Source organism: Marmota monax, unplaced genomic scaffold (assembly GCF_021218885.2).
Source record: "Marmota monax isolate L192 unplaced genomic scaffold, Marmota_monax_Labrador192_F-V1.1 WCK01_AAM20220418_F8-fsc00052, whole genome shotgun sequence".
Classification (NCBI taxonomy): Eukaryota; Metazoa; Chordata; class Mammalia; order Rodentia; family Sciuridae; genus Marmota; species Marmota monax.
The window spans coordinates 6057311-6175628 of NW_026693473.1; the positions used below are offsets into that span (position 1 = coordinate 6057311).

The following is a 118318-nucleotide window of genomic DNA, read 5'->3' on the forward strand; positions in this document are numbered from 1 at the left end:
AATACCAAGGAATGATATAGCTGGGTAATATGGTTGGTCCATTCCTAATCTTTTGAGAAACCTCCATAATGAATGTCAGTGTTTTCCAAAATGTGGTCCAAAGACTGCCCACACTGAATCACCTGTAGCACTTTGTTAAAGATGTAAAGCCCATGAAACCACCCCAAATGATAAAAGGCCTAAGGTGAGGTACAGGCATCTGTTGCCTGAACAAGCAAACCAGGTAATGCTTAGCACACCAATTTTTGAGAAGCTCCAATATCAAAGAACCAGAAGTGAGCCAACAGTTCTTCCCTCCGTGGCTCAGTGTTGAAACCACTGATCCTGGGCCAGGTCCGAACTTATCAGGGGAAGCCACTGCTGGGCTCCCAGAGCTAGATGCTTGTGATGAATGCCAGGCTGAGCTTTTAAAGCATCCATGAGTCCTGTCCCCTCTGCCATTCATTCCACAAAGACAATTGCATAGGCGCTCAGGGAGTCAGGGACTATAAATATTTTTGACGACATGAGTTGACATTAGGCAACTCATAGAAATTTAATTTTTAACTAAAAAGACCTTCATCAAACAATAATAGCTTATAAATACTCTGTGATTCTACTTTTGGGAACGTATCCTACAAATTGCTTTATGATGGTATATATGTAGAGGATTATTCACTGCAGAACTCACTGTAACAGCAAAAGATCAGGCAGAGTGAAAATGCCCATCACTGTGGAGTTGGTGAAATAAATTATGGAAAATCCACACAATGAAAAATAATGAGGAAACTGTAAGTATTGATATGGAAATGTCTCCGAGTTAGATTGTTAAGGGGAAAAAAAAGCAAGGTGCAGAACATGTGTATAATAAGATACCTTGTGTACAGAAAGGGAATGATAAAAATCTACATTCCTATTTGCTTGAATATTTATAAAGAATTGCTGGAAATGTGTATGAGAACTGCAGTTACCTCAGTGCCAGGGGATGGGAACCGAGCAGACAGGAAACAATGATGGGAGGAGACCTTTCGCTCTCTATATGATTATACTTTGGGATTCAGAACCATGTGAGTGCATTAAGTATTCAAAAAATTAATACAATAAATTTAAAATATGCATTTATTGTGGCCCTGGGAACAAGCAATCTCATTTTGCTCTCCACACTTGCTCATCTTGCTATCACCTGAAAGTCCTGGTGTCCCAGTAGAGCTCCCCAGGTTGGGTGCCACACAGTGGAGGGCACTGCCATTCCTACTGTTCCTGTGGGTTAGGCTGGTACTCCAGACCAGAAAGCAATCCAAAGTAGCAGCGGGAGGTCAGGCAGGCCTTGGGTCTCCTATCAGGAAGAAGCAGCTCCATGAGTTTCTCTTTGGGTCCACTGAGCCCAGCGAAGCTCTAGGAGAGGAAGGGTCCCAGCGCGGCTCCTAGTACAGAGGCATCAGCTGTTCCTGACTCATGAGGGAGGAGTGGTGGTAGCGATCTCGAGTGGCAAAGTCTGTGTTCTCCTGGGTGAGCTGAGTCATCTCCATGTCAACCCTAGCCAGGGACGGTGCCAAAATGATCTGCTCCTGGGACCGCAAGCTCCTTCAGTGAGAGACACAGAGGACAGTAAGGAGGATGGAGAAGCAGAGAGGGAATAGCAGAGACAACTCTACTCTGGACAGATGTATTTGTAAACTGAAGCAGGAGGATTGCAAGTTCAAAACCAGCCTCCAGCTGGGCACAGTGGCACAAGCCTGTAATCCCAGCAGCTTGGGAGGCTGAGACAGGAGAATCACGAGTTCACAGCCAGCCTCAGCAATGGCAAGGCACTAAGCAACTCAGTGAGACCCCGTCTCTAAATAAAAACACACACAAACACTTACACACACACACACAAAATAGGGCTGATGATGTAGCTCAGTGGCCAAGTGCCTTTGAGTTCAGTCCCCAGTATATCCGCCCCGCAAAAAGATATATATATATATATTAAACAGTCTCAGCAACTTAGAGAGGTTCTGAGCAACTCAGAAATACCCTGTCTCTAAATAAAATATAAAAAAGGGCTGGCTCACAATAGGCACTGGGGGAGGTAGCAGGGGAAGTTCACTGATTGGACCAGAGAGAGAAGTGGGAAAGGAGGGAGGATGGGAACAGGAAAGACAGTAGAATAAATCAGATATAACTTTCCCATGTTCGTATATGAATTCACAACCAGTGTAACTCCACATGGCATACAACCACAAAAATGGGAAGTTATACTCCCTGTATGTATGTTATGTCAAAATACATTCTACTGTCACACATAACTAAGAAGAACAAACATAAAATTAAAAAAGGTCAACTCAAAGTGGATCAAAGACTTAGAAATTAAACCAGAGACCCTGCATCTAATAGAAGAAAAAGCAGGCACTAATCTTCATCATGTCATCATGTCGAATTAGGCCCCACTTCCTTAATAAGACTCCTGTAGTGCAAGAATTAAAATCAAGAATCAATAAATGGGATGAACTCAAACTAAAAAGTTTCTTCTCAGCAAAAGAAACCATCTGGGAGGTGAATAGAGAGCCTACATCTTGGGAGCAAATTTTTATCCCTCACACATCAGATAGAGCACTAATCTCTAGGGTATATAAAGAACTCAAAAAGCTAAACACCAAAAAAAAACAAACAAACAAACAAAAAAAAACAAATAACCCAATCAATAAATGAGCCAAGGACCTGAACAGACACTTCTCAGAAGAGGATATACAATCAATCAACAAATATATGAAAAAATGTTCATCATCACTAGCAATTAGAGAAATGCAAATCAAAACTAAGATATCATCTCACTCCAGTCAGAATGCAGCTATTATACATACAAACAACAATAAGTGTTGGCGAGGATATGTGGAAAAAGGTATACTCATACACTGCTGGTGGGACTGCAAATTGGTGCAGCAGCCAATATGGAAAGCAGTATGGAGATTCCTTGGAAAACCTAAAATGGAACCACCATTTGACCCAGTTATCCCTCTCCTCGGTCTACACCCAAAGGACTTAAAAACAGCATAGTACAGGGACACAGCCACAATTCACAATAGCTAAACTGTGCAACCAACCTAGATGCCCTTCAGTAGATGAATGGATTAAAAAATGTGGCATATATACACAATGGAATATGACTCAGCAATAGAAGAGAATAAAATCATGGCATTTGCAGGTAAATGGATGGAGTTAGAGAAGATAATGCTAAGTGAAGTTAGCCAATCCCCCCCAAAAAATGCCGAATGTTTTCTCTGATATAAGGAGGCTGATTCATAGTGGGGTAGAGAGGGGGAGCATGGGAGGAATAGATGAACTCTAGATAGGGCAGAGGGGTGGGAGGAGAAGGGAGGGGGCAAGGGATTAGAAATGATGGTGGAATGTGATGGACATCATTATCAAAAGTACATGCATGAAGACACGAATTGATGTGAATATTCTTTGTATACAACCAAAAAAAAAAAAATAAGTGGATGATGAGTTGGAGCCCAGAAAGGTCATGTGTAAGACAGTGGCTAATACAAAGAGACTTCCTGGTACTTAAATAGAACCGGGAGTTGGGGGCAGACTGTATGCTTGCATTTCTCTCACTAGTTATCTTTGTGTACAGTGGGTTAGATTCAGCAAAATAATTCAAGCTGTTATGTTAAAATCATCATGTAATTTGGATTTTGTTCATATTGAAGTTTTGTCCATATTTAATTTTTATAAGCTTGGTTTTTCTACCTAACTATAATCTGCACATATTAAATAAATTGAGTCAGTAATGGGAAAAAAAGTAAAATAAAATTTGAAAAGTGGGGGACTGGGGATGTAACTTAATGGTGAAGTACCTCCTGGGTTCAATCCTTGGTACAATAGATAGATAGATAGATAGATAGATAGATAGATAGATAAAATCGGTTGTGCTAATGTTTAGCATGTATTTAAATGTTTAAAACACAATTGTGCTCTTTTTGTTTGTTATTGTAGTGCTGGGGATTAAACCCAGGGCCTTGTGCAGGCTAGCCAAGTGCTCCCTCTGAGCTACACCCCAGCCCAAAGTATTGACAGCTATATGTACAACAGTTTGTGAACTCAAAGTATGAGAAATAGTCTACCCAAGGAGAGAGAGAGGAAGATTGATTTACCCTTCTTAAGTAGAAAAGCATAAAACCTGAAGGGAGACAACCCATAAAGAGAGTTTTCCCCTTACAAACTGTGTTGTGTTGGGCCTCTATAGCTTTTCTTTGCTCTTTTTTTTTTTTAATCAAATGAAATAATGGAATGGAGAATTGAGAAGAGTGTGAAGAAATACCTTCTCTCTGATTTACTGGATGGAAAGTTGAATGAGGAATGATTTCCAGAGAGCTAAGGTTTATATAGCTAACAGCTAAGAGGTAAACTGCAGAAGCTTTTGACACCAAGTGCCCTCCAAACAAAGACAAGTCCAATATAGATTCCATTGTCACTACAGTCTCTGCATACCATTACAGTTGGAATAAACCCGTAAAGAAAAAGTTAGAGATACCCAAGGAAAGTGCGAATCAGAAGGAAATTAAGGAAAGCCCAGACTGGCAGCCAGCACAGCTGCAGAAGGCAGATCTGGTCTCAATTCCCTCCCTAATCAGCTCAGTGGTCACAGGAAGCCTCTTTATGTCCACATACCTCCATTTTCTTACCTTTCCAGAAAGGTTGATATTGAAGTTTTGTCCATATTTAATTTTTATAAGCTTGGTTTTTCTACCTAAAATCTGCAGTTCCTACAGATCTTAAGTCTTCACTGAGAGCCAGCTACTTTACTATTAGTAAGGTTCAATTGTTTAAATCAGGAATATATTTGAAAGTTGTAAAAAGATAGAAATCTAGTGTCATCAATCTATGGAACTTAAGCAATAACTTCTACTGACTCTGTAAAATGCCCAATTATAAGAAGATCAGATCACATGACTACGGCAATATTTGTAGAGAACATATTTGAATAACATAGATTGAGAGCTCCTGAAAGCTGGATTAACATCTACAAAGGTTGAATCTTCAAAAAGTAAGATCAGTGGGTCTGGGGTTGTGGCTCAGAGGTAGAGCGCTCACCCAGCTCATGCGAAGTATGAGCACCACATAAAAATAAATAAAATAAAAGGTGCTTTGTCTACCTGCAATTTAAAAATATTTTTTTAAAAAGTAAGATTAAGAAGTGACAAAATGCCACACCAGTCATTCATCACAAGGGGTTTTGCTGATGCACTTTTTTTTTTTTTTTTGGCTAACATTCTTTTAATCTTTTCTTTCTTTTACTTTTTTTAATAGATGAAGCCATTGTACTCTTTTGAGTCCATGGAAATAATATACAATACTTTGCTCTTTAGAATGGCTTAAGTATCCCCATCTGGACAGCTGCTAAGGCTTCAGGAAAGAAAGTTTTCTGGAGGCCAGGCTAACTTCACCTAGTAATGGGAGCTCTAGGTGTAACAGAGACATTACACTCAAATCCTTCTACTCGAACACTTGACTACATTATTTTTCTTCTTCTTTGACCTTGAAGGACATTTGGGGATATAGTGGGGAGGCCTCAAAACCACAAAACAGAAAACTCAGCTACCAATTTCTATTTTAAATGAGTCACCATTTCTTGGTCCTTTCCCCTCCTGAATAACCACAATATATGGCCCAGCATCTTCCATGAGCCCAGCAGCTCTGACGCTGACTTAGCTGAGGCTCACTGCCCACTTCACTAGCCCTGGCACCAAGACGGCTATGAATCCTGAGAACTGTCCTTTTCTAGATCAATCTCTTTCTAATACATCATTCTTCCTACACAGGACTACAGTGACCTTCAAGGTAAAATTCCAAGAATTTGGGGTACCACCAACCAGTGGTGACCTCCCATGGCCATCCTTAGGCTTTAAAACTGGAAATGACCTAAAATATTCTTGTAAATCAGACCACATCAAAATGTCATCACCCACACACCAACCACAGCTCAAGAACGTGTAGGCCACTTCCACACAGAATCCATTTCCACTTCTACTCTACTTGTCCTCAGGACCAGGTTGCAGAGATCAGTATGGGTATGCATGAGCTGAGTCACCCAGCCTTGTGCCTCAGACTGGATGAGAGGAAGACAGGCCGCCCACCCTTCCTGGAGCCCCACACAGGACATAGACACCCATGCAGATGACGGCGTCTCCTCAACACACTCCACCCTTTGTTCCTCCCTCAGTGTGTGACTCCCTCCCTGTTGGTTTCTAAAGTGCTGCTCCTTTTTCTTTATCCAAGCTCCAGCATCAAGGTTTCATTTCCTCTGCCAACGTGAACAGATCGGTAGTGTTGGCCAAGAGCTGTCCTTGGAGGGATTCTGGGAAATGAGGAGTGATGGTATAATGGGTATGTGTGTCAGTTTATGAAGATTAAAAAATTCTGGAGTTGTGTTGTGATGGTGGTTACATGACAACGTGAGTGAACTTAACACCACTGAATGGTACATTTAAAAATGGTTAAGAAGGTAAAGTCTTTCTTATGTGTATTTTACCACAATAAAAACAGGAAGTTGGGAAATTCTAAAGTTACACATCATTGGGCATGGAAGGTGGGAATCCTGGCAAATGCAAACCATATATCAAGAGCTTTCAAAAATAAACAAACTAACCCACGCCAGGTGTGGTGGCACAAACCTGTAATCCCAGAAGCTTAGGAGACTGAGGCTGGAAGATTGTGAGTTCAAAGCCAGCCTCAGTAATTTAGCAAGACCTTAAGTAACTTAGTAAGACTCTGACTCAAAATAAAACATAAAAAGGGCTGTGGATGTGGCTCAGTGGTTAAGCACTCTAGCTCAATCCCTGGTACCCAAAACCAAACCAAACCAAACCAAAAAACCACAAAATGAAACCTAGTAAACACTTGGTTGGATGGGTTCTGCCTAGATTTTCCCAGTCTGCAGCTTTGGCCCCTCACTGATATTGAAAGAGGATGGAACAGTGGGATGATTCCCCAGAATCCTGAGGTTTTAAAAGGTGAGGAAGTGTCAGCACTACAGAGTGGAGGGGAAGGAGAAAGATTAGGGCCAAGGGACAGTGCACTCTCAACCTTGTGCATGTTAGACAGCACTCTGACACTGATCTACACTGATCAGGGCCATGTGGAACCTTACCTTCTCTCTGAAGCCTTCTCATGTGTCTCAGGAAAGTTGATTCCCTTCCCTGGGTATCTCTATCTGAATGTGGAGCAATTCTCCAGGATCCCTACTTTATTTCTGAGGTTGTTTTCTGCACTGTCACCAACACAGTGACATGAGCTATCTCTGCCTGGAGAGAGAGGAATAGGAGTTCTACTTTCACATTTCCTTTGGCTTTAATCTTCTATATGCTTAGGTGCTGATGCTAATGTCCTAGACCATGAACTCACTGCGAGTAGCTCTCCTGAGTTGCCATCCCAGCAATCAGAATCTAGACAACCCTCCTGTGCATAATGACTGAGGATAAGAAGGGAAGCGGACATGAACTGGGGAAAGCTTCTGATGAGCTGAAGCTGGGGACTGGTGTGGTGCAGGGCAGTGAGGAGAAAGGTGAGCCTCCTGGAGGCTCTCAGGGATCAGGTTTCCACATTGCAGTTCAGTCCAGCCAGGAATGGGATCACTTAGCACTTCCCAGGACCCAGGGACACTCATCCATCCTGGTACCAGTCCCAAAATTGGCACAGACCTGTAGGAGGGCATCAGAAGAGATCGTATCCATCGGAAAAAACTGAAGTTGGAGGCTAATCCTGCAGGGAAGACAGACATATAAATATTTATGAAGCTTCTACATAGGCATCTAGAGTCGCATTTTAATCAGGTGAATGTGCACCTCAACACGCACGCACACACACACACACACACACACACCATAAGCACAGTTTTCCCCTCTTTGTTGTAATACTGCCTGAGGCAGCCTATTAAGGACTTTGTACCGATATGCAGCTTCCAAAATTTTTTTTCTAAATTATACTTCTGTCTTAGGAGTTCAACATTTTGTATGATGCTTTTAATATTATCCATATTATTAATTTTTAATAATATTTTTAGATTCACACCAACATGTGTTGAATGCATGCTATGAAATCTCCCCACTAGACCACACACTCTTTGAGAGTAGGGAACATGTTTCTTTCATCCTTGCAACACTCAGAGGATCTGGCCCTTGGGAAGTTTTCAGCAGGCATTAAGTTAATCACACAGCTCAACATGTAAAAATGTTAGAACTACGGCAGGAAGTGAGACTGCTATTGATACTGGCCAAATAATTCTGATATTAAATACACTGATTTGAATAGGAGTTCTTGATTCATTTTTTTACTACTAGAACTTTATACCTCTATACTTGTACATTGTAGTTGAGTTCATCCCCAAAAAACTCATACATACATGGAAATCAATTTCAGTTCATCATCCCTCCTTTTTCCTTCCCATTCACCCCATCCCCCATTCTCCTTCCTCTATTAGACTTCCTTTTGCTTGTCTATTTATTTCTATATGGTTATCAATCTTTTTTAAAAACCCATCCTTTCTTTGGTGTAGGTTTACAAAAAATATCTCATATAATAACTTTAAATAACTTTGGAAAAACAAATAAACCATAATTTTAGAAAATGTTTTTTAAATTATATATAGATACATAGTGGGAAATTGATTAATTAGATCATGTGCATTATAGGATCAGGAAGTTAGCATTATTTTAAGAGGCTTACATTAGAATCTTGGTTAATGTCAACAGTATGCAGTTGATAATATGTTTACTCTGTATCATTTAGTGTTCTTAAGATTAAAGGAAGCATAAATTTTATATTTATGCTAAAATCAGAAATAGCAAAGAGAAGATTCCTAATATACTTAGCAAGTCAGTACATATTGTCAGAAGTCAGAAAGTAAAAATTACCAAGGTGAAGCCCTGGACTGGCGTGGCCGATGTAGAGGTACACGATGGCAGCCACACCAACGTTAGCCAGGGTATAGACCCACTGGATCACAAACACGATGAGAAGGGACCCAATTGCCTACAGGAACAGTTGGAAGACAAGTTACCTAACAGTTTTCCATATGGTAAGCAAGTCAAGGGCTTGAGAAACATTAGTCTCTCTCATCAACTGATCACTGCCAAAGTCTGAACAACTGAAGTTCACTCATAATTCAAGAAACCTCACTTAAGTACATATTTGGGATAACAAATACCTCTGAAATTATTTAATCAAAATTATTCACAAACAGGTATCCTATCCTAGTTCCTTGTCCCATTCCTCCTCACAAGCAACATGTTTGTATGAACCCAATGTAACCCAGAGGTTATCAGGTATAATTATTTAGTAAGTAAATAATTGATTAAATAAGTGATCCATTAAATGTAAATCTTGCCAAATGTAGTCTCATCTAAATTTCAATACAGAAAGCAATTAAATCACTTTGCTCCTAATTAGCCCTTTTCCTCCTCAAATCACACATCCTCCTCCTGAATTATTTTTCAAGATAATTGAGATCAAGATGAAGTTACTCACCCCTAGCAGGGAGACCCAGGGGTTGCACATGCGGGTGTAGAAAGTAGTTGGTCTCCTCTGGATTTCTTGTTCCTGAAGTCTGGGCTTCAGGGAGAAGTCTAATAAATAAATTAGCCAAATCCTTGATTACAAATTTGCTACCCAACATTTTTATACTCTGCTGTATTTATATATAAGCAAATATGCCTAAGTTCCTCTACCCCAATGTTATAACTCAGCCTGAAGACAACTCCTATCACTTGCTCTTGGAAAAGAGAATAAGGAAGGGTTAGTGGCCTCCTATCCACCAAGGATCTGATAGGAAAGGGAAGGGAGGGGCGGAGTAGAAATGGAAGCTTCCCTGAAACCCACTGCACATCCATTTAGATTTGCCATCTGGGGAAATGGAAGTTCAGATCTCCCCTGGTATTCTTAGCCCTTAGATGTGACCACCTGCACAGATGGGTTGGGTTGGCTTTTGTCTACTGCAAGAGTGTTTTTGCTATCTGCTGACTCTGAAGGTAAGCTCAGGTCAGCCTCATCTCAGGTTTAGACTAGAAGATGAAGAAGGAGAAAGAGGAAGGGAGAATGGTTCCTTTGATTCCCTCTTCTGGTGGTTGAGGGGACTGAGTGGGAAAAGGGTCTGGTCATAAATGCATGTATGGTCCCACTTCATCCTCCAAGGAGTTCAGGCACATTGGGGTTTCTCAAAAACATGCCATGTATTATGTGGTTCTGTCTTCCTCATATACCTGGTTCCAGAAATGACCAATTTAATCATGAAAATGCATATAGATTGTTTAGCAAGATGGTCTAACTACCATGAATGCTGCAATGGTTATTTCAAACAAATGGTATGTTGGATTAACTTTGCTGTATATTTATACTGTGAGAAATAGAAAGTCCAGTGGTCCATTTTCAGAATATAGTCTTCAGTCTTAATTGGGATAGAAGAGTCGATTGTAGCCATTTTAACTACAGCCCTTCCCTGTGCCCACCCCAATTTTCAAATTAGCCAATTGCATAGATTGTAGCCCTGAGCTCCTCCTATTAGAGCAAGGAGAAGTGCTGTGTTAGGGATAAAAACAAGCAGACTTCCTGCCCAAGTGTGTTTGTTTGCCAGACTTGTTTTGTAGCACACCCTCCTGCAGAAGTAAAGTTGGCCTTGCTGAGCTACTTCTGAGTATGTGTTTGATTCCTTGTGGCTCCCGGGTATTTCTAACAATACTCATTTCAACACTAAACCTTCATAGTTTGTTGCTCAGGAAATATGGTTGTCAGCTCCCTAACTCTCCATTCTCCAGTCCCAATTCCTGATGCAGCAAAAATGCTTTGAGTATGCTATCTCTTCTGCCCAGCCCCTCCCCGCTGTGTATCCTGACCCTGTCTCAAGCAGCAGTCTTCTTCTGCATCTCAGCTGCTTCTGAGGGGTTGGCCCTAGGAATCCAGCTGCGACCCATTTTGCCATGGATCCCCTAACTCCCAACTTGTCTAACTCCTATTCATCCCTCAGATCTCAGCTCAATATCACTTCCTCCCAGAAATTGGTCCCCAACACAGAAATCAAAATTTGTTCCTTCATACCATTAATATTTCCTTATGATCCATTTTCTTTCCTTCATAGAACACACCATTATTTGTAGTTGTATGGTTATTTATATACTTCTAGGTCCATTGGATTACAGCGTCCATGTCTGTCTTAAGTGCAGGCCTTGGCACGTAGCTGGCATTCATTAAGTATTCCTATTACAAATCTTCCTTCCTCTCTAGTTACTGCGACTTTCTGACCTAGCCCCCTGAAGCACATTCCTTCAGATTATTTCACTCCCTGCCCTTTATCTTTGCTGATCTTTCCCAACTTCCTGGTTACTCCCCCTTCTCTTGGTCCAGGTTTCAGCCCCTGACTCAGCATCTTTCTGTCTCTACTGTGATGGATGACAAACCAGCCCTGGATGGAAGGAACACTGCCAAGAAAACTAGTGCCTGGGAAAGGGAGAGTTCCCCTGGCCTTTAGTCAGGCCTTCTTCAGGAAACCTAATCAACCCCATAGACCACTACCTTTTGGATTATAAGTCTCTACATCTAGGAATCTACTCCTCTTCAAAGTGTAAATGCTCCTGTTGAGGCTTTGTGAGAGGAGCCAGTTTCCCCTTATTGCACTGTAGCCGTGGTTCCTGCTAGAACCCCATGCGCACAGCCTTCTATGGTGTACACTAGAAATGTTCTGGCACCAGATGACCTATAAATGCTGTGAGAAACTGGAGATGGGGGCTCAGAATTTGGTGTCTGGTCTCCCCTGGGCCCACCACTGTAAAATAAAGTTTGAGTTCTCCCACATTCTGAGTGCCGTTTGCCATTTCTTGACTGGTCTGATTCCCGCAATGCTACTACATAATCATTCTGGGTGACTTCATGGTGCTCTCTACATAAACAACTTACTTAATGCCCTGTTTTCTGAGTTCCTTCAAGTCCTCCTCTAACAATCTTTTTAAAGTTTTTATCTTGGCAGGGATCAAATCCTCATACCCACTAGGAATCTCACACCACATCCACAATCCCCCAATCCTTCACTTGTCTCAACTATCAACTCCCCTTAGTCACACTTGAGGCTCATCATCACCAGTAACTTTAGACTTCTTATACGCAGTTTTTGGTTTGTTGTACAGTTTTCCTTGAAACACAATTCTTCTGAACAGATTTACTATATCAGGGCAATTATACAATTTTATATTTCTTGTTTATTCTTGAAATATCACTCTTCAGAAAGAATATACCGAAGGACTTCCAGTTATGGTAGTGTGAAGAGGCCAGTAAATTTTCTTCCCCCCAAATAAGTACAAAATGAAACAAAGTAGTCAAACACAACCACTTCAGGGCTCTAGAAACTTACCAAATGAAGACATCAAACTGAAAAGCATTTATTTGTCAAAAATTGCTGAAACTAAGGGTAAGAACAGTGAGAGTCTCTGACCTTCCTGCCCAAGCGGCTCCCTTTCCTGTCCCAGTTCTTTCCAGTATGGAGCTGGTCAGACACCAGCAGTTTTGCTGCCAAAGGGAATAAATAACTTGGATCAGGGGTGGGGGAAAGCTACCCTTGTAAGTTGAATAGTATAAGTACAGTAGAAAAATGGACAGGGAAAGTCCTTAGATTTGCAAGAATGAGGGTACAGACCCAGCTAGGATGATCAATAGACCAGCCAGAAATGTAATGGAGAGAGCCTGGAGGTGAAAAAGCCATGAAGGGACCAAATAACTTCCCATATTTTCCTGAATGTCAGGAAAACAATGTCCATGACTGGGAAGACCTGAGAGAGCCTGGCAAAAAGTAAAAGCCAGGGGAGACAAGAACTGGCTGAAACTTCGTGCTTCCCAGCCCACACACAGATGGACTAGTAGAGAGTGGAAGCTTTATGAATTATACAGACACAGGGGCAACCTCCTAGGAAGCTCATTAAAATGAGAATAAAAAACTGACTAAAGACATCAGCAGCCACATACCACAGGGAGATGGATTCCACAGTTCAAATCCAGGCAATTTACAAAAACACACAAATGAAACCGATATATAAAAACTCAGAAATAAACATCAGAATCAAGAACTGCTGCAATTTACCCACACTGTCCAGTTTTCAACCAAAGATTTTATAAGACACGCGATGAAACAGGAAACTGTGACCCATTCTCAAGACCAAAAATAAAAATTAAAAATTAAAAAAAAGAAAAACATGAGATGCTGACTGTGCATTAGGCCTACATGTTAGATTTGGCACACAAAGACCTCAAAGCAGTCATTTTTAAATATGTTCAAAGAATTAAAGAAAAATACAATGTCAATGATCCAAAGCAGATATGATGACAATGACTTTAAAAATAGGGAATATCAATACACAAATGTAAACTACTAAAAAGAACCAGAGGAAAAGTAAAGAGTTAAAAACCACAATATCAGAGATGAAAAATTTACTAAATGGGCTCCTCAGCTGATTTGAGAAGGAGAAAGGATCAGCAAACTTGAAAATAGAGCAATAGGAATGATCCAAAGTGAAGAACAGAGGGGAAAGTAGGAAGGAAAAGGAACAGAGCCTCAGAGACCTACAGGACAATGTGTACTAACAAATGTACAATGGGCCCCATGGGGCAGCAGAGAAAGGGCAGGAAAAAAATATTTGAAGAAACAAATTGGCCAAAATTTCCCAAATTGAAGAGAAACTTTAATCAATAGTTCTAGGAAGAGCATATCAGTTTTTTCCAGCAAAGTGTACATATACCTGATTTCCACAGACCTACCATTTTTAATCTAAATTTTGGTAACTTAACATATATGCAATGATATCATAAAAGTGATTTGTGTTCATTTCATCAATGAACACATGGCCTAATTCATAAGAAACACAGCAAGTGTTATAAACTTTGTACAGAAGTTAAGAGAACAGGTTTAAAGCCAGATAAATCTGGGTTCGTATTCTGTCTTGAACAAGTGCCCAACTTCTCAAAGTGTTTTATTAAAAAATAATAATAATAATAATGCCCAACTCTGAGCTTAGGAATGAAATAATCCTTATCAAGCGCTTACTTGGTAGTAAGTCAGATAGGACATACTCGGTAAATGATGGGTATTTCTAGTTCCTAACAATATTTAGTTTGTTGAATGAACATGAATGAATCTGGGGACTGATTTTTTTTTCAAATGTAAACGTGTATTCATCTCTCCTGACCCCTTTTTAGAATCTGGATTTTGACTTTCCTATGCTTTTTAAAGAATATGCTTTGGAAGTTGTGCTTTTATCAGTTGTGATTGTCAGAATAATCATTTCCTTCTGTGACACTGTGTTATTCAAATGTTTTTTATTTCTATTTAATCAGATCCATTTTGTTTTTGATGATGTCCACAATAGTCAGAAATATCTCTCTTGCGCAGCTGTTATAAATAAGGAATCCATGCATATATAAGGTATAGTCCCAAGCTATTTTTTAATCCATTTACTCTCAAGAATGATTTATTCAACTGTGATTTGATGACATCTGGGTTGTCAAAGATTAGGTTCTTATAACAGTTTAACTCTTTTTTAAAAATATATTTTTTAAGTTATAGCTGGACACAATACCTTTATTTTATTTTTTTTTATGTGGTGCTAAGGATCAAACCCAGTGCCTCATACATGCTAGACGAGTGCTCTACCACTGAGCCACAACCCCAGCCCCAGTTTAACTCTTCCTAGTCTATTTTACTGATTGACAATTCGATTTTTTAGCTGTATCTGTTTAGTTGCCCATCATTTACCAAGTATGTCCTGACTTACTACCAAGTAAGCCCTTGATAAGGATTATTTCATTCCTAAGTTCAGAGTTGGGCATTATTATTATTATTATTATTTTTTTTTTAATAAAACACTTTGAGAAGTTGGGTACTTGTTCAAGACAGAATACAAACCCAGATTTATCTGGCTTTAAACCTGTTCTCTTAACTTCTATACAAAGTTTATGACACTTGCTGTGTTTCTTATGAATTAGGCCATGTGTTCATTGATGAAATGAATACTGGGATGAAGGCAGATGTGCAAAGACATGGTTTGTGACCAAGGGAAGCTCAAGTCTAGTGGCAAAGACATTCAATAAAACTAATATTTATTGTCCTTAAGATACACAGATAATAGGCTTGCAGACAAATGTGATGTAAATGTAATGTAAAAATAGTTGATACTACTAGCAGGAATCAAATGTTACACAGTGGAGGAAATCAGAGAACATTTCTCAGAAGAGGTGAAAGTCTTAAAAAAGTTTAAAGTCAGACTTTTCCAAATGGAGAAAGAAAGAAGAGCTAAAGCAATTTGAACAGGATACGCAAAAGCAGGAAGCACAGAATGTGATGTGTTTAGGGCACTAGTTTGGGTGCAGCTGAAACTTACAGTGCATGGGTTGTCATGATAAAAGCAGCCAGGAAGTTAGGGCAGGGCAGGATGTGAGAAATCATGCAAATCACAAAGGATCTAGGATTTTAGTGTAGATATTAGATTCCAGCAAAGGTTTTTTTTGTTTTGTTTTGTTTTGTACCAGGGATTGAATCCAGGGGTGCTTTACCACTGGGCTATACTGCCTGCCCTTTTTTAATTTTTAATTTTTAGACAGGGTCTCGCTGAGTTGCTTAGGGGCTTGCTAAGTTGCTGAGGCTGGCTTTGAATCTGAGATCCTCCTGCCTCAGCCTCCCAAGCCACTGGGATTACAGGCATGCACCACTATGCCCAGCAAAAGATTTTAGGAAAGAGCAAAAGATCACTTAGTGGGCAGAGTAGAAGAGGAATGGGATGTGGGGGAAGAGCCCAGAGGCAGGAGACAAATTTTGAGACTTAGCAAAAGACCAGGTGCAAGATGATGAGGGAAAAGGCAGCAAAGAGAGAGGCAGAGAGAATGGTCAGGAAGAGCGCAAATACCAAAACCTGGGCAGCTGGGTAGTGACCATTTCATTCATTAAGTGTTGTAAACTGACAACATGTCTCTCCTAAAAAGCCACTGAGGAGACAGAAAAGGCATAAAATAGGCATAAACTTACATACAAAGGGAAAGAGAGAGGAAAGAGAAACAAGGCTTGGAAGATGGAAAGGTGACAGTGGTGACAGTCTGAGCAGAGCAGAGGAGCACCAGCCCCAGGCCCTATGGAGGGTGCTTACAGGGAGCCTCCCACTCCCTGTAAGCACCCAGCAAAGTTCAGGACCAGGAAGCACCATGTCCCTTAAGCGGCCAGGTGCAGAGAGCCAGTGGCCAGTCTCCATCTGTTGTACTCTAAGATCCTCCCCTCTGCCCATATAACCAAGCAACAATCCCTTCTCCTGCCCAACACCTGCCCCAGGGGGCTTTCCTCTGAAGAAACCCAGCCAGAGTGCCAGGCTTGGTGCAGCAGGCATAGCAAAGAGTGGGGAATGAATGTCCATCTCCTAAACAACAGAATCCCCCTCTCCATTATCTCACCCTGCCCCCAGAATGTAAGCAGCCATTGGCGTGTCCCCCAGGAAAGAGATGAAAGGACTCTGGAGAAATAAAAGAGCCCCAGAGAAAAACCTCTAGATATTCACATCTGGGTTCATACAATGAAGAGGTCAGGGACTCCTATTATTCTACAGTGAGGTGCTCCAACCAACAAACCCTGCCATGAAGAGAGCTTTTGAGCACGCTCATCCATCCCTTAGTGACCATGGGGACATGGGTTTCAGGATCCCCACAGATACTGAAATCTACAGATGTTCAAGTGCCATATATAAATGGTAGAGTATTTGCAAATAACCTATATACATCCTCCCATATATTAAATCCTATCTAGATTACTTATAGTACCTAATACAATGTAAATGCTATGTAAATTCTTGTTAAGCTACATTGCTAAAGGAATAATAAGAAAAAAAAAAAAGAATTTGTATGTTCTTCACAGACACGACCACCACAGGCCTAACTATATAGTACATGGAAGCAACTATGAGAACTTTTTTTGTCAACTATTTTCCATCCACAGTTGATTGAACTGGGCAGATGTGGATCCCATAGTACATACGGCTACTTGCACTCTACCTGTAAGTCTAAAAAGAAATCAAAAGATCAACAGATATTTTAATAAAGCTCCAAAACAATAGAGAGCAAGAAGAAAACCAAAGAGAAAAGAGGAACAATGATAGGAACAGAAAGAGACTTTAAAAGTGGGGAGCTAAGCAATAACATCAGAGATAAGAGAAGTCCTTGCACTCTTAAAACAAGAATGGGTGATGTTCAAATTAGGAGGAAAAGATTTAGACAATAAAACAAATAAAAACAAGATAAATGTGGCATAGACTATGTGTTGCTACCCTGTTTCCCCTTCTTTCTTAAGGAAAAACAAAAAACCAAAAATATACAATTTTATATGAAGTAGCAGGATGACCAGGTAAAAAGACACTCCCCAGCCTCCCTTGAGCTCGTTACCATCATTTGACTCAATGCCAACCACTAAATCCCAGGAGCCTGGAACAGGACTACTAAGAAAGGCTTCCCCAGATGCCTCTGCTTGCAGGTTTGCTCCTTTGTGCATCTTCCCTTCCTTTTAACTATTGCTTGGAATATGAAGGTGATGCCAAGCCTCCAACAGCTACATTGTGGATCATGGAATAATGTGCTAAGAATGGTAAAGAAAAAAGACAGAAGGAGCTCGAGTCACTTAGGACCATGAAGTGGCCACGGCAGCCCTGAACTGCCCACCTCTGGCTCCTTTTGTATGAGTTAGATGAAGCCACTATTATTTTGAGATTTTTTTATTTGTGATCAAACGTAATTGTGACAGATACAACCACCAACATTAATCATTGGAAGAGTTGGGAGATAAATTCAGGGACTATTCCAGGAAGAACAAAATGACCGATAAATGAACAAGGGGAGAGAGCAAAGGGAAGAAAATTAGAGAATCACTTCAGATAATTCAAAATAGGGATAATAGAGTGGGGGCAGCAGAGAATCATCAAGGGAGAACCATACAAAAGCCCAAATTTGGTGAATAAGCAGGAACAATAACAGAACAACAACAACAACAACAACAAAATCATGAGAAGCGCCAGATGCTGCTGAGACTGACCCAGCCAGGCCAGGCTGTGCCGTGGTACCCTGTGATGGGGTAACAATAAGGCAACTGATGCACATATGACCTATATAACCCTCACACTGTGGAGGGGAAAAAAAGTACAGGTGACTAAATACAAAAGAAAGCTGGACAATGTAGTGCCTAAAAAACAAGCTAGCAAAAAAGAAAAAAATATAAATAGCATCAACGTGATGGATGATGAGAGGAGAGAAGCCCCCAAAGATATAAAGGTCTTGTTCTTAGGGAACCAGAGGTATTAAGAAATCAAAGAAGTGCCTTTTGAACAAATGATGATGACGTGCCGTGAACTGAGTTGTGTGGTCTTGTCAACCTTCTACACCTGAGGTCAACACCAAACCCCAGGACTGAAGGACACGAGGAGCTCTAGAATGGAAGGACTTACTAAGTGGCCAGTACAATGGTTGTGAAATGAAAAGATCCTAAAAACTTGCCGAGAGGGAAAAGCAGGGTCAGGCATCATGCAAAGGCTCTAAGGTTACGAGATCAGTGTGGCAAATTTCTCAACAGTGAAAAGAAAGTTCACTGAAAGTGGACAGACGATAAAAACAGGCCCTCCACAACGCGTGGGGGAAATTGCTTTCAATTTCAGAGTTTTATGCTCATCCAAACTGTACATCAAGTATGAAGCCAGAAAATTTTAGATCTATAAGGACTCAAAAGAATGTATTTTTCATTCATCCTTTCTTAAGAAGATACTGGAGTATGTATCTCAGCAGCCAGATACCATGGCCATACCTATGGCTAAGGCAGGAAGATTGCAAGTTCAATGCCAGCCTAGGCCACTTAGCAAAGACCTGCCTCAAAAAGAAGGTGAAGGAGGAGGAGGAGGAGGAGGAGGAGGAGGAGGAGATCTCAGCCGGAACTACCCCTTTGGCTAAATTAATCACTATGGGATTTAACAAGTAAATATTGGGCCCTGTTGGGAGAAACGTAAAATGGTTCAGCCACTGTGGAAAACAATGTAGCAGTTCAAAAAAAAAAAGTTAGAAAGTAGTATTATATTGTGATTCAGCAATTGCACTTCTGGTTATACACTGAAAAGTATTGACAGCAGGGTGTCAGAGAGATATTTATACACCGATGTTCATAGCACCATTATTCATAAGAGCCAAAGAGTAGAAGCAACCATCTGATGAATAGAGAAGCAGGATGTGGTATATTCATACAATGGGATATTTTTGAGCCTTAAAAAAGAAAGTGATTCTAACACATGCTACAACAGGGGTGAACCTTAGGGACATTATACTAGATGAAACAGACCAGTACAAAGACACATGCTGTATGATTCTACTTATATGCGAATAGAATGGTCAAAAGCATAGAGACAGTAGGATGGTGGAGGCCAAGGGCTGGAGGGTGGGAGAAGGGGAATTATTGTTTAATGGATCCAGGAGTTTCAGTTATACAAGAGTTACCAGATAGATATGGTGATGATTGTACAACATCATAAATATATTTAATAACGCTAAATTGTACTCTAAATTGGTAAATTATACATTGAGTATATTTTACTACAATTTTAAAAAAGGATATTGATCCTCAGACAATAGCTGCGCCAGGTGCAATGGAACATGCCTCTGCTGCCAGCAACCCAGGAGCCTGAGGCAGAAGGACTGCAATTTGAGACCTACCTTGAAACTTAGCAAGACCCTTAGCAATTTAACAAGGCCCTGTCTCAAAATAAAAAAATAAAAAGGGCTGGGGATGTAGCTCAGTGGTAAAGTGGCCCTGGGTTCAATCCCCAGTACCAAAAACTTAAAAAGAGAATAGTTGGAAAGACCAGGGAGTCAGGTCAGGGCTATGTAACCAAGGAAACTCAAAATCATATGTTACAGCCTACCGGGGGCACCACTGCTGCAAGCACCACTGACCTGGAAGTCCTGGACACTGGAGCCAGTAATGTACTTGTCCTGCAGCTACCCTCATGTTTCTAGAAAGTTCCTTAGAGTTCTCCATTTCTTCAAGTTTCTAGTTCCCAATTCTAAGTCTAGGAAGGACTCATCTGATTAGCAGAGCCTTGGTTTTGTGCCTAAACTCTGGCTGCAGGAGAAACCAGAGAACTGAGTATCTGATATTTTCAGTTTTGAATGTGAAAGGCTTGCTTTGCTTTCCACCAAGGTTCATAACACTGGAAATTCCTCCAACACAGGTCCAATGCTGGGCAGAACAACAACAAAAGACACAAGTCCACCACAATATTGGACCCAAGAAATTTCTTGTTCCCTGGATCTGATACAGAGGAGTGGTAAAGAGACGACTTCTAGGACAACAGTTTGGTAGCAGGCCTTAAGAACAGACTAGAGTGCGCCAGGAAAGTGGGAGCCACAGAACAGAGGGGAACAAAAGAAATGGACATGGTAGACTTCTGAAGAATGGGAGCATTGAGAGGCACTTGAAGGGATAGAAGGAACCTATCTCAACATCATAAAGGCTGTATATGAAAAACCCAAAGCCAACCTCATAGTAAATGGGGGAAAAACTGAAAACATTTCCTTTAAAATCTGGAACAAGACAAGGATGTCCACTTTCACCATTCCTATTCCTATAGTGCTTGAAATTCTAGCCAGAGCAATTAGGCAAGAGAAGGAAATAAAAGAGATAACAATAAGAAAGGAAGAAGTCAAATTATCACTGTTTGCAGATGATATGATATCATACCTAGAAGATTCAAAAAACTTCACCAAAAGATTAAAGAGCTGATAAATTTGGCAATAGCAGTTTACAAAATCAACAGAAAAATTTAATAGCTTTCGTATATGTCAACAATTAATCTGCTGAGAAAGAAATCAGAAAAACAGTTTCATTCACAATAGACTAAAAACAAACAGAACAAACAAACAAACAAACAAACCTAGGAATAAGTCTAACTAAGGAGGTGAAAGACTCTACAATGAAAACTATAGAACACAGAAGGAAAAATTTGAAGAAGACCTCAGAAGATGAAAAAAGACCTCCTGTGTTTATGGATACACAGAATTAATATTGTTAAAATGGCCCTAATACCAAAGCAATATACACATTCAATGCAATCCTCATTAAAATATCAATGACATTCTTCAAAGAACTAGCAAAAATAGCCCTAAGATTCATTTAGAAGAATAAAATATCCAGAATAACCAAAGCAATTCTAAGCCAAAAAAGAAATGCTGGAGGCATTATAATACCTCACTTGAAATTACACTATAGAGCTATAGTAACAAAAACTGGATAGTATTGACATAAAAACAGACACACAGATCAATTTTATACAAAATAGAAGACACAGAGACAAACCCACACAGATACAGTCATCTGATCCTTGACAAAAGTGCCAAAAACATAATTAGAGAAAAGATAAGACTTTTTAAGCAAATGGTACTGGGAAAACTGGCTCTCCATACATAGAAGAATGAGACTAGACCCTTATCTCTCACCCTGCACAAAAATCAACTCAAAATGGACCAAAGACCTAGGAATCAGATGAGAAACTATGCAACTCCTAGAAGAAAACATGGGGTCAAACACTCCAGCCTACAGGCACAGGCAACAACTTTCTCAATAGGACCCTTAAAGCTTAGGAAGTCATGCCAAGAGTTCATAAATGGGATGGAGTCAAATTTAAAAACTTTTTCACAGCAGTGGAAACAAAGAGAGAGCCTACAGAATGGGAGAAAATCTTTGCTAGCTACTCATCTCACAGAGGATTGACTAGAATACATAAAGAACTCAAAAAGCTAAACACCAAAAAATCAAATGACTCAATTATTAAATGGGAAAATGAATTAAATAGACAGTTCTCAAAAGAAGAAATACAAATACATGAAAAAGTGTTAAATATCATTAGCAATTAGGGAAATCAAATCAAAACTACTCTGAAATTTCATCTCACACATGTCAGGATAGCAGTCATCAAGAATACAATTAATGCAGCAGGGGTTGTAGCTCAATGGTAGAACATGCGCCTAGCATATACAAGGCCCTGGATTCAATCCTCAGCACCACATAAAAATAAATAACTAAAAAAATAAAAAAATAAAAAAAAAATAAATAAATAACTAAAATAAAGGCATTATGTCCAACTACACCTAAAAGATAAATGTTGTTTTTTTTTTTTTTTAAGAGAGAGTGAGAGAGAGGTAGAGAGAGAGAGAATTTCAACATTTATTTTTTAGTATTTGGCGGACACAACATCTTTGTTTGTATGTGGTGCTGAGAATCGAACCCGGGCCGCACGCATGCCAGGCGAGTGCGCTACCGCTTGAGCCACATCCCCAGCCCATAAATGTTTTTTTGTTGTTGTTGTTGTTTTTTAAAGAATACAATTAATAGGGGTTGGGGCTGTGGCTCAGTGGTACAGCGCTTGCGCTGCACAGGTGAAGCATTTAAAAAATCTACAAGAGCATTTAGAGAACAATGATGACAGAAAACCAAAATTTAAAAAGACAGATAATTATAAACCCCAGGAAACAGAAAGAGTCACATAAAAAAGGAAACGTGATCACAATACAATATATGGCTCAGAATTAAACAATATTTATTTAGTCATGATAATGTGAATGCTAGCACTTAATTTAAGATACAACTATGGTACAGCTAAATTGCAGGCATTAGATGAGAAGTCAAAGTGGCATGAAAAAGACCTTGGTTACATCACAGGAAGTCAGTCCAAAGATGATGTCTGACATTGTCACAGGTTAAAGTAGCAATATAAATATATTATTTAGTAATAGGAAAGTTAACAGAGGAGGCCACTTTTTGGTTGAGTCCCAAGTTTTTTGGTCTGGGAGTGGGGTTTTACCCTAGTGAAGGGTAAAAGGGATGGTATGCAAGAGTGGGAACTACTATTTCTCATTACATCAATTTGTTAGTTTGTTTATTTTTGGTACTAGGGATTGAACCCAGGGACATTTATTAAATGGGAAAAAGAATTAAATAGACACTTCTCAAAAGAAGAAATACAAATACATGAAAAAGTGTTCAATATCATTAGCAATTAGGGAAATGCAAATCAAAACTACTCTGAGATTTCATCTCACACATGTCAGGATAGCATGTTTATTACTCAGTTTATTACTCAGTTATATCACCATCCTTTTTATTTTTTTAAATTTTGGGACAGGATCTCACTAAGTTGTTGAGGCTGGCTCCAAATTTGCAATCCTCCTGCCTCAACCCCCTGCCCTAATAGCTAGAATTATGGGCATGCATCACCATACCTGGATGATTATATTAATTTTAATATGATTTACTTATTAATCTATATACTTATTAATTTGATAAAAGTAAAATAACTTAAAAATTTTTAATAATATTCCTACCATGAAAACCTTCTCATCAATTTAGAGGTAAAGAAAGGAAATCAGGTTTATGGAAGAAGACAATGTGTTTTTAGACATATTCTTCTGTCTTTTGCCTCCTCCTCCTTGCTCACACTTGTCTAAACAGATCTCAAGAGATGGTGTACTACAGAAGGAAGAACATAAGCTTCGAACACTGGGAGTGACATTCAGTGTACGAAGAATCAGCTCTGAGACTTTTCTGTGTGAACTCACTAGGACTTACGATCTTCATTTGTAAAACAGAAAATGCTGATATCTATAATATTACATGAAACGATAGGAGTGTGTTCCTCAGTTTTCTATCACTGTAACAAATACTTGAGAAAATTCACTTATAAAGAGAAAATGTTTATTCAGCTCACAGTTTTGGAGGTTCCAATCCATGATTCGTTGGCCCAGTTGCTTTGGGCCTGTGGAGGGTAGCACATTATGGCAGGAGCACATGGTACAGTGAAACGCATGTATACTAGCCAGGGAGCAAAAGAGAACAAAGAGAGGGGACGGGTCCTACAATCACCTTCAAGAGCAAGCCTCCAGTAACCTAAAGACCTCCCATTAGCCCATCCCACTTAAAGGTTCCAACAATGCCTTGCTGGGGATCAAGCCTTTAGCACATGGACCTTTAGAGGATATTCCAGCTCCAAACCATTGCAAGACGTAAAGCACCTAGATTATGGAGGTTCTCCAACATTATGAGTTCTCTCTTACCCATGTCCTCTAAGCTTCTTGAGAATCTCTCTTGGTGTCTCAGTGCTTATAGGTCTGAGACAGCAAAGAAAAACTGTGTTCCTTTATCTGCCTTCTCCCCATCCTGTCATATCTGGTTTGAAAGATTCATCTTCCAAAGACTCACACTGGGTCCTCGCCAGGGTATTGACTCCAACACATTTCCACTTCTCTTGAAAGGAGAAATTGGTTTCATTCACATTGGCATTATATCTCAGCTGATTTTTGAGTGAAAAGAAATTGCAATTCAATTACTAGCCCTGGCTTCCAGCTCTTTACAAACAGGAGTAGATATAAATTTTTGTTTGAAACTAACTACACTATCTGAATTATAGGTAATTCAGCTGGTACCTGAATATAACATTCTAAAGTAAATATCAAACAAATCCACCAAGAGTTATAAAAACTGTGAAAGCTGGGTAGCAAGGCAATCAGTGGTCACTCTCAAATAGGAGGAGGTCCCAGTGTGATTCCAAAGCACTCACCTTCTCCACTCACCCTAGGCTGGTTGCTTGGCTCAGGGACAAATTGTTGCCCATGTGTTTCCCCAGGCAGAATCCCTTCACTCCTGGAAGTCAGCTTGTTCTGGTAGAACTCTTGGTACTCCCCAGACACAGCAGGCAACCCATCAGAGCCCTCAGTAGGGAAGGAAGTAGGGGACTTGAGGTTCAGGAGGAAGCTATCTTGTAGGTTCTTCTTGATGACCTTCTTGCATTTCCTCTTCTGACTCTCTGGGATCCTGTCACTGTCTCCGGGCCTGGGATGGCTACTCTCCTGCCTCCTGGTTAGCTGGAGGAGCTGATCCATGTCCTTGGTGAATTGTAGTAGAGTGCCCTCAAAGAGGCTTTGGGCAGAGCCCTCAGAGCCATAGCTGGGAGCCTTCTCTAAGAGCAGGTGCTCAGAACAGGGGAGAGCTTCTGAGGTCTCCCTAAGCACAGGCTCAGGCACCTGAGGAAGGCTGCAGAGACCCATAGACAGGGAGAAGTAAGAGTAGTCCACTGCAATGTACGTCAGCATGAAGTTGATGGTGACGATGGGTGCCAGAACATTTACCTGACCCACAAGGACAAAAGCCATGGTCACCAAGCTGGTCAGGCAGATGGCTGCTATAGGTGTCCTATTTGGCCCTTTCTGCAGAAACAAAAATAACATTCAGGACTATGAAATTTCAGATAGAAAGTTTCAAACACTTCAGAATTTATGATAGAAACCAAAATCATAATGGCTCAGTTACTTCTCTCCATGTGACTGTTCATCTCCCACACTCATGGTGTGTTTCAGTCAGCTTTCATGTTGCTGTGACCAAAATACCTGACAGTAACAACTCAGAGGAAAAGTTTATTTTGGCTCACAGTAACAGAGGTCTCAGTCCACGCACAGTTGACTCCATTGCTCTCAGCCCAAGGTGAAGCAGGACATCGTGGGAGAAGGGTGTGGCAGGGGGAAGCTGTACAACTCATGGTGGCAAGGAAGCAGAGAGAGTGGGAGAGGGGGACAGGCCCCCTGCACTGCTAGCAGTCTGGAAGGTGGGGGCAGCCCTGTAAGCCATCTCCAGATCTGGCTTATGAGTCTCCCTCACATGTTCCTCCAGCCCAGAGGCTACGGTTGAGGATGGCAGGTTACCATCTGCCAGTGTCTGAGGATCAGAGCCCCTGCTGACCTAAACTCCTTGCCCAGACCTTTAGAGTACAATTCTAAATTAATTAATTAAAAAAGTAATAAAGATATACTTTTCCTGTGTTTGAGAATTAAACTTTGGGGTATATTTGTTATAGCTGTTTAGCAGGCTCTACTAGTAAACCTACCAAAAATAAAGTAAATTCTCAGGAACTTAAAGAACTTTAAAAGGAGGGTCTTGGGTAAGCTGAAGAAAATGCTAGTGTTCCAGGCCAGGACCTTGATAAGAGTGGATTCTGAATTGATTAAATAGGCCAACATGAACTTCTCTTCACCAAAAAATATTTAAAAAAGAAAAAAAAAAGAAAGAAAAAAGAAAAGAAAAGCCACAGAATGGAAAATATATGTGTAATGCATATAACTGACAAAAGGTATCTAGAACATAGAAAGATAGATGGAAAAACACAGCCCAGTAAACAAAGAAACAAGTAAAAGACTTGAACAAGTACCTTACAAAAAAATGCTCGTTAAACATAGGAAACACCGCTGGGCAAGGTGGTGTACACCCACAGTCCTCTCGCTACTGCGGGGAGAGGGCTGAGGCAGGAGGACTACAAATTGGAAGCCAACCTAGGCAATGTAGTGGGACTGTCTCAAAAAAGAAAAATAATGAAAGGGCTGGGGATGTAGTTCAGTGGCAGAGCACTCCTGGATTTAATCCCCAGTGCTATAAAGAGAGAGGGAGAGAGAAATCAAGCCCCACCTCACTAGTAATTAGAGAAATATAAATTAAAACCACAGTGAGATATCATCTAGATACCACCAGATTGGTAAAAATGTAAAAGTTTCATGATATCAAGTTCTGGCAAAACTACAGAAGAATGGGAACTCTTATCTACTGCTGATAAGGGTGTAAACTACTTCAAAAAAAAAAAGAGAGAGAGAGAGAGGTGGTATCTAATAAGTAAATATATGCACACCTTGCAATTCCACTAATGGAATACAATTTGGAGGAAGTCTACATTTACAGCTAGTACAAGAGTCTTCATGGCACTGTCCATAATACCCCCAAGTAACAACTAAGCTGCTGCTACAAGCAAACTGAGGATGACTCTCATGATCATAACAGTGAGTGAGGAAACAGCATGCCACAAAACAATACACACACATTCTCTCTCTCTCTCTCTCTCTCTCTCTCTCTCTCTCTCTCTCCATTTACAGACTGATCATCCCAAATGCAAAAATTCTACGTCTCTGAAATTTTTTGAGTGCTGTTATGATACTACAAGTGCAAAATTCCATACCATGAAATTTCATCTTGTGCATAAAATTATAACTGCCTCCAGACTATGTGCACAGATATATATGAAACATAAATGAATTTTGTGTCTACAGGCCCACCCCAAAGCTATCTCATTACATATATGCAAATATTCCAAAGTCCAGAAAAAAAAAATCTGAAACACTTCTGGACCAAAGCATTTAAGATAAGGGACGCTCAACCTGTATTTAAAGTTCAAAAACAGGCAAATTTGTGTTTAGAGATGCATACACAGGAAACAAGACAGGGGTTGCAAACTATGACCCCGAGGCCAAATTTAGCCCTGCCTGTTGATGTATGCTATGAGCTAAGAATGGTTTTACAGTTTTAAACAGTTGGGGGGGTGGAAAAAGTCAAAAGAAGAATAACATTGTGTGATATGTGAGAATTACATGAAATTCAAATTTAGGTCCATAAATAAAGTATTAGGTATTATCTGTGGCTACTTTTGAGCTACAACAGCACCGCTGATTAGTGGTGACTATGACCACATGTCCTGCAGCACCTCAAGTGCTGCAGAAAAAGTTTGCTGATCCCCAAGAAAAACCCTAAAGGAAGCAAGGAAATTATTATCAACATTGGCCATAGCAGTGAGAGGGAAGGGCTGTGACGAGGGAGGGAGGAACAATGCTGGCAGGGTTCCTGGGTGGAGGCTACAGGGTGTTCACTTCATAGTTGTTCTAGAAACAGTTTATACTGGGTTTATGCTTTTTTTTTTTTTTGTATGTTGAATATAGCTCCAAAAATGTAAATTGCTACTCTTCCTCCATTAAAAAAGAAAATAAGCTAATATGATTTAATCCTATATAAAAAAAGCTTTTGCAAGGGGCTGGAGGTGTGGCTTGGTGGTACAGCTCTTGCTTAGCATGCACAAGGGCCCAAGTTTGAACCTCAGCTTTGCCAAAAATTAAAAAAATATATATTAAAAGAAGGAGAACTAGGAGAAACATTTGTAATACATAGCACAGTTAATCTTCCTAACAAGGAAAGACCCCTTAACATTTAAGAAGAAAATGACCAATGAAACACAGAAAAAAAATACAAATAGCTTTTAAACAGAGGAAAGGATATTCAACCTCGCTCAGATTAAAGGAATGCAAACATCAGTCTCCTAACATACCATTTCTCACTATAAGATTGGCAAAAATGCACATTTGGCAATGAGCTATGGGAAGAATCCTTGTTAAACTGTGTTTTTTGCCCAAGGCAAGAGCGCAAATGGGGTTCTATACACCCAACATCTAAATATTTACAACTCTGAGCCTCACTAACAACCTGTTAAACTAAATATGTTCTAATGTCCCTCCTAAGCAAACATGAGAAGAAAGGTCAGGTTCAAGTTCAGAATTTTTGCATTACTCAGACTTCCTCACTGAAAGATGGCCATGTGTGAACACCAGCTCAGAGCCCACCAGCTTCTCTTCTCAGACCATACCAGGGGAGCCTCACATGTATATGTGGACCCTCTGCCCACACCTTGGGCCCTAGAAAAGAAGAGGCCCTTGCGGATCCTAGAAATTGGCAGGGGGCCATCTGGGCAAGGAATTCTAGGGACACCACACCTGGACATGGTCTAGAACAGGGACATGGGATCCAGGTGGGCAGGTCCCTTTGGCCTTACAAAGAAGCAGAGACTTATAAAAGTCTTATAAAGTAGGATATTTTGGCTTGAGTCTAAGAGCGGTACTGGCTCTCACCCACTGCTGGTGGAAGTACAAAATGAGCTGGTGACACATAGCTGTGATCCCAGTGACTTGGGAGGCTGAGGCAGGAGAATCACAAGTTTGAGGCCAAACTCAGCAACTTAGAGAGACCCTGTCTTAATTTTTTTAAATTAATTAATTAAAAAGGCTAAAGATGCATCTTAGTGATAGAGCATCCCTGGGTTCAATCTCCAGAACTGAAACAAACAAATAAACAAAAAATGCAAAATGATAAACATCCCATGGTAGGTATGTTGGCAAGATCTATTAAAATTAAAAAATGCATTTACCCTTTGACCCAGCAATTCTACTTATGAAAATTTAACCACATATGCAAAACCACACACACACACACACACAGAGGCAAGAATTATTCATTGCAACACTGTTTACTAGAAGCCACTCAAGTATCAGTCTATAGAGAACTGATTAAACTATGGCATACCCTCATGATGGAAAAAGAAAAAAAAGTTCTCTCTGTGTCTGTATTTTTTTAAAAAAGATTCCTAGGTACATAAAGTGAAAAAAAAAATAAGCAAGGTACAGAACAATGTGCAAGGTACAGAACAATGTACAGAGAACACTATCTTTTGGAAAAGAAAAAAAATCATTAAAAAAACTGAGAGGGCTGGGGATGTGGCTCAAGCAGTAGCGTGCTCGCCTTGCATGCGTGCGGCCTGGGTTCGATCCTCAGCACCACATACAAACAAAGATGTTGTGTCCGCCAAAAACTAAAAAATAAATATTAAAAAAAAATTCTCTCTCTCTCTCTCTCTCTCTCTCTCTCTCTCTCTCTCTCTCTCTTTAAAAAAAAAAACTGAGAAAAGAAGTTGGGCATGGTGGTGCAGGCCTGTAATACCAGCAACTTGGGAGGTTGAGGCAGAGGGTCACAAGTTCATAAACCAGTCTCAACAACTTAGTGAGGCTCTATGCAACTTAAGGAGACCCTGTCTCAAAATATAAAAGGGCTGGGGATGTGGCTCAGTGGTTAGGCACTCCTGAGTTGGATCCCTGCTGCCTCTCCTCCCCCCAAAAATACAAACAATAATAAATGCTGAAGAGGATGTGGAGAAAAAAGAACACTGTTGGTGAGATTGTAAATTAGTACAATCTCTATGGAAATCAGTATGAAATTTCCTCAAAAAACTAGGCATGGAACTACCATATAACCCAGCTATACCACTCCTTGATATTGATCTTAAAGAATTAAAATCATCATACTATAGTGATACATGTATACCCACGTTTATAGTAGACAATTCACAATAGCCAAATTATGGAACCATCCTGGGTATCCATCAATGGATGATGAATGGATAAGGAAAATGTAGTATACACACACAGTAGTTTTATTCAGCCATAAAGAAAATGAAATTGTGCATTTGCAGGAAGATGGATAGAACTAGAGATCAGTATGTTAAGTGAAATAAGCCAAACTCAGAAGGTCAAGGGTCATATACTTTCTTATGTGGAAGCTAGAAAGGAAAAAGGAAATGAAAGGGGTGGGGGGAATCTCATGAAAATCAAAAGGAGATCATTAGAATAGAGGAAAGGAACCAAGGGGTGTGAGGCAGGAAAGGAAGGGGGAAGTACTGGGGAGTCAAATTAGATTGTTACTTTGCATGCATGTATGATTGTGTAACACCAAATCCCATCATTAGGTGCAACAGCTATGGAAAGCAGTATGGAGATATCTCAGAAGATGTGGAATGGATCCACCACTGACCCAGCTATCCCACTCCTCGGTTTATATCCAAAGGACTTAAAATCAGCATACTAAGGTGACACAGCCACATCAATGTTTATAGCAGCTCAAAGCACAACAGCTAAACTATGGATGCCCTTCAACAGATGAATGGATAAAGAAAATGTGGTACATACACACAATGAATATCACTCAGCCTTAAAGAAAAATGAAATCATAGCATTTGCAGGTAAATGGATGGAATTAGAGAATATCATGCTAAGTAAAATAAGCCAATCCCAAAAAACCAAAAGTCAAATTTTTCTCTGATAAGAGGATGCTGATCCATAGTGGGGCCCCAGGGGGATAGGGAAGACTGAAGGAACTTTGGTTTGTATAGAGGGGAGTGGGGGAGGGGTGGGGCTGTGGGGATGGGAAGGACTGTAGAATGAGCAGACATTATCGCCCTATATACATGTATGCTTATACTACTGGAGTGCCAGCGCACCATGTACAGCCAGAGGAATGACAAATGGGCTCCATTTGTATATAATATGTAAAAAAGCAGCCTACTTGAAAATAAATAAAAATAAATAAATAGAACAAATCCCATCATTATGTACAACTACAATATACCAATAAAAAGTGTGGAAAGAGAAAATTAAAAAAAAAAACTAAGAAAAGCAGTGACTATAGGATGCGGCTATGGGAAAGAGAAAAACTCAACATAGGAGCAAAAATTCTTAATGTATACTTTCGACTTTTAGTTTTAAACCCTGTGTTCATTTCACCTCATAAAAAGTAAATGAAGTGGAAGAAAAATAAAATAAAAGTCATATCACTATCACACATGGAATGTAGTGGAGACGACAGTTACCTGTCCTCCCGGCCATGCTGACAAGAAGCAGATGAAGGTCAAGGAGGAAATTACAGCTGATTTTCATGTGCCCTCCCAACACAGAGGCTGGGATATCCCCCCAAGACAAAAACAAGCTAAAACTTGCAGATCATGGGGATTCTCCATGTCTATTTTTCTTTTGTCATTCCCCTAGGTTTTAGGAACATTTCTTTTGATCATCCTAACTATGACTCAACCAAACTACTCTGTGTCAGTCAAGGTTTGGGTCATGATACTAAAGACAGCCCAGAATCCAGAGGTGTGAGAAATTCTCTTCCCTGCTGCTAGGGCCCAAGCTACTATGACTAGTTAGTTAGCTATGTTGGAGTTAAGGAGCCATGTGGCGGTGACATTTAAGATGTTCATCTAATTGGTTCCAGCCGAAGCCAGCCAGAGGACAGAGCTGAGAGAAATGACCTCTGCACTCTCATTTGTCGTACCCTAGAGAACTTGACCAGAGGCTGTAATCAGAAAAACTTAAGCAATTTATGAGTCAACATTGGGTTAACAGAAAAATCTGTTTCTCAATAAAAAGGATCACTCACCCCTTGTCCCAGACAGGCGAGTGCAGGAATCACTTTCTCCTGGGCAATGCACTGCAGGATCCGGGGAGCTCCATAGAGTCCTCCCATACAGGAGGCCAGGGACGAGATGTATAAGCCCAGAAGGAATAGGAAGCCCACTAGGGACACCTGTGTGTGAAAGCAGTTTTGTCATTGCTATAGATATAGAAATTTTGGATACTGAAATTTCTCAAAGGTCCATGTGTTGAAGGTGCAGGACACCAGGGTGGCCCTTTGGGAAGGTAGTGGGACCTTTAAGAGTGGGACCTAGTGGAAAGTCCTTTGGTCATGGGGGCTTACCCTCAAAGGGGATTGTGAAACCCCAGTCCCCTCTTCTCTCTTTTGCTTTTTTAGCTGCAAGCAGTTTTGTTCCACCACATACTCCCTGTCCTCACCATCTGGCATCCCTACCAGAGGCCCAAAGCAATGGATGGATCCACCAGATGGTGGACTAGAACCTCTAAAACCATATGCCAAAATAAACCTTTTCTCTTCAAAGAATTGTCTCAGATATTTTGTTACAGTAAATGAAAGCTGACTCATATAATCATTCACTGCCAGACCCTGTTTCCCCTGGCACTCGCCCACCCACACTCACCTAATTATACACTATAGATTCAGCCTTTGAGTTAAAATTCCCTTTCCTAGCCCCACTCCACCTCATTCCACTATCTCAAGTGAGTCTACCGTCACATCTTATAGGGATGACACAGTGGCTCTCAAATTGAACAGGAGTCACACTTATCCACAGGGCTCATCAAAACACAGATTTCTGTCCTCACCCTTAGAGTTTTTCAATAGGTGTGAAGTGAGCTTGAGAATATGAATTTCCAGCAGGTTCCTAGGTGATACTGATGTTGGTGGACTGGGAATCACATTTTGGAGAAGTACTAGCCACTACAATGCCAGGTGGCCTCCTGCCTCTAAAGATTTTCTTTCTAAATCATCCCCTAGGCCTCCACCTAGGGTTAGAGGTTAGAGTTACCTCTCTAACCTCAAATCTGATCCTAATGACCCTGCTGTAAACATATCAATGGCTTGATACACAGGCCCTGCACTGTCTGTGCCCTCTTCCTCCCTACCCTGCACATAAAATCATTGGTCAGCATGATTTCTCTGCCTGCTGGAACCCTCTGTCCGCATCCCTTAATCTATCCAGTCTGTCTATTGAACTCCTAATTGAGCATCAAAACTCAGAACAACCTCCCCGCTTCAAGAGGCCATCCTCAAATCCCCTCACAACAGTGGTTGTTCCTCAGTGCCCCATGGCACCTCAACATAATGATAGAATAGTGTCCATCATTGTCTTCACCAACCTGCAGGCTTCCTTTAGGTAGGGCTTCTGTCTTGTTCACCCTTGTGTTCATGGTGCCCAACACAGATATACAGATAAATGATGAATGAATGATACCCATGACCAATATGGCCCAAAGGCACCAACAGATAGAACAGGAGACAGCAGAGCTGTTCTCCTTGGCGTCAACTTGCAAAAGATCAGTGCTGCCTGCCCTGCAGCTGTGTCCCACACTATCCTGAACCTCTAACCCTCCTGAGCTGGATTCCTTCATGCCTACAGGGAGCCTCTCAGTTTTCTTAATTATTTGTGATACCCTCTCCATCCTACCTCACTGTAGGCACAGTGGTCGGAACTGTGTATTCAAGTGCCTCTTTGTCAACTGTTACGGATGGGTTAGAGACAATTTTCAGCTTTGTCACTTAGACCCCTCTTGATGAAGGATCTCCATGCCCTACTTTTTTACTTCCTTGCTTCTGCAGTGCACCAGATCTGTGTTGTCAAATTACATTGCACATAAGCCCTTGGCTAGACTTATTTCCTGGCTCATAAATGATCACTAGAGTAATCTGACTGATGAATTCATCAGTCAGGATTTTTGATTGGAAAAAAGAACTGTAAAAAAAATGAATATATTTGTAGGGCACTGGAGGTTCATAGAATCATCAGGAGGCCAAAAGATCAACCTTGGAGAAAGGCAGGACCCAAGCTTGAAGGCACTCCAGTTCCTCCAACTCCTCACCAGGAAGAGTTTGGCCAGCATGCTACCCGCACCCCTGCCATCCTGCAGATGACCTCTCACCAAGTCTTTATCTTTCTCTCATTGGTACACTTGGAGCATCCAATGCCCAGCCTTGGTCATTTGCCCTACCAGGACTGTCAAGGGACAGGCAAGAGAAAGTCTTGTTCTTTGGGCTTTTGAATGGGGTCTCACACCCTTCAAGACCATGCATAGGTAGAATAACTCCCAAATGGTCATGGAAGTCAGAGGCTTGCCAGACACAACTAAAGTCCACTACAGAGCAACATCCTGTCTTTAATTCAGTTGGATTGCCCTTCCCTAAATGTATTATGCCATTCTTATCCCCAGTAAATCTCACCTCTCTTCTTCAATGTCATGGGTTTCTTGGGTTTTTCTCCCTCTCGTTCATTTACCATTTTATTATTACATGAAATTGATGTCATCTGATGTTTCCCATCACTTTGTGTGCTCTGATGGCATTTTGTTATTTTTTCCCCCTGCAGGATAGGTAATGAGGCTCACGGTTTGCCTTGCCAGTGCACCAGGAGCTCCTTAAGGGTAGAAATGAATCATGTATCTTTTCCCCCTCTGCTCAGCACCTATCACAGAGTCTGGCAAACAGGGCTCAGCAGCTGAATTAATGAGGCACATGACTTATGTGATCTGTGCCCTTGATACCTTACAAAACTGTTAGATAAACTGGTCCTGTGATTAATCCTCCATCCCCTCTGAGATGTGATCATTCATCTGTGACCTTTGTTTCTGTCTTCTCTACCAAATGCATCCTGTGTTGACTGGTTAAAAAAAAAAAAAAGACTCTATGATGAAATTCTATCAAAAGCATTTTGAAAATTTAACTCAGTATTTCTCCACTCTGGCTTTACATAAGAATCACCCCAGAGGTTCTGATTTAATTAGTATTGAATGGGACATAGTTTGTTGATTTTTAAAAAGCCTTTGAGGTGATTCTGATGTGCAGCCAGTGTGAAGGACCTCTGGGCACAGTACATCATATCTATTGCTTTTGCCTTTATAGACTTTTTCCAGAGAGGCAGGCAGGGTATCTCCTTGAATAAATTTGACTGTTTCTTACCTGAAAGGCTATACAGTTCTCCCTGGTATCCATGGGGATTAGTTACACAACACCTAGGATACTAAAACTTTATGGATGGGCTGGGGTTGTAGCTCAGTGGTAGAGCACTTGCCTAGCACATGTGAGGCACTGGGTTCAATCCTCAGCCCCACATAAAAAATAAATAAATAAAATAAAGGTCTTTTGTCTATCTACAACTTTAAAAATATCCATGGATTCTCCAGTGTCTTATATAAAATGGCAGGGTATTTACATAAACCTACACACATTCTCCCACCTACTTTAATAAAATGTGAAAGATTCATATGATCCAATACACTGCCTAAATGCAGTGTAAGTGCTAGGTAAATAGACGTTATCCTATATTGTTTAGAGAAATATCTGTCCATCTTCAGGACAGATGCAATGCTTTTTCTGAATGTTTTTTGATCCAGGCTAGTTAATACATGGGCGTGGGACCTGGGAACATAGAGGGCTGAATACATATTTATGTTATGTTATGTTATTTATTTATTTTCATTTAAAGCCTGTATATATACAGGGGATATAGCTCAGTTGGTATAGTGTTTGCCACACGCACAAAGCCCTAGGTTCCGTCCCCAGCACCACCAAAAAAAGAAAAAAAAAAAGCCTGTCCTCTTACTTCAAATGGGAATGAGACTCCCCAGTCGGCATCCTTCTATGTTGGGTTGACCTCAGAAACTCTCTGAGTCTCCAACTCTGCGAGTGTGTGATACTGGTGACTTCATCTTTGGCTAGTCATCCAGAGACACACCCTGGGATTCCTCCAGAACCCTTGGGGCTGGGGACAGATGGGGGAGTGTCCAAATACATTGCATTTTTTATGTTCAGTTTGTCAGTTGTGTTTAGAATGGCCTGTTCACTGACCACTTTTAGATATAAAACTATTATTCAGTCTCTTTCCTGAAAAATACGTGAAATATTAGTCCACACACACATAGAGAAATTATTTTTTAAAAATCCATTCTATCTCTCTCCCACCAGAATCCAATTCTGCTATTCTGTCATCCATCCATTTAGGAAGAATTTTATGAGGATGGTTATATTTCTGGCATGGTGTTAGGCACAGGACCAGGCATTAGAGCTACAGTAGTAAGTCATGCGGCTTTGTTCTCAGCCCTTGCTGAACTCAATCATTTTCTCTTCATATTGTATTGAAAGTTTGGTAAAAACGCTAGTAGAGGTGGAAGTGAAAATTTATTTGAGTAGATGTGTGTCAATAGTTTTTTTTAATGATGTTCCTGTGTCATATGCCTGTTTGCATTGTCAGAAAAAGCTATCTTTTCAAAATAGTACACAGGTGTGAACTACCCTAAATTCTTTGTTCAGTTAACTACTCATGAAAATAAATAATTATATCTTTCTGCTGTAGTTTTTTTATTTCAGGTCCCATTCTAAGTTTCAGCCACTGAGGGATTCTACCAATTCACTGCTGCTCTCTTCTCTTGGTTTAAAGTCATTTGCAAGGGACTTGTTCTGCTTCATCTTGTCCCTGGGCCCCTTGATGTTGCTGAGGGTGAGTGACATCCTGAAACCCTTACAAGCCCAAATGCATTAATAAGGCAATGTCTTAATAGCCCCTGGGTTTTCTCCCATATCATGTTCCCACAGAGTCATGAGTTTTCTAATTCTCTCCTTACTCCACAGATTAACCCAATGCTGCAACTTTCAGTCCAGTTTTATCTCTCACTTGAGAGCCATTTTTCCATTAAGAGGCAAAGTCTGCTTCACTTCCTGAGAGGCAGCACTGTGTCCATGATGAGAACAGAGGACAGTCAGGCTGGGCTGGTGGCAGATACTGAGCAGAGGACTCGGACCACTCACCATCCACCAGCTCTGTCCCAGCCCTACCTTCCCATGGGCTTTCAAGGTCCCTCTTGAGCCTGTGAAGCCATGACTGCCAAATCCAGAACGGTTAGAGTTCACTGGGGGATTCCAATTTTTACAAAGATACTTTGGGGGTATTATTCCTACTTAATTTGCTCTTATTATGCTAGTTAGCATGTCCAAGGGTTCCTAAGATACTTAGGCTTTTTAATTTGTAATAAACATCCATTTCCTGGACTATATTTAGGTTTATTTGGAAACATTGATTATTTAATTCTAAAACTGTTCTTTATAAAATTTCTTTCTCTATCACTGAATAATATTGGTATTGACTATTTTAGCTTTTTCTATTCAATTAAACATGGTGAATTTATTGAGGAGAGAGAGGAAGTCTCCCTAAAACAAATATCTCTATCTGTAAAGATATCCCCAAAAGGAGTGTGGAGAGGAGTTAAAGTTCATAAGAAAGCATGACGTTACTGAGACTTGACACCCAGGAGAAGGGAAGAGTTCCTCTGGGGTGGGGATAAAGAGTAAAAAGACTTGGAGAAATTGGGTTTCTTTTGGGTGGGAAGCCAAATAATTAGAAATAGATCCCAGCTGGGCGTGGTGGTGCATGCCTGTAATCCCAGCGGCTCTGGAGGCTGAGGCAGGAGAATCACGAGTTCAGAGCCAGCCTCAACAATTTAGTGAGGTCTGAGAAACTCAGTGAGACACTGTCTCTAAATAAAACATGAAAAGGGCTTGGTGGTTAAGTGCCCCTGGGTTCAATCGCTGGTATTAAAAAAAAAAAAAAAAAAAAAAGGAAGGAAGGGGTTGGAGGAGAGATCTGAAAAGTTTTAAGAAACCCAGGAAGGATCAGATTATCTGATCAGCTGCAGATCAGTGGAAAGGAATCCAGGCAGCCTGCAGCCATTGAATAGAGGTGTTCTGGCAAAAAACACCCAAGAGAAAGAGACAGACATGCATGGAGGAGATTCATGTGAACCAGCACCAGGGGCAGTGTGTTGAGGCTGGCAGGTGTCCATGACTGAAGGTGATACGGCACCAGACAGATGCAGTCTTCCTTCTTCAGGGCTCAGGAAAACTCAGGGATGCTGGCTCAGAACCTAGGCCATAGCTAAATGTGAACCTGAGCCGAGCAGTTATTAAAACTGCATCAGGGCACTGGGTTGTGTCTAGTAAAGCAACTACCCCTGCACCTCCCCACCTCTGCAGGTTTCACACTCTCATCTACAGGCTCTGCCCTCCAGGGACTGTTAGTAAAGTCATCTGTGGCCCAGCTTCCTGTCGGAGTGTAGGACCTGCCACTGCAGAGCCAACGAGGGACACTGGAGAGCAGGAAAGGAGAAATGTAATCCTCATGTGGAGTGGCTGGCGGAGCAGCAGAGCACCCGTGTGTGGTTGTTTGGAGTTGTCCTGATTGTTCTATTACTGTTCACTTTCTTGCTGCATCAATCCCTGTTCATGACTGAGAAGCAAGAATAGTCACTTTTTTTCATCACAGTTTTTACAGTCACCTATTCCAGGAAATGGTCTTTCTTCCTCTCCAGGACTTAAATCTCCACTGTCCACCTCAGCTTATGCTTAATAGATACAGTCCCATGGATTATGGCATGGCCCGGTGTAGCAGGTACTGCCAACCAGCTAAGGGGTGCCCACCTGTCTCACCCATTGGGACAGTTGACATTCCAAAGAAAGTTCCCTCACTTCAAGTGTCTATTATAGGGTGTGGGTTTCTGCCCACAAAGGCTCTAACATGCTCTCTTTGGAGATGCTTTTGTTCTATTCCTCTCATGGCCTTCCTTGGATAGGAAGCTGCCCACCCTCACACATACATTCTGAGCTTTCCCTGCAAAGATGGGGAAGGAATGTCAAACCAGATGAAAATTCATCTCTTTCTATCCAGATCCGAGTCACTAATAGTTGAAAGGAGCTCTGGGAAGGAATCCACTAGAAAGGAACAAGCTTTAGAAGCCAGCAGGGCTAGCCAGCCACTGTCAAGTTGCAGATGAACAGCAAGCAGTTCTCCCTGGTCAAACAATCCCTCCCCTTCAGCTGTTCCCTTCAATTCCTTAATGCAGGCCATGCTTTTCATTTTACCACTGGAGAAAAGGCCTTTGGAGGTGAAACTCCAGATGGAAGGTGCGTCAGATAAACATAATTGACACAGATTCTTTCCCTCAGAGCAAATCTTGTATGCAGGGGGCCCGAGGCCTTGGGTGCTACAAGGTGGGTGTCAGCTCTTCCTCTGCCTGAACTGCTTCCCCTTTCAAAACCTGCTTTCATACTAAGGTCAAGATCCCTGAAAACAAATATCACCTTTACTTCAACGTCTACATGCTCTAAAAAGAAACCTGTGCTAAGGTGGAAACTAAGCCCAAGTGCAGTTCTAAAAAGTCAGTTCAGAGTCTCCTCGCCCTCTCTGAAGATCAGCTGCCTTGCAAAGCTTCACACCAAGAAAGGAAGGTACTCTCTTCTCAAACATAAGTGGCAACACTCAAGAGTTAACCACGAGAAAAACTCCCTGACTACACTTCTGGGAAAATGATGGGAATCTCAGGATCCATAGATCCTCCAGGAACTTGAGGAGAAGTAGGAATTTCAGGGGAATTTTCAGGAATATGTCTGGAAATCATATTCTCGTGGGTTTTAATGATGCCAAATAAATGTCCTTGATGTCACATGAGCATCAGCATGCAAACAAGGCTATGGAACACAAGGAATTTGCTAATCTTCTCCTGGCAGAGTGTGTGCCCCAGAAACAAAGACATTGCAGCCAAATCAACCCAGACTTCTGAGATTCTAGGGAAAGTCCGGAGGGTGAGGGTCCTGCCCTGCTTCCCTGTCAGGCCCTCCTAGCACTGGGCTCCTCATCTCCTCGGCCTCCCTTCTGTCCCTGTCCCTCAGCACCCACCTTGCTGCTTGTGAGCAGCTTTCTATTCATGATGGAAGGTGAAACTCTTAGCAAAAAAGAGCTCAGTGCAGCTTGCTGAGCTGGGGATTTGGAGCAACCAGATTCTTCTATTTCCGTCCTGATTTTCTTTTCTTTCTTTTTAATTTTTTTTTTGTAGTTGCAAATGACAGAATGCCTTTATTTTACTTGTTTATTTTTATGTGGTGCTGAGGATCGAACCCAGTGCCTCATGCATACAAGGCCAGCGCTCTGCTGCTAAGCTACAGCCCCAGCCCTCTGTCCTGATTTTCAACATGAAGAAATGTCTCCGTTATCTAGCCATGTGCACTTGTGTGTCTCTCTGGGTACTATGATCTGTTTCATGGGATCTATGAGCAGAACCTGCACCTTCTCCATCATTTCCGACTCCCCAACACTTCAGCCCTGGAGTCAAGTCTACATGAATTCCCAAGATAGAATTGCAAGGGAGAGGCCACGATTTGTTGATGGGAACAAATAAATGACCCAACAGACCAAGGCCTTTGGGTAGGACTCACCCACCTTTTCAGCTATCAGGAAGTTATAGCGAAGGGCCTCTCGGGTGCAGATGGCGCCCAGCAGGAAGGTGAAGACGATGTACAGAAACCACCTGTGAAACCCGAGAGCAGAGGGGAGCTGCCATCCGACCTGCCCAGCCCCATCCCAACACCACCCCCACCCCTCACCCTTGCCAAACTGCTCAACCTTTGCTTCCTATGGGAATCTGTCTTGAAATGAAAGAGAAAGGGCAGTCACGAAGTTGGCCTGGTGGGGTCTTTTTGTGCTGTTTCTTCTCTAGCACATTTCATATATATATATATATATATATATATATATATATATATATATATATATATATATATATATATATATTTAAAAAAAGTGTCAATGTTTTGTTTCTTTCTTACATTAAAGAAGAAAAACAAAAGGGGTATTGAGGATGTAGAGGTGGGAGGCCCAGCTGGCCTCTAGGCTGCCTGAATGCAGGTCAGGGTTGACCCAAGGCCCCACACCCCGTCCTCCTGGGCAGAGGACATTGAGGTCTGCTGGTCTCTAGTCACAAATAACAGGCTGGGAAGCCAAGTGTGAAAATGCAGAACGTAGCCTGGCCCTGCCCCAAGACACCCTGTAACCCTGAATAGGTCACACGGTCCCTGAGGGTTCCTCACCCATCTGGGCACTGAGAGGACAGGCCAAAGGTTCCTCCTGGGCCTCCTAGCTGTGACCAAAACCAAGACAGCGTTCTCATGTAGAAGCCTATTTCTTTTCTCCCCATCATCAACTTTCTCCCTAGTGTCATGATTATCTTCCCAATGTTGTTGCCTTATTTTGCATTATGGCCTGATACCCTGTGCCTGGCCGGTAGAAACAGTGCTACAGCAATAAGCTAAGAGCAGATTTGGTGTTTCTGAAATAGATATATAAATATTATTTAAGTATCATAGTTAAAGTAATAAAAGTGTTCTCAAGTCATGGTCATGTCTATGATCTCATTGTTTGTTTATTTGTTTGTTTTTACATCTCCCCAGTGAAGCTTCCTTCTTGGTCCTGAGAGAAAAAGGAGATTCTGGAAGATCAGAAACAGACTCAAGGTCATCCAGCCTGCTAGTGTGGGTGGCACAATGAAAACTAAAACTCCAGAAGCCTGACAACCGAGCTGATCTCTGAGCTTCTACTAGGTGGCTTTCAATATGGTATCTCCTCCTCAGTTCATAAGGCACAAATTTATCATTATCCTTGTCTTATAGAAAAGGAAATGGAAGCTCAGGGAGCGAAGTGAATTGTCCAAAGTCTTACAGCAAATTGGCCACAGAAAACTGGGATACAAGCCCTAATCTGTCTGATTGTGAAGCTCTTCATGTGTATGTTCCTGCCAATGGTCTGAAAATTCAATGGTTTAAAAAAAAAAACCCAAGTTCAAAATGAGGGTGAGGAAGGGGCAGGGGCAAGGGTGAGAAGCTGAGGAAAAAGGAATGAAAGGCTTTGGCCTGTGCTCTGCATTAATGACCCCCCTCCTCCCAGCATTCCCAGGCGGGTTGGATATGCAAGGGCAGTGTCTGAGCCCACCAGACGTGAATTTTCCAGCCCAGCGAGTATTAAAAGGAGGATCGGCATATGAAATAGATTGGTCACAGTTGGGGCACTCCCAGAACAAAAGGGGCAATCCCCCCTTTTGCCTGGGGTTTTCTCTCCCACTCTCCAGCTTAGACTGATTGCCAGGAGGGAAACTTACGAGATGCCAACAGCTGCTAGGGAGCCCAGGGGGACACTGGCAGCCGGATCCCTGAGGTCGCCTCCCATGTTGAAGCCGGCCATGACTCCTAAAAGACACCCAGACAGGGGTGGGCCCCCTGGTGATGCAGTGCATTCCACGAATCACCTTCCCCAGGGCTGCCCTTCCTCTCCTCCAGGGCCCTGTCCTGGAGGCTCCCCCACATCAAGCCTTCCCTATTTGTGCAGCTTCACAAATAGGCCTCTTCTCAATCTCCCCTGGCAACTGGGGAGGCATCTGCGTGGCCATGAAAGAGACCTTTGTGGTTGAGTGACACTCAGGAGGAAATCTCCTCCAGCTACAAAGGCATCTCATTGCCCAGTACAAAGGATTGAGGGTGAGGGAGGTGTCTTGCAAGTCACACAAAGGTCCCTGTACTGCATGCTGAGCCCTGCCTTTCCAGCTGGGACAATGCCCTGGAGTGGCTCAGCAGCAGCAAAAGGCCTGGCAGACCTCTGTCTGGCAGATTTCCTTGCCTCGGATGCCTACTGATTACACTAGGGATTCAAGCATCCTTGGGGTCAGATACCTCTAATAGTTAGGACCAGAGACCATGTTCAAAGCTCCTGAGCTACCAGAGGGCTCTAAACAAACTCCAAAAACCAATCCTGATGCTGCCAACATGGTACCATCTTTTCCTTATCACCTATAGACCCCAAGAACACTGATGAAAATGAATTGATCCATTACAGTGAAGGACCAACAGCTGAGTCGGCAGTCAAGGATGTTGTCTCTTCACCTATGTGAAAACAACAAAATGGTGTGTTCTGAACATGGAATGAGGGCCCAGGCAATAGCACTCGGAAACTCAATGAAGTGGGCCAGGAAACCTCACAGGGGTGGAGGGTGCACCTCCAGTGTGACCTAAAAAGAGGGGTTGAATGGGCTTAGGGTCAATAAGGATCCCACACTGTCATTCTGGATTTATGAACACTCCCAACCTGACAGGGCCTGTGATAAGTGCCTTACATGTATTTTTGTCTTGTGTAATCCTCAAAACAATCACTTCAGAAAGGTCAAGAATTATTTCCTCATTTTATAGAAAAGTCCTCGAATGGGGTCATTAAAAAAGACTAGGTCACGTTTACTAAGTGGCAAGAGTAGGATTCGGTCACAGTCTAACTCTGAAAATTAAGCTTTCACTTGCTTCTGCTGAAATGCTTCATGGAATCCAAGTGAAGCAGAGTGAAGTCAAAGCTTAGGGTAGAGAGTTACAGTGGAGCTATGTCAAAGAGAACTCTATATGTTGGACCAAGGCTGGGGCCTGCATATACTTTGACCCAGGATCAGTACCACTAGGATTTTATCCAAAGTAAATTAGTCGAGGATATGAGTAAAGCTTTAGTACAAAATTTATAAACACGTGTTTGGAGTGAAGATTAGAAACAACCTAACGTCTAAAAATAAAAGGTTGCCTAAATAAATGTCTCAACAAATACCAGGTCTGGAATATTGTCGGGGATATGCTGTGACATGCAAAGATATTTAAAGCTATTGTTTAGTTTTAAGAGGCATGTTAGAGAGAAAACATATGTTAGGGTCCCATTGCTGTGAAGGAACAGAGAGAAGCATAGAAGGAGCTAGAATGTGTTTCTCAATGTCAACAATGTTATTTCTGGGTGATGGAAGAAGAGATTTTTTTTATTGGATTGTTTATATTTTTTCTTAAATTTCTACAGTGATCTTTTTGAAGTGTGTGGAAAAGGATGCTTAAAAGGTTCATTTGTCTAAAATGGCCTGGTAAGTGCATTTTCTTTCCATTCATTCCCCTCTCGCATGATCCTATTAACAGGGTAGTGAAGGGGGACAAGGAATAAATGCCCATATGCAAAGAGAATGGCATCCATGCAGATGAAAGGCCTCCATAAATTTCTTGGACACAGAAGATGACAGAGTGAAAGGGACGGAAAAGAGTGCCTGGCAAGGCTTCTCTTGGGGCTCTCAATACACTGCCTGAAGACAACCAGGGCTGCCAGGTAGATGTCGCATCCTAGACGGGGCCTGCTCAGGAATCTGTCCTCCCCACCCCAGCAGGGAAACAGACCTAAACACCCTGTGGCAGGGGAATCCGTGCCAACCACCAAGGATGGCCAGATGTGTGATGAAAACCAGCAACCAATAAACAAATACCTGCAAAAATAGGGAAGAAACAACTTAAATCAGGATACGGAGAGAATTTTGAAGAAAACCCTGATTAATAACTCCAGATACATCCCAGAAAATATTCTACCTATAAAATAAGATGCAATGAGGAAGCTGGGCATGGTGGGGCACATCTGTAATCCCAGCAACTCAGGAGCCTGAGGCAGGAGGATCACAGGTTGAAAGCCAGCCTCAGAAACTTTGTAAGGCCCTAAGCAACTTAGCAAGGGCCTGCCTTAAAATAAAAAATAAAAAAGGCTGGGGGTGTAGCTCAGTGGCTAAGCACCCCTGGGTTCAATCCCCAATGCTTCCTCACCAAAAAAAAAAAAAAAATGCTATAAAAAAAATCCCACTAGAAAAAAACATTTAGAAATTAAAAATATTAAAAAATATAAAAAATATGAAGGATAAAATTAAGTAGGATGAAGAAAGTAGAAAATTTGAGTGAATTCAGACAGAAATCTTACAGTCACAATAGCCAACTAATATGAGATTCAGAAAACAAATACAAATAACCAGGTAGGTGACAGATGTAAATGTCCCTAAACCAAAGAAGACACAAGTCTTTAGACTGAAATATCCCACTGAGCACCCTGCACAAAGAACTAAATTAAAAAAAAATCACACCTATATGTTATCACTGTGAAATTTCAGGAGAAATCCTAAAGGCTGCCAGATGTAACAACTGAACACTCATACAGTGTTATGGCTTGGATCTTAAGAATTAAAGGCTTGGTCTCCAGTTGATGTCACTAGTAAGAGTTGGTAGAACCCTTTACCATGTGGAGCTTGGTGAGAGGAAGTGAGGTCACTGGGGGTGTGCCCTTAGAGACCCTGCCTCTCATTTCCTAGCTGCCATAATGTAAGCAGCTTTGCCTCACCACACACCACCTGCCATGATGTGCTACCCACCACAGGACCACAGTGCTAGGACCAAGTGACCATGGACCAAAACCTCTGAAGCCATGAGCCAAATAAATCTTTCCTCTTTTTGTTTCTCTCAGGTGTCTTCCTACCACGACTGAAGGCTCTCTGACACACATAAAATCTAACCCTGCACTGGCATCGGACTTCTCCTCTGCAACACTGAATGCTGGAAAACACAGGAGCACCAACTTAAAAATTTTGAGGGAAAATTTTTTTTTTTTTTGAATTTTGAATTTTGGCCAGATTACCAAATAAGTGAAAGTTAAGCATATAAGAGTCCAGAAACTTTATCTCCCCCATCTTTTCTGAAGAAGCTACAGAAGTGCATACTCGAGCAAAATGAAGACAGAAACCATGAGAAGAGAAAACACAACATTCAGAAATAGTGGTGATAACTCAGTGCTGAAGTAAAATCCCAGAATGACAGCTGGACAGCAGAAAAAGAAGCAGGGATTGGAGCAAAATGATGGACACCCCGGGAGGGAGGCTTCCGGATAGGAAATGTACTCAACAAAAGAGGCCATCTATTAACACACTGAATGATTTTAAGGGATACACTGACTACTTGTTTTAGCAACAAGAAAAAAGAAAACTTATTAAAACCCCAGGAAGCCAGGTGCTGGAGTGCATGCCAAAACCCCAGTGATTTCAGAGGCTGAGGCAGAATGATCACAAGTTTGAGGACAGCCTTGGAAAGTTAGTGAGACCCTGTCTAAAAATATAAGGTGGGGGATAGGGATATAGTTCAGTAATTAGGGCACCCATGGGTCCAATCTCCAGTACCTTAAAAAAATAAAAAGAAAAAGAAATTATAGGAAAAGTGAACAAGAAAGTTAAGTCAAGGTCTAAATATAAAGCAAACTAGAACATGAGATGATCCTAACTCATAAAAGCTAACAAACATTAACCCATTTGGCCATGATATTGGAAACATTCTCCCTAAATGGCACAAGGACCACATCAAAATCACAGGGAGGAATGGAATTCTTTACCTTATTACTTTTTTTTTTTGGATTAAACCCAGGGTCACTTAACTACTGAGCCACATCCCTAACCCTTTTTAAAAATATTTTATTTACAGACAGGGTTTCACTGAGTTGCTTAGGGCCTCACTAAATTGCTGAGGCTGGCTTTGAACTTGCAATCCTCTTGCCTCAGCCTCCAGAGCCACTGAAATCACAGGTGTGTGCCACCACACCCTGCTTTCCCCACTACTTGGCTCCTCAGTGAACAGGGTCATAAAGTACGTGTTAATTGGTTTTAACTTCAGAAATTGACCTATAGACAGTATAGAGGACATGACTATAGTTATAAAGCAGAATTTGAATATTAGCTACATTGACTTTGTAGAAATCAGGATATAGTTAACTGATATTAGGAAGTGAAAAGAAGCAAATGAAGTAGAAGGAATTAAAAACAAACCTAAAATCTTTCACAGAGCAATGTGAGGGAAAATAACGCCCCATGATGGTCTCTCAGAAAGATTTAATGGCTGTTGTGTCACAAACTGAAATTAATCCAATAAGAAAACCTGAAAGTGCTTCAAGCAATGCCTTGGACTAGCCATTAAATTTGTTAGGTAGACAAGGAAAACACTAACGAACATTTATATACCTGTTACAATGAATTTAAACTGAACTCTGTACTTATGATGTATCTTGTCATCACGAATTTGAGTTTCTAAGTGTTTACTAAGGAGAGCAAAGACATTTCCAATATTTCATAGTTCCAAAGACTTAACTTACAACCTTAAGACAAAATGGTTAATAGATGGAGGGTGGGAAGTGGGTGTATAACTGTGTGTGTTCACTTAAAGTTGTAAATAACATTTTTCACAATTTTGGACCACTTACTTGCGAACAATCAAACTTGTTGTTTTCCTGATATTGCTCTAAAAGCTCAAATATTAAAAGATGATTCAGATTCCCTTAAAATGAGGACAGTAACTAAAGCATTCCTTAAATATAAAAATATTGTACAAATAAGATAAAATGACTATTATCGGTCTTAAAATACAAGACAGAATCTCTCCTTCCCAACAATAAGGAGTGGAGGAATGAAGCCTAGAATTAATAAAATAACAGAGATTTAAATATGTTATTTAAAGTTATCAGGGTAACCAACAAAATAACTAAGAACAAAGATGTAACTGTCAAAAATTGGGGAGTGGATGGGGAGCATGTAAGTAAGCTAAACTCCACACTTCCTAGTACGGGGTCAATGTACAATGTCTGGCTTTGACTAATCAATCAGGTGACAGGTATAATTGTATTGTTCTGTGATATACAATTAACTCTTTTTAAATTTTTTAAAATATTTATTTTAGTTGTAGTTAGACATAATAGGTTTATTTTATTTATTTATATGTGGTACTGAGGATCAAACCCAGGGCCTCACATGTGCTAGGCAAGTGCTCTACCACTGAGCCACAACCCCAGCCCACAATTAACCCTTAAAGTACTGAAAATGATTAAAAGTGGTTGCCGCTCAACCTAGGTGCCCTTCAACAGATGAATAGATAAAGAAATTGTGGTATATATACACAATGGAATATTACCCAGCCTTAAAGAAGAATGAAATTGTGCCATTTGCCAGTAAATGGATGAATTTGGAGGGAAATAAGTCAATCCCAAAGCCAAATGTTTTCTCTGATATGCAGATGCTAATTCACAATGAGGGGGTGGTGAAGAATAGAGGTACTTTGGATTAGACAGAAGGGAGTGATGGGAAGGGAGGGAATAAGGGGTATGAATGCTAGTAGAATGAATTGGACATTATTACCCTATATACACATATAATTATATGACCAATGTAACTCTACATCATGTACAACCAGACGAATAAGTCATACCCCACTTACGTATGATGTGTCAAAATGCATTCTACTCTCATGTATAACTGATTAGAACAAATTTTTAAATTAAAAAAAATTAAAATAAAAACAAACAAACAAAAATGGGTTGCCCTTATGGATGGATATTTCAGGTGTAAGAGGCAGGTATGAGGCCTGGAGTTGTAGCTCAGTGGTAGAGCACTTGCCTAGCAAGCATGAGGCACTGGGCTCAATCCTCTGTACCACATAAAAAATAAATAAATAAAGGCATTGTGTCTGTCTACAACTGAAAAAAAAAGAGAGACAGATATGAGAATACTGTCTTGTACTATAGCTCCTATACTGAGATATATATTAATAGATAGATCGGTAGATGGATATACACACACACATATAGGGAGAGATTTTTTGGTGTGGTTTTTTTTTTTTTTTTTCAGTCATGTATAGGTTTGGATCCAAAAACAAGGAATGCTATGCCCAGGACCTGCCCTAGTCTCACCAGAGCTCTGGGGCCAGGTCCTATTGCCTATGCTCTGCTCAAGGTTAGGAGCCCCACACTTTGCTGCCAAATAAACCTGATGTCCAGGGTTTCCCAAGCTTCAGCTCCATCCACTGCCACCACCCCTTCCTGGACCTCCCAAATTCTGATCCCCTGCAAGGGACCCATAGCACCAGGTTGACTGGGTGCTGTGTCTCCCCCGGCAGGCCACATTGCCTCCCACCCCTTCCAGGGACTCATCCTGCCCCCAGACCCTGGCAAATGTTTATCCATTGATCCAGCTTTGTATGATTACATACCACTCTTTATTTCTTGCCATTTTAGTACATCCTGTAGTTTTTCATGTTCTTCTGATAATTTCTTGTTTGTTTGTGATACTAGGCATTGAACCCAGGGGCACTCTACAACAGAGCTACGTCCCCAGCCATGACATGTCATTTTGTACACTTTCCTTCAGAGCGTTTGTGAAAGTTAATTCATGAAGACCATGAGGGAAAGAAAAAAAAAAAAAAAGAAAGTGAACCCAGGGGCTCCTGCTGACACAGGTCAGAGTGGAGGTCAGGCACCCTGCTCTCTAGAGGACCAGATGTGAAAGTGTGAGGCAAGTGCTCTGCTTCTGACATCACAGCCCTTTTTATTTTTTATTTTGAGAAAGGCTCTTGCTACATCACCCAGGCTGGCCTTGAACTTACGGTCCTCCTGTCTCAGCCTCCCTCGTAGCTGATGATTATAGGAGTGCACCACCTGGCCGGGTTATATATATATATACACTTCTACCAAGGAAAGTGACTGATTCACCCTAATTGCTTCCTGCTTCTAAACAGGCTCTGTATTCATAACAAACGCCCTTTCCTCCTCCCCCACATCCTTCCCACAGGCCCTCCGGGCTGGCCCAAGTAGAATACTAGCTGGAATCCTGGGCAGTGGGAGGAGAAAGGACTGACACCTACACAGGAATGAGCCAACCCAAATAGGACCACAAAGTGACCGTTGAGACAAAGCAGAGAAGCCAGAAAGTAGATAATGAGAATCACAGACACAGAGACCCAGAGACAAGGAGATGGAGGCAGCTCAGACTCCAGAAGGGAAGCTTTCTGGGTGTGTCCTGGGGGGCCAAGGAGGGTAACTGTGTCTCTGCTGGCAAAGTGCACACGTGGTAGGGGGGCTTGCAACTGGCGGCTGTCACTTCCAGAATTCTACCCTTGTACTACTTCACAATTCTTGAGCAGATGTTCTCTAGTTCCAGTGAATTATAAATGTCTTGCCAGCTAGATCTAGAAAAATTATTTTGATTTAGTGTGTGTTTGCCTGTCCTTGCTAAGTGTTTCAGAGATGCTTTGCTTTCTTTCAGCTTCCGGTGCAATTTTAAAATATCATCAATGACGTTAGAACTAGATTTAGACGTGGTGCGTAGAACAAAACAGATACCCGAGCATTAGTGTCCAGATATCTTACAAAGATTTTATTTTTTAAAAGTTTCCCAACTGCTAGGTCTGGTGGTGCTGTAATTCCAGCAACTCAGGAGGCTGAGGCAGGAGGATTGCAAGTTTGAGGCCAGCCTCAGCAACTTAGTTAAACCCTGTCAAAATAAAATTTAAAAAGACTGGGGAGGGGCTGGGATTGTGGCTTAGTGGTACAGCGCCTGCCTAGCACATGCGTGGCCCTGGGTTCGATCCTCAGCACCACATAAAAATAAATTAATTAAATAAAGGTATTAAAAAGTTAAAAAAAAAATGGACTAGGGAAGTTGCTCAGTGGTAGACTGCTTGCCTTGCATGAATGAGTTCCTGAGTTCAAGTAACAATAATCATTATTATAGGTATTTAGAATAAATACGTATAACTTAAAATTATAAGTTAATTCTATAAATAAAATTACAAAAACAAGCATTATGATAATTATGAAGCTTCCTTCCTTTCTCCAGCTCCTGCTTACAAATCCATCAGAATGAAGTGAAGTTTGCCCCATCCTCAGGTTGTCCTTTCTTGGTCTATTTCTTAAACCAGGGATCCCCATTCTGGTTCAACAGGTTCTCGTCCTCTTGCTGACAAGACATATAACTTGTGAGGAGACCCAGGGGATGGCTTGGGAGGACAGGAGTAGGGGACTACGTGGGGTCAGCACTATGGCCTGGGGGGTGGAGGGGAGTGAACTCTGGGCACCTGACCCAGAGCAAGGGGCCATGGGGCTGAGGGTGCTGCAAACAGCAATCTGAGATGCCCAGCAGAGCTTCCCAGGGTGTGTATGTGAGCAGGAGGGGAGTCAGGCTTAAAAGATCAAAGGGCATCACAGAAATCACAGGAATCTTGACAAGGAAAGGTGGCTAGGGACACTCTGGCAAAAGCTGTTGGTTTCTCATCACATTTTTGTTGTTGTTGTTGTTGGGTGTGGTCAACCACAGACCCATGTGCTTGCTGCCTGTGGCCAAAGAGGCTCTGATCCCTTCCAGTAAGAGTTTGGGATCTGGGGACAAGGGTTATGTGACTTCACACAACTGGTATTTTTCTCAGTGAATTTCCATTTCCTAGTTCCTCCATGGACCAGGTCCTGGTCCCCTGGAGTGGCTGCATTTGTAAGGGTGTGTTTGTGAAAATCCTGTAGGGAGAGATGTTTGTTTTCCAGTGAAAGTTTGGTGGTGTAGCTTGGAGAAGGAAAGTGCTTTGAGAAACAAAGCAAAGGCAGTCGAGGCCAAAGTCCCACCCCTACCCCTGAAGCCACCACACAGTGTGGTAGAGCCCAGCGCAGTGAGGACAAGAGGTTGTTCTGCATCAACCCAGAGCGGCCACCAGCACCTAATCTTCAGCTGCTCTTCGGAAGTCTCCTGCCTTTGGGATAAAATGTCTGAAGTAACTTAAGTCATATGTCCTGGGGTGGCGGGGGCAGAAGTGTCTGTTCTTCAAAACCTCTCTCCCCTCTCCACTGCCTGGAGGTTCTCTTGTTCCAGAAGAGGATGGCTTTGGAGGAAGCCCCAGCCATGACTCACTCACAGCTAATCCTAGGCGAATCTATCACCATGGAAACTGCCAATCATCCATGCTTTTCATAGCTCAACCAAACATCTGCCAGGGGGAAACAAGTGGTACAAATCATCCATCCTGCCTACCATGTTTACATTGGGGTCCTGGTAAACAGAGAGAACCAGGGGAGGGCAACCCCCACAGCAGACAATAGCCCAACTCCACTCACTAATTAGCTGGTGACCTTTATCAAGTCCTCCTAAGCCGCTCTGTGCCCCTCCTTCCCCAGTTGGTAAAGGGAAGGATCAGTGATTCTCAACCTGATTGGGCTGACAGGGAATGGGAGGGCAGGAAAACCCATCCCTTAAGAGGAGCGAGCTGAAGAAGACTGTGTAGTGACAGCCTATTCAGTATTATAATATTTGGAATATTACAAAATAAAACTTTCATAACTTAAACCACACACAAAAAAATAAATCTTGACTAATATTCTTAGGTAGCAATTATTCTCAAACGCACCCATCCCTGGGGCAGAATCTTCGGTGTCTCTGAGGTTTCTGATAATGATTATCAATAAGGAATATGGGTTGGGGGGTGTGGTGGAGCACGGCTGTAATCCCAGCAACAGGGGAGGCTGAGGCAGGAGGATCACAAGTTCAAAGCCAGCCTCAGTAGCAAGGTCCTAAGCAACTTAGCAAGACTCTGTCTCAAAATATAAAATAGAGAGGGCTGGGGATGTGGCTCAATAATTAAACACCCCTGGGTTTAATCCCCAGTACAAAAAAAAAAGAAGAAGGAGGAGGAGTATGGGCTTAAAAGGCAATAAATTGAAGAGGCTGGAGGTGTGGTTCAGTGGTAGACAGCTTGCCTAGCATGCATGAGGTCCTGGGTTTTATCCCTGGTACCACAAAAAAAAAAAAAAAAGCAAATTGAGAGTTGCTGAACTAGCTGATCTTATCTCTCCAACTCTGGATTGCTGGGGGCATCCTCAAACCTCAGGCCACTGCTAATTCCTGTCTGAAAGAAGTGTTGGAAAGGAGGTTCTACACCCCGGCCCCCAACTCACATCAGGCTTCCTCTCTTTTAACAGGACTAGGGGCCCTCAGAGGCAAAGGAGGATATGCAAACTATGGGAAAATCAGGGCTCTCCTGGGGTGCCCAAGGACACGCTGAGATGACTGCTTCTGGAGCATGATCAGCCAAGAAGTCCCACAGTCCCAGTCCCAGGTGTAACTGTTAACCTGTATCTTGACCCAGCCTTCACCTGGCAGGGACTCCCTGCCAGACCCCAGGGAACTTCCCTAGGGGAGTCCCATGAATATGTGCTCAATTAGAGTGTGGGAGGGGAAGGGTTGGAAGGGGGCTAGAATGTGTCAGATGTGAAATTTTCTTATTCCTTCTCTTTTCTCCCTTTCCTCTTCTGTCCATTGAAGAGGAAACTGACCTAGATTCGATGGCCTTGGGGAAGATGTGCAGCAGAGAAGAATCAGAATTCATCTGCATACTGTTTTGACTTGACTCCATAGCCTGGGCCCTTAGATTTTAAAAGATTGAAGAAGTAGAAAAGAACCAGGCAAATGGCTGGGACAGCGTGGGGGACAAGAACAGGAATTTCCACATGGTATATGGGGCTCAGCCAAAACAAAAATTCCAGGATCCCTTGATTAAAAAAAAAAAAAAAAAAACCCAGCAATTGCAAAGCCTTAAACATGGGGCCCAGTGTGACTGCATCAATCAATTCCCATGTAGCTGTCCCTGGGCAGACGTGTCCCTGGACAAGGAAAGAGAAGCCCAGAGATTCTGAAGAAATGGGGACTTTGTTCCCATTCCCTGGCAGCACTGGGGGAGATTTAGCAAGACCTCAGAAAGGTCAGTCTGGGAAGTACCTAGAGGACAGGGTCCCCAAGGTCAGCAGATTTCTGGTTCCCAAAAGTGGTGCAGAGGCAGCATCAACCTGAAGGCCTGGCACACAGGACAACAGGAGGGCCTGGCTCTGTACACAGATGGGGAAGAGCCAGAGATTCCAATATCCCTTGGTACAGTGTAGGACCCCAAGACCCTGAATGGATGCAAACAAGGCAAGGCCAGGAGAAGGTGTCATGAAGGACTGACATTAGTTTTAAGTCTTCCTGGCAGGATAAAGGTTTACAGTCACTCTATCCAGCAACTGTGGGTTTGTGCACCAGGACCTGTCACTACTGAGCCTTAGTTTCAGGCTCATTTCCATGAACAAGGAATGTCAAGCAACGATCCAAGTGAGAGATGAAGCTTGGACCAGACTGGTCAGATGGCAGAGAGGAAGAGAAGAGAAAATCCATGATATTTAGGAGGTAAAATTGACAGTATTGGAGAATACTGGGAGAAAGAGGGAAGAATCACCAAGAACTCCCCTTACTCTCATGAGCAATCAACTACACAGAGACACCATTCACTGAGACCAGAAATACGGGTAAAGAGTCATTTGGAGGCAGGTGGGATGAGTTTCGTTTTGAACTTGTTGGGTCCAAGATAGCCAAAAGAAGATGTCACATATAATAAATAATGAGTAAATAATGGGAACCTGAATAAATAATGAGAACTATCACACATAATAAACAATGAATAAATAATGGGAACCTTCAAGGACAAGTCTAGGCTAGAGATGTGAATGTGGGAGTCATCAGCGCTGGGGCTGATCACTGAATAATGGGCAGGGATGAGATTCCAAGGAAAACAGTAGAGAAAGAAAAGAATGAATCTCAGTAGCATTTAATGGGCAGGCAAAAGAGGATGAACTCACACAGGCAGTAAACAGTAGGAAGTATAAGGCAAGAGAAAGGAACAGGAAGTGGATTACTCCTCAGGAGTCAAATAAAGCAAGAAATCAAGAATGTCCACTAAAGATTCTAACAGGGAATTCAGTGGTGGGAAAAGACCCATCTCTCTGGAGAGACAGACCTGGAATTCCAAAAGGAGAGAGTGAGGGAGTAGAGGAGAGGTTAGGAAAAGGGAAGCAGGCTGTAAAAAGGAGAGAAAAGGGCTTTGGAAAAGTGAAATTTAGAAAAGGTGAATAAAGTCATTTTTTTTCATTTTAACATCTTTATTGAGGAATAATTAACATGCAATAAACCGCATATGTGATTTTGTTTTGTTTGTTTGTTTTTGTGGTACTAGGGATTGAACCTAGGGGTGCTCTACCAATGAACTACATTCGCAACCCTTTTTTTTTTTTTTTTTTTTTTTTGAGACAGAGCCTTGCTAAGTTGTCCTGACTGGACTAGAACTTGTGAACCTCCTGCCTCAGCCTCCTGAGTGGCTGGGATTACAAGTGTGCACCACGGTGCTTGGGTACATATGTTTTAAATTTAACAATTTGAAAAGTTTTGTTTAACTGTTAATCTATTGATGAATATTCCCATTTGGGGAGACCTGTGAAACCATCATCTAATCAGAAATGCATTTTTCATCCCCTGAAATTTCTTCCTGCCCCTTAATAATCCTTCCCTCTTGCTCCCTAAATCTCATTCCCAGGCACCTACTGATCGGCTTGCTGTTACTAGAGCTTGCATTTTCTAGAATTTGATCATCTAATTTTATCTTTTTAGGTATTTTTTGAGGGGTCTGACTTCTTTCACTCATCATAATGGTTTTGGACTCATATATTTGTTGTGTGTGTAAATAATTCATTCATTTTTATTGTTAAATAGTTTCCTGCTGTGTGGCTGTACCTAGACTTAACTGTTCATCTGTTGATGAATATTCAAGCTGCTCTCATTTGGGGACTATTACAAATTGAACTGCTTTGAACTTTCACAGACAAGTCTTCATATGAACACATGCTTTCTCAGTCCTCTGCAGTACATAAGCAGGGGTGACATGCTGGGTGTGTGTGTGTCTACTTGTTAAGAAACTGTCACTGTTTTCCAAAGTGGTAGCACCATTTGCATCCCATGAGTGGTGGATGAAGGTTCCAGTGTCTCCACATTTTTGACATATGTACTGCCTTTTTCATCTTAAACATTCTAGTAGCTTCTTCTTTCTATTTGGGGAGAGGGTAATGAGCAGGGATATGGCACCCGTAGGAAGGTAGAGGGAGACAGGGCGGAAGACAAGGAGAAAGCAGTAGCCACACTCCAGCTCACAACACTAGCTAGATAGGGAGTGACATGTTCCTCTGAGTCTGTGCCCTGGGGACAAGCCCAGTCCCTGAACATATCTCCTGTGGGTCACCTGTCAACGTGTTAGTTTACTGCCTTCCAGGCCAGGGATGCAAGCACAAGACAAGCGATCTCCAGGGACCTTCATATTAGAACGCTGCTCCATGGCTACTGAAGAGTAGGAAAGTGGGGATCGGTCCAAGTGACGAGATTCATTCACTGCCTGCGGGATCTTACACACCCAGGCCCCCTGGAAGAATCTGCAATGGGAAAGGAGGGGGTGGGAAGAGCTTCTAAACCAAGTATGCACTCCTTCCAGGTATGAGGAGGGGAGCCTGTCATGCTGAGGAATCCATCCTACTCAGCCCTAAGATAAATAGAGGCTCTCTGTTAATTTGGCCAAGAGTTATCAATATATGAGTATAAGGGCTAAGGAGGATAAAATCATGCTGAGTCCTTCAGAAATTATGAACAAGTAAATGAACTGTTATAATAATAGATTCTTAGTCAAAGCCAATGCCATCTCTAAAGTCAGATATACATCTTAAGAGCATGTGCAGGCAGGACAGTTCTGACACTGAATTTTGGGAACCAAGAATATACACTCCTAATGTGTGAGTGAAAAAGAATCCAAATGGTAATACCTGTAGCTGCTGGGAAGAACACCCCAAACACAGTGAAAAAGGTCTCCCCGGGACTGTAATCTGGCAGAGTGTTGTTCTGTAGTAGTTCTGGTGAGTATCCAACAAAACCATGCTCTGAAATAACACAAAGGAACACAAAATGAACCGCGTGACAAGACACATATACCCTTTGGTTACAGTAGTATTTTATATAAAGGTTAAATATTAAGTAGGGTTTTGTGTGTGAAAGAGAGAGGAGAGGAAGAAATGGGGGAATTTGGAGAAGATCTGATAGTTCCATCTCCCTTCCTGTCACAGGGTTGGCTTTTGTGTACTTATATCTATAGATACACGGGGTGAAATGACATCCTAAGTCAGAACAGTGGTTACCTCTGGGGAGGAGGAATTTTCATCTCTTGCTTCATAGACTTCGGTATAGCTGGAATATCTTTCTTTCTTTTTTTTAAAGTATTTTTTAGTTGTCAATGAACCTTTATTTATTTTATTTATTTATATGTGGTGCTGAGAATCGAACCCAGTGCCTCACACATGCTAGGCAAGTGCTCTACCACTGAGTCACAACCAGAGCCCATAGCTGGAGTAACTTTCAATGAACGTATATTTATGAGTTTGCTTTTCACTGAAAAAAAATCACTTGATGTTTACAAGTTACCTCCCTGCTCATAAAGCTCCCGTGGGTCATTATGAGCTACACAAAGTCCACACTCCTTAAGATGAATATCAAAGTTCTCAATCACCTGGCAACAGCCCACCATATCCTCTCCATCCTCTGCCTTTTCAGTTCCCCAACAATCCATCTTCCCAGGGGCACTACTGGTACCATCCTATGCCTCTGCTCAGGCCACGTCCCCTGCCTTCCAGACCCTTCTCTGTGAACATCACTATTGTGTTCGTTCTTCAAGTGCAGCTCAGGCATTACTTTATGGCCTTGCCCTGATCAGAATGGATTCTCGCCCTTACCTGCTCTTCGCACTAAGACTATAGGTGAAAAATCCAGTCTTTGCATCCCCTTCCCCCAGAGCCCAGCGCTGTGCCCGGTGCACAGTAGGTAGGTTGCCAACAGGCAGCACATAAAAAAGAACTTTTCACTCTGAGCTCTCAGCTATGGGCCCAAGCTTTCTGTTAGACTTGCTCAGAGACTACTTTATAGCAGGAACATCTCAAATATGAATTCTTTAAAGTGTTTTAAATATGTTTGCCCAGTGACCTTAACAAAGTTTTTCAAGTGACTTCAATCCTATGGGTGCTTTGCTTCTTTGTCAAAGGAGGTCACTTTGAACAGCCTCTATGAATGCGCTAGCAGGCTTTGGAATTTCAAGCTACAAGTCAAGTGATCTTGGCTCAGGAACACCCAGGATATTCAGCTCTGCCTTTGAATCTCGTCTCTGAGAATGAGACGGTTTGTTCCTATTGACTGATGCCCAGGGAAGGCAATTTCTGCTCCTTTTCCCTCAGCCCCTACAATCACAGAGGACAGGTATCCGGCCACCTGACAGCCCTGGTCACAGAACCCCCTATGAACCCGGTCCTCCACCCACTCAGAGCTTGGCTAGACCTGAGCTTCCCACCATGAGATCTCCCGCAACTCTGACCAGTCCAATGAGGTCGCCTGTGCTTCCCCCAGCTTCCAAGAGTCATAACTTCATTGGAAAAATATTTTTCAACAAAATAATAAAATGAAAGCTCATTGAAGCACAAGGGACTCAAGGGAGCCCAGTCAGGACTTAAAAATCATTGTCAATTGCTTTCTTTTGCCTGAATACAGGATTTGCTCTGACATATTAAATCTCAAGCTCTGCACAACGTTTCTGAATGATTTGGCATCTTCGCAGCTGGCCCGCCCCTCATTAACAAAACGCAATAAGAGCTAAGTTAACTTTAGCTTATCCGCTGGCTGACCCCACCGACTAGTCTTTCTGAGGAGAAAACCAGCCCAGCCTGTCCTGGGATTCAGCTCGGTCCCAGCGCATCTGAGCAGAGCCTGTGCAGCTGGGCAGGCCGGCCAGCCTGCAGCACATAAACACTGCATCAGGCGCCACTCACCTCTGCTGTCCCACAGGGGCCCTGATGCAGGGGAATATCTGATCACAGGCCTGAGGGCTTTGCTCTGCTCTACCTGAAGGTTCAGAGGGATTTTAGACCCAGGTGTTTCTACTCCAACAAGATCCACAGGCTGAGAAAATGGGTTGGGGAGAAGGCCTGCCTCAGTTGCCCTCTCCTGCAGGGTCAACCAGGAATGCAGCTCTGACATACTCACAAGCACACACTCACAAACATACACTGACACCCGAGCATATACAGACACACACTCAGAAGGACACACCCAAACACACGCATACTGACACTCAAAAGCACGCACACTCTTACTGGCCCAGCCCTCTCTGAACTGGATCCAGGTTTAGTTCTCTGCTTACTTGGAAAATAATCTTAACTTGGAAAAGAAATCTGTGGACAAGGATCTGTGTCAGTGTTTTATTTATGATAATGTAAAATTGGGGGAAGGTCTAAATGTCTAACTATGGAAGACTGAGGTATTTTAGATATTTATAAAGAGATTTTAGTACCGAAGAGAACTATCTATGTTAAAAGAAAACTGTATACCAGTTGTGGTATAAATACAAAAAAAAAAGTTTTAATTTATACATGTAAGAAAAGTCTCAAAGGAAACATGCTTAAATACTGTGATTATACAAATAATTGAGGGAAATTCTTTTTTTTCGTATCTTATTTCTACAAAATTTCCATATTTTTAAAATGCTTACTTTAATTATCAAAAATAATGATCTTTTAGGAAAACAAACAAAAGAATCATTAAAAGTTGTTTCACAACTGAGAGTCTGCTGTCTCCAGGGAGCCATCTGATATACAACTAGCTTTCTTTTTTTCCCCCCTTCCTTTCAATTTGTACTCTTCCTGCTTCCCAAAATAATTTGAGTGATTTATGAGAAAAACATAAGCAATAGCCAGGCACAATGATGCCCAGGGGGTCAGGAGGCTGAGGCAGGAGGAGTATGAGTTCAAAGTTAGCCTCAGCAACTTAGTGAAGCCCTAAGCAACTCTGTGAGACCTTGTCTCAAAAAATAAAAAGGGCTGGGGATGTAGCTCAGTCACTGAGCACCTCTAGGTTCAATCCTCGGTACCAAAAGAAAAAGAAAAACATAAGCAAGAAAGGACAAATAAGATTAAAAAGAAAGAAGAAAAGGAACGCACAGTCATACCTCCAAGACAGTCTGAGGCCTCTGAATAAGGATTTGAGGGGAACTCTGCAGGGAACTCTTGAGACCAGAATTTGGGGTTTGTGTTTTGACTAAGCGCCCCAGGGCAAGGCATTAGACCTGATGGTCCATCTCTCCCATGGATGAGAAGGAGCCCCTGCGGCTGGCCTCCTTTCCTCTGCCCTCATCTTCTCAGGTCTTTAGGATTTTCACCCACCCCCATCACTATTCTACCTCAAGACCCCCAGTCCTGAGCTAAGCCCCATGGAGGCTTGCCCTACTGATCCCCATTCCACCTGCTGGGCCCAAGTCTGTCTCCCATACCCCAAGCCTGGTGGTCCCACCAGACCTGGAGCTCAGGCAGAGCATGTGCCCAGGCAGGGCACTGTTGCTGTTACTGGCTGGTAGTGGCCAGCGGACGGATGGTGTGAGGGCGACGGTTCACCCCCAGTGCCAGGGTGTAGGACTGAGGCACACCTCATTTGCCGTGCCCTCCCACAAGAGCTCTGAATGTCTGACTTGCTGACATCCAGACCAAAGTTCCTAATTATTTTCCTCATGGCCCCCTTTGAGAGTCTGAAAGCTGTGGCCCCTGTCTCCATCTACACTACCTTTGGCATACAGTCTGGAGAGGCCTAGATCCCTGAACCTTCTGGGTTCATCCCTGCTACTCCAGGGCCTCTCCTTCTACCTGGGACTGTCCTGACAGGCCCTCTTGGCATCTACAACTTCCCAAGCCCTGCCTGCCAATGAGCCCCACCTCAGAGTGGACAGCAGCCCAGGAGTGATGTTTCATACTATAGTCCCTGCCAGGCAATGAGGAGAGTCTTGAGCACAGAGATGGTACAGGTGACCCCAAGGACATCACAGGGCAATCTTGCTTTTGAAAATAATGCTGCCCAGCCATTTATGGAACACTTCCTGTTGGCCAGTCACTAGGCACTAAGTACTGACATCATCATCTCAATCTTCACAACTGCGCTGCAAGATTGAAAAGGTCAGAAAACCAAGGCTCAGGAAGGGGAAGACTCCTACAAGGGTACAGAGTCAGATCTGCCTGTACGTCACCCACTGCCTCTCCCTGGTCTGAGGACCAGGCATTTCTCTCCAGGAGATGAACCCTAGGCCCTGGCACTCACCTCCCTCAGGGAGAGATGAATGTCAGACAGGTTCCCCTTCAGCCCCTGGAAATGCCCCCAGAGCTTAGGGCCTCTCCCTCTGTGCCATCTGGGGGGGGGGGGGTAGGCAGAGCCCTATCCTGTAGAACACCACAAGCTCAAGAGTGGGTGATGGGCTGGGGCTTGTGCAGCTTGGAGGAGGCACAGTCTCCCCTGGACTCCAGGTCTGTCTGAATTTAAAGCTTTCCACCACCATACAGTCTGTAATTTATTGCAGAGTTGTTTCCCTGAGATTCTAAAACTTGTTCTTTTCTTTTTCTTTCTCTTTTTTTTTTTTTCAGTACTAGGGATTGAACTCAGAGACTCATACATGATAGGCAAGCACTCTTACCACCAAGTTCCACCCCCAGCTCCTTTTTAAAAATATAATTTTGAGACAGAGTCTCATTAAATACCCCCAAACTGACCTCAAACTTGCCACTCTTCTGCCTCAGCCTCCTGAGCAGCTGGGATTACAGGCACGTGCCACTGCACCCAACCAAAGCTTGTTTCTTGACCTCAAAGTATCTCTGCCTCAGTGGGCCTTTACGTTCCTCTGCTAGAGAAACCAGGTCACTGGGCTGGGGTCCTGCAGCAGACATCCTTCAGCTCTGAAAGGCCTGGGATGCCCAGAACCTGCAGCTGCTGCATATGAATGTATCTGGGCTTGACCTGAACATCTGCTTCTGTATCCACAGAATAAAAATACCCTGGTCCCATTTGAGCTGTGTGCTTTTAGGCAGAACAAAAACAGAACAGGCAGAGAGAGAGAAAATCACCACAACACCCAGGCAGGAACAGGCAGAGGGAAAGCCTGGCAGGTCTGCACGCAGGGAGATTTGACCTCTACCTCCTAGAATTCCCGTCACTTCAGCTTCTTATGATGCTGTCAGTGGGCTGCAGTTCTTGGGGATCACCCTCGGCTCCCAGGAGCACCCCACTCTGGGCAAAAGAGATCAGCTCTGGTCACAACTGATGACAAAGAGTAGCTCTGGCAGGGCTAAGTGGGGTCCCAAGGCCTCCAAAGATCAGAGACCTGGCCACCCTGCTAAAGTGGCTACTGGGAAACTCCCTGCAGCACCTGTGGTCTGCACACCGCGTCCCTCCCCACTGTGGGGGCGGAGAAGCTGCTGAAATTAGTAGAGACAGTGAGAAAGTCCACCCCCATTGTGGGTGTGGGGTTGCTACTATTGACTAACTTAGAAAGCAAGATTTCTAAAAATGATGCTGGCACTGTGGGCTGCGGCTGAGGGCAGGGGCTTCCGGCAGCGCTGGCTTTCTTCTGGGCTCAGCTCCCCCCACAGCCCCCATGACCACTGACCAGCCAGACAGCCCTTTCCTGGGAACAGACAATGGGAGAGGCTGGTCCAACCAGGAATAGAAAGAGTGGAGGAAGGGCCCGGAGAGAGGAAGGGAGGGAGGGGGCCTGGCCCAGACTGAAGTGAGGGTGGGGCCTGGGAGATCACAGGAAGAGCAACTATGCAAGGAAAAGGAAAGGAGAGGCCGAGGTTCTGGGAAGGGACACAGGCACCAAAACAACGCCTTAGGGGAGGGGAGCCAGGGAGCTGTCAGGGCAGGGGAAGGCCACAGAGCGAGCTGGCTGCAGATCCTCAAAGGAGCAGGAAGTACAGTACAGCGTGGGCTCCTGGAACAGAGACAGGGCCTTCCACAATGGCCAGGCACTGGGCCTCACGTGGACTCCTCCTGAGGCCCCCCTCGTGGTAGAGCTGGGCGGGAATCCGGGAGGGCCTGCCAGCATCTTTTACTACCTGGACCACTCTGAGATACTGCAGCATAGGAACAGAGATCTGCAGCAAATCTGAAATAGCCTGACAGAGTAGGACCAGGGTAGACGGGGAGAGAGCCATGTAAGCCACCCACAAGAGTTCTGCCCAAGCAGCTGACACTTACTCAGCTACTGCCCAACCTTAGAAGACGAAGATGAACAGAGAGGGGCAAGTGAACCTGCATACCCCGTCTGCCTAGACTCGCAGGTGGAGTTTTTCCTATGGGCTTTGGTGTTGGTTCCTGGAGGTGCAAAGGGTGAGATAGTCAGAGGTTATCAGGAAGGAGCCCAGCAGAAAGAGAGTCCATGGATTTGGGAGAAGTCTCAGTTACGCTTCTCCTCTTTGGGTATAGGGCACGGTGACCTCTACTCAGCACAAGATCCCTGAAGATCTCTGAGAAGAAGGAAAGAACCATGGCAAGACCAGAAGTTAGGACCCCTGGGTTGGGGCCCTGGTCTTACCACAGACTTACAGTGGGTGCCCTTTCCTCTTGACACTCTGCATTCCTAAGGAGCTCCCAGGTGGTGCCAGACTCATACTCTCAGTGGCAGATGTTTTTAGAATCCTCTACTACTACTACTACTACTTCTTCTTCTTCTTCTTCTTCTTCTTCTTCTTCTTCTTCTTCTTCTTCTTCTTCTTCTTCTTCTTCTTTTTGGCAGTACTAGGGATTGAACCCAGGGCATTCTACCACTGAGCTATACCTCCAGCCCTTATTATTCTTTTTAATTTTGATATAGGGTCTCCCTAAATTACTCAGGCTAGTCTCAAATTTGCAATCGTCCTGCCTTAGTCTCTCAAATCGCTGGGATTATAGGCATATGCCCCAGTGACCAACTAGAATCCTTCTATTTCTGAGAGCTGCCTAATCAGATGCCCATTCTTAAGATTCAGGACACATCATTCAAAAGCACAAACAATTTCCAATGGCAAATGTAAAAACCCAAACCAGATTCCAGACCATGTCTGCTTCCCCTCCTCTATTCTGTTAATATAATACCTGTTTCAGAACCATGAAACAAGCTTACATCCACGCTTTCATATATTAATGAAAAAAACAATTAGAGTCACTGCCATCAGGCCTTACATGTTTTCATTTTCTGGTGTTTTAGAAAACCAAAGTCTACGGAGTCTTCCATTAGTGCAGATAATGAGAGATTAAAGAGAGGGGAGGGAGCGAAGGCACCTATGGTCTAGTTCGTTGGGCCATTTTAACAACTGAGAAAACTGGAGCGCAGAGTTGGCAGTCAGTTGTTCAAAAGGCATGGGGAAGTCAAAAGTGGAAGAATGACCCCAATTTAGAGTCCAGTGTGGAGTACAGATAGTACAAAATCCAATTTGCAGGACTCTCCCCTTGAACTGGGTTATAATAATCCTGGTACAACTATAAATGATTGATAAAAGTGTTTTGAGATGGAGCTGAATCTGGTTGTATTGATTTAAACTGTACTGATCGTGGCCTGGAGAGAAGGAAGATGAAATCATGACAGGTTTGGAAGAAGCCCCCAAAGAGTCCTGGGCAGTTGGAGTTTCTACCAGACTACAATCTCCTCTCTGACTTCAGCCCTGGCGACTCTGGTCTTCCAAACAGAGGGTGGGGAGAGGATGTGAGCAGGGTTTCCAGGCCTGAACCCCCACCCAAAGAGAAAATACGCAGAGGGCTGGGCCCTCCAGCAGTGGCCAGCAGGGAAATGTGAAGTGGGGCCAGGCTGCCCAGAGGTCCTGGAAGTTCCACCCAGACTGCCCAGGGAGGAGCAGCCTGGAGCCTTGCCTGGCTCTGGGGAAGGCCTCCACCCTGTGGGAGGGTAGGCTGTCAGGAAACAGCTAGAAAAGCCCCCAGTGCTGGACAGCCAGGGTAGGGGGATGTCAGGACAGCCCCTCTGGCTAGGGAGGGAAGCGGCTGTCCAACAAAAGAAGGGGCTCCTGCCAACCCCTCCAGCCCAGGAGGGCAGCTCTGGGGTTCTTTCTGAGCAGAGGACTTCTTGGTTGTGGAGAGGAAGGTAAGCCATTGCCTCATGGAGAATGGCTTCTAATATCCCATCAACAATTTCCTCTGCTAACATGGGCTCTATTTTGAACGCTTGATGAACCTCTCTTACCATGGCCTTGAGATCAGTAAGTTGAGATGAGGAGAGAGTTCTACCTAGAAAGGTCTACCATAGAAAGAAGTGACTTGGGAAAAAAGCCTGACTTGGGTGGGCACCCAGGGTTCACCCTGGCCCCAGGCATCTCGGAGTGAGGATAATGATGGTCACTTAGGCTGAAAAAGATTATGCCAGATATTGTCCTGAAAGCTGTCCCCAGAATCAGCACATACAAACCTCAAATCCCTACAAAACAGCTGCTTTTTTTTTTCAGGTAAAGAAACTGAGGCATGAGAGGTGACAAGGATTGGAACCTTGTGCGATCACTGCTGGTTTGGTGCTTGCCCAGGGATACAAGGAGTCTTGGGGGCAGGTGGCAGGAGCTTTGAAGCGGTGGTGGGGGGGGGTGTGCACAGGGGACTAGAGAGGCCTCACCTTGCCCAGGACCAGAGGCCCCTACAGGCCTCCTCTGCACAACTCTCAGCTCAAAGGAACCCTGAGGAAGGGAAATCTGGCCTTCTTATCTCCTAGGGGAAAGGAATGCACTCTCCCGCCAGGATAAGGGGCTGTTTTGACAGGAAGTCTCCACCCTGACTGTGGGTTCCTCCCAGCCACCACTTACCCCTTCTGGCTGTCCCTGCCTCTGGCATCCCTCTTCCCATGCTTAAACTCCTGACCCTGACACCCCCCCCCCCAAATAATCCTAACCCAACTTGTCTCCCCCTCCCAAATTGGCTGCCCCTGCACCACTCCACACTAGCCAGGAGTTCTGACCTGGGAGCCCACTCCCCTGCCCCATCCTTGCCTGGCAGACAGCTGAGGAAGGGGCAGATGGAGGAGGCAGCATCAACACCCTCCTGCCAAGCACCCTCCTGCCAAGCACCCTTCTGGCAAGCACCCAGCTGAAAATACTCAAATGCCTCACTACCACCACTCAGTTCTACAGCCATGAGAAGCTCTCCCTCCAAACCAAGTTCTACCCAAGTGTGCTCAGAAGTTGAGGTGGAAAGCAGAAGCTGTATTGGAATCCCATGGCTGGGGCTTGAGGTGTAACTCATTGGTAGAGTAATAGCATGCACAGGGCCGGCATTCCATCCCCAGCAAAACACACACACACACACACACACACACACACGTGCCGAAGAGCTATAGCTAAAGATCCAGTGCCATAGAGCCCTAGAACGTTAGCCTCAAATTCATTGTACAGATGGGAAGGTTGAGGCCCAAGAAAGGAGCCCCCTACACCACAAAATTAGCAGTTGGTCATGCAAGTGCAGAACTCAGTGAGCACAAGCCCACATCCAACATGTTCTGTGAGTCCCCACAGGCCTTCAGATGCCACTCATCTCTGTTGTAACTGCCTGGCAACTGGCCTGTTTTTCTACCAGACTATGAGCCACATGAGTGCAGGGACTTTGCTGTCTATTTCCTGGGGTGTCTCCAGTGCCTAGCCCCAAGGGATTTGCAAAAATAAAACATTTTTACTAATAAACAATGAGAAACTCATGTCCATCAATAATGAAGGAATATGCAGAAATGTGCCTCATTTAGACAATGAAATATGATTCAGCCATAAAAAGGAATGACGCTCTGACATATGCTACAACACAGATGAACTTTGAAAATATTATGCTAACTAAAGAGCCAGATGTGAAATGACAAATATTGTATAATTTTGTTTATATGAACAATCTAGAATAGACAAATTCACAGGACAGAAAGTAGAAGAGAGGTTGCAGGGCAGGGAGAGGAATGAGGAGTTATTGCTTAATACAGAGTTTTTGTAAGAGAAAGCTTTTGGAAGCCTGTGATGGTAATGGTTACACAATAGTGTGGATGTGATTAGTCCCACTGAATTGTACAGTTAGGTTAAAACGGCAAACTAGATGTTGCAGTTTTGATTACAATTAACAATAAATAAACAAGCTATTTATTTCTTTGAATAATGCTCCCTCAGGAGCCCCATCCTGCAGCCTGACTCCTCCTTGCTTCACAGATGTGGAAAGAGGGAATGGAGGCACTTCCTAGCCAAGGCCTTTGGGAAAGTGAAGGGCAGAACCACAGCCTCCAGATGCTTCTCTCCACCACAGACTGGGGCTTGCTCCTGCTCCGTGGGAGCAGCTGGAGCTACTCCAGCTCTAGGCAGGACTGTGAGCCACTTGACCAGAGGCTGCTCAGGGCAGATTAGAACAGAGAGCATGTGTGCTCAGAAGTTTAAGCAAAAGGCAAGGAAGACTCCCTTTGCTAATGTCCTTTTTTTAAAATTTTTTATTTGTTCTTTTTAGTTATACATGACAGTAGAATCTATTTTGACATATCATACAGACATAAGTATAACTTCCCATTCTTGGGGTTGTACATGATGTGGAGTTACACTGATCGTGTATTCATATATGAACATAGGAAAGTCACGTCCAATTCATTCTATTGTCTTTCCTATTCCATCCTGGCTCCCTTCCCTTTATTCCCATTTGGCTAGTCCAATGAACTTCTATTCTTCCCTCCCCTGCCCTCACACCCCGATTGTGTGTTAGCATCTGCATATCAGAGAGAAAATTCTTTGGCTTATATTCCCATGGGGTTTTATTCAGGGGTGAGGGAGAGAGGACTTGCAGGAAAGCAGTCAAGAAGCACAGATTTGGGTGTCTCTCTCTAAACCATGCCCAACTCCCACAAAAAAATGTCAGCCAAGTCGCCCAGTCCCTCTTGGAGTACATGTTCCCACTTTTAAAACGTTCATGGCTATTAGGACCTGAGGCCTGAGAGCAGCATTTGACAGGGGGTTCCAGTAAGTGGGACCTGGCCTTGAAGGAGCATGCCTTTAACCTGGGCTGCCCTGGGCCAGTACTGGCCCTACTGGCTCTGATTTCACCACGCCTCTGGTTCTCAAAGGAGGAAACCAGAGATACACCTGTCTGTGCCCTGTTATTCCTTTACAAGCCTCCCTGTGGCTTTGCTGCAGGTGCTCAAGGGAGTGAGGAGATGTCTCCCATCAGATGAGGACTCTCAAGGTCAGAAACAAGTTCCCTCCTCCTCCTGGATTTCTGGATCTCCTCCTCATCCCAAAATGAGTGCCATCGCTGGGGTGCTCCAAGGGCAAGGAGACCATAAATCCTGGTGGGACCGTTCCAGCTCACACCAGTTGTCCTGGAATACTTGCTAAAATAGCAGGAAGTGTTCTGATGACCCTGCCCTGGAGAGCATCAGGAGGGGAACACGGAGGGAGAAGGAAGGAGGATGCGCCTTTCCCTGGCCTGGAACCTTCATTGTAATGCAAAGTCTGGTCCTGGGACCAGCAGCATCAGCAACACCTGAAAGCTTGCTAGATATGCAGAATCTCAGCTCTCTCCTCTCCCTCCTTTGCCCACCTGCAGAATTGGAATTTTCATTTTAACAAGATCCCAGATCTTGAAGCTTAAAATATCTTTTTTTTTTTTTTTTGTACCAAGGATTAAACCCAGAGGCACTTAACCATTGACCACATTCCCAGCCCTTTTTTGTATCTTATTAGAGACAAGGTCTTGCTGAGTTGCTTAGGGCCTTGCTAAGTTGCTGAGGATGGCTTTGAACTCGCCATCCTCCTACCTTACCTCTGAGCTGCTGGGATTATAGGCATGTATCACTGCACCTGGCTTGAAACACTATCTGAAAAGTATAAACCAGGGACCTCCAGAGACCTATCTTTCAGGACAAACAATGCTAACAACAACAATAATCATTTATTAAGCACTTACTTTGTGCCAGCCATGACCTTTTTTTTCTTTTACAACCTTTTTTTTTTCTTTTAGTTTAATGCTTTGACAACATAGCAAGGTAGGCATTATTACTTGCTTTTTTAGAAAAGAGGAAAGCAGGAAGAGAGGTTGATTAAGTCCAGACAAAAAAGTTGTAGCGAAGCTGGAATTTGATCCCAAGGGTCTGACTCCAAAGCCACGACTCTGACAACCATAGTAAATATGATGCAATCTTTCAAAGTAGACCAGCAGTTACAGCCACTTGCCAACTCTCTGTGGTCCACAAGTTTACCCGTAGATGCACACCCCAGGGAGGTGTTCCAGAGGCTGCCCTGTTGCCTAGCACTGGCCTGGCTGTGGGTACGTGGGCACTGTTATTAGGCTAACCCTGAGGCAATGCCTCGGTGTCTCCAGAATGCATCTCTGAAGATGAGTCTATGTGTTGCAGTCTGCAAAGAGCATGAAGGTCCACAACTAGAGTGACATATAAGTTGGATGATGAGCAGGCCTGGGGAACCCCTTCTGCCACAAGCTCAGGCATCTCTAGTACTGGCCTCATCTTGGTCCTAGATTGAGGGTACAGGGGAGAAAAGTAGGCTGGTCCTTGTTACTTTATTCACCTTTCAAATGTATGACTTGGACATCATCTGCTGCCAACCCTCAGGAGGCAGCACTCTCTCACCAGCTCCACCTGTGACAAACCCCACGCCCCACCTGGCCAGCATCCCCAGGCTCCTGTGCTACAGAGCTGGCCTCAGCTGGGGTCTCTGCCCCACCCACTCATGGCCCGGGGTTGCGCCGTGGTTCCCTGGGTGTGCAGCTGGCTGCCCTCATTCCCCACTCAAATGTGAGTGATGTAAGGGCACATCTCCCCTGGCCCTGTGCCCCACAAGACCCACCAAGTATCCTAATTCGGTATGTATCCCCAAAATGCCTGAAAGTGTCACCATTTGCCCTTCCGTGGTCACCCAGGGAGCACTCTGCAAACTCTCAGACCCAGAGGACACCTTCCAGGTGCAAAGAAAGGAAGGCTGGGCAGCTGGTGGGGAGTACTGGCAGGATATGGCAGTCCATCCCTCAGGGTGTCACCCTCACCTCCCTGGGAACTCCCAGCTGCTCAGGGCTTGGCGATGTGAAACAGCCCTCCCAAGACAGTGACTTCATTCACCAGGCATCCATCCCCGGAGCACTGGCCAGGGAGCCAATCTCCTCCTGCCCACAGAGCTGGAGCAGATGCAGGGACAGAAACTGGGCAGTTCTCACTTCCTCTGCAGCCTCCTCAGCCTGTGGTTCCTATCTCTGGTCTCCAGAGCCAAATCCAGCAAATGAAAATGATCCAATGGAGATGGCCCAGTTGTGGGGTAGATGTGGGGACTTGGGGTCAGGGGTCTAAGATTCTATAGGCCATTCTTTCTTCATCAAAATCAAACTCAGGACAAGAGGGAGGCTTGAGGCACACCCACTCCTGGCTGCTTCCCCAGGCAGGGATGAGTGGAGACCCCTGCCTGCAGAAAACCTTCTAACAGGGGCCAGATCCAAAAAGCCAGGAAATTCAGGACGCTTAAAATATTTCCTCCCTTGACCAGAGAAAAATTAAATGTTCAACTCATCTAATTAAAAAAAAAAAATAAACCAGCAACATAAAGTGTTATTCCATAGGCAGAAAAGATAGAATCATGCTTCTTTTCCTGACTCAATAAGGGGGAAGTGGATGGTGGATGGTGAGGAAGATTACAAGATGGTGAGATAGGGACAAAGAAGAAAAAGACCAGAAAGAGAGAGCCAGAAAGCAGGAGAGAGAGAGGCAGAAAGAGAAGGCAGGTTTGTTTTTGAGGAATGCAGGAGATCACCAGATCACGGTTTGTCCTTCCCTCAGAAGTTCAAGAATCCTTACCCAGACCTGAACCTTTGTTTATGATTCTTCACTGCTCTAATCTTTAAAAATTCCTCTCTTCGAATCCTTAATCTTTCCCCTTTCATGGTCAAGGATGGCTTTGAAAATCTGGCAATAGTTCTGGAGCTTCTCCTAGAAAAATACACTTATCCACATAAAATCTTGAATGCAATTTCTGGGGCTTATTGACTCTTAAAAAATTACTTACTCTAGAAGCTTCTCTCTGATTGGGAGACCCACAACAGCCAAAGCAAAAATACCCCAATTGCCAGATTAAACTAAGGGTGGGAATCATATGTGTACTCAAGCTTAGTAACAACATTTGCTTCATTGATAGAATTTTGGGGCACAAGTACCTATCCCTAGCTACACCCCCACCAGATGGGGAAGCTGCTGCTCAGATAGGCTATTTCCCCAAGGTCATGGAATGAGCCAGAACTAAAATCCCAGTTTTGGTATTTCTTCTTTGACACTGACTGAGCAGATTAGTTTGTGCTGTAGGAATTCAGAACAGCAGAGTTCTGAGGGACCCAAAGTCTCTGGAGCAGAGAAAATAAAAAGTGATTTTCCTTTTGTTTCGTGCAGAAATTTGAAAAAAAAACAACATAGAAATGTATATTGAGTTTTTTTTATTTTAGGCCATAACTAAAGCCCCTTTATTGCTTGAGGAACTTAAGAATGTTCTGTGCAGAAGGAGTCATACCATGATCACAAAAGGCATGTGTAGGTTTAAAATACTGTTCATTCAGGCAGCAATTACAGATTTACAGTTCAAGTTTATTATTTTATTTACTTTTAAATGTTTTTTAATTTCTTTATATTGGGATCATAAAATATCATACCTTAAGAAGTGTAGCATTAGTCAGGCATGGTGGCATAGACTTGTAATCCCAGCCACTTGCGAGGCTGAGGCTAAAAGATCAAAAGTTTGAGAACAGTCTAAGCAACTTAGACTCTGTCTCAAAATAAAATAAAAAAGGACTGGGAATGTAGCTTGGTGGTGGAATGCTTGCCTCCCATATGTGAGACCCTGAGTTTGATCTCCAGTACCACCAAAAAAAAAAAAAAAGAAAGAAAAGAAACTTAACAGTTGGGTTTCTGCCAGTCTAATGAGAGCCAGAAAGAGGCAGGAGAAATCTCATTGAAATAATAAAACCAAGAACTTGTTCTCTACAATATCCAGTGAGTGTTCATTTTCTGGAAAGCAGCTAGAGAGAAAGGGGGCGGGAAAGAGGGGGGCGGAGAACCTTCCTAAAACTTGGGGGGAAAAATAGCTGCATTTGACTTGTTTATTTATTTATTTATTTAGCAGTACTGGGGGATTGAACCCAAGGGCACTCTGAGTTTAAAGTAATGTTCAACTCATCTAATTTAAAAAAAAAAAAACAAGAACCAACAACATAAAATGTTATTCCATAGGCAGGAAAGATAAAAGTCATGCTTTTTTGTTTATTTTGAGACAAGGTAAACTTGTCTCAAAATAAACCTTAAGTTTGCAAAATTCCTGCCTCAGCTTCCTGAATAGTTGGGATTACAGGTGCCTGGCAGACATTATTTCTAATCCTTACAAAATGCCCTGGAAGGTACATTTTCCATTAGACAAAAGAGCCCACTCAATTTCAGTGACTTGCTCACATGGAACAAGGAGCATGTGTTTTGACAGGGCTGATCACAAAGCACATGTGACTGTCTCTGGTCTTCCTACTCAGCCTACCATTTCATGAGGGCCGGGACTATGACCATCTTACTTCCACGGCATCCTGGAGCCTACTCCGGGCACCCCAAGGCCAAGGCTTCAGTGACTACATCTTAGTGGGTGGATGGAAAGAAAGGCAGGAACAGGTGCCTGTGTGGTCACGTTCCCTGCACAGCCGCTACCCCATGTCGGTGACCACTGCACTCAGACCCTTGGTGTTGGCTCCATTCTCTGCAGCGCTTATCACACCTACACAGGCCGCGCAGACTGTCTTCTAGGACTGCGTCCATCTGCCTCAACGATCCTCATCCACTCTGGTTCATTTCCCAGTCACTCAGCGAAGTGTAACCAGGCCAGCCTCAGGCCAGGTGCTTTCTAAGATGCCAGATACAAAGGCAATAAGGGGTGAGTCCTGTGCTTGAGGCGTGGCGACCCAGAAAACAATGACCTTGTTGCTTGGTCAGCTCTGTGTGCCTCACCATCCCAGGCTGCGGAGTCTCTTAGTTGCCTACCCAGCCCTTTAACTGCCACATGTTCCTTTCTACCGTCCCCTGTGCTATCTTTGGTTATGTTCAGAGATTCCGAAAGATGGCCCGATTGAGGTACTCTCCTCAAAGAGGATGTCCTGGTGTTTTTCACTTGGAGCACGTCTCCTGTGTTGGGAAGCACAAGTTCGAGGAGTGAAGCAGGGGTGTCATATGAAGCTCTGCCCCGAGCTGTGCAATGGACACAGGAGCTAGAAGAGGGCTCCTGTCTCACAGGTGAGGAAACAGAAGGTGAAGTCCCCCGACATCACCCGTGGAGCTGGTGCAGAACCACCTCTCGCGATGCAGAACACTGTGTCTACAGGACCCCTTTCCAACACTACTTAGCAACTTCTCAAAAGAGTGTTTTAAATGCCACTTGCTACCTGCCCTGCTTGTATTGTAATTCAGCCAATAAATTGCACTGGGGCTGTCACAGTTAGCAACCATGTTAGCTTGATGGAAAGATGGACAGAGACCCCAAGGTCAGACAGGGTTCAAATTCTGGAACCCTGCCCAGAGCAATGGCACACACCTGTAATCCCAGAGGCTCGGGAGGCTGAGGCAAGAGGATCGTGAGTTCAAAGCCAGCCTCAGCCACTTAGGGAGACCCTAAGCAACTAAGTAAGACTCTGTCTCAAAATAAATAAATAAGAAAGAAAGAAAGAACTGGGGATGTGGCTCAGTGGTTAAGCACCCCTGGGTTCGATCCCAATCCCTGGTACCAAAAAAAATAAAATAAAATCCTGGCAGCCTGATTTATTAGCTATGTGATCTTGGGGAAGGTAGCCTCTCTGGACTCTTTTTCTAATCTTTAACAAAGGAGCAATGACTGCATAGGGACCCTATGGGTATTGTAAGGATAAAATGAGATGTATGATACTTAGCACAGGGCCTGGCACATTGAGAATGTCAATAAACATTAGCTATTGTTACCTTCTTTGGTCTCTATACCACCTTCAAATCTTTAATTTAAGACATGTATAGCAATGTGACTTGACCCACAACTTTTTTCTCCTCCTAATTATTCCACTTTACTTTTTTTTTCTACTTACAAGCAGAAATATGCAGTATTTAGAGTTTCAAAAAGTAATACATTTTATCTGGGCCATTTGGTAAAGAATTTCTGACAAGGGCACTGTGAGATTCTAACCTAGCAGCAGACCTGGACATCTGACATAAACACCTGATAGCCTCTTACAAGTAAGTTTGAAAATAGTAAGAGCAGGGTAACAGTTCATGAACCACTTTTCTAAATCATTATGCTTATGTTTACTCCTGGGGGTGGAAGGAGAAAAAACTTCATATGTTTTCAGAAAAGTAACACAAATTCTCAGAGAAGCAGGAGAAATTTCCCTTCATATCCCTAGACTCAGCATTCAGGGTGAAAGAGACTGTTGTTTGGGCGGAAGACTTGTGAGCCAGACATTATTTTCACATGCAAATGATGGCCACATCAGGGATGATGCAGGCCCCAGGCCAGGCAGAGACCCCAGCTGTCCAGTCCCATTCTTACAATGCAGGCACGTGTGGCCGAGCTCCAGTCCCAAGATTAGGAACCCCCTGCCCAGCAATGGGAAAGGATGTGTGTGATAAAGATTAAAAACACAAAGCAGGCTGGAAACTGTGCAAATGAATTTAACTCAAAGAAGGCATTAGTCCTGGATCACAGACGAGGCTGGCCGGGATTTAACAGAGAAAGTGAAACGTTCAAGTTCATGTGCCAGATACTGTGCCAGGTGCTTTCTTCACAGCATCTCAGGTGGCCAGGCCATCAGTGCCTGCGACCACACAGGGGTTGACATGTGTGTCTACCCACAGAGACAGTAGTACTAGAAACATAAAGATTTACAAGAGTATCTTGGAATATTTTAATATCATTATTTTGGATCATAAACTAACGAGAAAAATCAAATTAAGGATCTTACTGGTGAAAATAAATTTTGTTTGCTAGTGTTTAAGGAGTGTATATGTTCCTGATGGTGGTGGTGGACAGTAGTCAGGGTGGGAGGAAGGCTGATAAGGGAGGAAATAGAAAAATCAAAAAGGTGTTTAAAAACAAATTAATAGCAGGGCACAACAAGGCATGCCTGTAATCCCAGAGGCTCGGAAGGCTGAGGCAGGAGGATCACAAGTTCAAAGCCAGCCTCAGCAACTTAGCAAGTTCCTAAAGCAACTTAGTGAGACCCTGTCTCTAAATAAAATTTCAAAGAGGGGTGGGGATGTGGCTTAGTGGTTAAGAGCCCCTGGGTTCAATCCCTGGTACAATAAATAAATAAATAAATAAAACAAATTAAGAGAACAAGATCACAAAAATGGTTCCCAAATTGCATCTGGTCCCTTCTCTCTCCCATCCCCCACTACATCAGTCCAGGCTTTGTCTTCTCTTCCCTGTGAATGACCTCTCTGCTTTGGTCTTTTTGCATTTCTGCCCACACTAACCCCAGGCAGGGTTTCTCAGAGAAAATCTCATTCAACCACTTCCTTACTTAAAAGAAAAAATTACTGACCTTTTGCTCAGCTTTTATGATTTATGCATTCATGTTTCTTTTGTTTATTTGTTGATTTTCTAACTATAAAGACTAAGAAAATCCTCAGGATAAGATATGTCATCAAGCCTCTGTTCATATCACAGGTCATCTGGGACTTCTGAATGTTGCCACATCAGTTTTCTGGGGTGTTTTGTTTGTTTGTTGGGGGATACTGGGGACTAAACTCAGGGGCACTCAAACACTGAGCCACACACCCAGCCCTATTTTGTATTTTAGAGACAAGGTCTCATTGAGTTGCTTAGTACCTTGCTGTTGCTGAGGCTAACTTTGAACTGGAGATCCTCCTGTCTCAGCATCCCCAGCCACCATGGCATGTACTATCATGCTCAGCTTACATCAGTTTTAACTTTAAGAATACTATATACTACAGAGCTCAATTATGTTTAAAAAAAATTTTAAAGGGATGGAGGCTGGATGTGGTTGGGCACTTGCCCGGCATGCACAAAGCTCTGGGTTCTACTTCCAGAACTGCAATTTTTTTTTTATTAAAAAACATGAAAAGGGCTGGGGACATGGATTAGTGGTAGAGCACCCTGGGTTTCCCCTGGGTGTAATCTCTAGGATAGAAAAAAAAAAGGCTATAATATTATAGCCTTTCTAAATTCATATTTTAAAATTCAACATGTGTGATAGAGGTTGTAACTCAGTGGTAGATCCCTTGCCTAACATGCATGAGTCCCTGGGTTTGATACCCAGAACTGAAAAAAAAAATTTTAAATGTATATTATTCTCGGTAAAAATTAATGAAAATTATAATTTAGATAAACTATCTAATAACAAATATGAATAAAAATATTCAAGCCAAAAACACTGGAAGGAAATATGCTAATTATCTTCTAATTTTCTCTGAATGATAGTACTCTGAATGACTTTTTGTTTTCTTTCTTTTGCTTTCCTTTATTTTTCAGACTTTCTGGGATGAGCATGTATTGTTTTTGGAAAAAGCAAACTTTGCTTCATTCTTCAAGTTGACTAACTCCGCCTGGCCACAGGCTGAACCCAGCCCTGTCTGTACTGTCCAATGCAATCAGAGACCTTTGACACCTGTCATGCTTACAATGATTTTTGGGGACGCGGGCCATGAGAATTTGTTTCTACCCCAAGATCTCCTCATGCCCTATGACCTTCTTCCCTGGACACAGTCTCTGGACCAGAGATGGAGCCTGAGCCTAAGGTGACCACACAGAGGCTGATCCCAGGAGAGCCCACTGTCCAGGAGGTTTCTCATCAGACCTAGTCCAACCAGGTCTCTCTCTGGAAGAGAATGATGGCAAGACCCTTAAGGGAGGCAGCAGGGGGCCACAAGTGCCAGCTGTGGATGTGATCTGATGGCAACAAGCTAACCTTCCATTCTCACCAGGGCCTGTGCTTCAAGCCCTAGGGGCTACACAACTGCTGGTTTCCACAGCTCTCCTCATCTCCTCACGTGAAACTACCATTGCAGCAGGACCGAAAGAGCTTCACTTCCTTACAGTCCCCTCTCATTCCCACCCCATCCCAGAAGGCTAAGCTGCACACACGCTTCCTAAAATTTTCCATGTTCTTTCTCCACCTGAGTCTTCACACACAATTCATTTCCTTGGTATGGTCCTCCCCAGTCCACCATCAGGTGATTGAGGGACTCCAAAATGCACACTGTCTTTAAAGACCTCTCTGACATCCTAAGGTCAAGGTCCATCCACCCTCCTCCACCAAAAATATGCATATTCTCCTTATAACATTTAACCAGAGTATGATGATTATTTTGGTTAAGGGAGAGACTGTGCCTTATTCTTGCATCTTAAATGTCCAGTAAAAGTCTGAATAGAGCAATATTCAAGGAAGTCTTTGGTTAATTGATTAGAGTGGAAGAGAGAGGAAGTAAAGGTGGTGTGGAAATAACAGAGACAAAGGGACCAAGGAAGGACAAGGTAGAAATGTAAGAGTCAGGAAAAGGATGTTGGTAAGGCAGAACCTTAAAAGGCAGCAAGAAAAATCTTTTCAGGAATAAATGCATTTTCCTAAGTAGACCATTTCTCTGTTTATATTCAGTCCTAGCGAGCCCTGATGCTCAATGGGCTATTCTAATTTTTTTTTTAGAATGCTTCTAGTATTATAGAAGTCTCATTGGACAACTTATGATTTTTTCTTTGATACTATTCCCCTGTATTTCAAGAATGGAATCAGTGTTTTCCCCAGAGCAACACCTGAAACTTGTTTCTGTATGCCTGCAAACACTCCAAATATGGAAGGAAAGTTCTTACAATAATTTTTCAGAAGGTTTTTCCATACTAATTCACAGTTTCTGACTGCTGAGATTAAGCACCAACCCATGAAGTTGTATCCAATGATAATAAGAAAGACTCCCAAATATTTTTTATGACATATACATAAATCATACTGCAGCAGTCCACCAAGAGAAAAATACCTTCTTTTCCTACAATATCCCCAAAAAAACTTCTAAAAAAGTTCAGAGACCTTCTGTTGACAAAGTATGTTATGTGTTTTTACAAATAGTCCCCAGAATCAGAAGTATAATCCACATAGTGATGGCAGCCCTGAATACAGGGCTTTTAACTTTTCCAGAGCAAAAAAGACAATGATCCCTCATAGAAAGATATATTAATCTTTACTTTAGAGGTAGAAAAGTGCCACTTTTTGTGTATGTGGTTTGGGGGATTGAACCCAGGGCTCGTGCATGCTAGGTAACCAGAACTCTACCACTGCGCTACACTCTCAGCATTTTAAAAATTTTTTCTTTGAGACAGGGTCTTGCTAAGTTGCCCAGACTGGATTTAAACTTGTGATCCCTCTGCCTCAGTCTCTCAAGTAGCTGGGATTTTAGGTATGTATCACCATGCCTGGTAAGAAACGCTACTTTCTGAGGGGAAAAAGTAAATGAAATTTTCTAATTTACAAAAAAATTAAACATAGTTTGTCATCTAAAAGTATTAATAGCAGATTGCTGTGCTGAGATGAAAGACTGAATACCTGTACCTGACTTTGTTCCCTCTCCAAATCCCACTAACACACAGCAAAGAGTATTTATTTTCATTTTATAAATAACATAGTTTTATACAAATGTAAAGCTGTGCACCTTCCAAGCTATTACTCCAACACAGGCATTTGTTCAACTAGACAAAACATTTTTAAAATATTTTGAAGATGTACAAATACATTGAAAACCTAACTCCAACAAAGTTTAACTCCTACAACAGAATTTACAGATGACTACAATTTATATTGTAGATTGGTTCAGTTTATAGTTACATATATTGCCTTGTTTTAAGAAATATCATTAATCCTGGATGGATGTCTGACTTTGGATTTTCTTGGTGTGTTAGTTGTCTCTTTTTTTTGTTGTTGTTGTTTGTACCAGGGATTGAACCCAGGGTTGCTTAACCACTGAGCCACAATCCCCAGCCCTTTTTATTTTTTATTTTGAGACAGGGTCTCACTGAGTTGCTTAAAGCCTTGCCAAATTGCTGAGGTTGGCTTTGTACTTGTGATTTTCCTGCCTCAGCTTCGCCAGTCGCTGGCATTACAGGTGTGCGCCACCACGACGGGCAATTGTCTCTTATTCTGTGTCAATGGAACATATTCAGTGTTATCTTTGCCATCCTGCAGCCACATGGTGGCCCTGCACTTCCAGGAGCCACATCAGAGCAGGACTGCCAGGCATGGCCTCTCCACCACCACCCAGGAGGAACCAAGGTACAGTCCTCGCCTGGCTTCGCTTCCCTGATACACCCAGAAAAGAGGTTTTAAAAAGGATTTAAATCCACAAGATTGTGGAAAACAAAAGAGTTACAACAGACTGAAAGCCATAAAGTAAATGATTTCATGGTGCTGACATCAGGCCCAAGAAAACTGAATGTCAAGTCAGTAAAGGAAAAAAAACAAGACTGTGATTCACCCCACATAATTCTCTAAGGCCTCAGGAACTGGCAATGCCTAGTGTCTCTGGAAGTCGGGTCTGAGAGACAGTGTGTTTAAACAAGGAAGTCCAGGGTGGAAAGTCTCCAAGAAATTAATGGTGCTACCGGGCACCTGAGGCAAACCGACTCAGCCAAAGCAGAGACTCTCCCAGCCCTCTTCCCCTATGCAGCTCCCACAGCAAGGGCCACCAGACTCCCACCCTCCAGGTAGAGTGGAAGATTCCTCTCAGGAGAAAGTGAAACAACTTGAGAAGTATCTAAAAGCTATAGGGGCAGGGGTATAAGGGGTATAGGTACAGCACTGCTTAGCATGCCTGAGGCCCTGGGTTCAAGCCTCAACAACACACACACACACACACACACACACACATATACACACACAAACACACACACGTCTCAACATTCGCACTTAAGAGCAGGTCCCCAACTATTTGTTCACTGAGGTCCTCTAGCTTGTTACAGTAGGGGGCTCCAAGGAGATCCCCAGGAGCAGAAAAGACCTTTCTCAGATTTTGACCTCCCTACATCAAGAATTAAAGGATACATGAGTAGCACAGCAGGAGATTTATTATAAAGCAGAAAGTACACACTCCAGAATGGGAGTGCAGGGATCTTGGAGTCAGCCCATTTTCATCTGGGCTTTTAACATTTCTGCAGGGACAATAGCTGGGGGCTGAACTAGAGGTGGAGTAAGGGTAGGGTTATGGAATTTCACCCCAGTTTTCCTTGCTCTTGCGCATTGCCCTCACACGTTCTGATCATGCTGCTTCCTGCACTGCATGTCTCAATAGCATCCCAAGTCTCTGCTTAGGAGGGCGCCTCTAAATATTACAAAGAGGTGAGAGTCATTTCTCAGTCACCAAAGTCTCTATGCACACACTCTCTAAAGGAGCAGCTCTTCCACGTACCCTGTGGTTATCTCAAAGTTCTGTTGCTTTTGTTGTTTCAAGGGCCAGGGCTGGGCTGCTCACAAGTTGTTTGTTCTGCTTATGGACATTACTTCCCAGAGACTCGCTGTTCTCTCTGAATCCCTAAATTCCTATCTCACCCTCACAGAGCTCAAAACTGATGAGATCCAGCTGTGCTCAGTCCTTCCAATCAGCTACCTAGCCTTCCTCCTAATTTTGAGCAGAAATCTAGGATCTGATAAATTCCTCTCAAACAATAAAGAAAAGGCAATTTAGAGGAAGCAGAAACTATGCAAAAATCAGAAAAACTTTTAAATATGTACATTAATAAATCCTTTGAGAGAGAAAAGAAGATTTCATCAATGAAGGGGCATGTTACTAAACTAATAAAAAGAAACTTTCAGGAAACTAAAAGGAAGTCTTAATTACTAAAAATACAATTGCTAAAATGAGGAAATTAATATAAGTAGAATACCAAATTCAGGAAATCTCTCAAATAGGTAAGACATAATTTTAAAAATTATTTTAAAATAATTTGAAAGGACCAGTCTCAGGCACCCAATATCCAAATAAACAGAAGTGCTGGAAAGAGAGAACAAAAATGGAAAAAAAATCATCATTGAAATAATTCAAGAAAATTTCTCAGAACTGAAGGCTGAGTTCCTAGACCAGAAAGGGTTCATGAATGCCCAGCATAATATCAACAGACTGTCATTTTAGATACAATTTTGAAATTTCAGAAAACTAGGAGACTCCTAAAGCAAAAGAAATAAAATCAATAAATGGGGTGAAATCAAACTAAAAAGTTTCTTCACAGCAAAGGAAACAATAACATGAAGAAAGAGCCTATAGAATGGTAAAAAGTCTTTACCACATGCATCTCAGATAGAGCATTAATCTCCAGGGTATATAAAGAACTCAAAAAACTTAACAACGACAATAAAAAAAAAAAAACCAATCAATGGGAAAAGGAACTGAACAGGCACTTCACAAAGAAGAAATACAATCAATTAACAAAAATATGTAAAAATGTTCAACATCTCTAGCAATTAGAGAGGGGGAGGAATGATAGTAGAATGAATTGCACATTATTACCTTATGTGCATGTATGATTACATGACCTGTGTAACTCTACATCATGTACTACCAGAGGAATGAGAAGTTATACTCCATTTATGTATAATGTGTCAAAATGTATTCTACTATCATGTATAACTAATTAGAACAAATAAAATAAGATGTTTTTTAAAAAGAATAACAAAAAAAATTTCATACTAGCTTACAGTTATATATAAAGGATCATGAATCAGAATGGCTTTGGACTTCTCAACAGCCATATTAGAAGCAAGGAGACAAGTAATCAAAAATCTAAGTCCGGTGTGGTGACACACACCTGTAATCCCAGCATTTTGGGAGGCTGGGGCAGGAGGATTACAAGTTCAAAGCCAACCTCAGAGACTTAGTGAGGCCCTAAGCAACTTAGTGAGACCCTGTTTCTAGATTAAATATTTAAAAAGGCTTTATTTTATTTTTTTAAAATATTGTTTAGTTGTCAATGGACCTTTATTTTATTTATTTATATGCAGTGCTGAGAATCGAATCCAGTGCCTCACACCTGCAAGGCAAGTGCTCTACCACTGAGCCACAGCTCCAGCCCCTAAAAGGGCTTTATTTTTACATAAAAAAATAAAAGTGGTTAAAAAGTGGTTAAGCGCCCCTGGATTCAATCCCTGGTATCAAAAAAAAAATTAAAGAAAAATAATTTTCAACCTAGAATTTGATGTCCAGAAAAACTATCAGTTGATTGTGAAGATAGAATAAAGATTTTCAGATCTTTATTCAGTCATAGGATTCAAAAACAGGGAAATCCAAGAGTCAGAGAAAGGGGTGAGAGAATGGAGAGCAGAGATCCTGGGATGACTATGGTGAAGACAAATGCAAGGTTACTACCCAGACTGGGGCAGTGTGACTAAGCACTCGCTGAGAGCTTCCATCACCAAGATCCCTGTAGCCACTGCACCCAGTTTTTAACCTGGAGGTCAGAACACTCAGGCAACTCTATCTGGGATTCTGATCTGTTCTCAGTTTATCTTGATATGAGCTGATGAAACTGCTGCTCCCCCTTCTCACCTTGCTTCACCTCAGGAAGTGTTGCACTCTGATCCACTTCCTGTGGGCCAGAGCTTAGAGGCAGAAATGCAGAGCAGCTCGCTCCCCTAACATATCCTCTCCACACCTATGGAACCAACACTTTCTACAGCCCTTCCTGCTATGCTAACCCTGCAGAGATGGAGACTCATATGGGTCCTCAACAATTCAGAGTTGGTGAGGCTACAAGGAAAGGCAAGTTCAAAAACAACTAAAAGTCACACAGTGACTACTTCTGGTGGAGAAGCAATTGGGAAGGAACAACAGTTCTGGTCATGTTCTATGTCATTTTTAACCAGTACACGTTTTATACACACTCCTATGTTGAAGATATGTTGTGTGATAAACTAGCTTGGATTAATTCTAAATTTTAGAAGGACTAATGTTTTCCTCCAGGTTTAGGGATGAATCTCATCCTAACTTCTCTTTCTGCAAAAGTGCTGTACTTTAGAGAGAAAAACCTTTATGGAGTAATATATCCATTCTATAAGACTTGAGAATACCATCAGTAAAGACTTTGTGAATCTCTGAATTTTTGCAATTTTAAACATAAATGGTGTTATGATTTGAATATGAGGTGTCCCCCCAAAGCTCCCATGTTCATGCAAGAATGTTCAAAGGTGAAACAAGTAGATTGTGAGAGATATAGTCCAGCCTACTCTGAATGGACTAACTGTAGGCAGGTGGGGTATAGCTAGAGGAGGTGGGTCACTGGGGGCTGCCCTAGAAGGATTCATCTCCCCTTGGCCCCTCCCCGCCGCCCGCCCCTGCTTCCTGGCTGCCACAAGGTGAGCAGCACTGTTTCACTACATCTTTCCGCCATGATATTCTACCTCACCTTGGGCCCAGAGCAATGGAATCAGCCCACCATGGACTAAACCTCTGACACCGTGAGCCAAAAATAACCTTTTCCTTCTCTAAGTTGTTCTTGTTGGGTATTTTGTTCACAGAGATGAAAAGCTGACTAACACAAATTATATCATTTCGTATAAACTGACGTCCAGTCTAAAGATTAAAATAAGTCAAATCCAGAAGTTCCAAATCTCTGGCTTTAGGCACAGTGTAGGGCCATCAGATCCTCAAGAGATTATAAAATAAAGAGCTGAGGCTACTTGATTCTCATCTCTACCATGACTTACCTCTCACCATCTCAGTTTCCCCATTTGTAAGATGGAATAATCATAGTATGTACTTCTCTTTGTAAGAATTGAATGAACGAATACATGGAAATAAGAAAAACAATGCTTGGCCTATAGTACAGATTAGCTGTGGAGCTGGGTTTATGGCTCAGTGGTAGAGCACTTGCCTAGCATGTGTGAGGCCCTGGGTTCGATTCTCGGTAATGCATAAAAGTAAATAAAATAAAGGTCCATTGACAACTAAAAAAAAAAACATATTGAAAAAAAAGGAAAGATTAGCTGTTATTAATATCACTATTACAGATAAGCAATTGCCTGACCATACATGATGACTATCTTTTTACAAAAATTCTTTCTATCCAGAGTTCCATGAACACGGGGTCTTGCGGTGCTCAATCCTCCTGTGGCTACCTGGTGTCTACAGTTTTTATGATCTTTCAACCAGCCACTAACTGCAGAGTGTGGAGAAGCAGGTGGTGTTTGTTACTACTTATCTTAAGTCTTTTCACACTCGGGATAAGATATGGATCCCTGAAAGGTGCCAACTTAGCTTTGCCTCTGCCACTCATCAGGCCCCCCTTATAGGAAGTAGAGTCTGAGGTGTGTGACAGCTCACTGTAAACACAGGTGGAACTCAGGGCTGCATGGTGGCACAGGGCAAAGGGCACTGGATTAGGGGTCGGGAGAACTGTGTTCCAACAGTGGCTCTGTGTGACCCAACTAATGTCACTTGACCTCCCTGTGCTCCCACACAGAATCAGGCACATCATCCAGATTCCCAGATTCTTGGACTTGTAAGTGCGTATTGGTTCCCCCTTAAATCACATATAATTAATGCAGGGGAAGGGAGGTCAGCCGCAGGGCAGCGAGTCTCCTGAAAACACAACTAATCATCCAAATCTGACTTCAGGGCTAGCGCTGGCCTGCTCGGGTTTCCCATCCCCTTGTCTAGGCAGAGCCCACAACAATGTTATCACTTTTTAAAACATATGCCTAAACTCATTCCTATTCCAGACAATTGGCAGGTGCCCAGTTAATAGATTATTCCACCAGACAGTTGAATGCGTTGGCCATTGATCAAAAATGAGATCACCATAATCCTATGTGCTAAAACTGGAAAAGCCTGATGAGAAACAATTGTCTATTTTTTTTTAATGAATAGAAATCTATATTCCCATACCATATCCCTCAATTTGCCTTGCCTGGTGCCTGATTCAGGACTTTGTTCAAGGTCGCTTGGTTTTGTTCTTTGGCCCCATATGCTAGGAGTGTGACAGTCCATGTGGGTTTCACATCAACAAATCCCCAACCAGATTCCAGCTGATCTGCAAGAATTTCTGACCGACATCACCAGATCCCTAGTCTTTCTCTCAAACCTGCATAGTTGGAAGGAGCAGGTCAGGAAGGTCCTTGTTCCAGCTATCTGGATTCTCATTTAATTTAATTTACACACATATGTTCAGGGGATACAAGTAAAAGAAAGCTCAGGTACTGAGAGAAAAGGAAGGTTCTAGGGTATGCAGAGCTGTTGTTAGCAGAGGCTGTGGCGCCTTTCCAGCACACAGGCATTCACAGGCAAAATTCACCCCTGACCTGCGTTAGGTAAGACACCTACAGATTTTACCAGTGACTCATCCACGCTCTTTCATCAAGTCTTTGATGCCTCCCTAAACATCTCCACTCCTTCTAAAAGGATAAGAGAAAGAAAGAAATCCCAGGAGGAAAACTTTTCAAAGCTGCAGTTTCTTCTCAGCTACAACCCTTCCTTCCTTCCTTCTTCCCAAGAAGGTCTGACTGAACTTGCAATTGGACCCCACCCTGAGCCAGGCCCTCCACTCAGGCATTGTGCGATCGGCTGCCAGCTGCCACATGTGCAGACAGAATACCTGAGAACCGCTGCCAAAACAGGAAGGTTGGCGCCTCTCTGGAAGGAGGCCTGGGGAGCATCCGTTGCCCAGTGACTGCAGATAAGAGGCCAAGGGGCTAGCACACCACACCTCTGCTGGGGCTCCAGAGCTCTTCCCTGGTACTTTCTTCATCCTATGGGATTCATTTTTTTATTCACTCACTCAACAAATGCAGAAGGCACCTACTGTTGTGCTGGTATTGGGGGGACAGAGAAATGACAGATATATCTCTGTCCCCTAGGGCACTCATGTAGCTGTGACAGGCCACTCAAGGGACAATTGTGATACCTCAGACTCCTCTGAAGCCCAAAGGAACCACCTCTCTGCCATCCCAGTGGTGAACCCTGCAGATTGTCATCACAAACAAAGCAAATGGGGGTAGAAGCAAGGGGGACAGGTAGAGGGTCATCCCCATCTCCCTAGTTTCCCTCAGCACCAGCAAGCCTCCCCAGATTCACATCCAGTTTCTGGTCTCAAGAACTTGTCTTGGGGCTGGGGTTGTAGCTCAGCGGTGGAGCATTTGCCTAGCACATGAGGGGCACTGGACTCGATCCTCGGCATAAAGAGGAGTAAATAAAATAAAGGTATTTGTCCATCTATAACTCAAAAAAAAAGGAAGGGAGGGAGGGAGGGAGGGAGGGAGGGAGGGAGGGAGAGAGGAAGGGGTACAGACGAACTTGTCTTATTGCAGCCAATTGGCAGGCTGGCCATAGGAATTGATGTATGTTGAACCCCAATTTAGTGGATAAAGACACCCACAGATTTTATCAGTGGAAGGCAAAACCTTCCATGCTTCCCACCTCTGGATCCTCCAAAAGCCTGCCCATTACCAGTGTCTATAACAAAACAAGTCTTCAGCAAGATGATGAGTAACTTTCATACTTAATAGTACAATTTTTGCTTTACAAAGATGAATTAGGACAGTAACAGGAAGGTTGGGAAAAAACCCCCACACAGTAGCTAACTCCAAGGATCCAGCCACAGATAGGAGCTGAAGGAAAGAGATCAGAGGAGGAAACCAGGAAATGAGAAAGGCAAAAAGGAGTCCCGGAGGCTGGAGAGGAAGGGGGAAGGAATAAAAGACAGGAGCAGCGTGCAACAGGGCTAGAGATGCCACTTGTTCCCGTCTAAAGTATTCTCCAGCTTCTTCGAGGATTTGCTCCTCTCTGCTGTTCCAAGAAAGGGCTGGACACTGTGGCCTCTGCTGTTATTCCCCACTCCAAGGCACTGCTCCTGATCTCTGAGGCAGGGAGAGCAGCCCTGCTCGGCCCCTGCACAGTCATTTGCGAGGGTCACTGTGTTCGTGTGAAAGTCTTTACTGCACACACCACCCACCCCACAGCCCAGGAGTAAAATGTAAAGGCCAGGACACCACAGACTTCTCACACACAGGAGCTCACCTTTCCTCCTAGGACCTCCTTGGGCAGAGGAAGGGCTGAGCAAGCTTCCCCAAGAACAAGGCTCTCCAGCCCTCAGGTCAGAAAACAGTCAGAATCACAACTCCACACAGAGGCCATCGTAGGCACTGCAGGGCCCTTCCAGGCAGGCCTGGCCACAGCCTGGGAAGCCCTTCCTGGCAAAGCCGGAAGGCTGCCCTCCCTCCACAGGGGGCAAGGAGCTGGCCTGGATGATGATGGGACCCAGCCATTGCGGTAACTCAGCAGGCTCCTCTTAGGAGGAGAGCAGAGCTCCAGGGAAGGCAAGACAGGGCTGAACCAGAGGCCTGGCATGGCCATCTTTCACTTAGTAGGTCATTCCTTGAACAAACATTTACCAAGTCTCTCCAGTTGCCAAAGGACCCAAGCCTTTGCTCTGCACAAGTTCCAGGGGAGCTGGTGTTCACTGTACCTGCGCGGAAGAGCCACCCGAGGAGCTTCCACGGCCTGCTCTAGGGGGAGGAATCTTACTCTTTAGCTACCACTGTGTATGTTTATTTTCATCAGAGAGTTTGTTCTGTTTTTGTTTTTAAAATACAGAATAGTGCAAAATGCCTCTTCCTGGGAACTAAATTCCATCTTCCTAAATATGTCTGTTTCCCCATCAGAATCAGCACTTTCCCCAACAATTCCAGTCCTCCGGTTACTCTACCTACCACACTGCCTACAACTGTATCCCCAGCCCCAGCCACACCTCAAGCTCACATCACTAGCCTATCGGTCACCTCCATGTGGCCTTGCTGAAACTCTAAGGCAGACCTGGCCATCTCCCCTACACCTACTCCTGCCGCCCTGTTTCCCCCACCCCCATCCAGTGCTTGAGGCCCCAGCCAGCCAGCCCCAGAGTCAGTGCTGTCTCTGGCCCTGCTCCACCCCACACCCACAGGTCTCATCTCTTGCCACCCGCCCTCCTTTCCCAGCCCCAGAGGCTCCCCAGGACTATCTCAACAGCCTCCTTCCTGCCTCTGCTCTTGGTCCCTATCCCACATCATTTTCCACACTGAGGCCAGAGAAATCTAAAATCCAAAACTGGCACCCACTTCCTACTGTCCTGAGAGAAAGCTCAAGGCCCTCAGTGCAGTGGACCGGGCCTTCCCTGAACTGGCTCTGGGGCCTTTCTATCTGCCTCTCACCACCAGCCCTCCCTGTTCCCCCGGCACAGCTGGCGCTCCTGCTGCATAAGCCGCCCTCCCTGTAGGCCAAGCTTTCTTCTTCTCCTCTGGTTAAACTCTGACTCCCTAAACACTCGGCTCAGAGAGAACCTCTAGAAAGACTTTCTTGACTCTCCAGCTATGGTAGGAGTCCCAGGGATACCCAGGTCCCTGTGCAAATCTGTCACAGCACTCCCCACTACCACTAACATGTCTGGGTCTCCCAAGACAGCATGAGCAGTTAAAATGAATGAAAGGCCACAGCGTGTGGTAACATGGAGACATCCCCAAGTCATGTTGGGTGAGAAAAGTAATTTGCAGAATCATTCATTCACCATTCAGTATTTTATCAAACGAATACATGCAGTATAATTAAAATGTATGTGAATTCTTTAACTGCTAAACAAAAGTAGTAATTGCTTGGGGCCATCTACATGTGGAAGAAAAATGAAACGGGGGGGGGGGGGGTGCATGAGCCTCACTGTCAGTGGTTGCCTCCAGGAAAGGAGGGGTGGGTAAAAGTAGGGCTGAAATAGTATCTGTCATGTTTTATTTAGTTTCATTTTTTAATACAGCTCTCAAGCAAAACTGGCAAATAACTATTAAATTTGGATGGTAAATAATGGCTATTTGTTATATTATTTCCAACATACTTGAAATATTTTATCAGTACATTTTTTAAAAAATTAACAAGAAATCTGAGTGGCAAATGTTCTCATTAATGTCCCAGGGGCCTGGGCAGACTCCTGCAGCTGCTGACCCCAACAGGTCTGCATGGGCATAGCTGCCACTCTGAGATGGGCAGAAATACAACATAAAAAAGTAAATCTGATGTGTGTGTGTTTGTGTGTGTACTGTGTGTGCTGGTGGGGATTAAACCCAGGGTCTCATGCATGGTAGGCCAGTGTTCTGCCACTAAGCTACCTTCCCAGCCTTTTTTATTTTTTGTTTTATGAAAAGGTCTCACTAAGTTTCCCAGGCTGGCCTTGAACTTGTGATCCTCCTGCCTCGGCCTCCCGAGTAGCTGGGCCTGCACCACTGGGCTGGGTGCTCACTGTGCACATAGGTGGATAGGAGAGTAAGTAAAGGGAGGAGGGAGAAACAGAGGGTGTAAACTTACTTGTGTTTAATTCAAGATGGTGCTCAGATACCCAAGCAGAGATCCAGTAGGAGCTGGTCACATGGGAGCGGAGTTTGAGAAAGCTGAAGAAGCAGGTGGACCAGGGCAGTAGTGGTTGAGAAAGGTCCCCTCAGATGAGAGAGAGCAAAGGGGAACACAGGGATATCAGAGGACTGCGCCCTGTGCTCTCCCTGCCCACATGAGAGGACAGGACCACCAAGAAGAGAGATAAGAAATGGGAAGAGAATTTCAAATCAGCATGGGTGGTCAATGGTGCAGAAGAGGCGAAGAATCAGAAATGAGCACAAGTCCTGGATTTGGAGATCAAGAGTCCCAGGAGCCTCAGATAGAGAAATTTCAGCAGCAACGAGAGGCAGGCATGCTTGCTTACCCCCTTTACAGTTCCCAGCACTGACACTGACCTGTACGAGCCAAGCGCAAGCAGAAGCACTTCCCACCTGCTGGATGCAGCCTTAGATGAACTTGGCCCTGCTGAGCTCTGTCCCACTAACCCTCCTCATAGCAAGTGACAGAGCCACAGCAGAGCAATGTGCTGGGTGGACGTGCAGAGAAGGACACCACAGAGAGAGGCTAGGCGGCTGCCTTCCTAGATAACCAAAAAAGTAAGCTCAGAGACGCACGATTTCATTTTCAAATGCAGAACACAGAATTAAAATGGGCCACATGTCACTTTATTTTCTAAAATGTATTTTCTCTATATTTGCCTGACTTTTATGGCAATAAGATCATTTTGGCATAACACTCATCTTACATAAATGAAAATATGAGCCAAAAAATGGCATTTTAGGAGCATTAAGCCCAACAAATGCGTCTTGTTTAAACTGTCAAGCTCTTGAGCTTTTTATAGTAACGAAGCTCTGCGTCTTCACGGAGTCTTGTGCCGTGGGCCGTGGTGCTTGTTTTGAAAAAGACAAGACAGGAGGTGGAGAAAGGAAAAGGGGCCCGTGCTGCCAGTCTGCGGGGAAAGGAGTTGGGAGGAGAAGAAATAGTGGTGATGAGGAAGACCCGCAGTCATGAGACCTGGAGATGAAACGAGAGGCGAGACACTAAGAGGATGGCATAGAGAGAGAGCTTGAGATGGAAGGACGCAGTGGAGGAGAAGATGAGGCAGATGACAAACACTGGACTAAATAAAAGTCTACAGCCTAACTATGAGGCCTCCAGCCTCTCCTCCTACCTTTTCCTGTTCCCAGAACTGTGGCAGCCACCCACATCCCCGGAAGGAGATTAGAGAATTCCTCTTTGGAAAACACTAACTGCACCAGAGGTAAGACCTACAGAAACTGACTGTATTAGTCTATTTTCTTTTACTATAATAAAATACCCGAGGCTGGGTACTTATAAAGAAAAGAGGTTTATTTAGATTATGGTTTCGAGGGCTGAAAATACAAAATTGGGTGGCCTCATCTGTTCGGCCTCTGGTAAGGGGCCCCCTTGTTGGATCACAACATGGCAGAAAAATGGAAAGGGAACTGGCTGCATACAGAAGGGGCCAAGTACATGAGCTGGTTGGTTAGTTGGATGAATTAAAGGATTTATTTGATTATTCATTCATCCATTTATATGCTGCTGGGCATTGAACACAGGGCCTCACTAGGCAAGTATTCTACCACTGAGCTGCACCCCAAGCCCTGATCTTACTTTAAACAATCCACTGTCATGACAGCAAAATCCTTTTGGAGGACTAAGCCCCCTGTGACCTAACTACTCTTCACTAAGTTCCACCTCGAACATGTTCCACCACCTTTCAATATCACTATACTGGGTACTAAACTTCCAGCATGGGGACCTTTGGGGGACAATCACATCCATACCATAGTGCTGACACCTGGGAGTCTTCCCAACAAACAGCCCAGTGTGCACAGGATCACCCACTTGCCAACTGCCCTGCAAGCAGGGTGTGCACACGGCTCCCCATGTGCTTTTAGTGCCTCATTATTAAAAAAGAATCAACAACCAAGGACTATCACACATCTGAAGAAAGTTGGCAGCAATTAACAGGGAGAACAAAAGAAAAGAACAGAAGAATCTGGATGGGGACCGGGGGACAAGAGATTCACATAAAACCCTTGTATTTTATAGTCTAAAGGAGTCAGAAAGAAATATTATATCCATGAAACAAGAACAGGATGTGATTTTAAAAATAACCATCAGAGAACAAGGATCTCTTAGCAATTAATGATAGACAAAAAATGAAGTAGAAAGGTAGAAAGCAAAGTTGAGGAAAACTCCCATAAAGTAAGGAGGAGGGAAAATATATAAGCTACACAAAAGAGAAGATTTAAAAAATAATAATAATAATAAAAGAAGGTTCAAACCAAGAGTTCCAACATGTAACTATGGTAGCAGTCCCCTCTTATCCACAGGGGACTCTTCAAGGATTCCCGTGGACACCTGAAACTGCAGATACTGGTGAACCCTATGGATATTATGTTTTTCAATACACACATGTTATGGTTTGGATATGAGTGTCCCCCAAAAAGCTACTGTGTTATTGCAGGAGATGAAATGATTGGATTGTGAGAGTATAACCTATCAGTCACCCTAGTTTGAATGGTCTCACTAGGTGGTAACTGTGTGCAGGTAAGGGGTGACTGGAGGAGATCACTGGGGGTGGCTGGAAGGCATACTCCCTTTTGCTCCCCCATCCCCCTGTCTTTCCTGAGTATCATGAAGTAAGCAGTGCTTCTCTTCCATGCCCTTCTGCCATATGTTCTGTCTCATCTTGGGCCCAGAGCCATGCATGGAGTTGGCCAACCATGGAATGACCCTCTGAAATCTTGAGTCGAAATAAACCTTAGTTCCTCTAAGTTGTTCTTGTTGAGTATTTTAGTCACAATAATAAAAATCTGACTAATACAACATATCTATGATAAAGTTTAATTTATGAATTGCAAAATGAGATATTAACAAAAAAATCATAAAATCGAACATTTTTTCATTTATGAACACTTATGAGCTGTAATTATTTCTGGAATTTTACATTTTTCCACCCAAACTGTGGAAAGCAAAACTGGTTATGAAGGGACTAGTAGGGGCTGGGGCTGTAGTTCAGGGGTAGAGTGCTCACCTAGCACACGTGAGGCCCTGGGTTCAATCCTCAGCACCACATAAAATAAATAAATAAAATAAAGGTCTGGTGTCCAACTACAACTAAAAAATAAAATAAAAAAGGACTACTACAGTCAGAATTCAAGGGGAAAAAAGAAGAAAAACAAAACAAAGGGGAAGAAATTATCCAAGAAATAACCAAAAATCCCAGATTGAAAGTGCCCAGGGCAATGAATCAAATTTTTGACATGAAATTTTAGAATATTGTGGGTAAAGGGAATATCAGGACTACTTGGAGGAAAAGAAACAGGTTACCTGTCAAGAACAGAAATCAGAATAACACCGAACTCCTGATGCCACTGAATCAGTGCTAGAAGATGAAGTGAGAATGATTCCAAAATTCTATGGGAAACTATTTTCTACCTAGATTTTTATATCTCCTGTCAATTAAATTGAAGGTAGAAAAGCAGTATTTCTACCGTAGGCAGAGAGGATGATCTGCGATCCAGAGAACAGGGAGCAACCCCCGGGAGCAGTGAGGGTGAAGACCCAGACTCTGAGATCATCCGTCCATGAGAAGCAATGCTGAGGAGAGACTCTCCCACAAGGAGACCCTAACAGAGGGATCACTGCAGAAAATGCCTGTAAGTCTTTGAAAGCCCTATGGAACATCTTTTAAAATGGTAATAAAATTCTAGAAAATAAAGCAAGTAAAAAACAATGGAATGTAGTGGTTTAAGTGGTGACCCCTAAAAAATGTCCACCCCTAGGAAACTACAAATGAGACCATATTTGGAAAAAGGGTCTGCAGTTTGCAGATGAATTTAGGGACCTTTAGGTGAGATTAGCCTGGATTACCTAAATCGGACCTGTTTCCAGTGACGAGTTGTCCTTACACAGCACACACAGGTGGGAGGAGAAGGTCACATGGAGCAGAGGCTGAGGAAGGAGTACCAGGAGTACCTCTAGGGCCTTCCAGGGAGACTGGCCCTGCCTGACACCTTAGATTTCAGACTTCCAGCTCCAGAACTGAGAGAGAATAAATTTCTGCCGTTTTAAGCTCCTACGGTTGTGGTAGTTGTTGGGGCCGCCTTAGGAAACTATTACATGAAGTGTTCAATTGCTTTCTCTCTCTCTCTCTCTCTCTCTCTCTCTCTCTCTCTCTCTCTCTCTCTCTTTCTTACTGTTTTTCTGTCTTTCTTTCTTTTTTCTTTTTTCCTTTTTTTTTTTTTTGTGGTGCTGGGGATCAAACCCACAGCCTTGTGCATGTGAGGCAAGCACTGTGCCAACTGAGCTACATCCCTAGCCCCTGAAGCATTTAATTTCAAGAAAATCCAGAAAATATATAAGAAAACAAGCAATCAGAGTACCCAATTTGGCTCAAAAATGAATACTTTTATGTACATATATTACTTTCATTACCTACTAAGTCAATTTTAAAAGGACATGTTAGGGAAAAAATTCAACATATATAACAAACATCATCTGTCACTTATGAAAACTAAACAAATATTTGTTTTGTGTGGATTAATGGTTAAGGTAGAAGAGCTTCTGTAACTCATTAAAGAATAAGATAACCTGATGGAAAAATAGGGAAAGAGTATAGACAATTCAAAGAAAAAGAAGCATAAGTGGCAATAAAAATATGAAAAAATTATCCTTATTAATGATTGAAGAAAAACAAATTTAAAAGATCACCTTTTTCCCCCCACCTATCACAAGACAGAAATCTAAAAGATTAAACCTACCTAATAGTTTCCAAGATATGGGGAATCAATAACTGTTTATGTACTATTAAAGTTCAAAATGAAACAACCTTATTGAAAAGCCATTTGGCAGAATCTAACAAAATTGAAAATGTGCTTGACCTTTGTTCTATGAATTCTATTTATAAGACTTAATCCTGCAAAAATAAGCTCCAACTTTGGTACAGCATGTTCACATCAACATTTGAAGCGACCACACTAGAAAAATATAAATAACTACCAATGAATGAGCCTTTAATTATATAGAATTTTAAATTTGTAAAGTGGAATACCTTGCAGGGGTTGAAAAAGGATGAGTATCCTAAACATACTGACATTGATATCCACGATATGGAACGGAATGTGGGGGAGGGGGCAGTAGCAAAACAATGTGGAATTTAATTACATTTTTATAAAGAACTGTGCTGTATGTGTTTATGTGCGTGCACATCTGTGTATGTGTTCATGCATGTGTAAAGAACAGATTATAAAGACTTGTGTTCAGAAACGCCTGCCGGAGTGTAAGAGTAGGAGAATGGAATGAGAGGAGGAAACTTTTACTCTTCACCTTTATCCATTTCAGAATTTTTTTTTTCTTTTTTTTTTTGGTACTGGGGATTGAACTCAAGGGCACTAAAACCACTGCATCACATCCCCAGCCCTATTTTGTGTTTTATTTAGAGACAGGGTCTCACTGAATTGCTTAGCACCTCGCTATTGTTGAGGCTGGCTTTGAACTCAGGATCCTCCTGCCTCAGCCTCCCCACCTGCTGGGATTACAGGCATGAGCCACTGGGCCCAGCCATTTTAGGATTTGTTGTTTTTATAAAACAAGAAAGCATTCATTCCCTTTAAACTACACATGCAGAGGAAAATGTAGTGTTCATGTATTAAAAGACAATTTTGTTCTGATTTTAAAATTAGTTACCTTGGCTTAAAAGTGTGCCTGCAAATTCACTGAAACTTATCCATTCGAAAGGTGGAAACTAATTTTCCTCCCTTGAAAGAAGACTCAGGGACTCACTCTAACACATAGGTCATGGGGGCAGTGCCACTAAGTGGCTTCTGAGGCTAGATCATAAAAAGGAGCTTTCGGCTGTGCTTTCTCTCTGATTGTTTACTCTGGGGGAAGTCAGTCAGCCCTTGTCTTGAGGACACTCAAGCAGCTCTCGAGAAGAACCACAGAGAAAGGCACTGAGGTCTCCCATCAGCCACCAACCACCACCTGCCAGCAAGACCTCCAGCCCCAGCTGCACCTTCAAATGACCGCAGCCTGGCGGACACTCAGCCACCAGCTAAGTCACACCCACATTCCTGGATCACAGGGAAGGCCAGAGATAAATAAATGTTTACTGATGTTTTATGCCACTAAATTTTCAAAAAATTTGTTTGATAGCAATAGATTATACACACACCAACCCCCCTCTGGAGAAAAGTGGGGAAAAAAAAGAACAGCAGAAGGTAACTTCCATCTTTTACCATACTTTCTACATTTTTTTAAATTTAATATTTGTTTTTAGTTGTAGCTGAACAAAATTTATTTATTTACTTACTTACTTACTTATTTTTATGTGGTGCTGAGGATCAAACACAGTGTCCAACACTGCCAGGCGAGTGCTCTACCACTGAGCCACAACCCCAGCCCCTACTTTCTACATTTTTACATTATATATTTCAGGATTTTTTGTTGTTGTTTTTGTTGACATTTTAAGAAAGAAAAAGAAATAAAGTTCAGCTTAATTGTATTTAGATTTTTTTTTCTGATTTAAAAAGCAACACTAGGGGCTGGGATTGTGGCTCAGTGGTAGAGCGCTTGCCTAGCACATGTGAGGCACTGGGTTCGATCATCAGAACCACATAAAAAGGAAAAGTAAACTAATAAAATAAAGTTAAAAAAAAGAGCAACACTTGTGAAAAAAAAAGAAGACGGAGTTGGAGGACAGGCACAAGCCAGCTGTAAGACATAGTATAAGGCTGTGATAATTCAAGTGGTGTAGAATAGAGAAAGAATGCACATACATCAATGGGACATAACAAAGCCAGACACAGACCCACAAAAATACAGCTGACTGACCTTCTACCTAAGAGCAAAGGCAATTCAATGGAGACAGAATAGTTTTTTCAGCCTATGGTACTTGAACAACCAGACATTCACATGCAAATAATCTAGATATACCTTTCACAAAAAAAAAAAAATATCACTCAAAGTTGATCATAGACTTAAATGTAAAACATAAAACTTCTACACATCAACAACAAATTGCTGAGAAAGAAATCATCAAAGCAATTCTATTCACAATGTCTACAAAAATAAAATAAAATACCTAAGAATAAATTAACCAAGGAAGTGAAAGACTACAACGAAAACCACAAAACACTGATGAAAGAAACTAAAGAGGACACAAAAAGATAAAGAATTCCTATATTCATGGAGTGAAACATTATTATAAACACACGACACAAAACAATCTACAGATTTAATGCAATCTCCATCAAAAAAACCAATTATATTCTTCACAGACTAGAAAATACAATCCTAAAATTCACATAGAAGCCATGTGTGATGGTGCACACCTATAATCCCAGAAACTCAGGAGGTTGAGGCAGGAGGATCACAAATTCAAGGCCAGCCTCAGCAACTTAGTGAGACCCTGTCTCAAAAATAAAAAATGTCTGGGGTATAGCTCAGTGTGAGAGTATCCTGGGTTAAATTCCTAGTACCTCATGTACATGGAAAACAATTCATTTCGAAACACAAAGACCCCAAAATAGGCAAAGGAATCTTGAGCAAAAAGAACAAAACTGTAGGTACCATACTATCTAACCTCAAAACATGCTAAAAAGCTATAGTAATCAAACTACATGGAACTGAATGCCATATAAAACAGACACATAAAACAATGGAACAGAATAAACATTCAGAAAAAAATCCACACATCTTCAGCCAACTGATTCTTAACAAGGGCACCAAAAATATCTGTTAGACATGAAGACCAATGGTACAGAATAGAGAACATGGACAAACCCACATAAAAACAGTTTTCTCATACTAGACAAAAGTGCCATAAACATACATTGGAGAAAAGATAGCCTCTTCAACAAATGGTGCTGGGAAAATTGGAAATCCATATGCAGCAAAATGAAATTAAACCCCTATCTCTCACCCTGCAGAAAACCCAACTCAAAGTAGATCAAGGACATAGACATTAGACCAGAAACTATGCGCCTACTAGAAGAAAAAGTGGACCCTAATCTCCACTAGTTGGCTTAGGAACTGACTTCCTTAATAAGACTCCTAAAGTAAAAGAAGTAAAATCAAGAATCAATAAATGGGATGGATTCAAACTAAGAAGCTTCTTCACAGCAAAGGAAACAATCTAGAATGGGAATAGAGAGCCTACAGAATGGGAGAAAATCTTTGCTACCTGAACCTCATATAGAGCATTAATCTCCAGGATATATAAAGAATTCAAAAACCTTAACACCCAAAAAACAAATAACTCAATCATAAATGGGCTAAAGAACTAAACAGGCACTTCACAGAAGAAATTGTATGTTTGATCAATAAATATAAGAAGGGCTGGGGCTGTAGCTCAGTGGCAGAGCGCTTGTCTAGCATGTTTGAGGCACTCGGTTCTATCCTTAGCACCGGATATAAAGTAAATTAATAAACAAAGAGGTTGTGTGTTCATCTACAATTAAAAAATATTTTTAAAAAATAAATAAATATAAGAAAAAATGTTTAACATATCTAGCAATTAGAGAAATGCAAATCAAAATTACACTGAGATGCCATGTCTCTCCAATAAGAATGGCAATTATCAAGAACGCAAGTAACAATAAATGTTAGCAAGGAAGAGGGGAGAAAGGCACATTCATACATTGCTGGTGAGAATGCAAATTGGTGCAACCACTCTGGGGGCAGTATGGAGATTCCTCAGGAAACTTGGAATGGAACCACCACTTGACCTAGTTATCCCACTCCTCGATACATATATCCGAAAGACTTAAAATCAGCATACTAGGGCTGGGGTTGTGGCTCAGTGGTAGAGCGCTCACCTAGCTTACATGAGGCACTGGGTTTGATCCTCAACACCACATAAAGTAAAATAAAGACATTCTGTCCTCCTATAACTAAAAAAATGAATTTTTTTAAAAAAAATCAGCATACTGTAGTGATACAGACACATCAATGTTTATAGAAGCTCAGTTCAGAATCGCTAAGCTATGGAACCAATATAGGTGCCTTTCAATGGATGAATGGATAAAGAAAATGTAGATTATATAAACAGTGGAATATTACTTAGCTAAAAAGAAAAATGAAATTTATGGCATTTGCCAGCAAATGGATGGAACTGGAGACTATCGTTCTAAGTGAAATAAGCCAATCCCCCCTCAAAACCAAAGGCTGGATGTTCTGATATGTGGATGCTAACACACAATAAGGGGGATTAGGAGAGAATAGAAGTGCATTGGATTAGTCAAGGGGAAATGAAGGGAGATGGGAAGAGGAAAAAACGGTAGAATGAATTGGACATAACCTTCCTATGTTCACACATGAATACTCTGCCAGTGAAACTCCACATCGTGTACAACCACACAAATGGGAAGTTATACTCCACGTATGTATGATATGTCAAAATACACTCTACTGTCAAGTATATCTAAAAAGAACAACAACCACAACATCTGTTAGAGAAAATAACAGCCTCTTCAATAAATAGTGCTGGGATATCTGATATCCACATGCAGAAGACTAAAACTTGAGTGCTACCTCTCACCCTGTGCAGGAAGCAACTCGAAATGGAATGAAGACCTAAACATAAGAGCAGAGACACTGAAACTAACAGGAAAACATAGGGAAACACTTCAAGACATTGGTGTAGGCGATAATCTTCTGGTTAGGACCCGAAAAACACAGGAAACAAAAGCAAAAATTGACAAATGATATTGCATCAACTAAAAAGCATCTGCACAGCAAAGGAAATGATATATCAACAGAGCAAAGAGACAATCTGCAGAATGGGAGGGAATATTTGCCAACTATTCATCTGGCAGAGGGTTAATATCAAGAATACATAAAGAACCCAGAAAAAAATAACAAAGCCTCAAGCAATCCTGCTTAAATATGGACAAATGGGGCTGTGAGTATAGCTCAGTGGTGGGCACTTGCCTAGCATGTGTAAGGCCCTGGGTTCAATTCCCAGCACTGCAGGGAAGAAAGAAATGGGTTATGATTTAAATAGACATTTCTAGAAAGAAGAAATATAAATGGCCAACAAATATATGAAAAAATGCTCAATGTCATTAGCCATCAAGGAAATGAAAATTAAAACTACAAGGAGATACCATCTCACCCCACTTAGGATGGCTATTACAAAAATAATAAATCCTGGCAAGGATATGGGGAAAGAGGAATTCTTAGATACTGTTGGTAGGAATGTAAATCAGTACAGCCATTACACAGAACAGTATGGAGGTTCCTCAATAAACTAAGAACAAATCTAATACATGATGCAGCTATCCCACTTCTGGGTGTACAGCCAAAGGAAGTGAAATCAGCATACTAAAGAGACACCTGCATCATCATGTTTTATTGTGGTACTATTTACAATAGCTAAGGTATGAATCAGCCTAGTACCCACAGATGAATGGGATCAACAGATGAATAGATAAAGAAATACACACACACACACACACAATGGAGTATTTTTCAGCCACAAAGAAGAATTAAATCCTGTCAGCTGCAGCAAAATGGCTGTAACTGGAGTATATTATAGTAAGTGAAATAAGCCAGACACAGAAGAATAGGTTCTCCCTCCTACCTCTCTTTCATATGTGGAAAGAGAGAGAGAGAGAGAGAGAAGAGAAGAGAAGAGAAGAGAAGAGAAGAGAAGAGAAGAGAAGAGAAGAAAAGAAAGTCAATCTAGCTGGGGGCAGTGGTGCATATCTGTAATCCCAGTTATTTGGGAGATTGAGACAGGAGGATCGTAAATTCAAGGCCAGCCAGGGCAATTAGCAAGACCCTGTCTCAAAATAAAAAATAAGAAGGGCTAGGGATATATTTCAGTGGTAGAGCACGCTTGGATTCAATCCTCAGTACTGAAAAAAAAATAAAACTGAAATAGAATAGTGATTACTAGAGATTGGGAAGGGTATAAGGGAGATAGGTAGAAAAGGGAGGCTGTATTGATTAGTACATGCTATGTGAATGTAGGAAACTATACACTGGACTCTATTAACATATACAGTTAATATGCATTAATAAGCAAAATATTTTTAAAAAACAAAACTTCTAGAAGAGAACACAGGAGAAAAATTTAGGTGACATCCGATTCATGATCCACTAAAGAAAAAATGAATATGCTAAGCTTCATTACAATTAAAAACTTCTGCTCTACCAAAGACATAGTTAAGGGAATGAAAAGACAAACCACAGACTGGAAAAAAAAATATTTATAAAACACATATCTGTCAAAGGGCTTATATCCAAAATATGCAAAGAACCCTTAAAACTCAACAGGAAGAAAACAAACAATCCAAGTTTTAAAAGGGCACAGTATCTAGACAGTTCACCAAAGATGAAAGATGATACACAGATGGAAAATATAAGCATATGAAAATATGCTCAATATCAGATGTCATCAAGGAACTGCAAATTAAAGTGATGAGATACCACCACACACCTATCAGAACAGCCCAAATCCAGAACACGGACTGACATGCCAACTGCCAATCAGGACAGGAGCTGCAGAAACTCATTCAAAACGCAAACTCTTAACGGCCACTTTGGGACACAGTTTGGTAGTTCCTTTCAAAAAGAAACACGGTCTTACCCTATGATCCAGCCATCATGCTCCTTTGTATTTATCCAAGGGAGTTGAAACAAATATCGTCACAAAAACCTGAACAAGGATGTCTATAACTGTCTTGTTCATAATTGCCAAAAAAACTGGAAGTAACCAATGTCCTTCAACAGGTGAATGGAGAGATAACCTAGGGTCCATTCAGACAACTGAATAGTATTCAGAGGTAAAAAGAAATGTGCTATCAAGCCACAAAAGGACATGGAGGAATCCTAGGTGCATATTAGTAAATGAAAGAAGCCAATTTGGAAAAGCTACATATTGTCTGATTCCAAGTATATGACATTCTGGAAAAGGCTGAAACTGTGGAGGCAATAAAAAGATGAATGGTGGCCAGGAGTGTGCAGTGGGGTGGGATTAACAGGTAGAGCACAGGCGGTTTGCATACTCCTCTCTGTGATACTGTTATGGTGCGCACACAGCACTGCACCCTTCCAAAACCCTTAGAATATGCAACACCAAGCGTGAGCCCTAAACTACGGACGTTAATAATCATATGTCAGAACTGGTTCATCAACTGTTAACAAATGTACCCCACACTAATGCAAATGTTAACAGGGGAAGCTGTGGTGGGGAGGGAGACAGGAAGCAGGTGGGACTCTCTGTACTATCTGTTCAATTCTCCATTGACTGAAACCTGCTCTACGAACATCTATTAATTAATAAATTAACTATTATTAGTTAATTAATATCTACTATTAATAAATTAACATCTATTAATTTTTTAAAGATATTTTATTAGTTGTTGGTGGCCCTTTATTTATTTTTATGTGGTGCTGAGACTCAAATCCAGTGCCTCACACATGCTAGGCAAGTGCTCTACCACTGAGCCATAACCCCAGCCCATAACATCTATTAATTTTTTTTAAAACAAGTAACACTGATCAATTGAAGGAAAAGAAATACAGCCACATGTAATCTCAATAGATGACAATCATCATTAACACTTAGGCATAGTTCCTTCCAGTCTTTTTTCAAATCTCTATGTATAGGTTTTGTTTTGTTTTGTTTTGTTTTGTTTTTTAATAGCTGAAACCATTCTGCTAAACACATTCTGAAGGTCTGGTTTCAGTTTGAATTTTTAACCGCAAAGAAAACAGCCCCTATAAAACATCAGAGATACCAAAAACAGATTCTAGAAGGGCCAGTTGCTATGGGAATAATTGAAAATAAATTCCAGTTCACACTACACCCTGCTAATGTACTGACCAGAAGGAAGGAGAAATATTTGGAGTAACTTATAAAAGCAGCCAAGAAAACTTCTAATCAAAAAGAAGGAAAACACATTAGTCTAGTAGGATTTCAGAGAGGCCAGCGGGATTGCCCTGCAATTTAACTGTGCTCTTTCAGCCATGTATTTATGAAGGGGAAAGCACTCAGGAATTGGGGACTACAGTGGGCACTTTCTCCCCTAACCTGACAGGTTGGCAGCCAAAGGCCAGTAAGTCTCCCTCAGTATGGAGGCTGTCTCTGTAAGATGGTGCAAGGTCCATGGAGGCAGGGGGTGTCACCCTTTCCCTCCAATGGAGATGTTCCAAACAGCAGGCCACAAGAGATACCTGTGTGGATACCTGTGGCCCTTAGCATGGCAGTGGGCCCTGGGGACTCCTTCTGTACAGGAGCTGACCCTTAGGTGCTGGATCATGGGGCAGTCTGGGGATTCTGAGGAAGGACCCAGGATGCCAGAAGGTAGGGACATTCAAGGAATTTAGGGGAGCTACAATTTTCCAACAGAACAACTGCAGCATATGAAGAAGTGATGAAGCCAGACATCGTATGCGAACAGAATTCTAACCTTTCCGCACCAACACTGTGAGAAAAGACAAGACTGTTTAGGACACACACCAGGCGCAGCCTAGAAGGGGAAAAGCAGGGTTGCTATCATGGAGTGTGAAAACAGGCTTGCTTCCCATCTCAGGAATCAGCTCAGTTGTCTGGACGAAGAAATCTTGTTTCAAACCCCAGCTCTGCCATGCATTTCCACCAATAGCATCTTTGAGCCTCGGTTTCCTCATCTGCAAAATGAGTATAGCTGTTCTTAAGATGTTCTGATAAGAATTCAACAAGATAATCACATAAAGTGCCAAGTACAATGCAAGTGTTGTCCAATGCAGCCGCTATCGTGACCTGTACAGGTCACGGTCTGTGCTGTGTGAGTGTGTGTGTGTGTGTGTGTGTGTGAAACACAGCAAGGGGCTTCATCCTTCTTTCCCCATCCATAGTCCAGATAGTCCAGTTAGGCTGCTTGGTCATACTGTTATATAAAGACAGGGTCCCTGCAGTGGAAAACATCAAGCAGTGACCTTTTTTTCCAGTGTTCTAGGAATAGATCCACAATCTGGAGAGAAGCAAAGTTGGCCTTAATGCCAAACCAGAGGAAATCAGAAAGCTACAGAGTTATGACACTCTGGGTAAGAGCTGGTCACTCAAGGCCTAAAGCTTTAGGATTGAGTGGCCAAGCATCCTCAAGGCTGAGGAAAATCCAGGGTTAGATTAAATAGTGACAGACTGCTTAAACAGATGTGATATCATCTCCAAAGGGGGCAAAACTATACCTGGTTGGTTGTTTTCTTTAAGCTTATTAGTTAATGGATGCATATTTTTATTTTGAAAAAAAATAATTTAGCACATAAAACTATAAATAATCAAGCACATATCTGTCTCTGTCCCCCAGAAATAGTTAGTATTTGTCCTCCGTTCACAGTGCTAAAGATGGAACCTAGAGCTTCACACACTCTAAGCAAGCAAAGTTCTTTAAAAAAAAAAAAAATCCAGATGTGATGGAGCACACCTGTAATCCCAGCAGCTCAGGAGGCTGAGACAGGAGGATCTCAAGTTCAAAGACAGCCTCAGCAACCTCACAAGCCCCTAAGCAACTCAGTGAGACTCTGTCTCTAAATAAAATACCAAAAAAAGGGCGGGGGGTGCTGGGATGTGGCTCAGTGGTTAAGCACCCCTGGATTCAATCCCCAGTCAAAAAAAAAAAAATCAATGACAGAAAAAATTAAGGTCTGTTTATCTTCCCTACATGCATATTTATTTCTTGCCCAGTCTTCCAATCACTGTTATCAATTTAATCTCTGTGTATTTCTGCTCTCTTTTAATCTAAATTTTCTGAGTTTTGTTTTAAGAAGAAAAGGAAACAGAAAAAGCATGAAGTGAAAAATTGTGTCACACCAAGACGTACCAACTCACCTGATCAGGAACGGCCACACTAAATTGTAGGTACAACCCATGATGGGAGGGTCATCTCCAAATTCACATCTATCAGCATTCACAAAGCAGTGCAGATCCCCAGGGTAGGCCACATACTGAACCCTGAAGGGCTTACCTGGGTCCAGGTGGGTGAAAGAGCCCACCACAAAGTCCAGCGTAGACACGGCCAGCAGGAACAGCAGCAGCAGCTGGAATCGAATGATCCATTTGACGCCCGCTAGGTTGATCCCCAGCAAGGCCAGAAGCACGGCAACTGAAATTCCTCGCACAGCCCAGATGTTCCGGAGGCCCAGCAAATCCGAGATGGACTCAGCAAAGCCAGTGATGTACATGGCACCTGCAACACACTGCCCGGGCGTTCCAGACAGGAAGAGCCAGCAAGACAGAGAAGCATCAGGAGCCTTGGGCAGGACCACCCACCCTGAGCACCCTGCTTGCCCCGACAAACACTTGCACCAGCCCAGGCTCAGCAGCGAGGAACCAGCACCATTACCCTGCTCTTTTCACCTGGGAATCTGCCCCAGGCCCCATTTCTGCTCGACTATGTCTTGAGCGAGGGGAGAATGAGCACTGAGCCCAAGCTGAGAGCCGACTGCCAGAGGTGACAAAGATGAAAAGAGTATGAGAGGAAGGCGGGGACCTGGGGGGTGCTGGGTCGAAGAGGCCTTCCGATTTCTCTGTCTGCACCATTCAAGAACTAAATCTAGAACAAGAGCAAGCAGGGGGTCCCATCTTCAGAGCCACAGAAGGGCACTGTGGCCAATTTCTTTGTAGGTTAATATTATTTCTGAAATTATCTAAAACTTGGAAATAGAGGAAAAAAGTAGACGGCACAGCTTTTCAAGGTCATATGTTACAAAAGCTACCCAAGGACATCTAGGCAAATGTACTCTGTTCAATTCACTATTTGCTATTAATATCTCAGACTAAGTAAAGTTACGTGTTAACTTACAGATTTTTTTTTTCTAGTAAAAATACAAGTAACTTTTATCCAGGGAAACAGAAAGCCCAAAAGATTAAAAGTTTGTTGTCCCGTAAGACATCGACTAGCTTTGTATCTAACCCAGCAACCTTGTCTTTGTATGTATTTGGTAAATTGCCCAGAACTCTGTAGGTTGATCTCCATCCATCTAACATCCACACCTAGCTTCTCGCTGCTCTTTAACATCCTATTGGCTCCTCCACTGATTGATGAATTCAATAAAAGCTTTGGCACAAGCTCATTTTATATTTGCCATGATTTTACATCTGAGCCATAATTTTACTTTGAGGGGGGATATTTGAAAGATAAATCAATAGTTAAAAATAACACCCACCTCACTTTACCTAATCCTCAGCCTCAGCTCCCTTTGCTCCTCAGGTTTGTCCCTTCTCTGCCCCACAAGGTCAGCTGTCACTCTCATCCCTGTTGCCCTGTTCTTGCCAATCCCCCAGGGAACAAACCCTGTTAGGGCCTCACTGGAGATATTCTTTTTCCATTAAGTCTTTTCTCATCTCCATCTTCTGAATAAACATTCAGCTCACTGCCGGTTTCATACATTTCGTTATCTGCATCCACCTCCCACATATATCACGTATAGAAGTGATATATAGTGATATTCAGTGAACCACTACCAGGAATGCAAACATCTTTTAAAAAACAAACATTAAAAAATTTAGCTGATTTACACCTCTTCAAATACCCTGATTTGCTAAGTATACCACAAGCATCCAAGAAATATTTTGTGATAACTTGATTGTATAAAAAGTGCTTTGGGAAGCAATCACTGCTAAGCCGTAGCCCTTTCATGCAAAGGCCAGAGGGTAACACAAGTTCTGTATTTGAGGGGAGCTCACACGCACAGCCCCATTCTTCACTGAGATCGGCACACCACATTTTTCTAAATGTTCTCCAAAATGTACACACTTAGCTTAAACGGTCATTCCAGCCCTCTCAGTATCCCATAATTATAGGAATCTCTGTCCATATTAGAAATGTGGAGGAAATATAATTATCTCTGAGAGAGAGAGAGAGAGAGAGATTGAGATTTGTGTTTTCCTATATTTACTTCAGAACTTAAACTGTCTCTTGACTTAACCCCAAGAGTGTGGTGGTGCTAATGATACTATGTGATCAGTATTTGGCCAGGTCAACAGGACTCCTCATGGTCAGATTTATCTGAATTTAAAAAAAAAGAGAGATAAGAATGGAGTAATAAAGATCATTTATATGGGCTTCAACTTCCCAGGTGTCCCATGTCACCCACATGCCACATGCAGAAGATGATGCCAGAACTTGAATGTGACCATTTGCATCTGGAGCCTCCAAGAAATTCTTTTATATATATTTTTTCCTAGCAGCTGAACAGTACTTGCTTACATGAGGAGGGCCAAGCTGTACGCACCACTTCTGTTTCCAGTAATTCCAGGAGAGCCCCTCTTTGGGGTTTGCACCTATATGTCTTTTAACTCAAGTTGCCACAACAGGGGAAAAAATTCTCTGGGATGCTTGAAAGACCTCTTTGGTGGTTAGAAGCATGGACTGTGAAGCCAGGTAAGGCCAAACCCTGTGTGACTTGGGAAAGTGTCTCATTTTCTCACCTGTGAAACACAGATAATAGCAGTACTGACTTCAGAAGGTTATTGGGATGATTAAATGCCCTTGACCAATATCTGACTCATAGTTGAAGTTATAGAAATAATGATTATTGGCATTATCATTATGATTTTATTATTAGCTACCAAAGAAGAAGAAACAGGAACTAGCTGCAAATACCATAAAACACTTTGCTAATGCTAAACAGTTGATGGTAAAGCCACTGGGAAGTTGCAATATAAGTCATAAATAAGGATTCTTGAAGTCAAAGAGATTGACTTTAAGGAAAAGCAGTAATAGTCCAAAATCATATCATCCTCTCAAAATTTAAGAGTTTGGGAAAGGAGAAAGGGTGTTTATAGAGATTTCATATTTGGTCAGGGATGAGATAGTAAACAACATTTTATCTGGGAGGAATATAAAAAGTAAAAGAAATAAGAAATAGGAAAAAGAAAGGTATGCTTAATTATAGCTTCTAAGGGTTGTCCGCTACCACAAGAACTAAAAACATAATAAAATGCCAAATCAATTAGGGCGAAAATGCAATGCAAATAAATTTGACCCCTGTTGGCAAAGCCAGAAGTAGTAAAAAATAAAATTTAAAATTATCTATACAGCAATGAACAGGAGAATTCTAAAAACCCAAGAGACTCAACCAAACTTGCCTCTAGAGGAGGAAAAAAAAAAGAAAAGAAAAAAAGAATTTAATCCTAAATGTTTTTATTCGTTAAAAGAGAAAGAAAAATAAAGGAACAAAGTATCAACTGAAAAGTCACAAGAAGGTGAACATAAATAAATGAGAGTATAAAAGGAAGTATTTAATATAAAGAAATATAAAATTGAAGAGAAATGACACAAAAATCAAAATATAACCCTTTAAGAAAAATCAATAAAATGGATAACCCCTGGTAACCTGATTAAAAAGAAAAGAGAGAATGCAAAAACATAGACTATTAGGAATGAAAAAGGAATAAAACTACTGTGAGCACTGAAGGACCCGGCTGGACGAAAACTTCACGGATCATCTGAGCCTTTTGTTCAGGAACGGGATAAGGCGCACAGGAATAGACCCGCTCTCCTGGTGGAAAATGAGCCCCTGGCCAAAGGGGGAATTGGGGCTTATACTGGCTATACTCAGAGCGTGTCAGTTTGGGCACTCAGGAATTTGGGTCTTTGTGCTGGGGGTCAGTGGCCAGCACCTGGAGAGGATTTATCTTGGAAGAGATTAGTGTCTCCTAGAGACTATCATTCTAGGTTTGATGAAACACTTTCTCCCCGCCAGTGGCCAGCATCTGAAAAGGATTTATCTTGAGAGAGAAGAAGGCTAGCCATGTATGGTTTTCTTTTTCACTCCCTTTTCCCAGGCCACATTATCTTAGGGTTTTTCATTTTCCATATCTAACAACGACTAATAAAGAAAAATGAAATGGAGAACAAAAATGTGCCATAAATTAGGTATGCTCATATTATTCAATATTCAGTAAGTACTATGCGCATAAAGTGAAAACACTGACCTAGGGGAATATCTGTGACTTCAGGTTAAGTGAGACCCCCATGATGTGGAATAGAGTATGAACTTTGTTTATAAAAATAAGCAAGTCCTTCAAATCCCCACCCGTGTGTGACTAGAGTGGTGGAAGACAATGTAAGCTGTGGACACTGGCTGCCTTGGGTGGGGACAGCTCACTTTTCATTACGTTACATTATGGCTGATGCACTAACTGACTACAGTGAAGATCATTTTGCCCTTTTATATCAACTTATAAAGGAAAAAAATAAAAATAAACATACTGAGAGTACCATTATATTTATGCAAAACTACATTGGGGTATGTTGTAGCCCTGTGTTCAGGGAAGCAGCCCAGGATCAAGGCCTTCATCACCCCTGGCTCACAACAGCCATCTCAATGCTGGTCTGAGCTCGGCACAAGGCATGGACTATCAGTGATTGCCCCTTCCCCACAGCAAGGAAACTACCTTAAGGTCTACCTTCCAACCTACACCACTCTTTCTTGGAAAGCATTCCTGGTGATTTGTGTAAATATCTCCAGCGGTTGTTTTTAGTTTTTAATTTTCTGGCAGTACCAGGAGTTAAACCCAGAGGCATTTTACCCTGGAACCACATCCTAGGCCTTTTGATTTTTTATTTTGAGACAGGGTCTCACTAAGTTGCTTGACGCCTTGCTAAATCACTGAAGTTAGCCTCAAACCTATGAACTTTCCTCCTCAATCTCTCAAGTCACTGGGATTACAGGCATGCACCACTGCACCCAGCATCCAGTATTTGTTATATTTTTAAAGTATTTTCATTTCCTCCTGAAGTTTATAACCATAGGTATTCCTATTTCTTTTCCATTTTCTTTTTTTTATTTATTTATTTTTTGGCGGACACAACATCTTTGTTTGTATGTGGTGCTGAGGATCGAACCCGGGCTGCACACATGCCAGGCGAGCGCACCACCGCTTGAGCCACATCCCCAGCCCTTCTTTTCCATTTTCTAAGAGAAATTTCTCTAACTCCCTGCCATAAGACACAGGGAGTGTCACTAACCATTTTAAAGAGACAGTGGGGACTATACCTCCATTCCAAGGTATTTGTTTTAGAAGAACTGCACATGCACAGTCATAGGCATTTCCCCTCCACCTTCAGGTACCCAGTTAGAGGACTAGAGCTGTCCCTCCACTCACCTTCTTCTGTCACAAACCCATGATTTTGGTTGAAGCTGGTAACAGTTTTGCACATGTGCTAATCCCATGAGGAAAACTCCAGGCCTCTGTCAAGTCTATAAAAGATTTCCAGTTCCCCACTGTTTTTGTACAGAGCACAGTAGCCATTATAAATGCTTATAGACAGGTCAGTATGCTGAAGACAGACATTCTGGTGTCTAGTTAAGAAGCCTTCAGACTGATATGGGTGGGTGAGTGGGGCAGGGAGTGAGGAGGGTCTCTAACCATCTTCCCCTCCTAGCCAAAGGAGTCTGGTCCCACAGGGAAGCTTGTTACATGGGTCTCAGAAGTGAGGGAAGAAGGGCTTGGGATCATTATGGTTTAGATATGAAGTGTTTCCCAAAGACTCGTGGTAAAGGCTTGGTCCCCAAAGCACCAGCGTTCAGAAATGGGGCTCTGGGGAAGGGATTGGGTGGTGAGAGCTCTGACTAGTCTATTGATGAATTCTTAGCTGCTAGCATCATGGGGAGGTGGGGAAAACTGTGGGAGGTGGGAAAACTGTAGGAGGTGGGTCCTTCTTGCAGAAGCAGCTCACTGAGGGCAGGCTCCAATGGTGTCTATCTTGTCCCCAACCTCTCCTATCCTCTGTCCGTCTGCTTCCCAGCTGCAGTGAGGTGAGCAGCTTTATTCTACCACACCTTCCACGGTGATGTGCTGCCTTCCCACAGATCCAGACACAGGAGCCAGCCAGCCAGGGATTGAACCCTCTGAAACCAAAATAAGTCTGTCCTCTTTTAAGTTGTTCATATTGATTATTTTGTTAGAGTGAGAAAAAGCTGACTAAAACAGGGAGAACAAAGGACGTCCACAAGATTTTTGCAAGCTTTTAAAATAATTATTCTAGTGTTTGCATCTCTTAAGTTTTGATGCTGTAGGACAGGGGCTGGCAAACTGGCTCACTGGCCAAATCCTGATTGCTGCCTGTTTTGAGACAGAGAGCAATGTCTTTTTTTTTTTTTTTTTTTGGTACTAGGGATTGAACCCAGAGGCACTTTGCTATCATACTTCATCCCTAGCCCTTTTTATTTTTTATTTTGACACAATATCTTTATTTTATTTATTTATTTTTATGTAGTGTTGAGGATCGAACCCAGGGCCTCACACATGCTAGGCAAGCGCTCTACCACTGAGCCACAACTCCAGCCCCTATTTTTTATTTTGAGATAGGGTCTCAGGTAAGTTGCTGAGGCTGCCTAGAACTTGAGATCCTCCTGCCTCAGTCTCCTGAGTTTATGGGATTACAGGCACATGCCACACTCCAGACTTCTATGGCTGCTTTTGCACTATAATGACAGAGTTAATTGCTTGTGACAGAAACATGCAAAGCCAAAATATTTACTATTAAGTCCTTTATAGAAGTTTGCCAACCCCTGCAGGAACAATCTGCCCTAGTAATCATTCAAAGCCAGACAATCTGCCCTAGTAATCTTTCAAAATTAATGAATGCATGCATGTGCTGGGATGAGGACATGAGAGGGTTAATACAAACCAGGAACAGGGAACCTCAGAAACCCCAACCATACCTAGAACAAAGAGCTCAGATGAGTAACCTAACTTGACACCCAAGAAACCAAAAGAGAAGAGCAAACTAAACTCAAAGAAAGCAGAGGGAAGGAAATAATAAAGACAAGAGCATAAATAAGTGATATAGAGACCAGAACAATAACTGAGAAAATCAACAAAATCAAAAATTGGTTCTTTGCAGACAAATCTTTACCTAGGTTGATCTAGAAAAAAAGTGAGAAGATCCAAATCACTAAAATTAGGAATGAAAGATGGATACAAAAACAGAGAGGATTATAAAGGACTCTGTAAAAAATATGTCAATACGATAACCTAGATGAAACAGAAACATCCTTAAAAAGATGCAAGCTTATGAAGCTGGCTCCAAAAGGAACAGAAACGTGGAACAAGCCCACGTAAGTAGAGACTGAATTAGAATCAAAACTTTCTACAAAGAAAATGCCATAGTCTCACTGCTGAATTTCACCAAACATTTAAAGAATTAACATCAAACACTTCCAAAAAACTAGAAGAGAAGGGAACACCTCCCAACGCACTCTGTGAGGCCAGCAGTAGCCTCACACCAAAACCAGACAAAGACGTCACATCCCAAAAAACTACAGGCCAACAGACCTCATGAATATGCACAAAAAGTCCTCAACATACTAGAAAACAAAGCCAGTAACACATACAGGATTAAACAGAAACCACACCCTGCTCAGAGACTGCAGCCTGGGGTAGCTTCAGACAAAGCAGAGGCGTGACGAAGACACTGATCAGAGGCACTTGGAGATATCTGACCAAGGCCCAAGTGGGAAGAAGGCAGAACAGCAGAGCTGCTGACACAGAGGCTTCTCTCAGCCGCCAGGGCTGAGAAAACATCTTTCTCATATTTCCTTCCAAATAAGCCCACTGAAGGGAGACTAAGTAAACCAGCTTCTTCTCTTTATCCTGGGTATTCAGAGCTGGCACCTGCTTCTAGAAGCTGGCTTGTCCCTGCCCAGGGAGTGGGGAGAGCAAGGACTTCTGTGTCCACCCTGCAGCCCATTTGGCTCCACAATAGTAGAGCTAGGCACAAATCCTCAGGGGAATAAAGTATACCAGCCACTCATTATTCACCTTGCAGACAATAGTTTGAACATCTTTTACCCAAAAGGCATGGATAATCAGAAATGTTACAGATTTCCGAATTTTTCTGATTTTGGTATATGTGCATAGACTTTGTGGGCTGAGCATCCTAATGTGAAAATCTGAAGTCAGAAATGTTTCAAAATACGAAACTTTTGAGCACCATTCAATATAAGGTTATAAAAAAATTTAGATTTTGGAACATTTTAGATTTTGGATTTTCAGATTAGGGATGGTTGACCTATACTATTCTTAAAGAACTTTCTTTGGTAAAAGCACATGCTCTTAAACAGTCAGTGACAACCCATCTGCCTTCCCTGCAGACAGACAGACAGTCTCTCTCTCTCTCTCTCTCTCTCTCTCTCTCTCTCTCTCTCTCTCTCTCCCTCTCTCTCTCTCTCTACTTTATGCTGTTAGAGAATCAGATGTATTTCTTATGAAATCCCTTACCTGTGCTACCTAAAAATAAAAGAAACAAAACCAATGTCTTCCTTGAGGAGACTCTTGGACTCTTCTTTACACAAATTCTTTAAGCTGTTTTGAAAACCACCTTTTGTGGGTACCGTAGAATCTTTTTCAATCCAAGAAATGCTTACAAAGAACTGCTTCTTAGTGTCTGTAGTTTGTTTCCTCAGCATTAAGTCACCGCCTTGTGTTTTAGCTAAATAAGCCTTAGAACTGCTCCTTGCTGGCTGGTTTTCTATATGCCTTCATCCAGCCTGATGAGGCGGTCTCCTCGTCGCCATCCTCTTTCTCAGATACAGAGTCCACACAAGGGCTTTCAGCCTCCCTGTTAAGGTCACCTGAGTCATCAAATGTGTGTGAGAGCTCCAGCTCAGTTGACAAGGGCCTCCTTCCAAGAAAGTCCCTTGGCACAGGCAGAATGCCTTCTCTTCAGCACAAAAATGCCCTGGTCCCAGGCCACATGGCTGCCACCTGGGCTCCAGCTGCTATGGTGCACACCCTTCCTAGCCAGGCAGCAAGAATGGTGCTGGGCCAAGCCCCTTGTCAAATCAGGAATCCATGAGGCAGGAATGGTGGGAGCAGGAGCTCTGGACTAAGGGGTCAGGGATCTGGACCAGAGCCAGGTAGAAAGAGGAAGGGGAGAGAAGATGGTGAGAAGAGAAGAAGCAGAGCGCAGGCGGGGGGTGGGGGGGGTGCTGGGGTCGTCCGCTGTTGGCAGCCTCACCTGTCCAAACACATAGAGCAGCCCGATGGTGCCTCCCATCTGCCCGCCGAGGACGGAGGAGATCATGGAGTAGACGCCGCCACTGCCCATGCCAACCTGCTCCCCAACGCCGATGCCAGACAGCACAGTAACAAGGGCCACGAGGATGACAAAGGACACCAGAAGCATGCCCATGAGCACACCCGTGTTTCCCTGTAGAACAGCAAGGATCAAGATGAGGGTGAGCAGCGGAGGTCCTGCCAGAGTGGTCCCCAGTGGGAACACTAACCACTTCCCCTCACCCTGGGACCCACTGCCTTAGAATGGGGGTGGGGGCGCCCCAAGTAGGGCAACCGGAAACAGTTGAAAGACACCACCAGAGCTAAGGCCCATGAGGAGTACTTTAAATCCTCCAATGACTTCCCATCACCTATGTAGTAAAGTTGAAGCACTCAGTATAGTCATGAGGCACCTTCTCATCTGTTACTCTGTGCCCTACCATGCAGGGACATGTTTTGTCCCGCCACCTGCTTACCTACATGACTGGAATGCCTTTACTGTTCATTCTATGCTTTTGCCATGTTAAAGCCAATGCATCCTTAAAGACTCCATGTTTAGGATTTCCTCCCTCAGGAGCCATCCCTATAATGCTTCGGGGCTCCTCCAGGATCCAGGGTTTAGTACTTATTGCAATACTTGCCATACTTGCCAGGGGTTTTCCTCCCTGGCAAAATTCCTTTCTACTACAACATTGCCACATAGTAGACCTAGGAGAAGAAAGCCCTCTGCCTGCTACTCTTTCACAGGCCACTGGGGAAGAAAGTTCTGGGGACATACTGTTCATCTAGCTTTGGAACTACCTGCAAGCAAGACCTGGCTGATTGTAAGAGTGCAGGGGACATGTGCAGGCACCAGAAGGAATCGCTGCAGTAAACTTTCCCATTCATTTGTGCTTTCTCTCGCATGAGTTTTTCACATGTTTTTTAGCTTGAAGTACTGTGGGTTTTATTATTATTATTATTATTATTATTATTATTATTATTGTTGTTGTTGTTGACTACCTCAAATTTCCTATGGGAATAAGCAGAATAGGAAAAAAAAAATGTGGGACTGGGAATGTAGCTCAGTGGTAAAGTATCTGCCTAGCATGCCTGAAGAACTGGATTCTATGCCCAGAATTAAAAGAAAAGACTGAAAAAGAAAAGACAGGTAAATCTGAGATGTTAAGTGCTGCATCAGGGTGCAATAAGATAGCTGTAGCAACGCACTAGTCATTAGTCTTTGAAAAAGGGATGAGCCTCTGACCATCTGACCTAGCATGGAACTGAGGAGCAAGGAGAGGGTCTCCTAGGGGACACTCAGGTCAAGAAAGGAATGTGCATCTGCATAGGTAGGGCTCTGAATGCAAACTGCATATTGAGTACAAGTAGACAGGGTGTCTCCTCAACTGTGGCTACTGGGACTTTACCTCTGCTCAGTTTGCTCTTTTGTAAAATTGAGATAATATTTATCTCAGGGTTGTCAGGAAATAACAAATCTTAGGGGGATTAAATACATACAGGGTACTTAGAATGCCATCCAGGATATAAGGGCTTGATAAACTTTATTTGCTATATTCTTATTTTGCTATAAATTTTATGTCACTATTATTACTATTGTTCATTATTGTTATGCAGTTTATACGTATTCTACCCACTCACTCTCCTTCTCCTTAGTGGCTAGACTGGAGCATGAGGATATCTGTGGCTCCCTCTGGGAACAAGACATCAACAGTTGTGTGGGTATGTGTACAAAAACCCAGCCACAGCCACACAGTTCACATCGCTGTTGGGATTTCTAGGGTTGGCAGTGTTAAATGATTCCAGAGGTGAGACAGGGGCAAAAGAAGAACTGACAGGAGCCAATCATAATGCCTACTTGCCCACCCCAATGCCCCAGCACCAGCTGCCCCCAGGCAGATGGCCTTAAACTATATGTGAGTATGACATCTCAACATGCTGGGGACTAATTTTGCTGATTTTATACTTATAAGGAAATTCCATAGGATCATGTTCATACCTATAAATTGTCTGCATGTAAAAATAAAATATCCAATAACATATTTAAATTTTCATACTAGAATGACCACTTCACCATTTTTCAGATTATAAGTATGCCTCCAAATTATTCCATACAGTTAAAATCTTCCATTTAAAAACTAATAATTTTGTCATGATCTCTACCATTTTCATTTTATGCCATTCCCTAGAAGCTCTATATTTAGAGTTCTATATTATTTTTGGCATTTCATGTTTGCCTTTGTTTTCATGATCAAATATGATTTTTCAGGTAAAACTAATGTCAGAGCTGAAAACTACAGATCATTTTAAGACAAAAGGATGTATTTGTGTGGTAGACAAACTTAAAGATAGCCCCAGTGATCCCTGTCCCTTGGTATTTCTGTCCTTGTGTAATACCCAGCCTTTTGGGTTTAGGCTGCACCAAATGACTCACTCTTTTAAAGTATGCAAATATTTTGTCAGTCACTCAAAATGATCACATTAGTTGAAATTTATTTCATAGTTTTTGAAGTGCAAATTTAAACATGCACAAACTTCTATTTTAGGCTATTTGTTTTATCCATGTAGTGACTTGCTTTTAATAATTAGAATACAGAAGTGACAGAATCTGTGATTAGGATAGTAAAAAGACTATGGCTTCTGTCTCATGCTCTTGCTCTCTCCTCCTCTCTTAGATTGCTCACCCTTGTAGAAGTCTGCTGCCTTTTCATGAGGCAACCCTAGCAGACATCCACATGATGAGGACCCAGGCCTGGGTCAATAACCACTTCCCGGCACCCCAGCTGAAGCTTCAGAGGAGACTGCAGCCTGACCAACAGCTTGACCAAAACCCTCAAGCAAGAGGCACCCAGCTAAAATTGTACCTGGATCCCCAAATCACAGAAACTGTAAGAGAAAACATATTTATTGCTTTAATATTAGGGTAATTTGATATGCAATAATAATAACTAATGTAACTTATACCTTCGCTTTGGGGATGGAACTAATAGTTCTTGACAGCCCTTAAAAAAAAAGGGGTGGTGGAGCTAAAGGACTAAGAGTCTGTTCTCCATCCACCTTTCCATAACCATCCTTACAGGAACAGAGCTCAGGAATCCCAGGCTGACACTGATCAGGCCTCCTCTGCCTTAGAGGTCAGGTTGATGGGCCTTGGTTGGACATAGGCTGGAGAGTTACTAAGCAGTGAGGTGACCACCACAGGAAGAAGAAGAACAAGGTCAGGTCCCAAAAGCCTCAGCCTACCTGCCAAGATGAACAGTCTGGGCTTGCGGCTATGTTTTTGTAAGTCTGGGGCCCCCATAAATTTAGCGGGCTTATGAGAGGCATAAATTCTTAGCATAAACACTAATTTATTGACACCAATCTAAGCTTCCTATGCATTAAAAATAAAAAATTTCAGACTCACCCAGGTACAGTAAAGGCTGAACCCTGAGGTAAGGACTGGGATGTGACTGAACAAGAGCTTAGGAAAATTTGGCCTTATCCAGGCCTCTTGATGGGGAAATCCAAGAACTCTGCACATCCCACCACCATGGAGCTGTAATCCCCTGGAATATGCCCATGGAATGGTTAATTTTATGTGTCCACTGTAGTGACCAGTGGTTTAGTCAGACACTAGTCTAAATATTGCTGTAAAGGTATTTTAAAGTTGTGATTAAAATAATCAATTGTCATAAAGTAAAGAGGTTACCCTCCATAATGTGGGTGGGCCTCTTCGGATCAGTAGAAGGCCCTATGAGCAAAGACTAAGGTTTCCCAAAGAAGGATTCTGCCTCTAAGCTGCAATGTAGAAATTCTGCATGAGCTTTCCACCTTCAAACTCAAAACTTACCTGATAATATATACCTTGTATGTGTGGATCTCCTCTGGCATTGGCTCTGTTACTTTAGGAATATTCTATACCTTCAACAGCCCTCTCTTCCACCTGTCTGGTCCAACTCACCCTTCAAGGCCTTCCAAACTGCACCTCTCCCCAGGAAGCTTTCCTGGACACTTCCGTGAATGCAGCATCCTCAGCCTGTTCCACCCCTGAGGTGTTTCCCGCTGCTCTGATGACATGACTCTGCCCACTATGGGAAGGAGGAGGTGTTGGGTTTTGCAATTCCATTGGCACTAGTAGTGCTAGCACACAACAGGTATTCACCTTTTCTTCTGGGCCTATTTGGTATACTGAAGTCCCACCATGGGAGAAGGCACAATATGAAGGGCTGAGGACCCTGCTCAGGGTGCACACCTGTATGGAAGAATGCTTTTGCATAAAACAAAGGAAAGGACTTTTGTTCTCTGTGCAGAGAAAGACAAACTAACCCCGTAGGACCTTGTGCAGGGCAATCTATCCCCCAGAGGTAAGGAGCCTACACCTCTGACTAAGGGCCCCCATGCATGGTCACACACAGAGTCAGGGAGAGTGGGAGAAGGCAACCATGTGGGTGAGGAGCTGGTGCATTAGCAGGACACAGGAAAGATAAGAAGGCCAGAGAGGGTCACAAGCTGGAAGCAAAACTGCCACCCATCTGATCTCTCTGCTCATCTCTAGTCCCACCCATGATGACCCGTGACTCTTTGGGTAATCAAATCCATGGGGAAGCTTCTATTGGAACCTGTGAGTCCCGGGCTCACAGACTCTCATTTAAAGAGCAATGCCATGTGGGGCACAGTGGCACACACCTGTGATTCCAGCAACTCAGAAGGCTCAGGCAGAAGGATCATAAGTTCAACGCCAGCCTCACGATTTAGTGAGGCCCTAAACAACTTAGCGAGATCCTGTCTCAAAATAAAATAAAATATAAAAGGCTGGGGATTTAGCCCAGTGGTTAAGCACCCCCAGGTTCAATTCCCAGAACCAAAAAATAAATAAATAAACAATGCCAAGGAGCTGGGGATGTTTCTCATTGATGGAGCGCTAGCCTCACACTTATAAGGCCTTGGGTTTGATTCCCCAGCACCACAGAAAAAGAAAAAAGATTTTTAAAAAAACAATGCCAATTAATACTTACAACTACTAATAAAATAGAACAATTATAACAATAAAAATTGTAAATCAGGCATACAACCACTAATAAAAATAGAACAATCATAACAATAAAAAGCCATGCCAGCTCGCCACTTACTTGTGTCCTATTTCATGTTTCAGGAGCACCTGTGCTTCAGGAAACTATTGCCTGCACTGAAGGATGCCAAGCAGGACAGCTTTCCAGATTGTGGACCCACAAGAGGCACCAGGGCCACCAGCTCATCACTTACCACCAGCCAGCCGGTCCTCAAGAACAGGACAACCCCAAAAATGTTGATCATGCAGGACGTGAACACACCATCCCAGGTCCCAAACAGCACTGGCTCCCACATGAACAGCTGGATCTTCCACCAGGGCTGGGGCTGGGCCAGGACACCCTGACAAGAGAGCACACTGATGTCATCTGAGCCACCACCAGGAGGGCCAGGGAAGGCAGGAGAAGGAGGAGTGGACCAGGAAGAGGCAGGAATCCTCCTGGGCAATCATGTGTTTTCAAAAGTGTGCACACACTCTCACAAACACACACTCTGAGGGGTTTTGTGTTTTTGTTTTTGTTTTGGGGGGGGAGGCATTGGGAGATGAACTCAGGGACACTTTGCCACTGAGCTACACTCCTGGGTCTTTTTATTTTGAGATGGTCTTGCTA

At 42.7% G+C, this 118318-nt stretch overlaps 1 protein-coding gene and 1 long non-coding RNA gene across 2 annotated transcripts; one reads left to right on the forward strand and one right to left on the reverse strand.

Moving 5' to 3' along the window:
- Positions 1–1102: 1102 nt before the first annotated feature.
- Positions 1103–118046, reverse strand: Slc12a8 (solute carrier family 12 member 8). Its single transcript, XM_046457980.1, has 12 exons — positions 117903–118046; positions 112621–112812; positions 103615–103846; positions 56232–56345; positions 42055–42142; positions 40344–40431; positions 31892–32038; positions 24609–25254; positions 9487–9584; positions 8874–8991; positions 7662–7722; positions 1103–1563 (listed from the first exon to the last, which is right to left on the reverse strand). Exons 1-12 carry the CDS (start codon positions 118002–118004, stop codon positions 1404–1406), a joined length of 2046 nt encoding a protein of 681 aa, XP_046313936.1. The 5' UTR covers positions 118005–118046; the 3' UTR covers positions 1103–1403.
- Positions 89515–104712, forward strand: LOC131424670 (uncharacterized). Its single transcript, XR_009228062.1, has 3 exons — positions 89515–89888; positions 92157–92316; positions 103721–104712. It is a non-coding gene; the product is annotated as an uncharacterized LOC131424670 (long non-coding RNA).
- Positions 118047–118318: the final 272 nt, after the last annotated feature.

What these genes read in the sequence shown, in the direction of transcription:
- Slc12a8 (XM_046457980.1), bottom strand. Translation starts at nt 118,004, where the DNA reads ATGTGGGAGCCAGTGCTGTTTGGGACCTGGGATGGTGTGTTCACGTCC. An exon ending in CTAGCAGCTGTTGGCATCTC is followed by an intron (nt 40,432 to 42,054) that starts GTAAGTTTCCCT and finishes CGGGTTTCACAG; the next exon opens with GTGGTTTCTGTACATCGTCT. An exon ending in TCGCCTGTCTGGGACAAGGG is followed by an intron (nt 25,255 to 31,891) that starts GTGAGTGATCCT and finishes TTGTTTCTGCAG; the next exon opens with AAAGGGCCAAATAGGACACC.